General features: G+C 39.7%; 1 protein-coding gene across 1 annotated transcript; it reads right to left on the reverse strand.

Annotated features, from left to right (window-relative positions):
• Nucleotides 1-21261: 21261 nt before the first annotated feature.
• Nucleotides 21262-107542, reverse strand: LOC132151973 (uncharacterized). Its single transcript, XM_059560558.1, has 4 exons — nucleotides 107458-107542; nucleotides 50255-50319; nucleotides 49493-49810; nucleotides 21262-22421 (listed from the first exon to the last, which is right to left on the reverse strand). The coding sequence occupies exons 2-4, from the start codon at nucleotides 50301-50303 to the stop codon at nucleotides 22054-22056; spliced, it is 735 nt and encodes a 244-aa protein (XP_059416541.1). The 5' UTR covers nucleotides 50304-50319; nucleotides 107458-107542; the 3' UTR covers nucleotides 21262-22053.
• Nucleotides 107543-144179: the final 36637 nt, after the last annotated feature.

The raw sequence follows: 144179 nt of genomic DNA on the forward strand, positions 1-144179 counted from the left end.
CACTCCACTCATATAACAGATCCAGGGAACGCCAGCGGACAATATAGTCGCCGGCCAAACACCTCCCTCGACGTCCCAAGGACCGCACACCAGACTGCAGAACCAGGCAAGTCTTCAGCCTCACAGCAAAGCCACCGCGTTTCCGCGTTTCTTCCTCTGTCTCTTAACTGGTAATGAGCATGACCATCGCTGGAGATAACCACGTATTGACGATAAAAAAGGAGGAGGTGGATAGGAACCATTTGAAGCATAGTTCAACAAATTATTTGGAGGGGTCCGAAGGCTTAAAATAGTTGATTTATCATAGACCAATCTTGCGCATTGCGTTACCTTTAAAATTAAACAAAATAAAACAAACAATACAAATAATAGGCTCTGAGACCGCTCGCTTACTTTGCAAATCGGGGAGCAAGCCCGAGCCCACCTAAGATGATATAAATTAAGCCCGAACCCGTCGGGTCACGTCGTGTTCGGGCAAAGATCTTCAGCTCTACAACACAGTGACAGCGAAAAGACCATTTTGCCTGTAACTACTAACTGTAGTTTCTAGATTTAAGTAGATTTGTAAAACATTTATTCTCTTAGTAAAAATACTATAGAGAGGAATATATAACCAATAAACCTGATCAAAAACCACTATGGCAAAAGCCCTCAAATATGGACTAGATTGCACCAGATCAGCGTCACTATCCATGCGATTTGACGGTAATACAATTAAAAACAATATGCTTGACGACTAAAAATAGCTATTTTGTGTGTGGATATTATAAACAGAGGTGGAAAGAGTACAAAAATATTCTACAGTCGTGGCCAAAAGTTTTGAGAATTACATAAATATTGGAAATTGGAAAAGTTGCTGCTTAAGTTTTTTTTCAATTTGCATATACTCCAGAATGTTATGAAGAGTGATCAGATGAATTGCATAGTCCTTCTTTGCTATGAAAATTAACTTAATCCCAAAAAAACCTTTCTACTGCGTTTCATTGCTGTCATTGAAAGAACCTGCTGAGATCATTTCAGTAATCGTCTTGTTAACTCAGGTGAGAATGTTGAAGAGCACAAGGCTGGAGATCATTATGTCAGGCTGATTGGGTTAGAATGGCAGACTTGACATGTTAAAAGGAGGGTGATGCTTGAAATCATTGTTCTTCCATTGTTAACCATGGTGGCCTGCAAAGAAACGTGTGCAGCCATCATTGCATTGCATAAAAATGGCTTCACAGGCAAGGATATTGTGGCTACTAAGATTGCTTCTTAGTAAGACTAAGACTTCAAGGAAAGAGGTTCAATTCTTGTAAAGAAGGCTTCAGGGCGTCCAAGAAAGTCCAGCAAGAGCCAGGATCGTCTCCTAAAGAGGATTCAGCTGCGGGATCGGAGTGCCACCAGTGCAGAGCTTGCTCAGGAATGGCAGCAGGCAGGTGTGAGCGCATCTGCACGCACAGTGAGGCGAAGACTTTTGGAAGATGGCCTGGTGTCAAGAAGGGCACCAAAGAAGCCACTTCTCTCCAAAAAAAAAAAACATCAGGGACAGATTGATCTTCTGCAGAAAGTATAGTGAATGGACTGCTGAGGAATGGGGCAAAGTCATATTCTCCAATGTAGCCCCTTTCCGACTGTTTGGGGCATCTTGAAAAAGGCTTGTCCGGAGAAGAAGAGGTGAGCGCTACCATCAGTCCTGTGTCATGACAACAGTAAAGCATCCTGACACCATTCATGTGTGGGGTTGCTTCTCATCCAAGGGAGTGGACTCACTCACAATTCTGTCCAAAAACACAGCCATGAATAAAGAATGGTACCAAAACACCCTCCAACAGCAACTTCTTCCAACAATCCAACAACAAATTGGTGAAGAACAATGCATTTTCCAGCACTATGGAGCACCGTGCCATAAGGCAAAAGTGATAACTAAGTGGCTCGGGGACCAGAATGTTGAAATTTTGGGTCCATGGCCTGGAAACTCCCCAGATCTTAATCCCATTGAGAACTTGTGGTCAATTCTCAAGAGGCGGGTGGACAAACAAAAACCCACTAATTCTGACAAACTCCAAGAAGTGATTATGAAAGAATGGGTTGCTATCAGTCAGGATTTGGCCCAGAAGTTGATTTAGAGCATAAATGTCATGTAATTGTCAATAAAAGCCTTTGAAACGTATGAAGTGCTTGTAATTATATTTCAGTACATCACAGAAACAACTGAAACAAAGATCTAAAAGCAGTTTAGCCGCAAACTTTTTGAAAACGAATATTTATGTAATTCTCAAAACTTTTGGCCACGACTGTACTCAAGTAAAAGTACCATTACATTAATGAAATTTTACTTAAGTACAAGTAAAAGTACCATTCTAAAAATCTACTCAAGTAAAAGTAAAAAGTAGCTCATTTAAAATGTACTCAGAGTAAAAATTACTTAGTTACATTTTAACAGTGGGAGGGATGCAAAAATGGGAAAGGCCAAGGGTGTCGAACTCAGTTCCTGGAGGGCCACAGTCCTGCACAGTTTAGATATAACCCTAATTAAACACACCTGATCCAGCTAATATGATCATTTAGGCTTATTTGAAAACTACATGATATGTGTGCTGGAACAGGGTTAGAACTAAACTCTGCAGGCCCTCCAGTAACTGAGTTTGACACCCCTGGTATATGCCTATTAATCTCAGACCATTTGTTTTTAATTAAAGGTATCTGTTATTTAGAATAATAACACATTTGGGCTGTTACCAGGCAAATCAGTATCAAGAAACTCATCTTTTCAATGCAGAAAAAATGCAGAAGCTTCATCAGAAGTGGCATTTAGATGTATTTACACACTGTTTAGTTTAGGACAAGAATGCATTTAACCTGCAGTTACAAATGCATGAATAATGTTTTGATATAGAAGAGATAAAATGTTGAATACTCATTTGAAATTATAAGAATTAAAAAAAAAATCAAAAGATACTTTAAATTTTAAATTAAAATAGCCAGTGTCAGCAAGTCACTGTCAATAAGTGAGTCATTGCGATTGAACCGAATCATTTAAATGGTTGATTCATTCAGGAACGAAACACTAGGTGCGTTCGACTTCACGCAGCATTGCGCAAACCGATCGCTATCTTACAGAGCCCCTCTGGTCCCACTTTGTCCAAAAAAATACAAATATTACAATCTTGTGGCCTCAAGATAGTAACTCGTGGCCTCAAGATACTAACTCGTGGCCTTAAGATACTAACTCGTGGCCTCAAGATAAGTAACTGGTGGCCTCAAGATACTAACTTGTGGCCTCAAGATAAGTAACGTGTGGCCTCAAGATAAGTAACGTGGCCTAAAGATACTAACTCGTGGACTCAAAATACTAACTCGTGGCCTCAAGATAAGTAACTCCTGGCCTCAAGATAAGTAACTCGTGGCCTCAAGATACTAACTCGTGGCCTCAAGATAAGTAACTCGTGGCCTCAAGATACTAACTTGTGGCCTCAAGATACTAACTCGTGGCCTCAAGATAAGTAACTAGTGGCCTCAAGATACTAACTCGTGGCCTCAAGATACTAACTCGTGGCCTCAAGATAAGTAACTCGTTGTCAAGCTGTCTGGTCTCAGTTTCCCTGGGTGTCCACTAGTGGGCTCACTTTCCCTTAGGCACCTCACCGTAGGCACTACAATTCCCACTAGCCTTGTCCCTTCATCACAGTAATTGCACTCATGTTAATTACACCAGGTTTCTGTATGGAGTCCTTTCCTTCTGTTTCCTTTTGTACCCAGTCTTCTCGTCTTCCGAGATTCCTCACATTTTGAGTTCCTGTTCCTGTTCCCTTCCTGTTCCTTCCCTGTTTGTTATTTTTTGGATTGTTTTCTGGTTTTGACCCCGGCTTGTTTGGACTACGATTTAGATTACCCCAATAAAGACCTACTGCAATTGGATCTCTCTCTCCCTGTGTTTCACTGGGTCACGATCGTCACAGAAGGACTCCATCCATTAAGATCTAGCAGTATGTTTTTTGATGTTTCCTCCCCAGTCACCAAGCGGGAGAGAAAGAAGTGTTTTGAGGGAACCCACTGGGCGTGTTTCGTGGGACCAGGGGAGGTTGCAGAGGAGTGAGTGGTCGAGAGGAGGTTCGGCATCGCTCTCCACCATGGCCCCCCTTCGACCCTGGGTTCACGAGGGACGGATCGGAGCCGCCGTCTCACCATTGCGGACGGAGAGGGGAGAGAAGCCGCACGTCTGCCGAGCCAGCGCCGCTGCCCAGGATGGCCGCCAGCCCAGCGCCACTGCCCATGATGGTCGCAAGTCCAGCGCCACCGCACAAGATGCCCGCCAGCCCAGCACCACGAGGCAAGATGGACGCCAGCCCAGCACCACAGCACAAGGTGGTCGACAACCCAGAGCCACGATGCAAGATGGCCACCAGTCCAGCGTCCCGACGCAAGATGGCCGCCAGCTCAGTGCCACCACAGCACAAGATGGCCGCAAGCCCAGCGCCATTGCCCAAAATGGCCATCGGTCCAACGCCACGGCCCAAGATGGCCGCCAGTCCAGAATCATGGCACAAGATGACTGCTTGTCCAGTGCCTCTCCACAGAATGACAGCCACAGTTGACCCTCCAGAGTCAAATCAGGTTCCCGTTGACCTTCCAGAGTTGATTCAGGTCCCCGTTGACCCTCCAGAGTCGAGTCAGGTTCCAGTTGACCCTCCAGAGTCGAGTCAGGTGCTCGTGGACCTTCCAGAGTCGAGTCAGGTGCTCATGGACCTTCCAGAGTCGAGTCAGGTTCCCGTTGACCCTCCAGAGTCGAGTCAGGTGCTCAGTGACCCTCCAGAGTCAGGGCTAGTCACCGTTGACCTTCCAGAGTCAGGGCTAGTCACCGTTGACCCTCCAGAGTCAGGACTAGTCACCATTGACCTTCCAGAGTCAGGGCTAGTCACCGTTGACCTTCCAGAGTCAGGGCTATTCATCGTTGACCTTCCAGAGTCAGGGCTAGTCACCGTTGACCCTCCAGAGTCAGGACTAGTCACCGTTGACCCTTCAGAGTCAGGACTAGTCACCGTTGACCCTTCAGAGTCAGGACTAGTCACCATTGACCTTCCAGAGTCAGGGCTAGTCACCGTTGACACTCCGGAGTCAAGCCAAGTCACCGGTGAAATTCATGGACAAAGTCCAGTCACCAGTATTCTTCATGAACAAAGGCAAGTCACCGACTATCTTCATGGGCAAAGGCAAGTCACCATTGATCTTCATGAACAAATGCAAGTCACCTATGATCTTAATGAGCAGAGTCGGGCCGCCAATGATCTTCATGAGCAGAGTCAAGTCAGCATTGATCTTCTGGAATCCAGTCTAAACACCATGGGATTACCAGAGCCTCCCCACATCTCTGCTGAACTAACAGAGCCTTTCCACGCCTCTGCTGAACTACCAGAGCCTCTCCACGTCTCTGCTGAACTACTAGAGCCTCTCCTCATCTCGGCTGAACTAACAGAGTCTCTCCTCGCCTCTGCGGAACTTCCAGAGCCTCGTCATGTCTCAGCCGAACTCTCTGAGCCCTCAACTGAACCTGTCGTGGCCACGGAGGCTACCCTTAACTTGTTCATGTTCTCTGTTTCAGACTTGCCTAACCAGACTTGCTCTTCTGTCTCGACCGCACGGATGCGGTGGTCTTCTGCGCCGCCCTGGTGGGCTTCTGTCTCGACCGCATGGATGTGGTGGTCTTCCGCTCCGCCCTGGGGGGCTTCTGTCTCGACCACACGGATGTGGTGGTCTTCTGTTCCGCCCTGGTGGGCTTCTGTCTTGACCGCACGGATGTGGTGGTCTTCTGCGCCGCCCTGGTGGGCTTCTGTCTCGACCGCACGGAGGTGGTGGTCTTCTGCGCCGCCTGGGTGGGCTTCTGTCCCGACCGCACGGATGCGGTGGTCTTCTGCACTGCCCTGGGGGGCGTCTGCCTCGACCACACGGATATGGTGGTCTTCTGCTTCTGCGATAAAACGTCAGCAGAGGGTGTTCTAGGCTTAGGTCACTGTACCTCCGTCTGACTGTATGTATTTATGTGTATTTCCCGGTATTTCCCAGCCAGTACTTGTGACGTCACGTGCAAAGTATGAATTAATAGGATCTTGCCAGGATGTTGCCAGTTTTAATATACAAAAGTTGGTGTTTTGAGGTGTAAACAATGGTCGCATGCATGCCAGATAGTTGTTGTGCGATTGGATGCATTTTGTCATCGTTTGTTGCCCGCCAGGTATTCCATGGTAGTCATGTGAATGCAAAGTATGAATTGCGTGTTTACGTTAATCACAACAACAAAGTTGTCAGGCGTCTATGTCATCTGAGGAGATTTACGTTACAAAGATTAAGAGAGTGTTGTATTATGTATCATTGCAATTACTTGGTTTTGTTTAACTCAGAAACATATGCTATAAAATATGAAGAAGAATAATAAAGGACTATGGATATGCAGCATACAAGATTTACATTACTGTATTAACAGAATTGAATTGATTGTGATGAACAGTACAAGTAAATAAATAGAAGCAGAACTGCAGCAAACCATATTACACTGAATATTAAAACACAGAATATTGCACAGAATATTAAGTATTACATTGCACTACAGTACAGGGTCCAGTTTAATAACAAAGGGTCCATGTGTCAGACACTTCACTATCTTGAGGCCACAAGTTAGTATCTTGAGGCCACGAGTTACTATCTTGAGGCCACAAGTTACTTATCTTAAGGCCACGAGTTACTATCTTGAGGCCACGAGTTACTTATCTTGAGGCCACGAGTTACTTATCTTGAGGCCACAAGTTACTATCTTGAGGCCACGAGTTAGTATCTTGAGGCCACGAGTTAGTATCTTGGGGCCACGAGTTAGTATTTTGAGGCCACAAGTTACTATCTTTAGGCCACGAGATAGTTATACTTTTTTTTTGGACTAACTCGTGGCCTCAAGATACTAACTCGTGGCCTCAAGATAGTAACTTGTGGCCTCAAGATAAGTAACTCGTGGACCAGGAAGGCTCAATAATATCTGACTTGAAGCAGTGCATGCCGGTTAGTAATTTTGTCCGACTTGAGATGGCGCTGATGCCACATGAATGTCACATGTGGCATCAAAGTAGAGCGAGAGCATTTCAAGAGCAGCTGGCTGACTCAGGTGCAGCAGTTTCTCCAGAGCGTCTGCAGGAGTACTGACGACGACACAGCTGCTTCACGGTTGGCCAGATCCACCACATGTCAACGATCACGTGTGTTTCGGGTTAGTCGAAGCATTTCAGTTCCAATTATGGCAAGAAATCTGTGTTTTTAGAATAGTAAAAGCTTTTAAATGTAGTCGCACTGTTGTACTGAGTCCTGTTTATCACACAACACTGATAAAAGCATATATGCCCCACTGTATTAGTATTTAAATAGTATATGTCTATGTTGAACTTATTCTTGAAAATATGGAGCTGCTTATATCGAAAATATAAGCAATATGTAAAAACAGTTTCTGTTGCTCATGAAAAAGTAAAAAAAAACGTTTGTGTGTTTTACAAATACTGCATTTAATTCACTTCATCTGTGACAAAGTATGCAAACACCATGTGAGTGTCACTAATGGGAGCAGAAAGTGTCTGGCTTGACGGCTCTGTTTTCAACTCCGCCCCTGACTGCAAGTGGCTTGTATCATGTATCATGTATCATGATGATTTTTGGAGGAAAAGACGGCATTCTTTGTGTGATTTTGATTTACTATATGAAATTATATAAATATGTAAATTTTCTGCCCCTATATATTCAATTTTGTGATAATTCTAAATGCATTTTACAAGACGCGCGCACATCATTAAAACAACAATTATGATATTATTGCAGACTATATATTGCACACTCTGCACCACTGTCTTTTTGGCTAATTTGTGCAAAAACTCTTGCTAAAATGTTAAAGCTTCATTTTAACCACCAATGGGCTAGGTGCACAAGATGGCGCCGATGAGCTTCAGCGACGCGAGTGTATGTATACAACGCTCACATTTACTAAAAGGGAAACTTACATACGAAACTTGGCTAGATGGATATAATTAATGTTTTTCAAATTTAACAGCGAATAGTGGTATATCAAAGACACAGAAACATCCTCCCTACATTTTTGCGTACCTCTGTGTGGAAATTCATCAAGATACAATGCAGAGATTGCTTTATTCTTCTGTTGATTATGCGGATCAGCGTCAGCGTCAGGTTAATCAGTCCACAGGGATTTCTTCATTCAAACACAAACCACTCAAATATGCAATACTTTACATTTTCAGAGAGCTGATTTTGTTCTGACTGTTATCTATAAGATTATAAAGTTTCTGACTGTCAGACAAGACAGACAGATATATTTATGATAACTTATGTATCCTTTATTAACTTTATTTGATAACAGTGTATAACTGTGTACAATTTAACGTAATGCTATTATGGTAGGTTTGCATTAATTAAAAGATCACTGTTTGCATTCATGTGGGTTTTTATTAATGTTTATCTGTTTTGTAAAATATCTGCAGCATAAATAATTTTGTCTATAAGCAGCACATGTATTTTGTTATGAATTCTTCAGATAAAACAAATATAAAAATGAGTTATGTATTAGTTGTATTATTTTACAGCCCATTGTTTTCATGTTTGATGCAAAGTTAACTATGTAAAATAATAAAATATGTTGTGAAAATGATGATGAAACAAACTAATGTATGTGCAAAATTGAGAAATGTGAAGATAAATCACAGCCCACGGTGTGGGTCACAAGGTGAATATTTCATTAAACAAAAAAAGAATAATCAATGTAATATAAACATTTTCGAGAAATAAGTAATTTTTACATTTACATAATTGGTAAGGTCAAAATAAATTATGTATCTGTGTGTACACACCATGAGTTATTTTTTTTTTAATTTCGTGAACAGTAGGGAAAATTAGTGTATTTAATTCATTCACCGGACCCAGACATACGCAAGTTTCAGATGCACTGGCTGAGTTAACCTTTATAGTAATAATAGCAGTGTAGATCGTATTTGCATTTGAAGTGATATTATAAATCCTGTAAACATATATAGAAGGTAATATTTGGATTTCTCCGGTTCTCTGCACTGGTGTTTAGCACAACCGGAAGTATCAAAGCACACACTTGCAAGACCGGAAATCCAAAATGGTGGAGATATGCAACTAGCCCAAAATAGTTCAACTTCAGAATATGACGGGGTTTCATTTTCAGCGGTGTCTGCACCACTAATGCCTGTTCTGTCCGTCTGAATCTTTCTTGTGATTTTAGCGCCAGTTTGCCCTCCTGCCCTTGATTTACTGCAGTAGTTTCCAGGGAGCAATTTTTTTTAACTCATTAATTTATGTGTTTTAAAATGTATTGAAGAACAATACTTCAAACAAAATATACTTAAGTAAAAGTGAAATTACAGATTAAAAAAATTATTTAAAAAAGTAGAAGTACACAAAAAGCTACTCAATTACAGTAACGCAAGTAAATGTTCGTTAAATTCGTTACTTTCCACCTCTGATAATAAAGACACAAGTTTAAAATTCATAACAAATTTAATAACAAACTGGATAAAGCCATCAAGTTCTTTAACGAACTCCAGCACAGAGAAACAAACAACCCAAACACACACACACACACACACACTCAGCAGTTTGGCAGGTCTGGAAACAGATTGGGCCACCTCCGGTCCGAAATCTGCAGACAGAGGGGGGAGAGAGGGAATGAACACATAGCTTTCCGAAACACTAGCAGGACCAGACAAAGGCTGCAAGACAACAGTGCAGCTCTATGTTGATCAATAAAGAGTAAATGTGATGATACACAGGGCAACTTTTTGAGCAATGTTTCTGGGCAATGTTGCCATAAACGGTCAACCAGATGAGACACAGGGTCCCGCGAATGATCTAAGTTCTCCAGTGCCCAAGCAACAATCACTTGGCAAAATTTCCCAGCAACAACAATGCTTAAAAAGTTGCCCCATGTACGATCAGCTTCACATACAGTCAACACGCTGAATTGTCAGGCATTGATAATAACTTTCTCACACACTCTGTGGAAAGATAGATAGTGCCAAAAAGATCTGTAGATGTGTGCAGTAGAGCTGCACGATTAATCTTTGAAAGATCGCGATCTCGATTCAGACACCCTCTCGATCTCATTTCTAAAAGACAACGATTCCCCGACTCTGTTAAACCTTTGACAAAGTCTAACCGGAACATTCAAATCTGTGTTCGCACTGCTGCTGACACAGAAAGAGCAGTTACCATGTTTGGTTAAGAAACATCTTCACAAACTGTCTTTTCAACTACACATTATTATTTCTGTCTTACAGTCATTCATATTATCACAGAAATACTGGGATAAATTTTATAGTTCAGATATAAACACTGATGTCTATATGGCAGCGATCAAAATATAACAAATCCCCTTTTGAAAGTAAACTATTGCGCTTCAAATAACATTTGTGTCGATTGCATTGTTTCACCACTAGGTGGCGACAAGTGTCTTAAAATTAATTTGTCAATGAATGAATTTTTCATTCAAGAGAATCGTTAAAAAAACGCTGATTCATCCAGTACTGAAACAAGTGAAGTTGGTTTATGAGTGAGTCGTTGAATCAGTGATTTAAACAACTTTTTCATCATTTTAATATAAAAAACTGGGGTTTTAAATATATTACATATACACTACCAGTCAAAAGTTTTTGAACCATAAGATGTGTAATGGTTTTTAAAGTCTCTTCTGCTCACCAAACCTGCATTTATTTGATCCAAATTACAGCAAAAACAGTAGTTTTGACATAATTTTACAGTTTAAAATAACTGCTTTCTACTTTCCGCAATGAATGTAGCAAAATTCAGTGTGCACGTTGAAAATTGCATTCCGAGCCGATCATGTCTCCGCCCCCTACCGCCATGTCAATCACTGCGTGAACAAGGCGAGGCTTGCAGAAGGTCAGAGACTCAAATCTCAAGAAGAGGATTCAAGTGAGAGATCATGTACAAGACAGTTGGCCCGTGTACATTTTGATCATTTCGGTTTATGGCTTCAATATTTCATTAGCACTTGTGGGCGGAGCTGAAACGCTGCTTTCATCTGATTGGTTGAATCGCTCCACCTTCAGCTCGGTCTTTTCATTCTTTCAGGCAGAAAAAGAGTCAGTGCGAGTGAAGCACTGTAATGTCTGAAACTACACTCACTGTTAATTAGCATAATATTTGAATCAGATGTAGCTGGGCACATAATTTGTGCTGCTGAAACTTGCAAGAGACCCCGTTTAATTATTTCTAGGTTGTATACTGTATTGTATAAATATTGTCCCACTGATAAAAACAGGCATAGGATGCCACAAGGGGGTGTGTAACGCATTAAAAGTCTAATAATCATCGGGAAGAAGGAGGCGGGAACCGGAGGACAATCAAATGAAACTTTAATAATCACAAAATAAACAAAAAAGCGCACCAGCCCCTCACGGACGACTGATGCGCACAAAATAAAACCAAAACACAACTAAAACCCAGGCCTGGTCCTCTCTCGTCCTTCACTGTCGTCGCTCCAGTTTTATATCCTTCCATCTCCTCTGTGGGACTCAAGACCGGTGGTGGGTCGCAGGTGTAGCGGATTTCCCAATCACTCCACCGGCCTCACTCGTGTTCCCACATCCCTCGGCCCCGCCCTACTCGTCACAGGGTGTAAATCGTGGGCTAATTTCCATTTTTGGGTGAATTTATCCCTTTAATGCTAATGCTAATGGACTGTTGGAATGTCACAGAGATATGAACAAGCTCTGTTGTCGCTCATATCAGCTTCACAGATAGCGGGGTAGCATTGGAAAAGCATGTTTTATCATAGTATAAGCAGCTTTGCTGCGATCGATTGATGAAGCAGTGGAATGAAAACCCATATGATATGATATTGAGTCAATGGTTGTTTGTTATGTGCATCTTTAGGAAACGTTAGAGATGTTGATTTTTTTCATAAAATATATGATAAATTCACTTACCTCGCAATAAATGCCTCCCACGAAGCATCATTAATGTATCTGTCTGAAATATTCCCTCCACATGTCCAAATTGCTTGACCCCGCCTCAGCTTCAATTTTAATGGTTGAATTTGTAAGCCAATCATTTTCCTTTGTGCCCACAGAATATTTTGGAGTAAGTAAAACTCCCATCTGGTTTAAATTTAGGCTATTTCAAATTTGGAGCTGATCACAAATACTGGTTATGTATTAATTTAGATATTTGATAATTTTAAATATCCCAAACTTATTCATTCATCAGGGATCTGAATTTAAATTTGAGTCTATCAATGAGTGTTTACATGGATCTCACGATCAGAAGCTCCTCAGTCTGATTTTAGTCAGAGGGCTCAGTATCAATTGGAAAAGCACTACATTTTAAGCATACATGATCCACTATCCCCAATGTTCTGCTGTTTCCTACCCTTGAGTCTAAATGAGGGTATAAATTACAGTTAATAATAATAATAATTCATTACATTTATATAGCGCTTTTCTAGGCACTCAAAGCGCTTTACATAGTCTGGGGGTATCTCCTCATCCACCACCAGTGTGCAGCATCCACCTGGATGATGCGACGGCAGCCATAGTGCGCCAGAACGCCCACCACACACCAGCTTACTAGTGGAGAGGAGACAGAGTGATGAAGCCAATCAGCAGATATGGGGATTGTTAGGAGGCCATGATGGTCAGAGGCCAATGGGCGAATTTAGCCAGGATGCCGAGGTCACACCTCTACTCTTTTCGAAAGACATCTTGGGATTTTTAATGACCACAGAGAGTCAGGACCTCGGTTTAACGTCTCATCCGAAGGACGGTGCTTGTTGACAGTATAGTGTCCCCATCACTACACTGGGGCGCTAGGACCCACACAGACCACAGGGTGAGCACCCCCTGCTGGCCTAACTAGCACCTCTTCCAGCAGCAACCTAGTTTTCTCAGGAGGTCTCCCATCCAGGTACTGACCAGGCTCAGCCCTGCTTAGCTTCAGTGGGAAACCGGTCTTGGGCTCCAGGGTGATATGGCTGCCGGCATAACATACATACAACATACATTGCATACATAACACACACATATCCACCCGATTACCACATCCTATGTTAATATCTCACAATAAACACACACAGACATCAGATAAGGTTACATGTAAGCATTTATTGGACGTATCTGCACGTATCGTTGTTCATTGCCTGTCTGTGTGGTGTCGCAATACAGGTTACCAGAAGCAAATGACAAACTCCGGTAAAAGCCAGATGACACTGAATTCCCGCGTTGCTCCTGCGCGAATGCAGCTGTAACTGGACCATCTTAAATGTTGCTTGTTTTGGGGGTGAGATGGTAATACAAAAACCCAAGTTAACAGGAATGATAGTGAATAAATCACATATTGTATAATATGATGAATATTTATGGTTATGTTTACTGTTATGATACTGAGTATTATTTGAGTCTTGTGTTTATTATTATATTTCTAAGTGCATCATGTTATTACTCACCCTGGGAAATATATCGTAGAGTCCATGTGGGGTGGGGTGTTGGATTGTAGTCGGAGGCAAACATTGCAAGTGTCTTGTGTGTAATACCTTTTTGTAGAAGGTTTTAACAGCGAAGCACTTTGTTGTATATATTTTTGTCTATTTTTACGGATATCACTTGCAATTTGGTGGACTGTAAATAGTCTGTGAATCGGTACAGACACTGTCAATAAAACCACCTTTGCAAGGAAGTGCGATTGCGGCCCTGCCATCAATTCTTGTGACCAGTTTTCCATCACGCCTCGTCACAGTTGACTAATACCTTTAAGTTGGCTGCATACTGCTATCTCTTAACAAATAGTGTAGTTTACTGTTAAATTTGGTAAAGTGTCAAAATGGTCCCGTTCTATGTCTTCGTCCCAAAAGTTTTCTCAGTCCTTCAGAAGTGTTCACGGCCATGGGAAGAAAAGGCACGACAGACACAAGATCTGAGTAAACCTTCACTTCAAATCTTTATTGTTATACACTGAGTTTATATAGGATAAAATAAAGGTGGTATGATCTTTTTCGACCAATGATATATGGATTACATATGTGTTGGATATAAGCCTAAACAACAAGTTATATATAACATACATGTGATCAGGAATAACTGGACATATAAGGAATAATACTGGCACTGAGCCTTTCAACTTTATGCAAAGGTTAGACTAAACTCATCAACCTGGGCCTAAAAGGTCCCCCCACCAATCTTCACCGATTTACCTTCAGGTATTATCTGCGCATACGCATATACATTTGGGTAAAGAGACATAAGACTAAAGCATAGAGAGAGAGAAAACACAGATGGGAGGAGGGAGACAAGGAGAGGGATGGCAGAAGATAAAGAAAAGACGAAACGCGTCATATGTAAGAAAAACAGGAAACACCTGTGGAAGAGGATGAGTAAGAAGGGAGGAGGATTGCAAAGAGGCAAACACACATTAATACCTGACAGAGATCATGAAATAATCTAACATTTACTTAGTCTTTTCCCATTCAAATTGCTAAATCAGTGATAGATCAATCAAAATGTCTCTTATGACGTACCTGCTGTTCCATTCATCCAGGATCTTTCAATTTGCTCTATCCTGGCCATAGATTTGAGGTAACATCATCCTCCACATAATCATAATGATTTCAGGAAAGTATCCCAGCTATTTTCAAATGGTGAATTACTATGTTGAATTACTCACACAATAAAAGTCCCCATGAACAAAGCTAGCAAACACCAATCACATAAAATAATTACTAAGGAAATAGTCAATGTCAAAAATAATTATGTATATGTATGAGTATGAGTATGAGATGTCTAACAAAGATGTCGATGAAAGATTTTGTTTGGTAAAGAGAAGTCACGAACCATGTTATCTTTTGATGGTAGAGTTGATTAAGTAATGAAATGTAGTACTGGTTTTGATATAGGTCTGGAGTCCTTTGAATAAAGTCCTTGGGCTGCTACAACACTGCTTCCAAGCCAGCTCCAAAGTTGGGCACTTAACAACGCAGTGTAAGTTTATGTATAACTTAAAATTCTCTACAAAAGAAAACAACTCACTCACTTTTTTACAAATAAAACAAACATAGCACATAACACCACTGAATAAGTAACCTTTTGTCAGCATTTGACCTCCTGTAGTTTGTCTCCGTGCCTCTAGAGGTCCCCTGTGTTCCCTTCTGTCTTAGTTCTTCTTTGTCTACTCTTGTTAGCGTTATCCAGGTCACCTGTGCCTTGTTTCTCTTAGAGTATTTTAGCTGAGTCTTTCCCTTTGTTTGACACTTGGTTTTTGAGTCCAGGCTGCGTGCTACCAGCTCTGTATTTACAAGTCCTTCCAAGCTTCCTCAAGTAAGGTGTTCCTAGTTTTTTGAGTTTTCACATGCTCTAGTTTTGTTTTCTCCCCTCGTGGAGTTTTTATTTTCCCTTGTGATTTTTGTTTTCCCATTATCTCTCTTGTTATTAATTCCTGTGTCTGAGAAGAACTTTTGTTGGATTTTTTTGGCTTGTCCTTTTTTTTCTAATAAACCAATATTGCCAGGAGTACTGCCTTGAGTATTTCAATTGGGTCCAACACCTCAGCCTCTGTGGCCTAGTGGCAGATCTCTCAACCACCACACCAGAGACCTGAGTTCTAGCCCGGCTCGTGACACCTTTTCCAAACAATAAACTTCTCAAAGTCTTCACAAAAGCATACACAGGCAAAAGATGAAATATAGAGCAACAAACTCACGGTTGAACATAAAACCAAATGTTTCTCAAGCCAGGATCATTTGAGAACAGCAGATGCCATTAGGTAACACAAGCTGAACAAGAGATAGTCTTACTATAGGGAGTTGAGAGTGTATTACTTACTATATGAGAAAGTGTAACGGTCAACTTGGATCACATGTGCCTTAATAACCAATCACATTACAGTCTTGATGTCATTGTATGAGTTGTGCAACACTCAATTGCTATTTACAGATACCATAGTAATAAATGGCAAATGCTGTATGCTTCATCTCACTTGTCAGTGACTTCTCTTAGAAAACAGCAAAATAGTTAAATCCAAATGTATAGCATGGTGTAAAACACGTTGGTGATTAGCCGATAGACTGACGATTCATTAAATGATAAACTGTTTTTTTTCTAAAAAGCTGTTTATTCTGCCTAGTGAAGCCTCTTCTCCATTGACATCCATAAAAAAAAAAGACATCTTGTCTCCTTTCTAGGGATGGCGGACACGAAACTGACGTTTTGACATGGTGTTGAGATCCCGATCACGCAGATGTTTTGAAACACTGCACCGAAGTGTGATTTGAAACACCCATGTCACGTGACTAGGTTTCATAAGTATTTTGAGATGGCCATAGCCTACCTGACAAATCTGCGTTTGGTTGACAGAGTCGGGAACAAACCACACAATCGTACATCTGTCTAAACCTAACTCTCACAAAGTATAAAAGTGGAGTTAACTAAGCAGAACAATATTTTTAATAAAGATCTTTATATGTAAAAAATGTCAGACATTGCACTTGATGTCTTTAATTAATGTTCATTTTTCATTACCAAAATAACATTTATTCACAAAGAGTTCATTTAGCTGTCACAGAGATGTAACAACAGAATAATAATAACACAACTTTTAAATGCTTATTATAATTACATGCATGCTTCAACCAGGATTTGAACCTAAGGTGACAGGCTCTGACATGCTAGTCAAGCACACTAACCACTTCCCTGGTGGATTGACAAACTCAACATATATGTCATAATTTACTGATTAACTGATTAGTTGTCATGTTTCACAGTAATACTTGAAAGTGTCCACTAGGTGTCACCATACCGACACAGGTTTTGAATTGTTTTGAAGCCTTGGCACATTTGCTTAGACTGTTTCAGTGTTTCACAAAGCCTCGCTCTGCCCACCACTATTTCTTTCCCATGTGCTGGCAAACCAGAAACGTTAGCATTATCCATTATGCATTTTTTTGGCTAAAGGTTGCAGGTTTGCCTTCTAGTGGCTTTGAGCTGAACTACTTCTTACTCTTTTTTTTTTTCTTTTTTTTATTCAAAATGTAGGTGTGCTACTGGTGTCCCCTAGTGGCCGGGATGAACAAATGAAACAATAAACCATGTAACAACCCATGTAACAACTTTGTTAGAAGAGTTTAGGATAAAACATAAAAACATTTATTTGTCAGGTAATAATGTATCATACAAATTACACAACTAAACAATGACAATACCATTCAGAAATGATAAATACATTACATCAGTTGCTCAAAGATGAATCTAAGAGTGAAAGATGCATACCTGACAGCAGAAATACACACGGCAGCACGTGATTGTTCTGGATGCAGATCTCCAGGTATTCACACACACTGTGCATGGGTTTTCATGTTACAGAATCCCAAAATACTGGTTTGCCACTTTGCTTATATATCCAGACCAGAACAAAGAAATCTTCAAATTAGTTGTTAAAACATAAAAGATTAGCCGGCATCTGTGACCTGAGGGTCACACCTGACCAGAGATGGGAAAACATGCTCACCAGAGACCCTGAGGAGAACACACCCCCTCAGCACCACAACAGAACTCTTCTATATTTTCAATCTTTCTCACAATATAAGAGACTGCTGTGAAATTTAGATTATTTTACCAATGGCACTTAAAGGATTAGTTCATTTACAAATTAAAATTTCCTGATAATTTACTCACCCCCATGTCATCCAAGATGTTTCAAGTTTAATTCAAATTTAATTTACTTATATAGAACCGTTAAAACAGTGGCAGCTGATAAATGTGCTTTATAGCATCAAATAAAATAAATACAAGCAAAACAATAAAACAATAAAAAAAAAAATTCACAAACTATCAACAGGATATCAAAAGAAAAACAGATTCATTAAAAAATAAAAAAAATCATCAAGGGACATTAAAAGAAATGGAAAAATAATGAATTTTAAGTGAAGATTTAAAAATCGGTATTGTATGAGCAGACCTGTTCCAGAGTTTAGGACCCTTGACTGCAAAGGCACGTTCACCTCTTTGTTTAAGTCTGGCTCTGGGAACATTGAACAATCTATAACTACCGGATTGAAGAGCTCAAAAAGGTTTATGTGGAGATAGAAGCCCAGATAGATATGAGGGGGCTAAGTTGTTTATGGACTTACAAACATAAACTAGGGGTTTGAACTCAACTCTAAACCGGACAGGCAGCCAATGCAATGACAATAATGCAGATGTAATGTGAGTGGATTTATGGAGGCCCAATAAAAGTCTTACTGATGCATTTTGGACCAACTGAAGATGGGCCAGGGAAATAGTGTTCATTCCACAATAAAGAGAGTTACAGTAGTATAACCGTGATGATGATATATATATATATATATATATATATATATATAAAATGACTCTTAAAATGACTCTATAAAATCTTGAAAAAAGACAAAAGGCTTCATTTTGGAAAGAAGACAGGGATGAAACAACAGGATCTAACCACTGAGTTCCCTTGTTTGTAAGTTTCAGCTTATTATCAAGCAAAACACGTACATTTTTAACAAGATTTTTGGCTTGAAATGTGACACGGTGATCAGTAACAAATATTGCAGGAATGCCACAGGGGGACCAACAAATATAATGTACATTTTCTTTTCATTAAGATTAATACAATTTAATGACACCCAGATTTTTATGTCCTCCATACACTCCATAAAAGGGCCCATGCAGGGAGATGTTACTTGAGCATTTAAGGGGCAAATAAATCTGGGTGTCATAAGAATAGCAAAGAAAAAAATATACACTATGCTTTCGGAAAAATATAGCCCAATGGGAGCCTACAGTATATAAAGAAAAAAGGGTAGGAGCTAGTATAGATCCTTGCGAGAACCCCCATGGGAGATTGTCAGCTGATGACATGAGATTGCTAAGGTGAACAGAGAATCTCCTGTCCTTTAAATAGGAACTAAACCAGCTGTTCCAGTCATGGCCATATAGGTCTTAAGATGGGCAATAAGAATCTCATGACCGATCATGTCAAATGCAGTAGTAAGATCTAACATCACCTATATTAAACCATCACCCTGGTAAGTTACCATATAAATATTGTTTAAAACCTTTAAAGGGATAGTTCACCCAAAAATCAAAATTATGTCATTAATAACTCACCCTCATGTCGTTCCAAACCAGTAAGACATCAATTTATCTTCGGAACACAGTTTAAGATGTTTTAGATTTAATCCGAGAGCTCTCAGTCCCTCCATTGAAACTGTGTGTACGGTATACTGTCCATGTCCAGAAAGGTAAGAAAAACATCATCAAATAATCCATGTGACATCAGAGGGTCAGTTAGAATATTTTGAAGCATCGAAATCTAATTTTGGTCCAAAATTAGCAAAAACTACGACTAAACTACTCATGAACGAGTCATTATCTGGCTCGGCTCGGTGTTTATCTTCAGTTCTCTCTTCACAGCAGTTCAGTCAGTGTACTGTTTGAGTACATGAATTACTCCTGCATATTGGTTTGTTTTAACTCAGAGGGAGTGTCAGCCACATTAAACAAGTTAACAGCTTAAGTCATTTGTGGATTAATGCGTATTGGAGACGCGAACCGGTTAAAACGATTCAGTTCGATTTTGTGAACTGGTTCAAAAAGATCTGGTTACATCGAAGGATTCGTTTGCGAACCGGATATGACAAACTGCTTTGTTTTGAACTCTCTCACAACAGACACTGAAGAGAAATCAATGCTGAATAAAGTAGTAGTTTTTGCTATTTTTGAACCAAAATGTATTTTTGATGCTTCAAAATATTTCTAACTGACTCTCTGATTTCACATGGACTACTTTGATGATATTTTTCTTACCTTTCTGGACATGGACAGTATACCGTACACACAGTTTCAATGGAGGGACTGAAAGCTCTCGGACTAAATCTAAAATGTCTTACTGGTTTGGAACGAGTTATTAATGACATAATTTAGATTTTTGGGTGAACTATCCCTTTAATAAATCTGACCCAGTGCTGTGAAATGTTCTAAAACTTGACTGAAATGTTTCATAGAGAGAATTTTGAAACAGAAAAGAGTGTAATTTTTTTAAACAACTTTTTCAAGAATTTTAGAAAGAAAAGGCAGTAACTTGAAGGACCAGCCAGGTCAAGTTTGGCTTCTTAAGAGATGGAACCACCTAAGCATGTTTAAGATCTGCTGGAACTGTATCCAAACTATATGATTTGTTGACAATCACCAGTAGACTAGACCCCAAGGTATCAAATAGTTTTTTTGTGTTTTTGTTTTTGTTTTTTTTATATGAGACGGATCAAACAAGCAAAAAGTCGGTTTTAATTGAGCAATGATTTCTTGTAGGGCAAGCAATGAGATCAATGAGATTCAAATGAGATTCAAAACACTTCAGATAAGAGTGCCAGTGAGAGGTTTGGGAGTGTTGACATTTTGACAGTCTGAGGTCGCTGATCGGTGATCTTATTAATTAAAAATTTGAGCAAGTATTCAGGTGTTAAAGATTATACTGTTTGAACTTCTGCATGTGGATTGAGAACAGAGTCAATATTAGAAAAAAGAGCCTTAGGCTTATGACAATGACAATTTGATTAATAATGTCTAAATAATAATCACGTTTTGCTGCTTTTTGGAAATTTGCAACCTGCAGAACTTCATATTTAACTTGAAGTTTAGACTTTCTCCATTTATGTTCTGCTTGTCTGCATTTCCCTCAAAGGAAGGAAGTACTTTTATTTAACCAGGGTATTTTTTTTTTTTTTACTTTAACTGATTTTTCATGGAGCAGCAGATTCAAGGATGTCAGACAGGTGTAAATAAAAAGCACAAGATGATCATCCATGTCCAAATTATTAAAATCAGAGATAGTCATATCAGAGATGAGCAGATTATGTGGCAAAACCAGGTCTAACATATGACACTGAACTTGAGTAGGGACTTGTATGAGATCAAATGATTCAATCAGGTTTTGAAAGTCCTTAGACAAAGAGTCAGATCCAATGCAAATTTGAATATTGAAGTCCCAAAGAATTATCATAATTATCATATTTAATAAAGAGTTCACATATAAGGACTGCAAATTCCTCAATAAAATCCTTGGAAAGTTTTGGAGGATGGTAGATCAAAGCCACCACCAGCGGGTTAAAGGAATTTAACTAATATAACTGCAGTTCAAAGATGTGGAAGGCATTTATGCGTAGAGTCTGGCATAAAAGTTTATTAAAAAAAATAAACATTTGGATTGTAAACACTCAGTCGGTACTTGTGCCTACATCACGCATGACCTTTTCAATGCGATTATGTGAAGTTGTGGACGTGCATCTCAGAGCAGTGCAAAGTGAACATTTTTGTTTAAAATGCATATACATTTTTATTATTATTTTTTTGACAGATCATTTCACTAGATAAGACCCTTATTCCTTGTCTGGTATCATGCAGAGCCCTTTGAAGCTGCACTGAAACTGTAATATTGACCTTCAATATTTGGTAGCCATTGAAGTCCACTATAAGAAGAATAATCGTGGAATGTTTTCATCAGAAACCCTAATTTCTTTTCGACTGAAGTTCTAGGATGACATGGGGGTGAGTAAATTATCAGGAAATTTTAATTTGAACTTGAACTTAAAATTATATCAAACATGAAAGGAGAAAAACAACAGATTCACAAGATAAATCATATGTGGTATAGGCCTTCTTAAGCCTAGTGGGGGAGAAGAGTGAGAGGGAAATGGTGGAGGCAAGGAGAAAAGTTTGGGCAAGTTGGTGTTCTTTGATCTTTCTTTGAGATCTTGCACAAAGGTTGGTTTTCCGGACATTTTAATTTTACTGTCAGTTCTTATTGTGTGTAGAAATAATAGGCCCGTGTATCCTACTTCCTCCTGATTACCTCATTGTGACTAAGCAGGCCAAGTCTTTGGCATGGGATAGGTATCTTTGATTTGTAGGTTTGAGTGGTGTGTAATGTGTTTGTTAATCTGAATTAAAGTTTAAAATTAGATTTTTGGAGTTATTGCTACCATTGTTTCCATTATTGCTGAATGAGACTCCAAAGGAGACACAAACAGAAGACTAGACCACTGCAACTGTAACTGCTGAAAGACTTTGTCTTAGACTGTGTATTATATTCCATAACAATGAGCTTGCTTATTATATATTGCTCAATTTGAGGTACCCAGTAAGAACAGTTATACGTTTTCAAGTTTAAACTGAGACTGAGAGAACTAACCACTGTATATGATCCATCAGCAGCATAACTTATGTCCTGGGTTGACTGGCTTGTTAGATTGTCTTTTCCATTAAACCAGTGGATACGGCCATGATGGTTTGACTTCTCAACCTTGCATGTCACCCTGTTTTTTCCATCTTCATTCATCTGGACAATTTCCTGAGGACACTCTGCAGGAAGAAGGAAAAGAGACTATGATGAATGTTAATCTGTAAAGCTAAAATGCTCATTAAAATTAAAACAAAAATTCAGGCTTTAAACAAAGTAAATGGGGTTGGCTAAATTTGCCTTAAGCCTCAAACAAGCAAACCAATTAAATTAAATAATGTAGTGAATAAAATGATTCAAATTTCATGATGAAAGATTTGTCTGTCTTCAAATGCACTGCTGTATTGTCTTATCTTATCACCATAGCCCTGAATATATATTAATTCTTATTTTTACTATATTTTATCTGTATTTTTACTATGGAACTTTACCAGTGGGAAATCAAGTTTCATCAGATTACTGTTATTAGTAATAACACCTTTTACATTCCTTTTGGGTTGTATATTTTATTTTTATGTTATGTTCTGTCTGAATACTCAATTCTTATTGGCTGTAATCTATGCTTTAAGTAAAGGTAAGTAAGGTAATTCAATTTCTAATAATTGAATGGTCCGGAGTCAATTACTTCACTTATAGGCTACTATGGTTGCCACACCTCAAGACATTGATCAGATGATATATGTGAAGGCATTCGACCAGTTTTTGTACTTAAAATGCTGTTGTGAGTAGGATTAATTTTTTCTGCATTTCATCCAGTGCCTTTATTGCTAATTCCAAAACTTCATTTTAGACCTAGTAATTGAGGCTTGAGCCATTGATAGCAGATAAATGAAGTTATAAGACAGACAGATAGAGAGAGAGAGAGAGAGAGAGAGAGAGAGAGAGAGAGAGAGAGAGAGAGTATATTAACTCTCTGAGTCTGTGTGTCCCAAAATAGTTTGGCAGCAGAGTCTCTACTAACAGTGAAACTCTAATGCTGTTTTCCACGGAAATTACCTGGAACAATTGTACCAGGAACTTTTTTTCCAAGGAACTACAAACCCAATTCCAAAATAGTTGGGACCCTGTACAAATTGTGAATAAAAACAGATTTTTCTATATTTTATTCAGAATACAACATAGATAACATATCAAATGTTTAAACTGAGAAAATGTATCATTTTAAGGGAAAATAAGTAGATTTTAAAATTCATGGCATCAACACATCTAAAAAAAAAAAAAAAGGTTGGGACAAGGCCATGTTTACCACTGTGTGGCATTGCCTCTTCTTTTTATAACAGTCTGCTAACGTCTGGGGACTGAGGAGACAAGTTGTTACATTTTAGTAATAGGAATGTTGTCCCATTCTTGTGTAATACAGGCTTCTAGTTGCTAAACTATCTTAGGTCTTCTTTGGGTGAAAGATTTGGACTGCAGGCTGGACATATCAGTACCCGGATCCTTCTTCTATGCAGCCATAATGTTGTAATTGATGCAGTATGTGGCCTGGCATTGTCATGTTGAAAATGCAAGATCTTCCCTAAAAGAGACGACATCTGGATGGGAGTATATGTTGTTCCACAACTTGGATATACCTTTCAGCATTGATAGTGCCTTTCCAGATGTGTAAGCTGCCCATGCCAAATGAACTCATGCAACCCCATACCATCAGAGATGCAGGCTTCTGAACTGAGCGCTGATAACAACTTGGGTTGTCCTTGTCCTCTTTAGTCCGGATGATATGGCATCCCAGTTTTCCAAAAAGAACTTAAAATTTTGATTCGTCTGACCACAGAACAGTTTTCCACTTTGCCACAGTCCATTTTAAATGAGCCTTGGCCCAGAGAAAACACCTGCACTTCTGGTTCATGTTTAGATATGGCTTCTTTTTTTAACCTATAGAGATTTTGCCGGCAACGGCGAATGGCACGGTGGATTGTGTTGACAGACAATGTTTTTTGGAAGTATTCCTGAGCCCATGTTGTGATTTCCATTATGTGACGAGTGGGGCGGGGCCGAGGGCCGTGGGAATGGAGTGAGGCTGGTGGAGTGATTGGAAATGACCGACATCTGCTCCACTCACCGGTCTCGCGTCATACGGAGGACATTGGGAGGATACAAAAGAGGTTTCTCTGAGAAACTCCTTTCTGATATTGCTCCACTATTTTTCACCGCAGCATTGGAGGAATTGGTGATCCTCTGCCCATCTTGACTTCTGAGAGACACTCAGAATAGACACAAAGAGACACAAAATGGTCCTCCAGCTGTTCCTTATATGTACATTTAACTTTTCCGGCCTCTTGTTGCTATCTGTGCCTACTTTTTTGGAATGTGTAGCTCTCATGAAATCCAAAATGAGCCAATATTTGGCATGACATTTCAAAATGTCTCACTTTCAACATTTGAAATTTTATCTGTATTCTATTGTGAATAAAATATAAGTTTAGGCTTCAGAAATGCTCTTCAGAAACCTACGGGTGATATCACGGACACTACATCCATTTTTTTTACAAGCTATGGTTGGTACACAAAAAATTTACTCCTGCTCCCAGCCCCACATAAATGGGTTGGGTTGTAAATCATCAAATGTTTTGATCATTGATGGCACTGCATGTTTATAAAGCTATTTAAGTTGGCTTGAAAAAGTTGGCTTGCTATATCTTTTCTAACTGATCGGACTTACGGTTTTCATAAAAATGATGATTAAAACTCCAACTGTCACAAATTCAAATCTAAACAAACTGAAGCCCATTAGACTCAATCAGACTTACCTTCTATGTACTATTACTAACTAATTCAAACTCATCTATCTATCTATCTATCTATCTATCTATCTATCTATCTATCTATCTATCTATCTATCTATCTATCCTAGCAACATGCTAATAATATTAGAAACATGCTAGTCACATGCTAATCATGCTAGAAACATGCTATTGACATGCAAGTAACTGGCTAATCATGCTAGCGACATGCTAGTCACTTGCTGATCATGCTATGTACTATTACTAACTAATTCAAACTCATCTATCTATCTATCTATCTATCTATCTATCTATCTATCTATCTATCTATCTATCTATCTATCATCTGACTGTTTCTATCTATCTATCTATCTATCTATCTATCTATCTATCTATCATTTGACTGTTTCTATCTATCTATCTATCTATCTATCTATCTATCTATCTATCTATCTATCTATCTATCTATCTATCTATCTATCATCTGACTTTTTCTATCTATCTATCATGCTAGAAACATGCTAGCTACATGGTAGTAACTTGGTAATCATGTTAGTGACGTGCTAGTCACTTGCTAGCCATGCTAGGAACATGCTAGTCACTTGCTAATCATGCTAGTGACATGCTAATCATTTGCTAATCATGCTAGATAAATGCTAGTAACATGCTAATCATGCTACAAACATTCTAGTGACATGCTAGTCACTTGCTAATCATGCTAGCGAAATGAAAGTCACTTGTTAATCATGCTAGGAAAATGCTAGTAACACACTAATCATGCAAGAAACATGCTAGTGACATGCTTGTAACTTGCCATCGAACTTAAAACCTTTTTAACTTTTCAAACTTTTTCAAACTCTCTAGTCAGGCAACAACTGCTTAAAACTTTCACGCTAGGCTTTCTCAAGCCAACTTAAGGTTTGTCTTAACAAACTTTTTTGTCTAGTTATGTTGGCTTGGCAACATACTGTTATGCTATTTAAACTTCTTCTTTTTATTATTATTTTTCTGCTCCTAAATTTCCAAACGTATATCCTCCTAGGGCTTTAAAGCCACAAGCCCCAAACTCAAGTAATTAAGTAAAAATACAAGAAAATAATACAATTTCCCTCAAACTGACAAGCTAAACCAACATATCTGATTATTACAGGGGTCAGGGCTCATTAATAATTGATTTCTGGGCAGATAGCAGTCAGAAAGACGAGAGAAGAATTTTAAAAATAAAATATTATGGCGATCGCAAGCAATCCACACATAAGAACACACCACACTGCTGCTCAGCTCAACACAGAGCTCATAACGAGCGAATTTATTCTTATTTAAGACCTTTTAAAAATAAAATATTACGGCGATTGCAATCCACCCATTAGAAAACACCAAGAGCTGAATTCAGATGTTTCTGAACTGTTTAAAGTAATAAAATTATATATTCGCGGCAGCCAACTGCCCGCGAGCTCGCGATGTATTCACTGAACACTTGAAGTCCACATAGAGTACTTAGCCTTTTACATTAAAACACTGCAGCGAAACAGCACAAAACAATTAGAACAATATATTATACATAAGTGTGTGTGTGTGTGCAAAATCAATGGTTATCTGATATCGTGAAGGAAAAAAAGTCACATGAAGCGAAAGCCGCGTTTCGGGGCGAGATCGGACAAATAAATACACATCACACTGACAACCCAGCAAACAGGGGATGTCCCCCGGACGTTCCGAACGTCCGCAGTACGTCCGCTTTTCACTTTTCACTTTCAATTTATAACGTTCGCTGCCATACGGATTTGGTCCGCTTTATAACGTTCGCTGGCGGAGGTTCGGAGGACGTCCGGATTTGGTCCGCTTTTTGACGTTCGCTGGTGGACGCTCGGAGGACATTCGTCTGAGACAGTTTGTGAACGTCCCTGTTTCGTCCCTCATCTGCCATTTCCATTCCAAAACTTGAACAATTCAGTCCTTTATCTTTTATCATCAGACCTGACCAGTGTTGGGCAGTAACTAGTTACATGTAACTAAATTATGTAATTTAATTGCAAAATAAATGTAGCTGTAATCTGTTAATGTAATGTAAACTGTAATTAAATTACAGTTAATTATGATATTGTTAATGATTACAAAAGGAGTTACATTTGAATATTTTCACACATATACATATTTAAAATATGAGACACCAATGTTTCTGGAGTTGAAGACACAGCATATGACACATGCTTATTCCATAACTGTTTTATTTCCTTTTTTGGTTTATGTAAATTATGTATTTATTTATTTATTTTATTTTATTTTTAGATTAACTGCCTTTTTTCCAAGGCATTGCTAGATGCCAATGTTTCCTGTCATAGCTATGCAAAGATTTGATTTCAAAAACCGTATCATAGCTATTAAGTGACGTTTCACAAACGAATTTCGGGAGAAGCGTGCACGGATGATTAACACGGCCAGTTCATCATCATCAGCAATTACACTGGTTACCAATCAGCTCGAGAAAACGCCTATAAATAATCAAGTACATCCTACCTTCGTAATCTCTCGACTTTCAGAATTCGGTTCGCGCAGTTTGCCATCTCATCACAGACCCAATTTTCCATCCAACGAAGAGATCTAACGTTAGACCAGGGATTTTTTCAGATCTGCTGCAATTCGCCGGCCCCATGATCACTCCTATCCCGCCTAACACAGCCGCCGAGCATCAAGCGTCATCGCGACACCTGCTCTTCTCAAACAGCCACACGCTGTGGCCAACAGACCGTGCAAAGCCCCGAGCTCGCCTCGCTCGACACCAACAGAGAAGTAATGGGGCCGCGCCCCAGATATCACCGAAGCAAAGCATCACTCACTTGCTGCCGCGGCTCAGCCCTTCACCGCGGCTTCCGGCCGCAACGCAGTTCGAAGCTGCCTCCACTAGTAGCGCAGACCGTGTGTTGCAAATTAATATTTTTCAGGTGAAGCTGCTAAAATGCAGGTCTCGCTGCTTAAGTTTGTTAAACGATGTTATGACGTAATTCTGTCCGATGTCGTTGCCATTTTTTATCCATGAAGCCAACAAGGCATTTTTTCAGAGTTGTTATCCACACCGCAATGTCTGAACCCATTAACGTTACACCTGCCTTACCGTGCATGTCCAAACCTCACTCAGATGATACAGACATAAGTTTCATTTAAATTTCCTGGCAGGATCGATTTATTTATGGAAATATTTCACCATTTACTGGCGCGATCACTCAGAATTGATCTAAAACGCAACTGTCCTCGTGTTTTCCGCAGGACAGCAATCGTGAGTAAATTTTCTGTTGTCTTTTAGAACTGTAATATGAAAAGCATGCAAAATAATTTTTAGAAACCATGTGAAAGTGAATAGCACATAACTCGGAGTTAACTGCTATAAACATGTCTATTGGTAGAATGTGTTACAAGACTAAACATGCTTCGTTTTCAAAGCTTCTGTTTCTACAGTCCATACTACAACGTGAAAACAGCATCCTCAAATATATCCACTCTGGAGAGCGTTCAAAGGCTGGAAGACCAAAACGAGAGGAAAAGATGTTTTTCAACAGGAACATATTAATGTGGACAAGGCTTGAGGAATTGTCTAATGTTACTAATCCCTCTACTTTCCCGTAGCCAACATCTACAGCAGCCGAAGCAAGCATAAGCTGCTTTTACTTCAAGTAGCAGACAATAGCATAAGGCTGCCTCTGCTAGCAGTGCAGGCTACTCAGGTTCAAGACTTCACACACCCCAACCTCTTCGCATGGCCTACAGCTACAGCAGCTGAAGCTAACGTGAGGCTGCCTCCATTTGTAAAAATGCCCACAACTCTTCCGCTCCCTCATGCTATTAATAAACCATTTTCTGTTCAGCGGCCTCCAGCTCCCGTAGTAAACACTAGCGTGAGGCTGCCTCCGGTAGTAGTGCAGGTTGCACATAGGTACTTCAGGATTCCCTTCCTGTGACCAACAACACGTGAAGTAAGTGCGAAGCTGCTTCCACTTGCAACACAGACCCTTACTTTCTTCCTGCTGCTACTTACCTCCTTTTTCCTTTTCAGTGGCCTCCAGCTCCCGTAACAGACGCTAACGCGAGCATGCCTTCGATAGCGATGCAGACCCATCCACAACCCCTTTTCCGACAACCCTCTCCCCTACTCATGGCCTGCAGCCCCACAGTCTAACCCCAGTGTGACATTGCCTCTCATATTGGCGCAGGCCCCTATACCCGCCGTTCACCTCCTCTTTCCCCCTCTTTTCATCCACTTCCGAAGCCGTCCCAAGCGTGAGCACGTCTCCGCAGGCGGCTCCAGCAGCTATCTTTCCTCCTCTTCTCTTGCTCCCCCGTCCTTCTCTATGTTCCGCCCTACCCATCCCTCCGAACACCCTTGGCTCAGGCCCCGTTGTCCGCCATTCCCCTCCTTTTCCCTCTCTCTTCCACTCCCAGAGCTGTCCCAAGTGTGAGCATTCCTTCGCTAATGCCCGCCATTTACCCTCTCTTTATTCCACTACCAGAACCGTCCCAAGCGTAAGCACATCTCCGTAGGTGGCTCCAGCAGCTATCTTTCCTCCTCCTCTCATGCTCCTCATTACTTCTCTGTTCCGCCATACCCTAGTGTCTCCATATAAAAGAAGATCACCGAACCCTCATCAGCCAACCTCCTTAACGCCAGTCTCAAACTCGTGACCCACCATAACTAACCCTCTTTAAACATCCCCTTATCCATCCATAATAGCCCATCCTCACTCCAGCATCACAGCAGTGCCTGCTCCTGCAGGAGCCTCTATCTGTTTTTCTCCACTGCCGCAGCAGTGCCCGCTCTCGCAGGATCCTTTTTTCCATATTTCCTCAGTGCCGCAGCAGTTCTCGCTCCCGCTAGAGTTGAGCGATATGGTCATTTTTCAAATCGTCATATCGTCAGCCTGTAAGATCGCTAATGCACGATATTATCATGCATGGGTGGAGCTAAACCCCTTGTTCTTGACTATTGGAATTGAAATCATAACTATTGGATGTTTTAAACCGCGCAGGTGCGCGAGAGAGAGCCTATGAATTCACCAATAATCAAAAGCCGCCGCCCCCTCCATCGGTTTCGGAGGATTTCACCAAAATCACTGGTCCGCTTCTACATTGCCCTCCCAGCCGTTAGATTTTCCCCAGCCATTAATACCCTCACCCCTTTTCGAGCTATATCATCTTGTCCTGGCAGCCTTTCTGTGGGGAAAAGAATGGTCCAGCATCGTTATTCACTGCGATAACGAGGCTACTGTACATTGAATTAATAATGGCCTTTCTCATTCACCCACCTTAATGCCCTTTCAAAGACGTTTAATCTGGATCTCCGCTAACGATCAGTTCATTATAACCTCAAAACACATTCTTGAGGCAAGTTTTGCCTTTCAGAAATTCAGGCTGTTGGCACCGCAGGCGGAACCACTCCCAACCCCAGTACCTCCTTATTCAGAACTAATATTCCTCTGAATCATCCTCTGAGACCCCTTCTCGAAACTTCAAGAGATTCTATTCTCCAAGCCATTTCCCCAAGTACCCTGCAGTCATACTTCACAGCATGGAAATGCTTTAAAGCATTCCACTCCGCCTTTAATCTACCGTTCCCTGATTTTTCCCTGCTCTCCATCACCTCATTTATATCACACCTCAACATTAACAAAACCCTCCAAGTCAGCTCCATCAAAAGCTATCTAAGTGGAATCCAATTTTTCCATAAACTCATATTTGGTTCACCCTCACCCCAAATAGCCAATTCACAGACCTCCCTTCTCATCAAATGCATTCAAAGAGCCCACCCCACGCACCCAGACTCCAGGCAGCTTATAACCTTCGAAATCCTGATTAAATGCATTTCTACGCTTCGCAAAGGTTACCACTCCATCCACACTGCTCGAACGCTAGATGCCATGTTTATTCTAGCCTTCTTCGGCTTTCTCAGATGCTCAGAGCTCACTACCACTTCCAGCTTTAATCCAAATATCCACCCCACCATTTCTGATCTAGCAGTCCTGGACAATGAAGCCATGTCATTTCATATAAAGCGAAGTAAAACAGATCAGACCATGAAGGGCCACTTTATTTTTATTTTTAACCTCCAATCACCTATTCTCCAATACCAAACTCTCCTAGCCTTCCTCCAGCTCAGGAAAGCCCAAGCTAAATCCCTTTCCGACCCTCTTTTCACAGACGACTGTAGCCGCCCCGTCTCCCGTCTTTGGTTCCAGAAACACTTGAAATTTGTCTTACGTCTGTCCGGCATCTCAGCTGACGATTTCTCCAGCCATTCCTTCAGAATAGGTGCAGCCACCACAGCGGCTCAAAATGGCCTTTCCCAACATCAGATCCAAACACTCGGTCGCTGGTCATCAGAAGCTTTTAAGAGCTACATCCGATCAGACCGCGTAAATCTCAAGAAAGCCCATCAAACCCTCGTCAGCCACCCGTATTTTTTTCTAGCCATCTCCATTTCCCAATTCCAACAGCACCCCGCTCCTTCAGGAGCCATCATATATTTCCCCCGCTGCTACAGCAGTGTCAGCTCCCGCAGGAGCCTTCACGTGTTTTTTCCTCACTGCCGCAGCAGTGTCAGCTCCCGCATGATCCTTTACGTATTTCCTCACTACCGCAGCAGCATCGGCTCCCGCAGGGGCCTTTACGAATTTCCTCACGGCCGCAGCAGAGTCAGCTCCCGCAGGAGCCTTTACGTATTTCCTCACTGCCGCAGCAGTGTCAGCTCCCGCAGGAGCCCTTACGTATTTCCTCACTACCGCAGCAGCGTCAGCTCCCGCAGGAGCCTTTTTTCATATTATCCTCACTGCCGCAGCAGTATATGCTCCCGCAGGAGCCTCTCCATATTTTTTCACTGCCTCAGCAGTGTCAGCTCCCGCAGGAGCCTCTCCATATTTTCTCACTGCCGCAGCAGTGTCAGCTCCCGCAGGAGCCTCTCCATATTTTTCTCACTGCCGCAGCAGTGTCAGCTCCCGCAGGAGCCTCTCCATATTTTTCTCACTGCCGCAGCAGTGTCAGCTCCGGCAGGAGCCTTTACGTATTTCCTCACTGCCGCAGCAGTGTCAGCTCCCGCAAGAGCCTTTTTTCATATTATCCTCACTGCCGCAGCAGTATATGCTCCTGCAGGAGCCTCTCCATATTCCCTTACTGCCGCAGCAGTGCCAGCTCCCGCAGGAGCCTTTCCATTTTCCCTTACTGCCGCAGCAGTGTATGCTCCCGCAGGAGCCTCTCCATATTTCCTCATTGCCGCAGCAGTGCATGCTCCCGCAGGAGCCTTTTCCATATTATCCTCACTGCCGCAGCAGTGTATGCTCCCGCAGGAGCCTTTTCGATCTTCCCAACTGCCGCAATAATCGCGTCTCCAGTGGGAGTTCCCATCTCTCTCTTTCAAGTGGATGCTTCCATGGAAGTCAAATAGACACTGCCGTAACATTTATACACCAAAGGACGCCCAGCACCCATCTAAAACTTAAGCACAGCTTTTGGGGAGACGTAAATTTGCGTATCTGGCTGCTGTCCCGTTCTAATTGCTTTTTGGGGAGCACTTGGGCTAAGCCGAACTCCGAGCTCAGACCCCCCATATTTTCTCACTGCCACAGCAGTGTCAGCTCCCGCAGGAGACTCTGCATATTTTTCTCACTGCCGCAGCAGTGTCAGCTCCCGCAGGAGCCTCTCCATATTTTTCTCACTGCCGCAGCAGTGTCAGCTCCCGCAGGAGCCTTTACGTATTTCCTCACTGCCGCAGCAGTGTCAGCTCCCGCAAGAGCCTTTTTTCATATTATCCTCAGTGCCGCAGCAGTATATGCTCCCGCAGGAGCCTCTCCATATTTTCTCACTGCCGCAGCAGTGTCAGCTCCCGCAGGAGCCTCTCCATATTTTCTCACTGCCGCAGCAGTGTCAGCTTCCGCAGGAGCCTCTCCATATTTTTCTCACTGCCGCAGCAGTGTCAGCTCCCGCAGGAGCCTCTCCATATTCTTCTCGCCGCCGCAGCAGTGTCAGCTCCCGCAAAGAGCCTTTTTCATATTTTCTCACTGCCGCAGCAGTGTATGCTCCCGCAGGAGCCTCTCCACATTTTTCTCACTGCCGCAGCAGTGTCAGCTCCCGCAGGAGCCATTCCGTATTTTTCCACTGCCGCAGCAGTGTCAGCTCCCGCAGGAGCCTTTACGTATTTCCTCACTGCCGCAGCAGTGTCAGCTCCCGCAAGAGCCTTTTTTCATATTATCCTCACTGCCGCAGCAGTATATGCTCCCGCAGGAGCCTTTCCATATTCCCTTACTGCCGCAGCAGTGCCAGCTCCCGCAGGAGCCTTTCCATATTCCTTTACTGCCGCAGCAGTGTATGCTCCCGCAGGAGCCTCTCCATATTTCCTCACTGCCGCAGCAGTGCATGCTCCCGCAGGAGCCTTTTCCATATTATCCTCACTGCCGCAGCAGTGTATGGTCCTGCAGGAGCCTTTTCGGTCTTCCCAACTGCTGCAATAATCGCGTCTCCAGTGGGAGTTCCCATCTCTCTCTTTCAAGTGGATGCTTCCATGGAAGTCAAATAGACACTGTCGTAACATTTATACACCAAAGGACGCCCAGCACCCATGTAACATTTAAGCACAGCTTTTGGGGAGACGTAAATTTGCGTATCTGGCTGCTGTCCCGTTCTAATTGCTTTTTGGGGAGCACTTGGGCTAAACCGAACTCCGAGCTCAGACCCCTCTCCCCGGACGGGGGGGGGTGCCCCGGGCTCGGGAGTCTTGCCGGGCTCGGAGCTCTCCCCCCGGACAGCACGCCAAATACGCATAACCTTTATTTAATTATAAGTAAATGCGAACTCGTGAAGTGACGTTTCACAAACGAATTTCGGGAGAAGCATGCACGGATAGTTAACACGGCCAGTTCATCATCATCAGCAATTACACTGGTTACCAATCAGCTCGAGAAAACGCCTATAAATAATCAAGTACATCCTACCTTCGTTATCTCTTGACTTTCAGAATCCCTCCGCCACCCCGATCTCGCCCCTTCAGCCAAGTTTCTACCCCAGCTCAGGTAGAAAAAACTCAGGGGAGCACTTGGGCTAAGCCAAACTCCGAGCTCAGACCCCTCTCCCCGGATGGGGGGGGGGGGGGGGGGTGCCCCGGACTCGGGAGTCTTGCCGGGCTCGGAGCTCTCCCCCCGGACAGCACGCCAAATACGCATAACCTTTATTTAATTATAAGTAAATGCGAACTCGTGAAACTATATCTTATGATTTTAAATCTGTTTTTAACCTGCAAAGTAAAAAGAGCTGCTAAAGTCCTATTTTGAGGTGGTTGTACTTTACAATTAAATTATAGTCTTAATTCAAGTGAAGAAGGATTCTGAAATCTGAGAGTAATCAGTGTTGAGTACCACTGTAACATTAACCCTGCCTGCTTTAAATGATTCAAAATAATCAAAATTTGAAAACAATAGAAATTTAGAAACGTAATCAAAAAGTAATCATATGTAATCAGTTACATTACTTAAAGTCACTTGAAACAGTGACACTACATATTACATTTTAAATAAGGTAATTTGTAATCTGTAACCTATAACATTTCCAAAGTAACCTTCTCAACACTGGACCTGACACCTTGCAACTCAGACAAAGATAGTTGACAAAATCAAACTAATATAAACTCTTATTGGATTTTAAAAGGTATTTTTGCCTAAAACAAAATACTTAAAATAAATAAAAATTGTTTTGATTTGCACATTGATAATATTATTATTATTATTATTATTTTTACTATATAGATTTGAATACATTGTAATATAAAGTTAATGTTAAATTAATAATGTTCATTTCTGGAAAAAGAAAATAGGAGTAACTTCTGTAATGAAAAAAGTCATTAAATCAGGAGTCTGTTTTCAGCATTTAAACTTCAAAATCATGATGCCCTTCAATAATATAATTGAACATAGCTACAATTAGGTTTATGCATGAATGAAGAAAATATGTTTGCATCCCAGGAGCTCTACTAGAATGTTATAGAGTGAATGCCAAGGAAAACATGAAGAAAATAAAGTGAAAATTAACACAGGTAAGACAAATAAATAAATTACTTTCATTTACGTATTAAACTGTTTATTTGTGCTATATAAATAAACTTGTATTGTATAAACTGTTGGTAAGCCTACAAGAAAAGTTATTTAGGAAATAAATTATTTTAGTTATTGCATTTAAGACTGCAATATTACATAGAGCTCTAATAAAAAAAGTAATATAGCCACACTGGAGATAGGATCCAAGCAGCTGTCGATCAAATGAGCACATGACCGAATGACGTCACTTTAGGGCACGCAGCATGTATCCATGGCAACGCTCAGCCGCTAATGACAGTTAACGGTCATCCTGTAATTTCCTCAGACACGGCCTTGAGTTTTCGCTTTTGTTTGGTCAAAAAAGGTATTTATTCTTTTATATTATTAGACATTATAGCTACCGTAACTACTGTTTATCACCTAATGCTTACATTTGATGAAGTTTACCTTTTTAAACCTTTGCTGAAGTTGTCCCGCGCGGCTGCTGACATTAGGCTATGTGAACACTTTCTAAGCTAATGTTAGTTTGTAAAGCTGAAATGATTAAGTGTATATAATATTGGCAGATATTGAACTTAAATATTTAATTTCCATATGGCAAAAATAAACACTAAGACGCCTATATGCGGCAAAAAGGCATATGTCCGCTAAATTTTGGACCGCTTGGTCTAAATCCAAACTGTCAACAGTCTTTACAAATCTTTTGTCAATGGATAAACGATAGTCCTAACATATAAAGTCATAACACTACTGAATGTGTTCATTTTGTTGTTTTAGGTTAGAAGACCATGGGAATAAATGCAATCGACTAACCACAGCTGACAACCAGAGACATGCGGACACACCATTCACCAAAACACACACACACACAGACGAAAATACCCCTGCAACTTTACGATTGTTCAATTAAAATAAACGTATTTTGCTTCATACAGCGTGTCTGTTGTCTTTGATTAGCTTAAAAGTACAATAAAATGACATTTAGAGGATTTTAAAGCGCTAAACGTCCCGAATGTCCGCTGCACGTCCTGTGAACGGCCTCGTGAACGTCCGGCGGACGTCTTCGCAAACGTCCGCTCGACGTCAAGCGGACCTTACATGCTGACGTCCAGGGGACGTTCGCAGAGGCCATTTAGGGGACGTCCTGGGGACCTTTTTTTGTTAGCTGGGAAGCTAAACCAACATACGTTATTATTACCGGGTCAGATCTCATTAATAAATTATGTCTCTAGCCAGAGAACCGAGAGAAAGACGAGAGAGAAATGAGCGCTGCATCAGCCAGCCCAGTTATCACTACGAGCTCAGAATAAAAGCATTTTTATATTTTTTAAGAGCTTTTAAAAATAAAATATCACAGCGAGTGCACACAATCCACCCATAACAACACAACAAGAACAGAATTCAGGTGTTTTTGAGCTGTGTATGTGTGCAAAATGAAATAACATTTGATAGCGCGATACAGCTTATGAATACTGGAAGGAAAAAAAGTTTTGACAGCCTTTTAAATTAAAACAGTGCAGCGAATCAACACAAAACAATTAGAAGAATATATTATAGAGATCAAAATTAGTGCTTGTGTGATCTTTTTGTATTAGATGAAAATAACATCCATCTCTCCAGCTTCAGAGGACAGTGATTCTGGCTTTTCGTCGGTAGATCCGACAAATCAAGTACACGATTATTTCAAAATTCATAATAGCTTGGCGAATATAAACGAAAACAGCCACGTGAACATAAACTGTTGAGAAATAAATCGTAAATGTGAAGTGAAAAAGTGAAGTGACATTCAGCCAAGTATGGTGACCCATACTCAGAATTTTTGCTCTGCATTTAACCCATCCAAAGTGCACACACACAGAGCAGTGAACACACACACACACACACTGTGAGCACACACCCGAAGCAGTGGGCAGCCATTTATGCTGCGGCGCCCGGGGAGCAGTTGGGGGTTCGATGCCTTGCTCAAGGGCACCTAAGTCGTGGTATTGAAGGTGGAGAGAGAACTGTACATGCACTCCCCCCACCCACAATTCCTGCCGGCCCGGGACTCAAACTCACAGCCTTTCGATTGGGAGTCCGACTCTCTAACCATTAGGCCACGACTTCTCACGTAAATGGGTATTGATGCTGGATTGAATATTAAAAGAGACTGCATTTACCAGCTGCTTTCAGTAAATTAGATTTCAATGGGAAATGAAGGCCACATTGCTTATGTTGTCCACACGATGGCGCCAGAGGATAAATACTAAATACTTCAAGATATATTCAGAGACAAAGCAGTTGGTAAATGAAATCACTTTAATATTCAAATCCAGTATCATGATCAACTTCCAAATTAATTTCTCAACAGTTTATGTTCAATAGCCAATTCTGTCGAAGCTATTGTCATAGCCTAGGCTTTTTATTAGAACAGAAGACAGCAAGGGTCCATAGAAAATTGCTTGGTGAATAGAAACGAAAACAGCCATGTGAACATAAACCATTGATATATAAATCGGAAGTTGATCATGATACTGGATCTGAATATTAAAGTAACTTTATTTATCAGCAGAGCACAGGATTCTGCCTTAGTTTCACTTTTAAATCGGTTAAAAATACAAATGAATACATAAATTGCCTCTTTTCAAGTAAATTATGAGGCCTTCTGTGAGTACTATTATATGCCCAACATGAAAATAGATAACTTATATAGTGTCCCTTCTTTAATTTTTTTGTAATGTGTGATAACTTGAGAAATATGTTTCTAATATGAGAAATATAAGTACTATTAAAATAAGATCAAATTGAATGGTATTTTGGAGCTTATAGTTTTTGCACTATTACTATATTGGGCCTTATTGAAGTTTATTTAAAAAAAATTGAATATTTATTATTTTTTTATTTATGCACATTAATAAATTCAAAATATTAGATGAGTTTGAATGAGTTTAAATTGATTAGAAATAGTTCATAGAAGCAAAGTTTGATTGAGTCTAATGGGATTTGGAGCTTGGCTCATCTGATCATCCTATCAATTAAAGTCTATGGGATTTTTATGATTTTTAATATTTATTTTTATGAAAACCATAAGTCCAATCAGTTAGAAAAGATATAGCACACCTCATCTGTTCAAAGACTTGAAAATGTTTCATTTATGTGCATAAATAAAAAAAGTAAATAAAAAATAATTTTTTATAAACTTTCATAAAACCCAATATAGGAATTATGCAAAAACGATCATCTCCTAAATACCATTACATTTGATCATATTTTAATAGTATTGCCAATATATTTATCAAGTTATCACACATTAGTGAAGAAGGGACACTATGATAGTTATATATTTTCATGTTATGCATATAATAGTACTCACAAAAGGACTCATAATTTACTTGAAAAGATACACGTCCATTGTGTAACTGCATCATCTATACAAACCATTGTGCTTGGACCCTTTATGATCACCTTGATTTAAACCGCATTGTTTCAGTTATCTTGTGTGTCGTTGCCCACAACGCAACGGTGACAGGACTGTGAAATACAAACACGAGAAAAATAGGCATGACTTATTTCACATCCAGCTAGACAACTCTGTCGTAGCTGTTATCATAGCATAGGCTTTTTATTAGAAAAGAAAACAGCCAGGGACCATAGAAAAAGACTGTTGCAGGAGTATTTTTTATTTTATTTATTTATTTATTTTTGCAGCGGAGCAGCTCAAGAATGTTGGGTACACAAGTACTGTGGCTCTTTTGCCCCATGGCCAAGCCAACATCAAAGTTAGTTCACTAACTTTTAATTCTAGTTAAATTGTTGGTTTAAAGTGGTTTTGGCCACTGTCACGCTGGTCTTAGCTGGTCTTAGCTGGTTTTAGCTGGTTTTCTTTACTTAATCAACTGGTTTTAGCTAGATTATCATAGAAACATGTTAACAACATGTTAGTAACTTGATAATCAGGTTAGAAACATGCTTTTAACATGGTTTTAAAGTAGTTTTGGCCACTGTCACGCTGGTCTTAGCTGGTTTCTAACTGAATCAACTGATTTTACCTGGATTAGCATAGAAACATGCTAGTCGCTTGCTAGTCATGCTAGCAACATGCTACTCACTTGCTAGTCATGCTAGAAACATGCTAGTCATTTGCTAATCATGTTAACAAAATACTAGTCACTTTGCTAATCATGCTAACAAAATGCTAATAACATGCTAGTCACTTGCTAATCATGGTAATGACATGCTAGTCACTTGTTAATCATGGTAATGACATGCTAGTCACTTGCTAGTCATGCTAGCAACATGTTTCAGACATGCTAGTTATGCTAGCAACATGCTAGTAACTTTGCTAATCATGCTAGCGACATGCGAGTCGCATGCTAATCATGCTAGCAACATGTTAGTTGCATACTAATCATGATAAAAACATGCTAGCGACATACTAGCATAATGCTAATCATGCTAGAAGCATGCTCGCAACATGCAAATCATGCTAGCAACATAATAGTCGCATGATAAAAGTACTAGCAACATGCTAATCATGATAAAAACATGCAAGCAAACATGCTAATCATGCTAGCAAAATACTAGCGACATACTAGCAACATGCTAATCATGCTAGAAAAATGCTAGCAAAATGTTAATCATGCTAGCAACATGCTAGCTACATGTTACCAACATGCTAATCAATGCTAGAAAAATGCTAGCAAAATGCTATTCATGCTAGTAACATGTTAACGACATGCTAGTCACTTGCTAATCATGCTACAAACATGCTAGCGACATGTTAGTCATTTGCTAATCATGCTAGAAACATGTTAGAAACATGCGTACAACATGCTAATATTTGTAGAGACATGCTAGCCACATAATAAGAATGCTAGAAACATGCTAGCAACATGCTAATCATGCTAACAACATGCTAGCGACATACTAGCAACATGTTTATCATGCTAGAAACATGCTACTAACATGCTAATCATGCTAGTGACATGCTAGCAAAATGCTAATCATCCTAGAAACATGCTAGCAAAATGTTAATCATGTTAGAAACATGCTAGCAACATGCTAATCATGCTAGGAAAATGCTAGTAACATGCTAGTGACATGCTAGTCACTTGCTAATCATGCTACAAACATGCTACAGACATGCTAGTCACTTACTAATCATGCTACAAACATGCTAGAAAACATGCTAATCATGCTACAGACATGCTAGCCACATGCTAATCATGCTAGAAACATACTAGCAAAATGCTAGCAACATGCTAATTATGCTAGAAACATGCTAACATGCTAATCATGCCAGCAACATGCTAGTCGCATGATAATCATGCTATAAACATGTTAACAAAACATACTAGCAACATGCTTATCATGCTAAAAACATGCTAACAACCTACTAGCAACATGCTAATCATGCTAACAACTTCCTAATCATGCTAGAGACATGCTAGCCGCATGCTAATCACCGATAACACAACTTCAATCATCTTCAAATTGTTTCTTTTTGATTCGCTTTAGAGAGGACATGTTGAAATTCTTATTTTCGCTTCATAATATTGTCATGGTGCAATGATGATTGTCATAATATTGACAATCAGCGCTGATCGTGGCGGGGGTGCGCAGATCACAAGCTGATTCTCCCACTCCCTTATATGTCTCTGCCTTTCTGTCTTTCATCTTGAGTAGATCGTTTTATCCTTGCCCCGGTTTTGTGTAGTGGTCAAACATCAGTGTCTGACCCTCTGTTCTCCTGTTATCAAGGACTCGTAGTACAGAGATTTGGCAGCTCAAGTGGTCTGCAGTGTCCCAGCCAGCTCTGGAATCTCTGTTCACTGGAGCTACATTTAATTATTGTTTATGTTATTTTGTGTTTTGTGGCAAGAATAAAGATTCTCCTTTTCACTACTCTGCATCTGAGTCCTCTATCTATCCTGTACCCTGACATAATCTACTCACCAATAAATGAATTATGCAGAGGAAATGGAGTTGCCTCTGCCAAGAGGAGCTGGTGAGCCTGGCAGATGTACCAGAGGCTTACCATGACTTAAGAGCGGTTTTCAGTAAGTCCCAAGCTTCATCTCTGCCTCCGCACTGCCCATATGACTGTGTGATTGACCTGTTGCCTGGCACTTCTCCACCTGAGGGGCGACTTTACTCTCTGTCTGGTCTGGAGAGGGAGACCATGGAGAGGTATATACATGATTCTCTGGTAGCAGGCATTACCCGTCCCTCTTCTTCTCCAGCTGGGGCGAAGTCAGTTACGTTCTTTGGATTTCAGGGCTCGACATTAACGCTTGTCTGCTTGTCCGGGACAAGTGGATTTTGTGAAGGGGCAAGTGAAAGAGAATTTTACTTGCCAGACTGGATAAGTAACCTGATTAAAATGTTTATAACAAACAATAACAATAGGGCAGCAACTAAACTTTGGCGAGAATTATTCTGATTTTTTTTTTACTTTCAGTGTAAACAGTGACAAATAATGGACAATGTATTGACAGTATCAAGGTCGCATCAATTGAGGCTCGTGCAGCCTGTCTGACTCGCAGAGACTGTGGTGGACATGTTCTCAAAGGTGGTCCATTTTATTCCCCTCCCCAAATTGCCTTCAATAAGGGAGAGAGCAACTATTGTCTTAGATCATGTTTTACATCTTAGATCATTTGTTTTAGATCATGACAATATGACAAAACTCTATCTATCCTGACAAATATGGTGCCTTTATATAGTTGTCACTCAGAATTCATGGAGATTATGGTAATTATGAATGAGCATGCAAGCTCTCCCCATTTAAAAATGTTTGGAATTCATTAACCTACACAATTAACTATCCAATCTGATGTTTACGAAGCGTTTGTGAATCTGGAGTAGAGTTTTCTGGATGGTCTCTTTTACATGCAAATTACTTAAAATTTACCCTATATTTACCCAAGTTTCATGAATGAGGCCTAGTAAGAGGGAGAGAGGACAGAGATTGCAGATTGCGTTGTGCACACACAGTAACTTTATTGTCTATGCTGCCCCACAACTTTTATTTATAAAATAGCATAGATACTAGATAGCTACATTATCATCCTCAGTAATGAGGTAAAATCAAAATAACTAAACAGCTTCCATGTTTGTACAGAGAGGTGTGCAGACACAGGTAATTCACACACACAATTCTCTCTCTCTCGATCGATAGATTGATAATTAATTCAAATAAATATTATAATTTATTCAAATAAATGTGGTATTTATAGCATTACCAAGATGTCCCTTAAAAATCCTTTTGGGAAGCGATGACTGATGAATGCATTTTTAGATTAGTATAAGATTAGTTTTGACTAAGTTCAGAGGCTGTCATATGTGGATCAGCTTACTATGTTGTGTATTTTCATCAGTTTCTATATTAAAAATAACTTTCATATTGATTCAACGGATTTATTGCATTTTGAGAAAAAAATAAAATAAGGATTTATTGCATTTTAGGAAGAAAAAAAATTATAAGAAATCTTTAAAAATCAAAACCTGGATTTGAATTCTTTATGTTATAACCTAAAGATGCTATGTGAAAGTTTGAAACATAAAATAGTGGTTTTTATTTTGCCACTTTCTCTGTAAATAAAACACATTTTTACTTAAATGAATCAAAATGGATTTGTTGTGTTTTGGAACCAAACTCTTCATATGAACCTTGACAAAAAGTAGTCTTTGAGAATGTCTTAATATACATTCAAGTTCACAACTTAATATAAGTGAGCAACTATGTCTGAAAACAACTAAGGAATTCACAAGCCTCTCTATAGAGTGCTATACAGGCATTTAGTGGTTACATCATGAAATTATGATGTATTAGAACTGTTGGCTGTCCAGATCACACACATAGAACAACGCTATCCAGACTCTTTCATTGTCATTCTCTGTGATTTTAATAAAGCTTATCTCACCCGTGAACTGACTAAATATAGACAGAACATCACATGCCCCACCAGAGACAGCATTATACTGGACCACTCTGTCCCCAGAGCAGCTCTGGGTGTCAGCATTTGACCTCCTGTGGTTTGTCTCCGTGCCTCTAGAGGTCCCCTGTGTTCCCTTCTGTCTTAGTTCTTCTTTGTCTACTCTTGTTAGTTATCGAGGTCACCTGTGCCTTGTTTCTCTTAGAGTATTTTAGCTGAGTCTTTCCCTTTGTTTGACACTTGGTTTTTGAGTCCAGGCTGTGTGCTACCAGCTTTGTATTTCCAAGTCCTTCCAAGTCTTTCCAAGCTACCTCAAGTAAGGTGTTCTTAGTTATTTGATTGTTCACATGCTCTAGTTTTGTTTTCTCCCCTTGTGGAGTTTTTATTTTCCCTTGTGGTTTTGTTTCCCAATTTTCTCTCATGTTATAAAGTCCTCTGTCTGAGAACAACTTTTGTTGGATTTTTGGCTTGCAAAGTCCTTTTTTTTTTTTAAATAAACCAACATTGCCTGGAGTACTGCCTTGACTATTTCAATGGGGTCCAACATCTCAGCCTCTGTGGCCTAGTGGCAGATCTCTCAACCACCACACCAGATACCCAGGTTCTAGCCTGGCTCGTGACACTGGGACTCTCTGATCACTGTTTAGTTCTTCTACCAGCCTACAGGTAGAAACTCAAATCTGCTAAGCCTGTAATTTAAACTTTAAAGAGATGGACTGCTGAAGCAGAACAAATTTACATGCCTGTTTGAACTTACTGATTAGAGTGTTTTTGAGGCTGCAGCTACTGATCTGGATGAGCTTACTGACACTGTGACATCCTACATCAGTTTCTGTGAGGACATGTGTGTTCCCACAAGGACTTATTTAACTTTTAACAATGACAAACCTTGGTTCAATGCAAAGATCAAACAGCTTCTCCAGGCCAAAGAGAACACCTACAGGAGTGGGGACAAAGACTTGTACAAACAGGCCAAATACACACTGAATATGGAGATAAGAGTGGCAAAATTAAACTACTCTGAAAAGCTAAAACAATTGCTTTCATGTAATGACTCTACATCAGTGTGGAATGGCCTGAAAGCCATAACCAGCTAAAAGTCCCCCATCCCCCAGCACTGAGGCAAATCAACACCTGGCTGAAGACCTGAACAAATTTTACTGCAGGTTTGAAAAGCATAAGCCTGGTCTGACACCCCACAGCCGCTCTGACAGTCGCACAGCGATCAATAGCCTCCCCCTCCCTCCCCCTTCCTTCCCCCTATCAATATGGGATTGCACTACATCCTCTAACATCTGGACAAACCAGGGACTTATGCAAGGATCTTGTTTGTGGAGTTCAGCTCCGCTTTCAACAACATCATCCTGGACACCCTTCAGAATAAACTCACACAGCTCTCTGTACCCACCTCCTTCTGTCAGTGGATCACCAGCTTTCTGACAGACAGGCAGCAGCTAGTGAGGCCAGGAAAAATCACATCCAACACCCGCACCAGCAGCACCGAAGTTCCTCAGTGTTGCGTTCTCTCCCCACTGCTCTTCTCCTTCTACACAAATTACTGCACCTCTAAAGGCCCCTCTGTCAAGCTCCTGAAGTTTGCAGATGACATCACAGTCATCAGTCTCATCCAGGACGGAAATGAGTCTGCTTACAGACAGAAGGTTGAGCAGCTGGCTGTCTGGTGCAGTTACAACAACCTGGAGCTGAACATGCTCAAAACAGTGGAGATGATCGTGGACTTCAGGAGAAACCCCCCTGCTCTCCCCCAACTCACCATCATGAACAGCACTGTGGCTGCAGTGGAGTCATTCAGGTTCCTGGGCACAATTATTTCTCAGGACCTGAAGTGAGACATTCACATTGACTCCATTGTGAAAAAGGCCCAGCAGAGGTTGTACTTCCTTTGTCTGCTAAAAATTTCAACCTGCCACAGGCACAGATGACACAGTTTTACTCTGATTTTATTCAGTCTGTTCTGTACTCTTCTTTAACTGTCTGGTTTGGCTCAGCCAGCAAATCATATGAAGACTGCAATGGACTGTTAGGACCAGAGAAAGGGTCATTGGTGTGCACCTGCCGAGTATTCAGGACTTGTACAACTCCAGAGTGAAGAAACGGGCAAGTGACATCATAAAAGACCCCTCTCACCCCGAAAACAACCTTTTTACACTTACCCCTCAGGCAGATGCTACAGATCTCTGGGCACTAGAACATCTAGACATAAAAACAGTTTTTTTTCCTAATGCCATCTCCAGCTTAAACAGCTAACATATGACTCATTACCTGTGTTCTGTAATTCTGTGTTCTGTAATTAATTTCCGTAAATCATTCTACATCTTTAATTATTGCCTTTCTCAAGTATCATGTAAATACATATGCATGTCTTTATTATATTATTTATACAGTTCTATATAGAGTTAAAATGCACAAATCCGACATAAATCAATATACTGTTCCAGTTTCTTTCACATTATTTATTGCAAAGTCTTGCTAAATTTATTTTTCTTTTTTGTTCTCCTGTCAGATGTGTATGCATGCATGTACGTTTGTGTGTACCAGGAGCACCTTAAAAAAAACACAACAAATTCTTTGTGTGTTTGCGCACACCTGGTGAATAAAGCTAATTCTGATTCTGAAATTAAATGTTTTTTTTTTCTTTGCTCTCACCAGGTGGGTAAAATCTGCATTCAAAATGTGGATTTTAAAGGCCTAGTCTCTAAAGCCCCTTTCACTCAGAGATTCTGGAAAAAGACTAAATAAACACGATAAAGTGTTCCCTTATTTTTTTCCTGGGATTTTTTGATTTTGGTTCATCCACACTGCCAGTGATTTTCCAGACATCCTGTAAAGAACCCATAAAGACACGTGACATTATGATGTGACATGTAGGGCCCTATCATACACCCGGCGCCATGCGACGCAAGGTGCAGCACAAATGTGTTTGCTAGTTTCAGTCCGGCGCCGTTCGCATTTTCCTGTCCAGCACCACATCATTTAATTAGCAAATGCATTTGCACCCATTTGTGCACCCATGGGCGTGCTGGTCTAAAAAAGAGGTGTGTTCAGGCACATTGCTAGCGCAATGCTATTTTAAAGAGCTGAAACTAGATTGCGCCATAGACCAACTCAAACATGGTCTAAAGTCTAAACCCAACGGCGCAATATTTTGTTTTGTTATTTAAAGAGCGCGTTGGAAGAAAATACACCTCTGGGCGGGTCCACAGTGCGCATTGACTTTGCTTATTACACACAGGGATGTGCATCAAACAAACATGCCAAATATTAAAATAAAAGGATTACAGTGTAAAAGAATATTATTGTGTAGGCTACATAAATATAAAAATGTAATGATGGATAGTCATTGCGTGTATTAGAATTAGGCTTCCTATTTGCAATTCACCCTATTACTACTTATAATGATGAATGATATTCTACTTCATCCCATGCATTCTTCACCTCGGGAAGCTTTGGTGGATTCCTGCTTGTCCCGTAGATGATCTGCCTGCGCTATTTAACTTTGCGCACGAGCAGATCGGTTTCTTCGCTTGAGAAGTGTTCAGCTTTTCCGCCAACAAATTCCGCCATGTAAATAGCGATCTGCCATGGCGCGAGCGCATCACCTCTTACAGGTATTGGGAGATGACACTCTGATTGGTTTATTGAATGTTACGCCCATTACTTATTAAAGAGCCAGTAAGATGAAAATTCTAAGCTTCCTATCACTGTTTATAAGTCCTGTACAACAGGTTTAAATCCATGCAAGGTTAAAAAACATTGTCATTTTGTCAAAATATCATTTTAAAATTACCTCAATTCTCAGAGATCCCCAAACGGTTCGCGCAAAGCTGTTCAAAAGATTCAGTTTCCTTAATCCCCACCTTTCGGTAGCATACTGTCCCTTACGAAAAATAACCATGGTTTTATTATAGTAAAACTGTAGTAACCCATGGTTTTTTGGCGTGTTGACTACCATTTGTATAACCACAGATTTACTACAAATACCATGATTAAACTATGGTTAATTTAGCAAAACCATGGTTAATTTGTGGTTACCATGGTTTAACTATAGTAACCATGTTTTTTTGGTTTTATTTTTAGTAAAACCATGGTTAATTTTCATAAGGGTGTGTTCTGATTGGTCAACTGACATAGTCAGTTTTGATTGGTTGTTCCGCATGTAAGCACGTACATAACAAAACTGAGCACACAACTATGCATTAGCATTAACATAGAGTGCTAGCACGACATATTGATAAGACGCTCAGGAGAAAAACAAAAACATTACTTCATATTCATATTTAAAGATTGTGATTCGGAGATGCTTGTTGGTCCAAATAAAGTTGGTAATGAACCCTTTTTTATGGCCAAACGCTTTGAAAATCCCACCTTGAACTCACCGAGATTAGAAAAGCAGTCATCAGTGAAATGTTGTGAACACAACAAAAGGGATTTGTTGTACTGCTCTGGTATTGTGGTAACAATGAATTTTAGCCATTGGTTCGTCTGATCTTCATTCTTTGGCAGTGAAAATAAAACAAACTTGCCTTTACAATTAAAAACACACTGTCTCCTCGACATGATGCTATCACAGCAACTACTAACCAGAGCGTCTGTGTGGGGGGTGGGGCAGGTCAGAGTTTTGTTTCTCCTGAGATTATTATGCAAAATGTTCTCGTTATGTACAAAGAGATGGGCAAAAGATTTGAAATCTATAACAACTCGTTTCAGCGATTCAGAGTCGACTCCTTACTTTAGAAGCCAATAACTTTATAAATCGTGTACTTTTTGGTTTAATTACTTTGCACATTGTTTACACTGATGGACAGCTACATCATACATTGTAATACAGGTAATGTTTGATTTCCCATCTGTGTGGCTCTTTAAGAGAATAGGGACAACCCTTTCCAAAAATGCACCTCGGCGCATGGACCGTTTTTCTTTCATTAAAATAGCAAAAGTGGATTTGGACATGCCCTCAGTGCACCTGCGCCATGCGCTTTACACCTTGCATTTAGATCGTTAAAATAGGGCCTATAATGTGACGCGTGCTATTTCACTGAGCTAGAGAATGATCTCAACTTCAGCACGGATAGTGAGGAGTTCCCTGATCACATGAAAAAAAATATGAACACATTGTTTCATCGCTAAACACTCATCTGCCTTTAAAACACCTGGTAAAAGAGTTGTACAGTATCGTACATCATCACAACGACACATCCTCTGGCTCTGCTTTTTTTTCACACAGGGCTCATTCCGGGACTGATCCCCAAAATGTTACTAGGTCCCTAACTTGGAATCAATTCCCGGAATCAATCCTGGGACGTGTTTGCGTTTCAGATAGAAGGCATTCCGGCAATCTTAAGGGACCAATGTGCAGTGTGAAAGGGATTTATTGTATTTTTTTTTAACATTGCATTAATTGAAATATATATATATATATATATATATATATATATATATATATATTTTTTTTTTTTTTTTTACGGTTTTCAATGGGAAAATTTTTTTTTGCATGAATATTAATTAGTAGAACAAAATTTTCTCAAAATGCTAAATAAAAAATAGAATTAAATAAAATATACAACATTGATAATTTACTTAACAACCAGTAAAAGCTAATAACACAAGCTCATCCAAGTAACTGAAGTTGGTGCTATACTGCCAGGAACAGTTTTTTTCTTAAAGTTATGTGTTTGTTTAACTAATAAAATATTAAAGCTTAAAAATTGTGTACAATTATTTTATTATTTCATCCTGGTATCGCGGACTCGCTCTCTCATTTTACTTTGATTGTTTTGTACACTGTAATGGATTATAAGATAACTATCAAACTGGTAAGATTCAAAAAAAATTTTTTTGTCTTAAATATTTTATCGCCAGAATTATTTATGTGGTGAAATGTTGTGTAATAAGTGGTTTGACTGCACTGTATCCCTTAAATGTACTTCTAGTTTCGGGTGGGGGTCATGATCACCCTGCCGGGTGTCATTCTGCAATAACAACTGATTGGATGTATACAGCTCTGTGGTATATTTGATACTGATTGGTCAGTCATGAAATTTCAAGGTAATTTTATAAAATTTCGCTCGATGACAACCAGTCAAATCTGATAACTCAGATTCTTCCGGGTAACTGGGCGCTTGTTGGGGACAATAAAGCACCCCCTACACCTACCCCTAAGCCTACCTGTTACTTTATTTTCTACTTTTCTATTATTTCCTTCATTTTTATAGGAAATAAATGCCTTTCCAATGTGATATGAGATCTGAAAAAGAAGAACAATAAGTTCGGCAAAAGGCAGATTCATACTCGGGTTCAACACATCAAACAAAATGTGTTATGCGCTTCATCATCTGCATCTGTTTAGTTGATGTCCTTTGAAATATTGTCTAGCCCAACCACATGTTAGACATTATGTTAAGGTTAAGGGTCAAGGGGGTTTATTCTTGTTTATTCTCCACTCTCAGTCATAACATTTCATCCTACATACCCAGTGTAACATTGGTATCAGCACTTGTATGTCCATAGGAGGATCGGAGTTTGCAGATATAGCGTCCAATGTCATCTGATTTTGGTTGGGCAATATTAAGTACCAGCTGTTTGTTTGGCATGTATTGGCAGTAGATGGAACCTTTCTTTGCTGTCATGCTTTCTGAGCATACTGTTTTATTTGATTCTTTAATCCAGCTCAGATGAGTAACCTGGAATTCACGGTCCTTTCCATCAGATAGAGAAACATTGCAGTACAGAGTGATAGCCTGGTGGCAGTAGGAAATCACAGGTTTGGTAACTAGTACACTCACCATCCCTGTGAAAGAAAAAGACAGTAATCCAGATGGATAAAACAGTTTTTTCCACTATCCTAAATAAATTCTTCATTTTATTTTGTCTGTGGACAATGTGAAGATAAGAAAACAAGATAAAATGAAGTAATAAATGACAACAAGATAAAAGACACCTGAGAGTTTATTATTAACTTTCCTGGGTAATGATTCATACAAAATATAATGTCATTATAAAAGTTTGTTTTAACACAGTAAATATTTGCATTAATTTTACACCTAAATAAAATGTTTAACTGAAATACATAGTAACAAGCTAGTGCTAGCAGAATTAAGGTCTTTAGGTTTTTTTTGTTTAATTATTATTTTTATTTTATTTTATTTTATTTTTTTAGCTTTAGACCTTGCAAATTACTACATATCCAACTATGATGAAGAGGGATAACTCACCAATGAGAGGATTAACTCACCAACTACTGCTGAAACAGATGAGATGAAGAGAAGAACAGGAAACTGCATACTGAAGATATTTCAGCTTGAAAAAAAAAATACTTTGGTAAAACTTTGTAATAACTTTCATTAATAAATCATTAACAAGTATTATATAATGCTTTATGGATCATTAGTTAATATATATTCAAAGTGTTAGAAATGTGATATAATGTGCTTGTTAATATCATTATTTCATGTAAGTTAAAATGCTTACAAATTTCATTAAACTTTCAATTACAAATGATCACGCAATTATTGAAAATCTACAAATGATTTTAACAGATCTAATAAAATGATTAAAAGCTTTTGTCAATACACAACACTTTTGCTGCTATTGAGGTGTGACACGGGTAAGTTTAGGGACAGGTTTGGTGGTTAAAGGGTCCACAGTGTACAGGGGTCAGTTTGATTATAAGGACACTCAGTTTAATCTTTTTGTATTATATTGTTTTGATAAATGACTATGTATTTACTATGTATAAAAAATAATAGTTTTCTCCTGTTTAGTTATAATTCAAGAAATATCCAGTTTAATTATCTACTGTAGAGTAGTAAGAGTGTGAGTGTTGAGGTAATAAAAAAATAAAATGCACAAAAATTACAATCTGTTATGTCTAGCATTAACTTAACTTTTGTGTAGCTTTCAAACTGTAACTGGTTTCCTACCAATCATGACTTTTGCTGTTTTTAGTTTGAGAGAACATGTAAGTGTGACCAACTCTGGGGAAGTTGTGGCCTAATGGTTAGAGAGTTTGGATTTGAGTCTTGGGCCGGCAATACCACAACTAAGGTGCCCTTAAGCAAGCACCGAACCCCCAACTGCTCCCCAGGCGCCGCAGCATAAATGGCTGCCCACTACTCCGGGTGTGTGCTCATGGTGTGTGTGTGTTCACTGCTGTGTGTGTGCATTTTGGATGGGTTAAATCAGAGCACAAATGAGTATGGGACACCATACTTGGCTTTATGTCATGTCACTTTAATTTTTTTTTTTTAGGTAACAAAGATATTGAATATATGGTCCATACTGTTAGAATTTTTTTTGTGTGTGTGTGTTTATGTATAAACATAAAATTGTGAAGTGCTCACATATTACTTTTGATCTAAATAAACAATTGTTTTTACAAAAACAAATGGAAGGAGGCACACTGTAACTCTAAACTTAATTGTGCTTTTCAGATACGGCCACATCCTGCAACCTCGTCATCTGCAGAGAGTAACTGCCACTCAATCACACCAAAATACACATAATGATGGACTTAAAGGCATCATAGAGGATTGTGAAATACAGTATTTCACTTGAACTTGGTCTTCATTACACTATTTTCCAGAGTTGTGGACTTGAGTCGCATAACTTGAGACCTGACAAAGATTTGAGTCCCAAATTTGATGACTTGTGACTTGACTCGACATAATCAAAGAAGACTTGTTTGACAACATTGACTTGAGACTTGACTTGGACTTGAGCCCTGTGACTAGGCAAGTCTTTTCACCGTGTCTTCACCAGACACGAGAGGAGTGTACAGCACAACAAAATACAATAGAATCCATTATAATCACTGCTTTCTACACTGGATGCGGTGAAGCGCGACACGTCAAATCCAGACAGAAAACTAATGCTCAGTTCTATTTATGACGTACTGACACAGTTCAAATGATTTTTTAACAGTCACTTTGTCGCATCTAGTTTAGACAGATTTTGCTGCAGATATATATCCTACCTACACACACAGAGAATAATGAAGCAAATTACAAACCATAAGACAAATACAAAAATAGACATATAATATAAAATTTACTTGTTTTTCTAATACAGTAGGTTTAACAGGTATACTTTATTTAACATATTTTGTTGTTTGATTAACACTAATAAGACAGACAGAGTTCTGCCCAATATAGGCTGGTTATGTCACGATCATTAGCTGGAGTGCCCATGAACTTCAGTAGAGGGCACTCCACTCAGGACCATTCTACCCATCAACCACCAGATGTCACCATATCATCACTTGGACACTAGCACCTCTCATTCTGTTTCACTACACCCGAACTACATCTCCCATGAGTCACTGCATCACAATCACCTTGCCACACCTGCACCTCATTCATCAGCCAATTTCCTTGCCACACCTGCACCTCATTTACACACACACATATAAGCACCACAATCACTCTCACTCACTGCGAAGTCTTGTTTAGCCTGTCTGACATTTCTGAGCATTTTTCCTTGTGTTTTTTCCTGCTGTACCTGACCTTTGGATTTTTTACAGACTCTGATTCTCTGCTGCCTGCCCCGACATTCTGCTCATTTCTGTTATTGATCCCGGTTATCCCTGACATGCCTGACACCGTTACTGATTATTGCCTGTCTGACCATTCTTAATAAAAGTTCTGCATATGGATCCGAACGTCTCTGGCTCAACGTTACAGGTTATGCCTATGATCTCACTGGCATGATTAACACAGCTTTTGCCTATCAAAACATAATTAGAATTATTATTATTATTTTTCTTTTTCATGTCAAATGCTTGTATGTAGCTGTCACGATCTCTAGCTGGAGTGCCCATGAGCTCCGTTAAAGGGCACTCACATTAGTAGGACTTTAAAAGTAGCAGACACACACTCTCTGAGTTTGCTGGGGATTGTATGTCTTGCAAGTTTTCGGTGTGTGCCTTTTTTTCCGAGTTTCTTAGTTTTGCCTCACCTTTGCCCAGTGCCTGGAATACTCTTTTGCCTTGGATATAACTGTTTGCTGTTACTGGACCTTGCCTGAATGACTATGTCTTGTTAAATAAAAGCCTGCATTTGGAACCCCAACTCCGTTGTCTCTTCTCATGTTACAGTAGCCTACATATAAAGTTCACTCTATTCTTCCTGTTTACTAGCCACTCACTTTCTTGTCTTTCAGAAGAAACAGATTAATTTACGTGTTGTAAATCTGACAGGCTCTACCTAGGCTATGTAGTACAATTTCCCCTAAACTAATGCTGGGTACAAACCAAAAGATTTTTTTTTTACATCTTATAAGATTTTCAAAATGTGAAATGCCACATACATGAGGATAAAAAAATCCTAGATTTAACCGTTTTGCTCCTATAGTGTGAGGTGTTCCATTATGTGACAAAGACAGCACACCACACACGAACAGATTTTCAACCAGAGTCTCGACCTTGAACACAGGAAATCTCGCGAGACTTCAGAATAAGCATGGCGGACGATATGCAGTAAGAAATTGCAATGATAGTGTTTGGAATGATTTTATACAAGACACGTTGTATAAACATTCGTGCTGTTGCCACAAATCAATAAGCTGATCCTCCATATCTGCTGTCCACATCAATTTCACTTTGTGCTGCACCATGTCTGCTTTCTTCTTCCATCATCTCGCTTTCTGATTGGATATTGTTTCATTTCACGTTATGATCTCCAGAGCGTGCACGTGTTTGTCCTCGGGGTTCCCCCACACATCAGGATTTCTGATCGCAAATATGAAATATGTTGAATATTTATGATTCACGATCGGGGCGGCTCCGACATTCTTCCGATCAGGTTCGGACACTCTTAACACACCTCACACCAAGGAAAAATCTGATAAAATAATCTGTAGAACCATCAAAATAATCGGGACATAGCTAGGATTGTCGGAAGGGCGGGAAATCGGCCCAAATTCAGCCCGATTATCTTTTGGTGTGTACCAGTGATGCGCGGGTCAATGTATTAATAACCCGCACTCGACTGACATTTTCAACTAACCCGCCCGCAACTCGGACCGCAAAAAAATACAAATGAAATATTGTAACTGACCCGCTTTCTGACCCGTATTTTTAAAAAGCAGTAAATGCTCATCGTAGCGTCATTTGGCCATAGGAACGTAGGCAAGACTAACTAGGCTAAAAAAACAACAACAAAACTTAATATATTATAATTTTGTCAAGAATTATAAAAAAATCGTCAGTAAGCTCATAATTTGTACTAAAATAGTCTAGTCTGGCTATGTCTATTTGTATGTTTCTGCAAGGTCAGCAGACATTGAGGCTCGGGTTTGTTCCGATCCGTGCTCGTGAGCGGAGAGCGCATTTCTGAATATCCCGATCCGCTCGCTCATTCCGTGGGGTCTCGCTCAACCCAGAATGGCCTGCTGGTTCGAAAATATGCAAGGAGTCATTTAATTGTTTAGTAATAAACTGGTGTTTTCTGTGTTGCTGCAAAGATGAAGTTGACGATGCAGACTCACCATGAACGCCAGAGAGAAATACACATTTCATATGGATTACATCATCAGAGAGAAGCCCATTTATTTTGGTTTGAATATTTTCGTTTAAAAGAAGACATTTCAAGCTTTCTGTAATATATATCCTATATTTCTCAAATCTGTGAGGCACACACTGAGTTTAGTTCACATGCAATGCAAGTGATCTTGTCGGCGCCTTATTACATTGTCTGCTAGGCTATATATTTGCTTCTTATTTATTAAATATGGCAACTGATTGATAAAACATTGATCTAAATTAAGATACAATTTATACAAAACAAAAATCTTTTAAAAAGAGTTTTCTATAAAACAAAACTTAATGAAGTCATCAAAATCATGTTTTACCAAAAACAGCGACGTTGCTCCCCATGCAGTCTTCTTTGCCGCCTCCATCTCTACGTGCAGACTGAGCTCATGCGTCATCTTCGTGCCAGTTATTCAGCCAATAAAGTGTAGGCCTATGTATTTAAAAAATGTGTCTAGTACTATAAATTACAAAGGTTTAATTGGCATTTTTATTTCAAACGACCCGACCGACCGCGACCCGAATACCATTAAAATATTTTTGGATGACTCGTAACCGTGGGTAAGCGCGGGTGACCGCAGGCACCCGCTCATTTTGGATCCACCCTTGCATCACTGGTGTGTACCGAGCATAATCCATTAGCTCTGATCATTATGAACTTGTTGAGCCACTGGTTCTGGACCACTAATGTGGACATCTCCCTGTGTGCCCAAAGCCAAATACCTTATTCTGAAAGACACAGATAATTGCTTCAAAAACTAATTACAAATGATTAATAATTCTGCCGAATAATATTCGGCTAAGGCTGGCATAACCATTCCTCGTGTTTGCTGGATAACAGGTAAGCCAGGGAATCTGCGCAATATTATACATAAACCTCTAAAGTCACTACTCAGTAATGAGTCTGAAGTACCATACTGGTAAAAATAATTAATAAATCCCCAAATTACAAAATTCACTGAAAGTTGCTTTGGATAAAAGTGTCAAAAAGTGTAAAATAAAACAAAATTGTAGTGACTGAATGACAGAAGACATTATGAATGAAATGAACTCAAATCAAACAACCATATTGCTGTATTAATGTGTGTTTATGTGTATGTTTGTGGGAATGTTAGTTAAAAACGGAATAAGCCTATTTGTTTAGTGATATCCATAAAAAAAATATATATATATAGGCTATAACCAGAAATTTGTACACCTACTTGAGAAGACTTTGTACACCTACTTGAGAAGACCGTTATGTCTAGACATAATGGTCTTCTCAAGTAGGAGTACAAATTTCTGGTTCAAGCCCCATTTACTTCCAGCTTTATCAGAATACAGATATGAATAATGTTGTGATTGTTACAGATTCAGATACAAATACTGGATCTGCTGCACAACCCTAAACTCTAGGTTGGGACAGTCTCGTGCAGACCTGCAGGAAACAGCGTGCAGGGCAGATACAGCTTGTCCAGAGACATTTTAAGTTCTATGAAGTAGTATGGAGTAAGCTTACACACCCTGGACGGGATTCCCGGGCATCCCCGCCAGGTTGCAGTATTTTGCCTGTAAAAATGCACTGCAATTGCCCTCTTCACTTGAGGGCCCACTGTGAAACTCTATGCTGGACCCCCATCGAGGGTGGTGAGAATGGAGGAGCTGGTGTATCATGTTCTGGCAGAAAAAGATGCCTACATGTTTTTATTAGCTCCTCGTGCACTTCCAAGAAGAAAATACCTGGGTTGGATGTTAGGTTGTTGGAGACTGAACACTATGGGATTTAAATGCTGCCATGATTCAAAACTGAAAATACAGGTCTGAAAGGTTGAAACTAAGTGTTCCAAAACTCAAAATCTTACAAAAAAAAGTTTTGCAAGATCGAAAAATAAGATTTGCAAGCTTGCAAAATGTAAAAAAAATAAAAATATCTCTGCAAACATTATGCTGTTTTTGAGATTTCCTTCTTCAGAACTGCAACATTTTTTTACGATGTTGCGCAAATAATTTTTCAGAGTTTCAAATTTGTCAGTGTTCTCCCACTGTATTAGATTGTTTTCCAGGTTTGAAACCTTGTAAATGGGGATCTGAAAACTGGTGTGCGAATGTGTGAATTTTTTTTTGAAACTCTGAAAACAGAGCTTTGCAGGCTTGCAAAAGAAAAAATTACATCTCTTCAAACGTAATTTTGTTTTTGAGTTTTCCCTCTTCAGAAGTGCAACACTCTTTTTATGGTGTTGTGCAATCATTTTTTCAGAGTTTCGAATTTGTCACTGTTCTCCCAGTGTATAGTTTGTTTTCAAGATTTGAAACCTTGTAAATAGTGATATGAAAACTGGTGAGCGAATAGGTGAAAAAAAGTTTTATAACTCTGAAAACTGAGGTTCGAAAGGGCGAAACTTATTACATTACATTACATTTGCACTCCTATTGCAGACAATTTTTTCAGAGCTGAGTTTACAACACCCACTTTGCGGAGATACGCACACAGTTGCGAGCTCGCGTCTCACGTGATTTGTGGCAGTGTTGTCACGCAGCTCTGCTCTGAGACTCTGAAACTCAGACTGAGCGAAAATGAAGCTTCGCAACCTCGCAAATAAAAAAAAGCCTGGAGGGAGGGCCTTCTGCTCTTGGCCAATGCTTTGCTGTCTGCTGACGTACAGTCCAATCACAAGTCGTATTTACTGGAAAGGTGGGATTGCACTCCAAACTCGCACTGTGGCAGGTTCTCAAACCCAGAAACTTAACTAGAGAACACATGCAGTTGGAGTTCATCCTGCAATATCTCCTTGCTTTCCTTCAGTGCATTCATTGAGACCTTGTACCTGGAAGTAGAAGGGCCAGGATGAGAAGCAGCTGAAGTGACTTGTGGTCTTTTATAAATAGAAAGCGAGCCGCGATCATGATGTGCCAATAACCATGTCTTCTCAAGAAGGACATAAACCACACACAAAAACTTCACAGCAATCATGCCAATCAGAGGGTAATATGTACAAACCACAACCAGAATGACATGGACGAAAAGGCATGGTGTGCAATACACAATCCAACTGTGGATTCCTTTTAGAGGAATTTTGCTCTCAAAGATAGCTGTTTAAGCACCCTTGGGCATTTTTACTACACTGAGTGAGAATATGCCACACTTGCCTATTTATACATGGATATCCAGGGTGTGGCCATATATGCAAAGTTTGCTTGCAAATTCCACTGGCATTTTCTAAATGATGTCAAAGTTGTCACAAATCGCACACACAAACAGAGAGATCCAGTTGCAGTGTTTTATTAGGAGAATCCAAAAATCATAATCCAGTCAGGCAAAAGGTCAACATCCAGAAAGTCAGCCCAAAACAAGAAACCTTTAACCTTTTATTTCAGTCTTCTGACTCATTTTGGCTATATGGTTATAGCCTTACCAATTCATTTGAGTATGTATAATTCTGTATGTGAGTTCGTGTGTTGATTTTGCACTCTAGATGTTTTAAGAGTATATATTTTACACATATTACATATTTTTTTTCTACATTGTGGGGGATTTGTACATTTTACACATAAAAATATTCTATATTTTCATTTTTAAAACTTCTCATTCATTTTCTATTTTCGACCATTAGTGTGACAAGTGGTGGCGCTATAGAGTTTGAGTCACAGACTCCAAATTTACTGATGTGAATGTTGAGACTGTCCTGTATCAGTGCTCCAAATTTCACAACTTTCCCACAATTTGGTTCTGCCATAGACTGAAGAGTGGAAGAAGAAACAGAAGAAAAAATGGAAGAAGAAGAATGCCTACAGATACAATAGATTCCTACGCACCTTTGGTGCTTAACCCCTAATTATAAATAACCAAATTTAAAATAACAATATTAATGTGTCTTCTGCAAGTCAAGCAATACTTGAGCATGTTTCCTCATGGTTTATTGTTAATGGGTAGGGCGGGGTGGGGTGTCGTGAATGGATGTCCCTTATTTTGCCTTGATGAAGGTGGCAACCCTAGCTGCTTCTCATGCCTGGCCCAGATGACACTTCACCAGTCTGATCTAGATGCAGCTGTAACAGAACATCCCCCAGCCAAAGTGAGATAACTTAATATTAAAAGGACTGGCATCAATTGTGGTGTCCGGTTGCTGCTCTTGTGGCAGGCACGTGACGTTTAGGTGCCACAGAACACACGCTATATTACGGATTAAAAGAGAGGAATAAAATATAATGTAATGTGGTAAATAAGTATAATGTTAGAACTAAAGTAGTTACTTACGTGCATCACTCAGCATGCAGACAGTGAAATGTGCGATGCATTACAGAAGAATAAAGTCTAGTGGCAAAAAAGGTCTGTTTTCTTATGTGCATCAATCGGAGTGTAAACAGTGAGGCAGGTGAAAAGTATTTGGTCAGTGGCGAATATTGACCTATTGTGTGTCTTGTTGCCAAGCATTGCCTTGATGTAATGATTAACAGGTTGGGGGTACGATCGGCTCGGAATTCATTTTCAAATCCACATTGACTTAAACGACATTATTGCGGAGTATTTAATGAAAATGCAATTGAAACATCATAAGTGTACGTGTCAATGCATTTAAGAAAAATAAAAGACATTTAATCACCATTTTTGTTACCCTTTTGCTGCACCTTAGGCTCAGAATTCAGTTTAAAATTCAAATTGAATTTTGCTACAATTATCATGCAGTATCACGAGAAAATGCTATCCCAAGTGTTTAGGAAAAACGTCATTGAAACTATATTTTGCTACAGTTTTTCTTGGACATGTTAAACATCCAATCAATTTGGGTTCAATTTTATTTAAATTTATAAAAACTTAAAAAGCATTAAATAGATTTAAAAAGATTAAAAAAAAAGATTTAAATTTACATATTAAAACTAGTGTAGGAAATGACTAATGTAAATTATATTATAGCATTTTCATTTTGCACTAAATTTTGCAAATATGTATGGGAAAAATGTACATTTAGATATCGAAATGCATTGCCATTTCACAAATTGCATTGCCATTTTGCATATTACATTTCAAAAAGAACTTTGCTACCCATATGCTTCCATAGAAGACATTTGTGTAATGTGACAATGTTTGTGTAACGTGGATCATTTGAAAATAATAGTCTTCTTTAAATCTTTTTTTCTTATTCTTCTTGAAGTTGAACTTTAACCACGATGTCCTCTTTCATACACTGGATATGAGAAAGCAACTCCTTCTGCACCTGAACTTCAAAGAAAACTCTGACATTTTCATGTTACAATATAGGTGGGTTTAAATGTTTTAGGAGGTAGCTGCCACAGAAACTAAAACTACTGATATATTTTGACAATTTTCAAGTTTTTTCGAGTGTTTTTGTTTGTTGTTGTTTTGTTTTGTAGGTTTTTTTTTTTGTTTAAGGTTTAACATGCCGTTATAGACTCTTCATCAGTTACACAAAGATTTTCTTAATCAACAGATTCTGGGAGTGTATGAGGAAGCGTGTATTGACCACAAAGGTCAAATCTGGACAATGCTCAGGAAAGCTGGACAGTAGCCGAAAAAATGGTTTGTGTCTTTCTGCTTCCTGTGTTTGTTTTGAAGCAGTGCTTTCCCGTAAAGATGAAAAGATTAAACTGAATGTGTTTCTGTCTATACAGTCACATTGTATGTCCAAAATTTCTGTGACAAAATATTGAGCTTTTCAAAAATATGGTTCCGTGTAGATACAAGCAACAGACAATGATTTATCATCTCTGTCACTCACAAATTAATCTTTCATTGCATTGCCATCAACACATGTTGAACATAAAATTTTAGAGCCACTGAATTCATAACCATAGTAACACCTATGAAGAAAAAAAAACTTTCATGCAATTTATCACAACTATGAAAAATAACTTCTGGTAGTCATTGCCATTATACTAGCATTGCCATTATACTTTGTATAATGGTGCTTGTGAGATGCTGTTATACCCCTTGTGTTGTCTTGTGTTGGACTTATGTTTATGATTCCTGGTTGCCAGGTTTGTAGTCTTTTGTAATTTTTCATGGTGATTAGTCCACAGATCACCCTGGAGCCCAAGCCAACTACATCTGACCAGGTGTGTGAGCCAGCAACATCAGTTGTGCCAGTTGGAGTATGAGGGGGATGTCATCAAGCATGACCCACTTAAGCAGCGGCTGACGATGCTAATTGATTGTTTTCTGATTAACTGAGAGTTTTCTGTCTTTCGTTTTCTTGCACCAAGTCTGTTTCTCACAGTACTACACTCCTAGCAACTGTGTTGCTGCTCTGCCCTGAATCTCCTGTGTCTCCACTTGTTCCATCCAGCCCTGAATCTCCTGTGTCTCCACAGTTCCATCCAGCCCTGAATCTCCTGTGTCTTCACTGGTTCCGCCCATCACCAAGTCTCTGTTATCACTAATTTTTCCGCCCAGCCTCCCTCTCTTGCCTCCTCTTTTAAAACCACCAAGTCTTTTGGCTTTGCTTCTGATGGTTCCCTCTAGCTCCCCTGCTCTTCCTCTATGTTCTCCACTTTGCAATGTGGATGAGCCTCAGATCTTCAAGTCTCCGTCTCCATCTCCATCCTGGGGTGTCAATCCCATGGCTCAACCTCAGTCCTCCAAGCCCTGGACTCCAGCTCTGCTTTTCCATCCCTTCAGCTCCTTCTTGGCTCCGTCGGTCCTCAGACTCTACTCCTCATCCCTCTAGCTCTACCTAGGTCAGTCATTGACCTGCCTCCATCACTGTCTTCCACTCATCCTTCCATCCCTCTGGCTCATTTGGGCTTCTCCTTCCCTCTGACCTTGGCCTTCAGGGCCCCAATTACCCTCTTGGCCCTCCAGGCTTCCTCTGTCATCCTGGGTCTCAATCTATTCAGCCTCGCCTGGGTCTCCACCTTCTTTGGATCCATCTCAGTCCATGGTCTCCCTGGATATGCTTGGAAGGCTCCACCACAGCTCCTCCCTCCCTCGACTCTGCTGTGGGCCTGTATCTTGGTCCTTGTGCTGGAGTTTCCACCTTGGCTTCTCCTGTCGTCATTTCCACACTGGCTCCTCCTGCTTCTGCCCTGGCATCTCCCACCTTTACCTGTGCTTTGGCTCTGTGTCCCCCACCTAATCCCCCCTCCTCTGTTGGGCTTAAGCTTTTCAATAGCCGCATTTCCACTGTCGGGCCAGTGCGAGCCAGGGCTTAAAACGGGCGGGGCGGGGTGGGGCTCATATCCCCGGGCCAGTAGCACCGAGGCCAGAATAGCGCAGGGTTTCCACAGTCAGGGCCTGAAGCTACACTGCGCTTCACTAAAACACACCCTTTACACGCCTCTCAGGAACAGCGTCACTCATGAAACCCCTTCATTTCACCAACAAAGAAAAGTTATCAGAAAACTAAGAATTAAGTCACTGGAACTAGCACGATCAAAAAACGAACATGATAAAAGTGGCCGTGTGTTTGTATGCTTTGTTAAATATTCAAATTCAAAAGCATTGATGTTTTACTATAGAATAAGTGATACATTGATCATAAGGAATTAATTTATCCGGACTCAAAATTATATCACACAGAAATAAATTTATTTGTATTTTATTTATTTATTTTAAATGCTTATAAAAATAGCCTGCTTATTCAGTCGAGTCCGTTTCTGTTTATTTGTAGCCACAATAGCCTATACTTCACATTTAGAATTAATGATAATCTCTATATTTTTATAAAAACTCCCGAACAAAAAAAAAACATTATTATATTTTTATGATAGGCAACGTGGAGCTAAACTCTCAAAACGAGAGTTAGGACAGATAATATAAGTTACTAAATGAATACACGATTGTGATAGAGAAAAAGAAGCTGACGTCTGATTTCTTCAAGCGGTCATATTTACTATGTTTACTGTGGTAATGTTATAAATATTTCTGCCTTGTATGATTATAATCCACATCGGATCAAATTATTTCAAACACATGCTGCCGACTGAAAGTACGTTTTGAGCTTAATTTATTAAAAAATCTTTTTAATGCCGGTGTTATAGCTGCTTTTTGTTATGATCCGCAGCGCTGACTCTCTATTTTTATAAAAGCACCCGAACAAAAATCATTATAATATTTTGATGAGATATTCTACACTGAGCTAAACTCTTGAGACAAGACTTATGACTGATAAAATATGTTACTAAATAAAAACACGATTGTGATAGAGAATAAGCTGACGTCTGATTTCTCCAAGTGGTTGCATTTACCATGTTTACTATGGTAATGTTAATGTTTATCATGCATAGTCTTTTACATCGCTTTTAAATATTTCTGCCTTGTATGGTGCTCATAATCCACATCGGATCAAGTTATTTCAAACACTCGCTGCTGACTAAGAGTGAGTTTTGAGTTTTGTCCGTTATCTTTCTGAAATGATCCGCCGCACTGACACTCTCCAGACGCGGAGAAACTCCGCCTTTGTTCATAACCACTCCTCTAGCCCCAGCTGGCCCACTTTGGCCCAAGGTTTTCGTCGGGCCAAAAAAACCTGGCCGTTGGCCCCGAGAAAGCCCCGACAAGGCACGATCAAGCCCCGGAAGTGACAGTGGAAACGCAACTGGCCCTGGCACGCACTAGCATTCCGGTTTAAACTCGACAGTGGAAACACGGCTAATGGTGTGAGGATGCACTTTTTTTTTTGAAAAATACTGGATTTTGACATCTGGATTTCAAAAGCTTGTGGCTTGAAAGAGCTTAAAGATATAGACCTACTGTAAATTAGAAAAATGTTGGGTATGACCAAAAGTTTATGTGGTGTGTAAATATACTCAACTAATTTGCATATTAGGATGTCATCAGGGGCAGTCCTCATGAATTTCATAATATTCAGGAAATAGTAGATATTGATGTTTGAACTAATTTGCAAGTTATTTTTTGTGTGTCTTTTTACACTCATTCCAAATAATCAGAAAAGAGGAAACCGACTATAAAACAAGAGAAAGTACTAAACTATTACTATATTACTATACTATAGCCTATAGTAGTAAAACACACATGAACAGTAGCCTACTTTTTTAACAGTTCATTAGTAATATTCAGAAAATAATAGTTATTGAATGGATGCTTGAACTTATTTGAATGTTTTGTTTTTGTTGTTTTTTTAATCCACATTCCAAATGAACAGGAAAAGAGGAAATCAATGGTAAAACAGGATAAAGTAGTAAAATATTATTACATTACTGTGCCATACTAAATTACATGTGCCTATTTTTTGTTCAGTTGACCAGCTATCTGCCCAATCAGGTATCTAGGTGACACGGTTTATAGGTCTTGAGAGTATGGTACCTCTCATTGCATGGCACCGCGCACCTTCCCCAAACTGACTGCACCTGTAATTTTTCTGCCGGTGGCCCTTAGATCGCACACAATAAGAACAAGCGACGCAATCTGGCTGATCATCAGAGAGCAACAGCTCTCCTATGGACACTACGTTTGGCAAATGGTCGAAATGATCATTTGTTTGTGCTTCGTGAACACTCTCACCTTGCACGGCAGCACCATTGTGCTGCAAAGATGTACAGGGAGAAGTGTGACTATTAGACCGATAGTGACCGATCGTCATTTCCAAAAGGCAAATATTCCCCCTCAGAGTCAGAATTGGCGAATAACATTTGCAACACATCCTCGCTGTACAACTTTTTATTAGCCACTTGGTAATTTTCTCTCACAAATCTCACAACTTACTCCCATGCTATGAACTGAACTACTTTCACATTGAAGACACGACAGCTCACTTACTCTGCTATTTCCTCAAACACTTTTGGTCTAGAATCAAAGTACTACATGCCTGCCATCTAGTGGTAAGAAATACAAACGGGATATTACACTATATTAGGAAGTACAGTCTATTTCATGAAATATCATATCTTTTTTTTTTTTTTTCAATTTTGCAACTTTGGCGCTTAGAGGGTTAAGCCCTGTGTTTTCTTTTGTTCATTGTAAGTTATTGTTGCATGTTTGTTTAGATTGTTCAGTTCCTGAGTTCTTATTAAAATAAACTAAATTTGCTGCATTTAGAGCTAATCTCTAAACTTTATTTGCACCCAGGCTGTAACAAATACCTTACCTTAGGATAATACACACAATTTCTAGATTGACCTTATTTCCAATTTGAGGTTTTTCTATGTAATATTTGTGTACTGCTTTGCAGTTTGCTTTTGTAAAACTAAAGGCTAAGAACTTTGAACTTTTATATTTCTACATCTAGTACTTGCAGAAGCATATTAAAATTTCTTTTACTTATAATTTATTTATAATATAATTTATAATTTATATGTCATTTAATTGTGCAGGCTACATCCAAAATTACATACTCTCGAGTAGGTATAGAAGAAACTGTTTATTTATTAATTTAATTATTTTTTTTTTCGTAGAAATACATCTGAAAAAGAAAGAAAGAAAGAAAGAAAGAAGTCGTCTTATATTTAGAGTTTACATTTTACATCAATAATACACCCACAACAATAGGTGGCGCCAATAGGTGTAAAACCAGTGTGCTGAAGAGACCCACTACTTATTGCACTACTGTGTTATGCCATAAGTGCACAGTGTTTCTCAACTGGTGTGTCGCAGACTGTGCAGTCAAAGAAACAGCAACAAACATTAAATGTTTTTCCTATGTAAGACTTTTATTTTGAAAGACAGGAGTGAAAGCTGTTGACACTTCTGTCAGATGTACTGGTTGTCCTGTTTCAGTATCTGTGGTCAGATAAGATCATGTCAGGCTATATGTCAGTGTCCTTATCCAAATGTTATTTTCGTAAATTGTTATGAAAATAAAAAAGTCTCTATCACCTCAGAAAAACAAACTTTCTTTTCATGTCAGCCATTACACTGTGCTCATTGCACACACTCAACAATTGCACAAAATAATGCGGCAACGCCCATTGTATATCACTTCATTATAAATAAAGTACAAAAGAAAGTATGAGCATGCAACATCATGTTATGTTATGTTGACAAATAATGAAATTACCAAAAAATACCAATAAATTACGCAAATTGGTTATACTTGGGAAGGATTTGCATGCAGGTATGATGTCCATTCTGTTACCCAGGAGCAGTTTCCATATGTTTCATTAACAGTTCATGTTAGTATTGTGTATTTACCATGTGAAGGCTTTGCCATGAACAAGGGGTTTGGGGTTGGACCTGATCGGCAGGATTAAAAGGCCTGTTGATCCAGTCCCCACCAGCTTTGCTGGCCTTGTGATCTGCCTGCATTGCTCAGTGCCAACAAGACATCAACCCTTCCATTTGAGCCTTCATTAAACCTCACTGAAGAACAAAGACTCTGCGTCCAGCAGCTCTCCGAGTCACAAAGAAACTTCATTGCGAAGCAACATGTCACCTGGCAACCGCAACACATGGCTCCACCCAGCAATTTCAACCATTGATTCACCGTTCGAGTGGTTTCCCTAAGAACACACCATTGACTGAACGTCAACCAACCAACAACACTTTGGTTCCCTCCAGCAACCTACTTCACAAGAAGGAACACTCTCACAGAAGCATACGAACGCAAGTAGCACAACCTCTTAACGCACGCTGAACTGGTTTAAATCTTATTAAGCAAATTAACCCTGGTTGAATTGCTATTATTACATTTTCTCTCAGGTTGTGGTTAGTCAAGTCACCTTTATTTATGTAGCGCTTTAAACAAAATATATTGCGTCAAAGCAACTGAACAACATTCATTAGGAAAACAGTGGGTCAATAATGCAAAATGACAGTTAAAGGCAGTTCATCATTGAATTCAGTGATGTCATCTCTGTTCAGTTTAAATAGTGTCTGTGCATTTATTTGCAATCAAGTCAATGATATCGCAGTAGATGAAGTGACCCCAACTAAGCAAGCCAGAGGCGATGGCGGCAAGGAACCAAAACTCCATCGGTGACAGAATGGAGAGAAAAAAACCTTGGGAGAAACCAGGCTCAGTTGGGGGGCCAGTTCTCCTCTGACCAGACGAAACCAGCAGTTCAGTTCCAGGCTGCAGCAAAGTCAGGAAATAGTGTTGAATGTTGGTTATTAAATCCAGTCAACCTCTGTAACATCACTCCTTTCCTCATTGCTGTATGAATGTATTTTTGTGTTTGTGTGTGTGTGTGTGTGTTAGATTAGTTGTGTGTTGTCGAATAATTTCAATGAAGTGTTTGGTTTTATTTTATATTATTTATATTTCTTTGCGACCTGATAAAACATACTAATTCGCAAAACTAATGTAATGCATAGTAAATATAAATATATATATAAAAAATAGTAGCTTCCTAATATTAAATTCAGAATAAACAAATCTATTAATTATTGGACCAAAAACTTCTGCATGTACTAACCTTAAACACTGTCTGACACTCAATGTTTACTCTGTTAATTCTTCATTATCAGTTAGGAACCTAGGTGAGTTATTTGATAGCAATTGTTCTTTTGAAAATTATGTTTCTAGCATTTGTAAAACCAAATTTTTCCATCTTAAAAATATATCTAAATTAAGACCTATGTTCTCCATATCAAATGCAGAAACGTTAATTCACACAATCAAGACCTCAAGGTTAAATTATTGTAATGCTCCAACTGGTCCAAAATGCAGAAGGAAGAGAACTGGTTTTAAAACTTACTAGAATCAGGAAGTACAACCACATTAGCCCGGTTCTGTCAACTGCACTGGCTCCCTACTGAACACTGAATAAATTTTAACATCTTGTTATTTTTTAGTCACAATAGAATATAGATAAAATATAAAATGTTGAAAGTAAGACTTTTTGAAATTTCATTCCAGATATTGGCTCATTTTGGATTTCATGAGAGATAAATAACAAAAATTATGACTTTATTCAGCATTGTCTTCTCTTCCGGTTCTGTTGTGAGTGTGTTCACAATGCTGCTGATGTATGACGCTGCTGGAGTGTTTTCTGGTGTGCCTAATAACAAAGATAACACGTCAGCTGCGTCATACGTCAGCAGTGTCACTGCAGTGTTGTGAACGCGCTCACAACACACCTGGAAGAGAAGACAATGCTGAATAAAGTCATAATTTTTGTTATTTTTGGGCCAAAATGTATTTTCCATGTTTCAACAAATTCTAACTGACCCTCTGATGTCACATGGACTACTTTGATTATGTTTTTATTACCTTTCTGGACATGGACAGTATACCGTACATACATTTTCAATGGAGGGACAGAAAGCTCTCGGACTAAATCTAAAATATCTTAAACTGTGCTCCGAAGATGAACAGAGGTCTTACCGGCCTGGAACGACATGAGGGTCATTAATTACATCATTGTAATTTTTGGGTGAACTAACCCTTTAACTTTTGGACACATCTAGTGACTGCAGGTGCACTGATGACAAAACAGCTGTTTCACAATTGGCCAGATTCACCGCATGACAACGATCACGTTTCGGGGTATTCAAACATTTTTAGCTCCAATAATGGCCACAAATCTGTGTTTTTAGAATGGTAAAAGCTTTTTTAGTCTAATCATTCTGTTGTATTGAGTCACGTTTATTAGTATATGATTGTTGAACTTTATTCTTGAAAAGATGGTGCTGTATTAAAAAGTGTTTCTGTTGCTCATGTTGCACAACTTTTATTTTACTTAATGTCTTTTATTAATGTTAATTTTTTCATGACCAAAATAACATTGACAAAGAGTTAATTCAGCTGTCAGAGAGATGTTACATCACATTATCAGAGATTTATTCATTATTATTTTATTTTAAATTAAGTAATTATTATATTATTTATTATAGAAAATATTTAATTATTAAATTATTATATAGGCCTTGCCTACCAGGCTATATTAGGTGCGATTAGGGTTACTAAGGTTGTCAAACTCCCAACCTTATTAACCGTAAGGTTGTGAGTTTGAGCCTTGGGTTGGAAATTCCATGACTGAGATACCCTTGAGCAAGGCACCAAACCCCCAACTGCTCCCCATTGCAGCATAAATGGCTGCCCACTGCTCTGGGTGTGTGTCTGTGTGTGTGCGCACTTTGGATGGGTTAAATGCAGAGCATTAATTCTGAGTATGGGTCATGATACTTGGCTGTATGTCACATCACCTTCATATAAAAATATTATGGTAAAAAGACGATTAGTTTATGGACTTACAAGGCTGTAGGATGGATAAATGTTTTTATATTATGCACTTTATGTAACATTTATTTATGATAGTCAGTATTCAAATGAAGTTTATCACACGAAATACAGCCCGGTAACCAAGGCCCATGGTAAGTATAATTTAATAAATTAAAGCATTTCTTAATTCCAAATAAAATATTAATGAATCCATCTCTGATAATACCGGGTTGCTATGTTCACGTAGGTTTGTTTACACATTAAACTCATGGCTATATGCCACGAAAACATTTTATTCCCTCAAAATAAGATGTCGTCACCTCGACAAAATGACATATTATCACGTTCCCACGAGTTATGTCATGGCCACGACAAAACTAAATGTACTGACCATGTCTCCTTATGGGCACTGTATATTATAATTATGCTTCACCCCATATTTTCGAAACTAAATTGACAGGTTCTGACAACATGCCAGTCATACACACTAACCACTACCCCAACCCACATGGTGAAATGAAGAGCACAACATATACATTAATAGTCTTTAATGTTTCAGAGCAATACTTGAAAATTACCACTAGGTGTCACCGTAAAGATGGGTGTCGAATTGTTTCGATGCCTCGTCACATTTGCTCAGACTGTTTCAGTGTTTCATGAAGCCTCGCCCTGCCCACCAGTGAGCGTTAGATTATTAAAGCGTTAGTTCACCCAAAAATGAAAATTATGTCATTAATAACTCACCCTCATGTCGTTCCAAACCAGTAAGACCTCCATTTATCTTCGTATCACAGTTTAAGATATTTTAGATTTAGTTCGAGAGCTCTCAGTCCCTCCATTGAAACTGTGTGTACGGTATACTGTCCATGTCCAGAAAGGTAAGAAAAACATCATCAGTCCAAGTAGTCCATGTGACATCAGAGGGTCAGTGAGAATTTTTTGAAGCATCGAAAATACATTTTGGTCCAAAAATAGCAAAAACGAAGACTTTATTCAGCATTGTCTTCTCTTCCGTGTCTGTTGTGAGAGAGTTCAAAACAAAGCAGTTTGTCATATCCGGTGTTCATCTTCAGTTCTCTCTTCACAGCAGTTCAGTCAGTGTCCTGTTTGAGTACATAAATTACTCAGGGATATTGGTTTGTTTTAACTCAGAGGGAGTGTCAGCCACATTAAAAAAGTTAACAGCTTAAGTTATTTGTGGATTAATGCGTATTGGAGACGCGAACCGTTTAAAGATTCAGGTCGATTCGGTGAACTGGTTCAAAAAGATCCGGTTACATCGAATGATTCGTTCCGTGGTTTGGAACGACATGAGGGTGAGTTATTAATAACATAATTTTCATTTTTGGGTGAACCAACCCTTTAAGTTGGCTTGAGAAAGCCAACTTACTGAAATTCTATTTAAACTTCTTCTTCTTCTTCTGACCCAAAATTTTGCAACTCTAACTTCTCCTAGAGCTTTAACTCTACAAGCTCCAAACTTGGGTCTGACTTGGTGTGCTATATATTTTCAGACTGAATTGACTTTCAGTTTTCTTAAAAATTAATATTAAAAATCCAAAAAAAAAAAAAAAACCATAGACTTACATTGCAGAGTGCTCAAATTGAGCCAAGACTACGGCGACCCATTAGTGCACACTCTATCTATCTATCTATCTATCTATCTATCTATCTATCTACAGTATCTATCTTCAAACTTTTTCAATATCTGTCTATCTATCTATCTATCTATCTATCTATCTATCTATCTATCTATCTATCTTCAAACATTTTCTTCCTTCCTTTCTTTCTATCGGTCTATCAATCTATCTATCTAATATTTCTAATCTATCTATCTATCTATCTACACATCTAATATTTCTAATCTATCTATATATCCTAGCAACACGCTAATAATGTTAGAAACAAGCTAGTCGAATGCTAATCATGCTAGAAACATGTTAAAGGCATGCTAGTCGCATGCTAGTCATGCTAGAAACATGCTAGCAAGATGCTAATCATGCTAGAAACATGTTAAAGGCATGCTAGTCGCATGCTAGTCATGCTAGAAACATGCTAGCAAGATGCTAATCATGCTAGAAATATACTAGCAACATGCTAGTTATGCTAACAACATGCTAGAAACATGCTATCAACATGTTGGTTGCATGCTAGTCATGCTCAAAACATGCTAGCAACATGCTAATCATGCTAGAAACATGTTAGCAACATGTTAGTCATGCTAGAAACATGCTAATCATGCTAGAAACATGCTATTAACTTGCTAATCATGCTAGAAACATATTAACAACACGATAGCAGCATGCTAATGATGCTAGTCATGCCATCAACATGCTAGTAACTTGCTAATCATGCTAGAAACATGCTAGTCACATGCTAGCAGCATGCTAATAATGCTAATCATGCTGAAAACATACTAGACTTGTCATTCTTATGGCACTGACATGTTCATTGACACAGATATTTATTTTTGAGAAATGAACTAAGGATTTATGAGTTGTTTTGAGAATTGCACTTACTGTTTTGTAAATCTCAAGGATAATTCGAGAAATGTACCAAAGTGACTGAGAAAAACTGTAAATGCTGAAAATATGTATTTGTACGTTTAGATGCTGAAAATATATCAGTGAACATTTTAGTGCCTGTAAAAACTTAAGTAAATGTACGTTTTATATGCATACGAATTATCATGAGATCACGTTGCTTTGTTTCATGGAAGAGAATAAGTAAAACAGCAATATCAATTAAAAATGACTCAATAGTGGAATAAAAACCTCTGATACCAAAATACAGAACATAGTTTAACATAGATTTACTTTAGATTTTACAAAAATTCTCACGCTTTGATCTTGTATGATTTTCAACGTCTTTAAGCAGACAGAAAAACAAACATGAAAACACCATAAATTTAAAATCATGTGTAGCCTACTGCATCTGCTCTGAAATAAGTACATTGCATAATTATTAAACAAAATATTTAGCTGAAGAACCTTAAAAACCTCACGTCTTTTGGGGTATGATGCGTTTGCAAATCAGCATTTGGCAATTATCTGCCATCCTTCTCTTCATATTTTCACCTCTATCAGGTTTGATGTGGGTAGATGTACATTTTCAGGTTTCCCGAGAAATATTTGACTAAGTTCAATCCCAGGCTCTGGCTGGGTCACTCAAGGATTTTCACAGAGTGGTCTATAAGCTACACTTGCTGTGTGTTTATGGTCATTTTCCTGTTGGAAGGTAAACCTTCCGCCCAGTCTGAGCTTCTGAATGCTCTGGACCGTTTTTTTTTTTTTTTTGTGATAGTTCACCTAAAAATGAACATTTAATGTTTATCTGCTTACCCCCAGGGCATCCAAGATTTGAAGCTTTTGACCACTGAGTGGCGCTTTAACCACAAGTTATCAAACAAGATCATCAAAGAACATTTTCGCCATCAGCCTTGCCTCACCAATGTGTTACATTTGATGGCTGCAGTCAGGGAAAATTAAAGAAAAACACTGAAATTAAAATATTTAATTTTCACAGATAAAAGTTTAATACTTAAGAAGTTATGTGTGTTTCTTAGAACAAATTCAAGCAGGATAACTGTCAAGCCTGTGCTTATATTTTCTGTAAGCTACACAGTATTACACCATATTTTAGATTTGACATTTAATAGGTGTGTAGTATTATATATAATATGTATTATATAATATGAATTATGTGAGCAGTGGTAGCCTATTTTAGTTAGACTACATGGATTTATATGCAAAATGTAAAATGTAATGTTTTCAAATTTCTTTAATAAAACAACATGCATTTTTGTCACAAACTACTTTGTTATTCGTTAACTGTCGTTTATTTTGACATAACTTTTTGGGAAAAAGATATTTGTCTGTACACTGATTAAGAAATTGTTGCATGTTTTATGAATTATTTCCTTTATTTTAGTAAAACGTGAAGGGCTGTATAATTTCACTCCCATTATTTAGGCCTAGTTAAAACAAGAAGCGAATAAATTAAACCTGCACGATTTAGCGAAATACTTGAAACTCTAAAAAATGCACAGATTAATAAACGTCCTCACATTTTAAGATACAATTTGTAAGGTATTTCCAGTAAAATATCCAAAAACCACTAGGCTAGTGTTATATATCAGGTTCGTAGCCAGCCTATTGAAAGGGGGGGGGGGGGTTCTTTTTTTCAAAAAGTGGACCTTTTTGCAGTTTTTCTCCACCTTTTGTATCCCTTCCGTCTCGCCTGCTCTTTTTGCCCCTTACTCACTATTTGTTTGTACCGCCTGACATAAAAACAGTCAAAACACCTTTTTTTGAAGCTTTGTCAATAACTAAACACTCCAATTTCATTCATTAAATGTATGTACATCCAACTTCAGATAGATTGGTGTAAAAAAACTGAACATTTTAGTAACTAAGCAGAATTGTATTAGGTTTAGTAACAACATGTTTGATTGTTATATTGTTTACATGGTACAATTTCTGGTTAGCCACGTTTTTTTGTGCTTGACAAATTTTTATGATTTCAGTTCAGTGCTTGTGATTGGATTCAATATTGACTCATTTGGATAAATATTAGGTAGACTACACAAGATATAGGCATTCATTTTTCTCAAGACAAAAAAAAAATAACTCGCCTAATCAGCCCTATCAGCTGGTAGTAATTGTTCATTCGTGTTTATTTAATATTAGCTAGAGATGATCGGTTCACGTGCCACTATAGGGATCCGCCACGTCACATTTACAAGCGGCAAAACTTATTGCTTGAATTTTGTAATAAAATTGACAGAATCTGAGAGCTGAGATAATTTTTTATAACATAAGTATCCTGCTCTGTCTTGTCTGTCGGTCTCCGAGTCCTCTTTGCTTTGCGATTTTACTGTGCATGAGAAAATGGATGTGTACGTGGCGTAAGAGCGTGTGGAAAGTGTCAATTGCGCGTGTGTCAATTCATGGTGAATGCGTGAGAGTTGGCAAGCATCGTAAATCAATTAATCATTCCAGATAATTTACCTCAAGCGGTCTGCTTTGAAGTTCTCAGAGGAATAAGACACGCACGGAAGAAGAAGCATTTCCATTGGCTCCAGTCACAAAAGTCGATATTGCACAGCGAATATCACTGAATTTCCCACTATGTTTTATTATTATAATTATGCAATAATTATGCTTTATGTGGTTATTATTTTGTAGACTATTGAGTGGATAAAATATAGAAATCCTTTTAATAAAAAATAAAAAAATACGTCCCCTCCCATCATTCAGAGGCGATGCTTCTTCACCGTTGCTTTGAAAAGTGTATTGCGAGAAGAGCTCTCTCTGAACTGCACGCTTGGCACACACACACACACACACACGTCCAGCTACAACACTCATACTAATTTAAAACAGCAACCATATTTATCACAAGTATTGATTTAAAAAATGATTATAATAATCACATGTAAAAAAAAAAAAAAAAAAACTACCTAAATTCTGGACCTTTGGCAGTGATGGGGGGTTCGTTCAAACCACCCGAACCCCCCCTGCCTATGGACGTGTATTTTGTCCAGCTGATTACTAACAATATTTCTAATGTTTTCAACTAATTGTAAATCATGAGATAATTCCCATTCTAAACAGTGACACGGGGCACTGCAGTTGCCTGTCTAGGACATTAGATACCTTTTGTTACCGCCTGTTGGTAGAAACCACATGACAACAGTGTCGTGGACAAATGCGGAAGTAGTGTCTAGCATCAAGCAAACCACTAGCTTGCTTCAAGCAGTTCCTTATTTACTTCTTCTTGCACGTTTTATGGTGGATTGTGTTAACTTATTTATGGAAAATAATTACTGTTTACCGTCTGCCGCTGGTTCTGTTGACAAGGACAACTCCCGTAAACGTAAATATACGGACCAACCAAACAACCCAAGAAGAGTTTGGGACAAGAGGAGAGAAAGAGGGAGGATCAATATCGGTCTTGCATTTTCTAGATGGAGAGAGCTTCGCGACAAACTTCAGCTAGAAAGAGATGCCGATCTTGCTTGTGTTTTACTCGACAGGTGAGTTGTTTTGAGTCGTATCTTTACAGAAAACGTATGCTATTATAACGATCAACAAGATTAGTATTATGGGGCATACACGCCAAACGCAAGGCATCGCGTCTGATCCATAGTCTGATCGCGTCTTTGCATTGACTTTGTATGTAATCTACCCATTGAACTTGCGTTTGCTATGTATGCTCAATTATTGTGTTTGAGTGTACACAAGTGTATATATTTGTTGATCAAGTGGTAATTGTTTTCATATCATCTGACTAAACAGTAATCATTTAATTTGATCAATTACTGTCAAACTATATTTGCTGTATTGTATTGCAATATAGCATGATGCAATATGTAATGGTGGCATGTGAAAATTGTCTTTTTCAGACACTTACAAAATCGAGTATTGGATAGATTTTGTTAGTTACTGTAGCACTTGAAACTGTGCTGTGTTATCACACCATCGAATTGGACAAATATTCTAACATCTATGACTAAAAATTTTGTTGTAAACCTTCCATTTCTCGGGTCTAATTCAATATAATAAAATGATGACATCCGTTAAATCCATGATTTATCTTTCCATCTGATTGATGGCCGTCAGTGTCATGATTATTAGATGGAGTGCCCATGAACTTCATTAGAGGGCACTCCACTCAGGACCATTCCACCCATTAACCACCAGATGTCACTTGGACACTAGCACCTCTCATACTGTTGCACCACACCCGAACTACATTACCCATGAGTCACTGCATCACAATCACCCTGCCACACCTGCACCTCATTCATCAGCCAATTTCCTTGCCACACCTGCACCTCATTTACACACACACATAAAAGCAGCACACTCACTCTCACTCAATGCGAAGTCTTGTTTAGCCAGTCTGACATTTCCGAGCGTTTTTCCCTGTGTTTGTTATTCCTGTGTTTTGACCTTTGGACTGTGTATTCCGACTCTGATTCTCTGCTGCCTGTCCCGATCTCTGCTTGTTTTTGGTTATGATTCTGGTTATCCCTGACACACCTGACGCCATTCCTGATCTCTGCCTGTATTACCATTCTGTGGAATAAATGCTGCATATGGATCCGAACGCCTCCGACTCCTTGTTACAGTCAGCGGTTGGGTAGAAGACAACAAATCCCATCATTCCACACTCCTTCTTAGCGTCATCAAACCAAGCAACTTTTATTGTTTTGGTAGTGCGCCCTCTAGTGGCTAGTCCTACAACCTGTACCTTTAAACTCGAGTTCTCTCATTATCAAATCAAATCAAAATCAAATCAAAGTTTATTTATAAAGCACAGTAAAAACAACAATAGTTGACCACTGTGCTGTACAATGTCATACTAAAAAAGGTATAAAATAAGTGATATACACATATGCATATATACACATACACATGTACACATGCACAAATATACATACATGCGTATATACACACAGTACACACCTATACACAAAAACATGCATAACACATACATACATACATACATACATACATAAATATAATAAAGACCGCAATGCAAATCAGAACACTGATAAATGGTCTAAAAAGTCTAGGAACAGTTATATGCCTGAGAAAAAAGGTATGTTTTTAGCTTAGATTTAAATTCAGTGTCTGATGAAACTGATCTGAGGGAGACCGGGAGACTGTTCCACAACTTTGGCCAAACAACAGAATAAGCCCGGTCACCTTGCAGCTTTAATCTAGATCTAGGGACCATCAGTAATTTTTGTTCAGAGGATCTCAGAGATCTAACAGAGGTTTTTGGGTTCACAAGGTCGCAAAGATAAGTAGGGGCTGAAGCATTCAAAGCTTTAAAAACAAAAAGTAAAATTTTAAAATCAATTCTGTAGTGGACCGGCAACCAGTGCAAGGAGCGCAGTACAGGGGTAATATGTTCGAACTTGCGAGTACCAGTCAAAAGTCTGGCAGCTGCGTTCTGAACCATCTGAAGTCGATTTATATTAGATTGACTAATTCCAACATAGAGAGAATTACAATAATCCAGCCGAGATGACACAAATGCATGGATCACTCTCTCAAACTCAGAAAAGGTTAAAAAACTCTTGGTTTTAGATAACAATCGTAGTTGGAAAAAAACAAGATCTAACTACAGAGTTTATCTGTTTGTCAAATTTGAGTGAGGATTCAAAAATGACACCCAAATTTTTTGTAGAGGGTCTTTCATAGCAAACTAAGTCTCCCAAATCATAATTAAAGGTGCCTGAAGGCTCAAAAACCATAACCTCTGTTTTGCTCTCATTAAGGTGCAAAAAATTTGAAGAAAGCCAAGACTTAATATCAGCCAGACATGCAGCTAAGGATCTCAAAGCTGTTTTGTCGTTGTGCTTCAGGGGCAAATAAATTTGGGTGTCATCAGCATAAAAATGAAATGACAGCTTGTGCTTGGTAAAAATAGACCCCAAAGGAAGCATATATAATGAGAACAAAACAGGAGCCAAAATGGAGCCCTGAGGAACTCCAAACATCAGGGCGCAGCTGGATGAAGAAAAACCATCAAGACAAACAGAAAAAGCCCTATCTTCGAGATATGATTTGAACCAGTCCTAAAATACTTGGTCTAACAACATCAAAGACCTCAAGAAAAAACCGAGTGGGAACAATATCAAGTGGGCATGTAGTGGGTTTCAAATGCTTAATTATGTCTTGAAAGGAGCTTAAAGAGATTGTCTGGAATTCATTACAAATTGGAGTGCAGAGATGCGGGATAATTTGAAGATACTATACGCTGTCTTATGTCAACTATTTTATCTGTGAAAAACCTGAGAAAATCTTCACATACTGCAGCTGAGGCATTCAAAGAAAAAGCACTATTTGGATTTAAAACAGAGTTTAAAATGGTAAAAAGAGTTTTAGGTTTATGACAATTTTTTGCAATGATATCTGAAAAATACTGAGATTTTGCCAGTTTAACTGATTTTTGATACCCAATTAATGATTCACGTAGAATTTCAAAAGATACTTGTAGTTTATCTTTTTTCCACTTCCGTTCGGCTCTACGACAAACTCGTCTATGTTCTTGTGTGGTACTGTTTAACCAGGGTTCAGGTTTAGATTTTAGTCGTTTTTCTCGCACAGGAGCCACAGAATTTAAAATATCATTTGAAATGGAATTAAACAATAAAAGATGTGCATCTACATTTGAATTATTTAAGGAGGAATCAAGATTGTACATCAAACAGGCCTCCTTAAAATAAACAGCAAAATCATCATTAGATGAAGGATTAAAAAGCAGAGTTTGCTGTGATAACCTCTTAGATTTCATAGTTTTACCATTTGGAAGAGAGCAAGTGAACATAATAGGCATATGATCTGAAAAACTCAATTCAAGAGTTTCAAGTTTGCAAACTGGAATACCATGCAATAATACAAGATCTAAGGTATGGCCTTGTTTGTGAGTGGGACCATTTACCACTTGAATGAAGTCCAGAGAGTCAACCAGACTAAGAAAATCTTTAGCCAGGGAATTTGACTCGCAACAAACATGAATATTAAAATCCCCCACAACTAAAAGCCTATCATATTTAAGAACAGCTTCGCTCAAAAAGTTTGAAAACTCCTTTAAAAAGTCCTTGTTTGGTTTCGGAGGACGATAAACCACTGCAATCAATAACTGATATTTATTTAGCTGAAAGAGTAGTATTTCAAAGCTTGAGTAGGATTCAGTCTTCAAGGTATGACAACAAAATCGGCTTTTGAACACCGACGCAAGCCCACCGCCCCTGCCAGAAGTTCTAGGGCAGTTTAAAAACGAGTAGTTTGTTGGCACAAGTTCGGAAAAGGGGCTTGTCATCTTTACCTGTACCAAATCGCAGTTCGTCTGTGTAGCACAGCACAGCGAGCGAAGATTGTTGAGATTTACACCCCCGCGGCGAAGACGTGGTGTCCGGAGACGAGGAGAGCTGGAATACTTGCCCTGAGTCACAGGTAAAATCCAATAATACGCCACTTCGAGCGAGCGCCATGATGCAAATCGGCCACATCCCAACTCAAAGCGACCCAAGCCATGGCATGATGGATGTAAGCTTGTTAGATGCAACTTTAATTTGACCGCAATACCCCCTCTTTTCCCCCTTCTTCTGCGGCGCTTCTTTCCAGGAAAGCTCCATGGCATCTGGCTTCGAAAGGCCGGGACATTCATCAAGAAGGGAGGGGGTGGGCTGTTAAAATTCTCAGATCTCAAATCAGTGTTTGATACAGCCTCAATAGAGTCTCTTATGTTTAAAAGCAATTGACGGTCATACGTAATCAATGTAAAAACTTTAGGAATAAAAATAAAAAACAAAGCCAGGACAGAGAGCAGACGGCCAGCCAAGCACACCGGCGCCATCTTTTTATTATAATCAACAAAATCTACACGATAAAAAAGAGCTTCATTAATTGACATCTTCAGTGATTTTAAAGGGAGCCTTCTTTATTTGCTTTCATATAATTTAAGTTAAAAAAAAAATGCAGCCACATGTAAATGCAGGTGTGTAAAATAACAGAGAGCAAGATTTGCACGGCACGCGTGAAGCTGAGTGCAAAGCACGGCATTTATTCTTATTTGTCTACATATTTTATCTTCATTACAAATCTTGTTTGGTTTTATTTTGGATAATTGCATGTAAAAAATTATTCACTTTGTAATGAATATGCAAAATTTGAATTATTATTCATATTCAAGTGTTTGTGCAAAAATTATTAATGTGCGTGCATGACAGGGAGGCGCCCTCTCGATCACTTAATTTTTTTTCCTTCAGAAATAACTGAAAATTGTGGTGTCTCACATACATGAGAAATATATCTACAGAAAGCTTGAAATGTCTACTTTAAAACAAATCAATTAAAAATGAAAGCACCTTGTAAACTGTGAAAGTTGCATTTCTTTTTAAAGGCGCAACCATATGGAGAGAGTCAGCTCTGTGAATTTCATCTTGCAGCCGACAAGAAAACATTTATTAATAAATAAAATGTCTAATTTTTCACAATTAGGCTACTTCTGCCTGTGCTTTGTGGCAAACTTTATGCATGTGCTTGAGCGCGGAATATATTAAGGCTCATTATGGATTATAGATGTAAATTTAATATAAACCTGCGATTAGCTGAATAATGACAAATTAATGACTATTAGACTAAAGTTTTTAAAGCATTCTATATACATTTGCATAAATTTTGCTTTCAGAATGGTCCGTGATGGAGAGATGCCTTAACTTTGATTTTTCCTCTGAAACACAAAAACGAAAATTGAAATAAAATTGATATTTCATATTTTGAGAATGGCCAATCCATCTCTGCAGATATTGTTGCTTCTGGTTTGTGCATTGTAAATAAATAAAATAATAATAAAAAGAGATGGTTCAATATGTTGGTAATAAATAGGCTACATTCTATGAGAATTTATTTCACAGTCTAAAAAATATTGTTACAAAATAAAATTAATGCAACAGTTTGCATCTTTGTTCTTTTTTGTTTTAGTTAAGACAACTTCCTCTGAAATTAAGTTATAATAACTAATAAACAATATTGCGCTATACAGTAGTTAATATTTGAAGTGGATCAAAATCTTTCTTCAAAGTTGCATTTGTCCTACTTTGCTAAACCTGCTCTGCAATTTTGAGACCCTCATAAGACACTGTCCATATGAAAGAGCAAAGAAACATAAAAGTGTTTATTTTTCAAGTCATGAAAATCCTTGTTATTTGTGAACGTAGGCATTTGAGGAAGGCTTTAAGTTCAAGTGGGAATCATCTGTCAGCTGCTCCTGCTTCACAGTGAGTGTGACTCGCGCTAACTGACCCAGCTTCACCGCTCGCGGTTTGATTTAACAAAATCGATTTAAGACGAATACAACTTATTGATCATGAGCCCAACATTTAGCAAGGCAGGAAAACATTCAGTCTACCCGAAGGAAGACGTATTTCATTGTAAGTTAATGCTGTTAAATAGAGAGTAAAAAAAAAAAAACCTTTTGAAGGCTATTCTTAAACTTGTACCTCATTATATTGAAGTACGAATCCAAACACCAGAAGCAACTACACTCTCTAGGTCTTCTTTCATTGAAACGTATGCATTTTATTCACAGGGAATATGGTTGAAATAATATTTAAGTTCAAAACTAAGTGGTATTGTTTTTTTAAAAAAAAATGCTTTATTGACTATTTTATAGACCTTCAGTTGTAATGCTTTAAAGTCCCATGCCATTTGTCATTTCACAGTATTTTCACCTCCCAAATTACTACCCCAATTCTATAATGGTAAAATGTACTCAAGCCGATGGCATATTTTTAATAACATTATTTTTTTATTTATTTTTTTTAGAATAATTGTAGCCTACATAAATAGGTGAAGCAAAACACCTTTTTTAACTTATTAACTGCAGGCAGATATTGGCCTATATTATTGTACATTACAAATATTTGGATAATCACTTATTCTTTACCTTATTTTCTACAAGAATAAACATCATAACATATTATTAATTCATAGAAATAATTTAAGCAATTTTAGCAATTAAAACATTTTTTTTATACTGGATTCAACTTGAATTTCAATACTATTAAATTTACTTTAAAATTTCAAGGAGTGCATGTTAAATAGCCTAAATGAACTTGTGTCTTGTCCGAAGACCTTGATTGGATGTTGGCATAAAACTAACAATATAATTGTATATATACTGCATATAAAAAGAACAATTCCTGTATGAAATAGGACCGCAACCTTTATATCAAACATTTTGAAATCGTCCACAGCTGAGCAACATGGGAGGCAGGTTCTCCGCCAGAGCATGCAAAGTGAATGTGCATGAACAGATTTTCAGATGCAATAAAAAATAAAAAAAACCTGTATAAAAACATACACGAAACGTATTAATAGTTAACAACATAGCCTAGATTAGGCCCAGACTCTTTTCCTAAGTATATCATGTAAATTAGTTGACCCACAATAGCACATTTTAATCGCTTATTTTGTTTGCTGCATGTAAAAAAAAAAAAAAACACATGCTAAATATTAAGTTTGTGTGAGAAAAAATATATATAAGTCAAGTATAAGTTGCATTTTATTACATTCAGAAATAATAATGGTAGGCCTAATAATGTTATAATGTACCAACAGGATCATTTTAGTTCCCTTCACTTGACAACAAATCCTTTAAATTTAACAAATGTATCAGAACAGAACAAGAATTATATAATTCTAATGGATAAATATAGTTGCAGTATATAATAATATAGGCTTAGCTTTAAACAAACAAACAAACAAACAAAAAAAAACGAATAATAATGTAAAGCGAAAGATATGGTAAGGTTGGGCTCTCTCATTCAGGACAAATCCAAACGTTTCCATATTCGTGATGTTGCCCATTTGATGCTTAACAATTATTCATAACGTAAAATAGGCTTTGTAGTTCACACGTGTTTCAGTATCGATGAAAATTTTTTTTTAGCAAAAATATGCTAAAGTGGCCCGCTGCTTGCGCTGAATGTCACAGTGAACCTGCGCTGTTTGAATATGTGCACGTGAGGTACCAGCGCGATCAATCAGCTGAAACAGATCATTCTCAATTTTTGGTCACACATTAAAGGCATAATTCGAAAATGCAAAGTGTTAGCTGTTTGAAAAATCAAGAATAATAACAGACTGTTTAATAACAATAGCATGAATAAGAGTCTTTGTGTAAAGGTCTTTAAACTTTTTGAGAAGTAGACTGTATCCTAAGACTATCCCACGTTTTGAAATTTGAAACTCACTGTAATTTTTTTCTATGATTTTTAAGGATGTTACAATGTTATATTATAATGTTATTGTTGTCTTACTTCGTCCTTTCATCTCCATTAATAAACCAACATTTTACAGTTACATTCAGTTCGCAATCCATCCCTTTGCACCACCTGGCGGTAGTTTTGCAAATGATTTTAACATGCGGCTGACTTGCAGGGTCACGGTGGTACACAGATCAGTATTACCCATTCTGGTTGTCCACATACTTTATGCTAAAACATACCAAAAAAAACCCATACACAAACAAAGCCAAATTAAACCCTGCGGCTCATGACGATACATTGATGTGTAAAGACACAAAATGATCGGTCTGTGCAAGAAACTGAACAGTGTATATATATATATATATATATATATATATACACAGTACAGACCAAAAGTTTGGACACACCTTCTCATTCAAAGAGTTTTCTTTATTTTCATGACTATGAAAATTGTAGATTCACACTGAAGGCATCAAAACTACGAATTAACACATGTGGAATTATATATGGAATTATATACATAACAAAAAAGTGTGAAACAACTGAAAATATGTCATATTCTAGGTTCTTCAAAGTAGCCACCTTTTGCTTTGATTACTGCTTTGCACACTCTTGGCATTCTCTTGATGAGCTTCAAGAGGTAGTCACCTGAAATGGTCTTCCAACAGTCTTGAAGGAGTTCCCCGAGAGATGCTTAGCACTTGTTGGCCCTTTTGCCTTCTGTCTGCGGTCCAGCTCACCCCTAAACCATCTCGATTGGGTTCAGGTCCGGTGACTGTGGAGGCCAGGTCATCTGGCGCAGCACCTGGCGCAGCACCCCATCACTCTCCTTCTTGGTCAAATAGCCCTTGATGCCGTCAGTGTGACTCTACAATTTTCATAGTCATGAAATAAAACTCTTTGAATGAGAAGTTGTGTCTAAACTTTTGATCTGTATTGTATATATAGTTTTTTACCTCTGATGCACTGCAATGCCTGAACTGTCTGAACTGTTTGAGTGCCTCCTCAAATCTTTTAAGTGCATTACCACCACCTATCTCTCAAATGGACGATTGAAACAATTTGATATTGTAGATCATGTCAATGATCCATTTGAGATATAGGTGGTGGTAATGCACTTAAAAGCCTGTGATCCGCTGTAAAGCAAGAAAAAACAGGCTGTGTTTTGAGGATGCGCTCATAAAGTTCAGACATCTTTTGTCTTTTCTCTTGAAACAAAACCACAAACACACATCCCTTTCTGGGTGTGCCAGCTCATATGGAATCTAATCAGCAAGCTATTTTCTATTGCATATGTGATTAAATTTGTGTGCAAAAGTAACAGGAGCCAGAAATTTCATGGTCCTTACAGGCTGCCGAGATGGAAATAGTCAAGACAGTGCACAAATAGCGCAAGAAAATGCCAATTGCTAAGCTAACAGCACGGCACCAAAAACTGGCAAATTAAATGCTCTGAATACAGATCTGACTAGTGTAAAAAGTATCATTTAAAAGTTACATTTACCCAGCAGATCTGGGTGTCATAATGCCTGCAACACAGCAGACTGTGTAAGCTCAGCTGCAATAGCAGCTTAAGGTGCATTTTCACAAATCCAATTTGTGAAAGGGCTCAAGATTAACTTGATTAGAAACAAGGTACACAGTCCAGGGATCAAAAACCACAAATACAAGGAAACAGGCAGGGGTGGTAAAAGTACTCAAAAGTTATACTCAAGTAAAAGTAGATGTATTTAAATAAAAAATGACTCCAGTAAAAGTAGAAAGTCCTCCATTCAAACATCACTTGAGTAAAAGTACAAAAGTATCCGATTTAACACATACTTAAGTACCGGAAGTAAAAAGTAAATATTCAAATTAACTGTAATTATCAATAATTAAGCAGATCAGTTGTTTTGGGTGTGATATGCAATGTTTTAATTGAACAAATGATGAGATTAGATACTGCAATTAAAAATTTGTTAGATTTACAATCAAAAGAGACAATGAAGCACCTTATCGCAGTATAGGAGTTGAACTTTTCAATAGACATGTTCCATAACATTATAGCTGCATCAAACAGAAGATGTGCAAGATACAAGGTAAGACTGTTTCAGAATATCAATGAGGAAGAACCACCTCTTTAAAGGGTTAGTTCACCCAAAAATGAAAATTCTGTCAGTAATTACTCACCCTCATGTTGTTCCAACCCCATAAGACCTACGTTCATCTTCGGAACACAAATTAAGATATTTTTGATTAACTCTGAGAGCTGGATCACTCCTCCATAGGCTTCTACGGGTATGAAACTTGCTGGCCCAGAAAGGTTATTAAAGAGATCCTTAATATAGTCCAAGTGACAACAGTGGCTCAATCTTAAGTTTATCAAGCGAAGAGGATACTTTTTGTACGCAAAAAAAAAAACACAAATAACGACTTTATTCCACTATTCATTTCCTTCTCTCTGGGCCTCGAGTTTTTTTCACATAGTGTAATAGCACAGCGCGTCTGTTTTGCACGTCACCACGTAGGCTCACTATTGGCTGACGCTGGTCATGTGTGTGATGCGTGTGACGTATTTCTTTAAATCAGATTTTCATGTCATTATTTCTAATAAAAATGCATTGGCTACATAGCAACAGACAACATAGCTGCATTCAAAAGCATAGTTATCTGCTGTTATTTTGTGGCCTGTTTAATATCACAGTGGTGTGCACAGTGACATGTTTCCATAGTAAATAGTGTGCCGCGAAAGAAAAGTTTGGGAAGCACTGAGCTAACGCTAGTGTGGCAAACCAGACTAGTCAGCTTTTCCAAGTCTACCTCCGACTGGATCATCCATGACCGATCGTCAGCATGCAGGGAGAATCAGCTGAGCTTACTAGCTTGATTCTCTCCAGCATCAGCTTACGGTTTAATCACACACAACCCCAAGTCTGCCACCGTTAGCATCAATATGCGTTAGCTAACTTGACTAACATTAGCTAGCTGTTTACAAGGCACGTTTCAATATGAAATCACTTGGCTAACAATAGTAACAACATTAACATGAAGTTTTGAATGCTGAAATTTCATTCACCCGTGGCAGGCAAAGAAGACATTTCAGCCGATAAGAATCTCCCTTGACTTCAGTGAATTCGAACATATCCTTGAGATATGGCCATGGGTGATCCCTATCAGGAATCTCGGGATCATTGCTGGCAGCAAGAGCTGCACTATCACCTGTTTTAGCGGTCATCTTCCACCTCGAACTAACTGCTGCGTGAGCGTATGTTGGCAAAGAACTCGCGAGCTCGCTCGTTCTTTTTTTTCAAAAGAAAACCAGGTTGCACTTTATTTTACAGTGCGTGTACTTATATGTACTTATAGTGTACTTAGAGTGTATTTATCTAAGAAAGTTCTGGTAATAAAAGGTAACTACATAGGGTAGGGTTAGGTTTAGGGGTAGGTTCAGGGTTAGTACCTAGTTATTACATAGTTATTGTAATTACAATAATAAGTACATAGTATGTACATGAGGAACAGGACTGTAAAATAAAGTGCTACCGAAAACCACGTTTTTCATTGGTTTGTAAAATCAGTGTACTTACTTGGGTGCAGGCATGGGGAAATGTATCGGAGTAAAAAGTAAACTTTGTCTTTAATATAGTAGTGGAGTAAGAGTGAAAGTAGATGCAAATAAAACGTACTCAAGTAAAGTACAGATCTCCGAAAAAAATACTTAAGTAAAGTAACAAAGTATTTTTACTTCGTTACTTACCACCACGGCAAACACGGGAAAACACAGGGACCTATGAAAATGCAAGGAAAGCAATTCTGAGCAATCAATGTGTGAAAAACCAGGCTTTAAATAGGGTGAGACTGATGGAGGTACAAAAGGACACAGGTGGACTGGCAGTGAGTTCAAAAGCAGATGCTGCACAAGCTGCCACCTTTGGGTGGAACTGGAGCAGATGCCACCGCTTCGGGAGGTGCTGCAGTGCCAACCGCCACCTGGGAAGGAGCGGCACACCTGGCCGTGATTGGAGAAGACTCAAGGACTGGAGTGGGATCTGGAGTGGACTCAGGGACAGGAGCGGGCTGGTGAGTGGATTCATGGACTGGAACGGGCATGTGAGCAGACTCATTAACCTGTTAACCAGACCTCGCTTAATAGGACTGAAAAAGACCTACCTAATTTAAAATTTTTATAGTTCCTGACTTCCTGAATTTTGGTGTTTTTGGAAAGAAGACCCTTTGGGCTTTACTGTCCATCATCCAGTGTTGATAATGCTCAAAAAGATAAAAAGGAAAAAAAAGATTTAGTTATAGACACTGAAGTGCCTTGAAATTCTTTTCACACTCTATTCTGTCATGGTTGGTAAACCGTGATCTCTGGGTTTTGCACTTTGTGGGTAAAGTCTGTGTGTTACACGTCTGCACTGATTAGTTTGTGGGCGTCTCCGTTAATTGTCATCAGCAGCAGCTGTCACTCATTACCCTCTCTATTTAATGGCTTGTCTCACGTCTTGTGTTTGTGAGAGCGTTGTTTCATGTTGGTTAACCGTGTTTTGCTTTCTGTTGTGTTCTGCGTTTTGGATGTCCGTGTCTTCCCCCAGAACCTCGTCCACTCTTCGCAACCACCACAAGCATCACAACTTACCTTCGGCTCGATTCCCCGCAGTTCCTGTGCCACCCTCTCCTGCTGCCAACTCACCACCGTCATCTGGATTCATCACCTCCTTCCACCATCTCGGACTGTATCTTCTTCCCAGCGTTGTTTGTTTGGTTATCGTCTCTCATTAAAACTTTGTTTATACTCGCACTTGTTTCCAGCTTCTCCTTCACCCAGTCATCACAGAACGCTCTCACCATCATGGAAGCAGCGAGCACCACTTCCTTGTCTGACTTCATCCATCACAGCGGCAATCGAATGGATCAGCAGCAGGAGAGCATCGCAAACACCGGACGCGCTATCCAAGCGCTGGTGACACAGGTGTCCAAGCTCACCCAGCAGATCCACCAGCTCACCTCTCCCACTGCGCCCACCGCACCGCCTGCACCGTCCGTCCCCCAGGAGACTTCCCAGGATCACTTCCGGCCAGAGCCGCGACTTCCGGCGCCAGAGAATTATTCCAGTGAGCCAAATTTCTGCAAGACTTTCCTTAACAAGTGTTCCATGCACTTTGTTTTACAGCCCCGCACCTTCGCGACCGAGGAGTCGAAGGTTGCATTTACCCTGACTTTACTATCTGGCAAACCCGCCTTATGTTGTGCCTCGTTCCACACCCTCTCGGATGAGATGTAACGGTTCTTCGATCGAGCCGCGGCCAGCAGGGAAGCCGCCCACCAGCTCTCAGACCTGCAACAAGGTAGATCTCAGGTCACGGATTATTCCATCCAGTTCCGTACCCTGGCGGCTGCGTGCCAGTGGAACGAGGCGGCACAGTGGGATCGATTCCTGCATGGGCTGGCCGACCGTGTTCAGAAGGAGATCTACCTCCTTGAGCTGCCCCCTACACTGGGTAAACAGACCAGTCCTACACGCCATCCCATCTCTTCGGAAAGGGGCCGCTCGAGTCGAGAGAACACGGTCGGTCCCGTCGACGACCACGAACCCATGCAGGTGGGTAGAGCTCGGCTGTCCCAGAGGGAGAGAGAGCGGCGGAGGTCCCAAGGATTGTGTCTATACTGCGGAGGCTCAGGACATCCCATCTATTCCTGCCCAGTAAAAGAGCCAGCCCGGTAGTAAAAATTAGGCCACTATCGGGTGGGATCTCCGCTGGGAAGTCCTCAACTACATCATCGACTCCCCTTCTGGTGAAACTGCGGTGGGAGAATCCCATTCATGACTGTCACGGCCTTCTGGACTCTGGAGCCGAAGGTAATTTCATCGACACACTCCTTGCACGTCACCTGAACATTCCTGTCCTGCCTGTGTCTTTTCCCATCCATGTCACCGCACTCAACGGCCAGGAACTGCCACACGTCACCCACTATACTGAACCCATCACTCTGCTCACATCAGGCAATCATTGTGAAACCATATCCTTTTTTCTCATGGACTCCCCCGTAGCTCCCATTGTTTTAGGTCACGTGATGTCTTTCGGCTTCATGGCCTCCCGGTAGACGTGGTTTCTGACAGGGGATCTCAATTTATATCCAAATTTTGGAAAGAGTTTTGTAAGCTGCTAGGAGCGTCGGTTAGCCTGTCTTCGGGTTATCATCCCCAGAGTAACGGGCAGTCTGAGCGAGCCAACCAAGATTTAGAGAGGACGTTGCGATGTTTGGTCTCCAAGAATTCTTCTTCCTGGAGCCAACAACTCTCTATGGTGGAGTACGCTCACAATTCGTTACCAGTGTCAGCCACGGGCCTATCTCCGTTTCAGTGCAGCTTAGGTTACCAGCCACCAGTTTTTCCCAGTCTGGAATCTGAAGTCGCGGCCCCCTCCGCTCACGCGTTTGTCCAGAGGTGCCACCGCACCTGGACCAGAGCCCGCGAGACTCTGCTCCGGGTGAGGGAGCGCACTAATGCCAAGGCCGATCGCCACCGGTCAAAGCCTCCCGTTTACGTCGTGGGTCAAAAAGTGTGGCTTTCTACCATTAACATTCCTCTGCGATCCGTATCTAACAAGTTAGCTCCCAAATTTATTGGCCCGTTTACTATCACCAAGATCATTAGTCCGGTGACAGTCTGCCTCAAACTACCTCCAGCGTACAGGAGGATACATCCCGCCTTTCATGTGTCCAAAATTAAACCCGTGTTTTATGCACGTATTAATCCGCCTACTCTGGTTCCCCTGCCACCACGTCTCGTAGATGGGAAACCGACATATTCGGTTTATTGTATTCTGGACTTGAGATGGAGGGGACGAGGATTCCAGTACCTGGTGGACTGGGAGGGTTACGGTCCAGAGGAGAGAAGTTGGGTACATGCTAGGGACATATTGGATCACTCCCTTATTAATGAATACTATCAGCAGGTAGGCCCTTCTGGGAACTCCAAGAGGCGTTCTTAGAGGGGGGGGGGGCGGTACTGTCACGGTTGGTAAACCGTGATCTCTGGGTTTTGCACTTTGTGGGTGAAGTTTGTGTGTTACATGTCTGCACTGATTAGTTTGTGGACTGCATAGTTTGTAGACTGCATTCACACTCATAGGTGTCTATCACACACTGATTATCAGTCATAGAGATGGTAATCATGCAGATAAATCCACATTCCCCACAAAACACGCACATATATGAAAAAAAATAAAGAATTCTTTGTGATAAAGCTGATCGCTAAGTTAGGCCCCCATCAGATGACGTGCGTCACAGCACGCATCACGAGAGAGCGCCAGAATTCAAATAAACAATATTCTGCTTATCTTTGACTTTTTATTTTAGTGGATGGTCTCTTCCTGTTAGTGACACTGTATGCTACAAAACCATGCTGTTTTTAACTACCATCATGCAGAACAAACAATACTGTCCCCGAAGAATTGAGCCATAAACAAAGTATTTATTATCCACATTTACAAAGTTATTGCTTCATTGGATTAAAAAGGCACAATGAGATGCCCTTACCATTCTAACTAAACTGGGATTTACAGTTGTGTATGTGTTTATGACTCGTTATTATGATGAATCTGGTATGTACGGCATTTTTTATGCATATATTTATGTGTACTACTTACACAAATTTAGCAGATACATTCCTTATAAACTTTCCATTGGAAAAACAGCTATCTGTCGTCAATGTTTGAGGCTTAGACCTTCATAATGATATATAGTTTGTAATGATTAATTTTGTTTAGTTTCATTTAATCTATTCCTAAATATTGATACATGCAAACAAATAACATTCAGTGCGCCAGCATCCAGGTGCGTGTTAACAAGTTAATAAACGCTGGGACGGGAGCAGGCTCGGGAGTGGATTTGGGGACTGGAACGGACGCCACCACCTCGGGAGGTTCTGCAGCGGAGGCTTCCACCTCTGGGGGAACTGCAGTGGTGTGTGTGGCCTAAACACATAAAAAGCCACCAACCAACCACCAATACAGGAAGCACTTAGCCAAGAGGATCAGTCTCTGTGAGGACCAGTGTTGACGCCCTTGGTATGCCCGCTGCCTTGGCCAAAAGCAGCGGTGGATCCTCCAACCTGGAAGCAAGTCTTAGACGCCTTGGGACTGACATGGAGGTACTGGGCATGGTCAACATGATTTGAAGAGACTCTGGAATGGGGACCATGATGGGACGAGACTGTGGAACGATGACCTTGATGGAATGAGACTCTGGAGCAATGTCGTGACAGGACCAGGCTCTGGGTTGGTGGCCATAGCAGGACCAGGCTCTGGAGTGGCAGATATTGCAGGAATGCTGTGTTCCTCCTCCAAAACAAATGCAGAGCCACTCAGTTGAAGTGCCAGATCAATATAAAATTCCAGAGTCCAGTGAGGATCATGAAAAGGCAAAAGTTAAGCTTAGCAGTTCAGATAGCCCCCCAGATAGAACTAGGTATACACTACAGGCAGGGTGGCCCTTTGGGCAATGCAACTGGTGTGACCGCACCAAGCCTTGCAGCATGGGAAAATATTAATTATGTTAATAATTGTGAAAAAATTAAGCATCATAATTTATTTCAGCATTTTAGTTGATTTTATTAGGTTTTGTGCCTTACAGGTGCATCTCAATAAATTAGAATGTCGTGGAAAGGTTCATTTATTTCAGTAATTTAACTTTAAGTGTATTACATTCTCAGCAAATTAAATCTCAACAAATTAGAATACTTCAGACCAAAATAAAAACATTTTTAGTGAATTGTTGGCCTTCTGGAAAGTATGTTAATTTACTGTACATGTACTCAATACTTGGGTAGGGGCTCCTTTTGCTTTAATTACTGCCTCAATTTGGCATGGCATGGAGATGATCAGTTTGTGGCACTGCTGAAGTGGTATGGATGGTATCTATTATAGAAAACTGCCAAACAGAGAAAGTCTAGAAAGAAATTGGCTGATCTATTACAAAAAAAGCAGATGAAGCTTTTTGCTTTAGCTGCAAATTGTTGGGTTTAAAAACCACAACCAAACTGGAAAATTAAAAATGGGAATAATGACTAGAGGCATTTACCTGTAAAATTAAAAGTGCACAAATCATCCAATGATTACATTTACATTTACAGGCCGACATTTACAGAGAAGACCATTAATGAACTGTCTCAACATGAGTAAATCCAAAGGTTATTCCTATTTTTACAGAAACGAAAAGTATCAGAGATGAACTTGAATCTTCAGGCTTTGTTTACGGAGATGATGTGGGCATTTACAGGCTCGTGCATCTCACATGGATGGTTACAGTATGAATAGCGCATGGGCATGGGTTTGATCGCATTTCAAAAATGAGCTCATACGGGAAAGACAGGACCTCACATTGGTTTCATATGGATTACTTCAACAGAGAATATTTGAAATAGACACTTAGAGATATAGATGTACTGTATTTCTCATGTCTGTTTGTGAAGTATCTGCTGAGTTTCAGTTCATTTTAGTGAATTGTTTCAGAAAGAAACATTTATTTTCTTGACTCTTAAAGACAATAAGAGTATTTATAAAGGTGCATCTGCACCTGTCTCTAAAAGTTGTTTGATTTCTAGTAGTCAAGGCCAGGGGTTCTCAGTCGCTTTGGTAGATTTCTCGAATCATCCTTGAGATTTGCAAAACAGTAAGTGCATTTCTCAAAACAACTCGTACAAATAGCAAAACACCATGGATTACCTGCAAAAGCCTCTTGCTCAAAATTCTTAGTACATCTCTCAAAAAAAATATCTGTGTCAGTGAACATGTCAGTGCCATCAGAATGACAAGTCCTTGTGTCATAGTTCATGGATAAGACAAATTGCTTGTTGTCAATATAACAGTGTACTCTGGAGGGATGTTCTGATGTAAACCATGGCAACATTTTAGATGACAGTTACTGTATTGAACAGTTTGCCATATGCTTATGTATGCCATATATCCATTTCAAAAGTACAAATTTACACATTACAGTATTGATTGAAAGAGACTGGATATAATTCCCAGTTACACTTTTACTAGTGGTCTGACCCAAAAAAAAAAAACTCTTTCCAATGCCATTGTGATATAGAAAAAGGAAAAATAAATATGGGCACAAAGATGAAAATAAGTAAATTTTCAGAACTTGTAACTCTTGTGTTGTCCTCTGTCTATACAGTATAAGCTTTCCAACTGAAGATGCATGAGATGAACCTTTAAGCTATTTTAGAGAAATGGTTTATCATTGGTTTATCATCTACATTCTCTTCATTGGTAAAGATTCATTTGCACAATTCATGCCAAATTGACAAAAAGTCTAATAATAATAATGTGTAAAAATAAAAATAAAAAGTGTGCTTGGCAGTTTATGACAACTAGATTAACCATTTTGCATTTAATGACTTATACGATGAACTAAAGACCCGATGTTTTGAGGGGTAAGACTATTGCACAGAAAACTGAATAATACATCTTGGGTGACATGACATTAGCAACTGATAATGTAGGAAACTGCAGATAAATGAACATAATCAATTGCATGAATGTACAAAAGCAATTGCAACTTGTTCAAAAGAATGAGAAACTGGTTTTATGATGTGTATAAATGACTAGATGATGTGGAGGTTGTACAAGTAGTTTTGAGAATTTCATTTCTGATTTGAGAAATGCACCAAAGCGACTGAGAAAACCTGTAAAACCTGTCTTGAAGGCCCCCATCACTGCATGCTTTTTTGTATGTTTCCCTTATGTAACACCCCCAAATCAGATCTTTACTAATGAGCTGATGAGTTGAATCGGATGTGTTAGATGAGGGATAGGGATTTTTCACAAAACAGATGCCATGTATTCTACACCATGTGTCTTGTGTAAAATTAGAATAACTATTATATTGGAATTGTATAGCAATTTCAAGTTGCATGTGTGTCTACGTTGAATTTGTTTGTCCCCTAAGTAGTACGCTCTGCTATTTTCCATTTAGCTGCAGTTAAACCATGAAAAGGAGCATAAAATTGCCACATCGCCACAGTATGATTCACAACTCTCTTAACAATGAAAATGCTTTCCTCACAGCAGGAATCAATACTTCTGAACTTTGCACGTTATCATGCCCATTATATATATATATATATATATATATGATGAAGATTATCTCGCATAGGGCTGAAAGGAGAACAAAGACTGACCAATTGCAACAAGTTTGGACCAAAAGTCTGAAGATGACATCTCCACAGCAGAAAGAATATTTTCAGGTGCTGATAGTGATCAAGGCCTGTAGGCTAGCATGTGTATACACCGGGGGTTTGCTAACTGACACACCTTTTGCACAGTGGGTGAACCTGTAATCTGCTGATTGGTCAGTTTAGTGTCTCACATTTGGTTTATAGTCACATGGTCAAGAAAGGGATCAAAGAAGATTACTATTGTTGCTTTAAGTCTCAATTCTTTACTTTCTTTTTCTTTGCACTCTGCTTGCTGGGGCCCTCTTTTTGGGGGTCTGCTCTCCCTCTATCTTTCTCTCTCTCTCTCTCTCTCTCTCTCTCTCTCTCAGGTAACATTTAGCATACATGCTGAGTACATTTAACTGTTTATGTTTTACCATTCTTCATCTATTTATTAACCAATTCAAGTGTAACTATAACGAAATACTGTTATTAAATCATTGAAATAAAAAAATGACGTGTTAACTAGTCTTGATTCAACATTAACATTAAAGTGCTACCCTTTGCAATACAATATAGTCACGTAATAGCAATGCTTTCCCACATATATGGCTATTCTAACTGTGCTTATTTCTGTCATTGGTAAAAGTGGCAGTGGGTGGTAATAGACAGGAAATATACAGTATTATATTATGATACTGATAACGTTTCTTTAGTCCTTCGGCAATCCTACAGCCTGAACCACTGTAGGGAAACAACCCTAACAATACCAATTTTGGGTCAACTCTGACAATGGACCAGTGGGCACAAAAGATTAAGTTTGTCCAAGGAGAGAGACGATGCAGCAGCAGTAAACAAACTCATACTAAGTTTGAGGTAAAAACTACATTTAATTTGTATTGTAACAATAAACAGTAGAAAATAGATTTACATTAACAAATTCAATTCAGTGAATGTTTGTTTGTTGGTTTCACCTTCTTTGTAATTTTATATGTTTCTTTTAATTTAGATTTTAGTTTGGAATTCAAAATAATGTGAAAATTGCTTAAAGCATTTTGTTAAATAACTCTCCTTATTTTTTTAATGACTCGTTCTTAATTTTTATTTTATTTTATTTTTTTATGAGATCTTTAGTCTACTCTTAAACCCTTAAAACATACAATCAACACATGTAAAAAAGGATAATCAACAAATAAAAACCAAATTAAATTTGCTCTGCATTAAATTCCCAAATTCCCAGAAGCTCTCAATTAAATTACAATAAATAAATCTGAGGAATCAAAAATCAGTACATAAATTCAGTCCCAAAAGTGTATTAATTTATGCTAATTAGGGCTGTCGCGATAACCGCAATATTGTAATACCGCGCTATTGACAAGCAAACCGCAGAGGAAAGATAGCAACCGCAGAAACCACGGCAACCGCAGTGTTAATTTTTTTTTTTTTTTATTAGGCTGTGGCCTTCTTGTTTTTTCAATTTGTCACTGTGCATTCAATGTTAAATAAATGAATGATACAATATGGTTACAACTATAATTTTCTCGCGAGCCGTTGTAGCTTTATGGTGCTTCGTTTGTTTTGAATAGGCCGGCTGAAACGATGGGAGGCGCTCGATCTAATCCCAAAACCTATAGACGGTGGGCCGAGGGTCCGTATCTGCTTTACTTTTCGAAATGGATGATCCCCATGGAGGGAGAACCTGGATTTGTAAAGTTGGGACGGTTGTTTTATTCTCAACGATATGAAAAGTGTTGCCACTCCCATTTGTTGCACATTTTCCCCAAAATCACAATGCATGAAACGTAAATATGCAGGCAAACGCGGTTGCCTACTATATTAGTTGAGCCAATAGCGCGGCAAGATACTGACATGGGATTATTATTAACCAATCAGATGTAGTTTATTTAGAACAGCTGTTACACGGATGATTTAGCTATCAGACACGAGCGAGCAGCAGCGTATTGATATCAAGGACGTTATTTGTGTGATTGTAAGTGTTCATTTAATTAGAATATGATATCTATATAACATGTTTGTTTTGTACACTGTGTTCTTCAAACGTGTGCAAGCATCTCGTTAGTGTCATTTTAAGTAGGGTAACGTTTCAGCTGGCGAACTAGCAGTAGCCAGAGCCTTTGAGAATATCCTATTTAACGACTCTGGCAGTAGCTAGCATCATGCGATTACATATTTGTTTTGGTGTAAACATTCCTATCTCACGGTAACACTTCGTCCAACTCACATAGACTACAGCTCCACTGTATGTTGGCGGATAATTTCCTCAGACCGTTTTGCAAACGTTCGCCAAAAACTCAAGGCAAACATGAACATGCTGATGTTTAAGACCTATATTAAATTATCAGTTACATCTTACATAATGGTAAAGGATCAGTATTCTAAAATTCTAATCAATATTTAAACTTAAGAGCTATAACGTTAGTTAGAACTGTATGTTATAAAAAATAAGATTATAACAATCAAAGAACATAAACCGCATGCAAAAGAAACAAGATTATAAGTATTCGGTAACTATCAAAGAACATAGGCTATCAAACAGAGCAGAGTTATAATGTACATAAACATGTCATGCAAATTTACTTCTGCAGGAGTAGCAAACACACCAACTCCTCACATGTGTACACACATGTGCCCTAGTCATCTTCAAGTGACTTATTGTCAGTTTACACACTAACAGAGGTTTGTACATGGCAGCTCATGCAGTTTACATGTGCATCTACCCTTAACACAATTCATTTTTTTACACGAGCAGTGCACAAGTTCCAGTATGGCCTGTGGAGCTGGCAGAAGTGTCATCCAGTCCACTCCGTAGAAATCTCCTACCATCTTCCAGCCATGATTTACAGGAGGAGGAATGTCTGGCATGCACTCAAGACTCCTTCTGTGTACTGCAGCCTGATAGCCTGCCCGCCGGATGTGTTATTTTTTTTCTTTCATCTATTCTTTCTTTCTTTCTACCTAATTTTTCTTTCTTTCTACCTATCTATTGAACTGTATTGCCTGAACTTTCGGGCTAGGCTTTTTCAAGCCAACTTAAAAGTTTGCCAACAAATTTCATCTAGTTTTTTCTACTAATCTTATGTTGTTACTGCAACTACACTGCACATATCTGTATACGTTGTTCATACTTTATCTATTCTGCTCTTATATATATATTTAATTTATATTACTGTAAACCATACTACTTAACTGTGTACTACTGTCCATTCTGCACTGTACAGTACAGGTATCTATTCTGCTCTTATATATATATTTAATTTATATTACTGTAAACCATACTACTTAACTGTGTACTACTGTCCATTCTGCACTGTACAGTACAGGTAAAAAGTGTGTAAACATTACTATTTTTAATGTTTTTGAAAGAAGTATCTTCTGCTCATCAAGCCTGCATTTATTTGATCAAAAATACAGAAAAAAAACAGTAATATTGTGAAATATTATAACAACTTAAAATAATAGTTTTCTATTTGAATATCCTTAAAATTATTTATTCCTGTGATGCAAAGCTGAATTTTCAGCATCATTACTCCAGTCTTCAGTGTCACATGTTACATCAGTCTATCACATGATCTTTTAGAAATAATTCTAATATTCTGATTTATTATGAGTGTTGTTCTGCTGTCTAATATATTTGATGAATAAAATGTTAAAAACTGCATTTATTCAAAATAAAAAAATATAAATCTTCTTTACTATCACTTTTTATCAAGTTAACACATCCTTGCTGAATAAAAGGATTGATTTTATTTAAAAAAGAAAGAAAAAGAAATTACCGACCCCAAGTTACTAGTGTATATTATATATTAGTATATATTGTTACAAAATATTTCTATTTTAAAAACATAGCTTTTTTTTTTTACTTTTTATTCATCAAAGTATTAAAGTATCACATGTTATGAAAAAAAATTAAGCAGCAGAACTGTTTCCAACTTTGATAATGAATCATCATATTAGAATGATTTCTAAAGGATCATGTGATAATGATCCTAAAAATTCAGCTTTGCATCACAGAAATTAATGATAATTTAAAGGTATAATAAATTGAAAATCAATTATTTTAAATTGTAATAATATATCACAATTTTACATTTTTTCTGTATTTTTAAGCAAATAAATGCAGGCTTAATGAGCAGTACATCGTCTGACAAAAGGTGGTTACATAAATAAAAACTGTACAAATGGATAAAGTAACCTCTACATTCTCATTTTGTGTCAAACTGAATATGTATCAAAATTAGGTAAAATAGTTCTTATCTTAAATAGTACAATCTTAAATCCTGGGCGTGAAGCGCGTCAGTGTGTTCACAAACACGTCACCAGCACCGACACTTTCCACGCACGCTATTGGATGAAGGCAACAAACACGTCATGCAGGTCAGACCCCGCACGTAGCTGCTTGCTCTTTTCACCGGGAAAATAACCTGGAGAAAGTTATCGATATTATAGTAATGGACAAAGTGTGTGAGTGGCAACATTTTTTTATTTGCTTTGTCGAAAAGCGTAGCGGTTATGTATAAAAAACTGGCTTATACCTCACCAAAGATCGTTTGAAAACACGAAATCTCCCCTCGGCCCACCGTCTACTAATGTCACGCTGCCAGTTTGGGAACATTTCGGCTTTCAACCCAATGAAAAGGGCGAGCCAGCAAATTTAGATGTAAAGGTTCCTGTGACGCGGTAATACATCTAATTTGAGGTCATCGGGACATTCTAAAACGCTTAACTGAAAAACGCTTAACGTGGTTTAATGTACTAATACAGTGATATTAACAGACCAAACTCACTAAACATCATATTAATAAAGTATACTATCTACAAAAAATCAGATGATCCATGAATATGAATTCAACGTGTTTAATAGCACGTTAAGCTTTTTCCTCCCATAGAAAACCATCATAAGGCTTAACGTGTTATTAAACGACTTGCATTCATAATCAGGGATCATCGTTTTTTTTTGTACATAGTATACTTTATTAGTATAATGTTTAGTGAATTTGGTTTTTAAAAAATCACTGTCTTAGTACATTAAGCCACATTAAGCATTTTCTTATAACGGTTTTCTATGGGAGGAAAAGGCTTAACGTGTTATTAAACGAGTTGCATTCATATTCAGGGCTCATCTGATTTTTTTATAGATCGTATACTTTATTAGTATGATTTTTAGTGAGTTTGGTCTGTTAATATCACTGTCTTAGTACATTAAGCCATGTTAAGCATTTTTCGCGGTAAGCATTTTAGAGTGTCCCCTGTCATCCAGCGCAGCTGCCCCTTCAAGCATCAGGTCGCGGGGCAACATCAAAAAGAACAGCTGAGACCAGCCGACAGTTAGGAGTAGCTGAAGCCTTTGCGAAATCTGTAAAATACAGCCGTGAAAGTAACAGGCATGCCTGCTGAAGTCACGGACAACCTCCGCGTCAGTGCCCACACCCAAGAGAGCATGAGCAGATAACAAGCTCACACGCTTTCTGCTTCAGGAGTGCATCGATTCCAACACGAATCCACTGTCCTGGTGGGCCAGTGGTGGTGCGATAATCAGTCTAGATTTCCGCTGCTGTCCAAAGTCGTACGCAAATACATGTGTAATACATGTTAGAACTCTTTGATTTCTTTTAAAAAAATGTATTGGAAAACGCATGTTCTTGTTGCTGTTTGGTATTTAACAATAAACAAAAATGTTTTAAAACGTGTCTCTCTGTCAGTTAATACAGCAACAATATATGCTACATAACTCAACGATAGCGCTTTGTATGCAGCAAAATCAGGATCAATTAGGTATGTTAAAAAAAAAAAAAAAACGGCGGTAATACTGCATATTGAGCCACCCATAATAACCGCAGGGGAAATTTTCTTAACCGCGACAGCCCTAATGCTAATCTCAGTCTTAAGGCTTTATCCCATATCAGGACGAAATAAACTGTTGTGCAAATTCATTCCTACCAGTTAAAGATGAGCAAATTCAGTTTCTTTTCAAAGCAGGAAGAATTAACGCAAGAGTTTCAGAGGGTTTTTTTAGTAGGTGGCTCACCACTCCAACTCCACCATTGCAGATAAAGGAAGAGTTGAGACAGTTCGGGAATTATTCACACATCAGTCGATTCATCCTGGGCAAATAAAGCAAGGGAACTCACATGGAACAAGAGCAGAAAAATCCTGGCCAAGGAACTCATTCTTTGAAAAGAACCACAACCGTGAGCAATTTATAAGTTTCCGTTCTGAAAACCGTTCTGGTGCGACCAGTGACCAAGTGCTGTTAGCAGCACTCTGCCGGTTTTCTGACAATTCTGCGTTACCCAAAAAGGATTTCACAAACCAAATGACAGAAATGCTGCCTCTGCCACTTTAATTACTGAGCACATTGGTTCCAATGACACAGATTCCACGGACATTATCTCAGAGACTGTCCCGAATAAGATCTAACCCGACAGTAGTTAAGGGGTTACTGTCGGGTGGGATAGCTATGAATAAATCCTCGTCAGCCACTCTTCTCTCGGTAAGACTGCAATGGGCAACAGGATCTCACTGCTGTTCAACATGTCAGACGAGTGCTCCAGAGTGTGCTCGGGAATGGGCTTTTTGTCAAGGCGGAGAAATGCGTGTTTCTTGCACAGTCTGTTCCATTCTTGGGGTATATCGTTTCATCTGAGGAGGTGCGCATGGACCCTGACAAGGTTAAGGCTGTGGTAGATTGGCCAATCCCAGACTCTCGTAAGGCCCTGCAGAGATTTCTGGGATTTCTGCAATTTCAGCCAACTAGCCACTTATCTGACTGCCTTGACCTCCACCAGAACGACATTTAGGTGGTCAAATGCAGCTGAGGCTGCATTTTCCTACCTTTAAGAGTCACTTTGTTTCAGCTCCCATCCTTATAGCCCCTGATCCGTCACGTCAGTTCGTGGTGGAGGTCGATGCATCAGAGGTGGGGGTAGGAGCAGTCGCGGACGATAAGATGCATCCTTGCGCATTTTTTCTCATGGATTATTGACTGCCGAACGTAATTACGATATTGGTAACAGGGAGTTGTTGGCAGTCAAATTAGCATTGGAGGAATGGTGCCACTGGTTAGAAGGGTCGGTGGTACCTTTTATCGTCTGGACCGATCATAAGAACTTGGAATACATCAGGTCCGCCAAACAACTTAACTCCAGGCAGGCTCGGTGGACTCTTTTTTTCGGTCGTTTCAAATTCTCTCCTTCGTAGCAGCAGAAAAATGACACAAAGGTTAGTGTTTCAAAAGTAGGTATACGTTACGTCTTGGAATCCATGGGACATGGGACAAGCAGGGGACTGTAGCATGAGGTCTGTTCCTGTTGGAGGCTTGACATTGAACTGGGGCTGGGGTGAGTGCTTTATAGTGCTTTGATGATGTTGCTGATGGTGAACAGGTGAGGGTGATTAATACTCAGGGAAGTGTGATCGCTGGGACCGGGCTTGATTGGTCCCTGGTCTCTGACAGTGTGTGTGCATTTTCGATGGGATATATGCAGAGCACTAATTCTGTGTATGAGTCACCATACTTGGCCACATGTCATGTCACTTTATTTGGCTTGCCTAAGCATAACCTTTTTAACTAATTGCAAATAAGACACTGGATTCAAAATCAACCATTGGCATCATTCCACTTACATAGATGAAAAAAAAACCTATTTGAAGACCGACATATCAGACATACCTCTACAAAAGGCTTAACATCTTCCATATGCAACATTCTTATTAAAAATCTCCCAGCATACCAAAGATTTTGAGTATTCTTATGTTGATAGTGATTTTTGTTCTCTTCTAGGAAGGTCACAAACTGTATTGGTATCCACCAAACACAGGTAAATTAAATTTAACATCTTACACAGAACATATTACACCCCCTATAATTCACTTAGTGGTGAGATTTCTCCTATGTGTCAAAGATAATTAAATATCTACTGAGACTCTTCTTCATATTCTCTGGAGTTGTCTAGTCTTGGAAACATTTTGGAAGCGTGTTATTGCAACAATTTATGAAATATCAAATAATCATATTGATCCTGATCCTAAAATGTGGATATTAGGTGATATTAGCTCACTTCATATGACCTATCACCAGGGGCCACCACACTCAAAACTGTAGTTTTTAATATTTTTTTTTCTTAACAAGAAATCTCTCTATGACTACATCAGCTCTCTCTATACACTTCAGCTTCACCTTAGCAATCAGGCACGAGTCAAATGAGCGTGTAAAAGCTACAGCAGCCAAATGAGCTTCAGTAGAACAACTGTGAACTGATGAGATTTTGTTAGAATATATTTCAGTAAAACACACTTTCCTGTCCCATCAGCCGTTTTACTATGTTCATGGCGCACACTCTTCAACAGTGAGCATACATACCTAGTTCTGTCGTCAGCTAAATCATGAAATTACAAAAAAGTTACTAATGCATACTAAAATATATGTGGCAATACGAGATCACAATATAATGCACACGCTGATATGTATTTTTTATTTGTAGTTTAATGCACAAATAAATGTGAGCACAGTGCACTTATATTAGAAAATATTCAAAAATGAAAATTTAAATGCACACAAAAAAAACTCATTTATACCCATTTATTTCTACTGTTGACTTTTGGACTTTTTCATATCTCATCCATGAGAATGCAATATTGGAGAGCAAGCATTTGGGAGTTTTGAGAAGCTAAATGAGCAATAAAGCTATAGTGAGCCCCTTTATTAAAATACTTGTAGGTGAGGAATAATACAAACATTTTCATATTCACTCAGTATTACTTGATCTTATTCACAAATATCTCAGTAATAAATAAAGCAGCCCAGTACATTATAGTCAAATTCATTTTTATATTGAAATAATGAAGATTTCTGTGCCATCCCAGACTGGATACTGGCCACCCCTATAAAAAGTCCTGTCTCCGCCACTGATTATCACAAAGGTCATTTTATTTTGCTTGCAAGCACTGCAGCAAAAAAAAAAAAAAAAAAAAAAAAAAAATATATATATATATATATATATATATATTTTTTTTTTTTTTTTTCCCTCAAAAACTGAAAATCTGAGAATCCCCCAGACCAAAAACACTGGATTAATGAGCTTGTATCTTATAGGATATCGAGTTGGGTTGGTGCACCACTGTAATTCTGGTGAATTTACACGGTAACTCCTCAGGAACTGTCCACAATATAAAGCGTAACATTCTGGACACCAACCACAATTTATATGTAAAGCATAACTTACAGCCAGCTGCTGTGTAACATCAGAGTAATTACATGATAAATCTAATGCAAAATGTGACAATTTCATTACCAAAAAAGTGCTGTTAGTCCTGTTACACATTTGTACTTAAATTTTTTTTTTTTTTTTAGATTTTCAAAAGAACACACACACACACACACACATACACAAATAAAAATAAACCAGAACCTAACAAAACAGAGATACATATAAGAAACATATTCTGTCAGCACTACTTACATCTAAGATTAATACTTTACATGACATAGTAATACCCTAGATACGAGTACTTATGATTCTAAGGGGATACATCTTACTACCTAATAAACAGGTCACACATCAATTCTACAACTCTTTGCCAGGCCTGTACTGTTCTTTGTTTAGCTTTATTGAATCTAGCTAAAGAGCATTCCATATTAACTATATGTTGCATATTCAATAAACACAGTCTTGAGAAGTCTGCCTTAGCGTCCCACCATGTGTGATTGCTGTTTTCTTTGCAGTAGTGAAACATGAAAAAGAGTCATTTTGTCCATTGTGCCAAGGTTCAAAGAAGAGTCATCATTAAGAAAGCACAGGCAAGGATCTGAAGTGATCTTACAGTTAATCAATTCCGCGGACAAACTTGAGTCCAAAAATGACTGATTACTGAACATTTCCAAAACATATGATACAATTTTACAATAAACAATATGAAACAATTTTATGTCTAACAACTTCTCCAATAACCAAAATACACTCTTCCAAGTTTGCTGCGGACACCACTTTAACTTTAAGGTGTGCCACATTAATGAACCAAAAGCATCAGTTTTGAGCTGGGTTGTTGACAGCCAAAAAACAACAAACTAAGTCTTTGTTCATAGGAACTATAACAAGAAAAAAGATGAAAGAATGCTACAGCGGACACAACTCAAACTCATTACACTCTCATGAGTGAAATGAGAAAGTCATGCATGCATACAGAACAAAAGAGAGCATGTAGCTTTATAAAGAAAAATAAAGAAAGGGAGATGCCATTAATGACTTGAATCTGGCCTATGGCCTTTAACATGAATTTAATAAAAAAAACATTGATAAGTACTAATTATAACACTTTCATTTTAAAAGAAAGAGAGCAAAGAAAATTCAAATGATCATAGAACATTATTATTAACTTCAGTCTAGCCAGAGTTCAAAACTCCAGTGTTTCAGCAATGACTCATCTGAATGCCTCTGATTGGTTATTGCATTCATAAGCTCAACAGAATCATGTTTGATTGGTTATAATGAGCAACGCGAGTGTCTCTGGCTCAGCACCAGCCATGTAGATTTGTGAGATGTGAGATGTGTGTTAGAAATGTCATGATTTTATCACGATTCTTTGTTATGTTGGGTTTTTCTATTTTGCAAGCTGTTTGAGCATTGCAGCCAAACTAATTTCCCTATTATAAAGAAAAAGCTTGTTACTTTAAGGTAACAAAATATGAAAAAGTATGGTGGATATTTATGCCAAAGTGGGCGAAGATAAAATAAAAAAAAAATAAAAAAATCTTTGTCCTTATTTTATCTTTGTTATAAAAAATAAAATAAAACATAGAACAAATACACATAAATATACAAATAAAAATAAGCAGTGTTTTATTTTCAGGTACAATAGTATTTAGCAGGAGCATTCAAAAAAATTGAATGAATAAATAAAAATAAAACACTACTGTGACGAGTGGGGCGGGGCCGAATTTCCAACAACTCCACTGGCCTTGACCCGTTCCCACTGCTCTTGGCCCCCGCCCCACTCATCACAACTATATACATTGATTCCTATTAAAGCAACTGTTTTAAAGTTTCCTTCCTCTGCTAAACATAAACTCTATTTGGAAAGAAGGTGGAAAAGCAAAACAGTTGCTGGTTCACAGTGACTTCCATAGTATTTTTTTCCCCTACTATCAAAGTCAGTGTGGACCAGCAACTGTTTAGTTATCCAGATTCTTCAAAATATCTTCCTTTGTGTGCAGCACAATAAAGAAATTAATATAGGTTTGGGAAAACCTGTAAGTGAATAAACAATGACAGTAATGAAACTTTAGGGTGAAATATCCCTTTAATTACAGTCAGCAGCATGTAGCCTACTGTCCCTTTAAGACCTGCATGCATCTAATATACAGACATGCATTGGTTTCTTTCAGTTGTTTACTTTCATTTTAGACATAACCAACTGAGGCTATACATAAACCTTGTGTGTTTTGACAGTATTAATAAAAAACATAACTTAGTTCAGTAATCAGGCACAGTTTGAAGGGCTTTACCGTGCACGCGATTTTAGTGCGCTCAGAAAAAATGCACGTCAGAACAGCACATGAATGAAACATTTAAATAACCAGTAAGGCTTTAAAGAAAAAATATATATATACTTTTGTGAATAAGTGCAGTGTACCGTGAGAGTAACTCTATCGCTGAGTTAACACTGATGTTAATGTATATCGCATTATATTAATTCCGCGGCGCCAGAACTTCAGCCAGGGGCGGCACCAGAGAATTTTGAATGAGGGGGTGCTACATAATTGACAGGGGGAGCTGGGCAATTCAGGACTCCAGACTTATTATTCCCACTGGTCACTCTTATGTGACAAACTTTCTCAGTTGTTCTCTGGAGCACTGTTTTTTTGTTGTTGTTGTTTTTAGTTTTTTTGTTTTTTGTTAAAACATGGGATTAATCATTGCATGCTGATGAACTTTTATCATAGTTTATACTGTAGTTAGGCCTATATGGAAACGAAAGTGGTTAACATTCAACCTGTTCTTTTTCATCAGTAGTATTATTTGTGATTTGAATTTTGGCTCTGTTATATCGGATGTTTTCACTTTCGATTTTGCGATCTTGTCACGTTTTAAAATAAAAGATAATTAGCCTACAACTATACACCTTTAACTTATTAAGACTAAAACAAAAGATGGATTAATTGTTATGTTTTCATTAAAAAAGCACAACAACATTAAAACAAGATACAATGACAATCTAGCTTACAAAATGTTTATTAACAAAAACTAATAAGATGAGGCATGGCATAGACTACACCACATGCTGTATTACAGGATGCATCTCAATAAATTAGAATGTCGTGGAAAAGTTCCTTTATTTCAGTGATTCAACTCAAATTGTTAAACTTGTGTATTAAATCAATTCAATGCACACAGACTGACGTAGTTTAAGTCTTTGATTCTTTTAATTGTGATGATTTTGGCTCACATTTAACAAAAATTTACCAATTCACTATCTAAACAAATTAGAATATGGTGACATGACAATCAGCTAATCAACTCAAAACACCAGTTTACTGAGCCATCAAAATGGTCTCTCAGTTTGGTTCACTAGGCTTTTTTGCTGCCTGCGCTCGTGCTGATGCAGTGAAACCAGGCTCTACACTCGAAGCGCTGCAGAGTTCAAACGAGTTGCCGATTGTTGTTACACATATGCAAAAGAAATGGCAGCGCTTATGAGTTGAACACCTATTTTCATACTGTCTACTGTTGAACAACGCGGTAGTCACGCCAGGGCAACCGCTCACAAAATGTAGTCACATAGGCAGAAAAAAACAGTTGCATTTTGGAGTCCTGCAATTAAATATAACCAAAACAGGCAACTATTTTTTTTTTATGGGGGGATGCTATGGGGGTGCTGAAGCACCTGCTAGCCCCTCCCTAGCGCGATAGAATATGCACAGTAGCACAATACAAGGTTATTTATTAAAAAGCAGATCGTGGAGACATTTTTATTATACACGATCAAAAATCTTCATATTGCACACTCGTACCCTCTTCTGAAATCACGGACCGAGGGCAGACCAGATCACAAGGGCACTTTAGCGTCGGACCTCATTCTGAGTATGGTCAGCATACTTGGCTGTATGTCACATAACTTTGTCACTTTGTCAAAGGAGGAAGGGCTTACTTTTTGTTTTATACTATTGTTTCCAGAAGAACATTTCAATAAACAGTTGTTAACAAAAAAAAGAAAAAAAAGAAAAGAAAAAAAATCCCTGTTAAGTCCCATGCAAAGCATGTAGGGAACTGCAAATGATTTCAACATTAAAAATTATTTTTGAGCACTTACTTACAATCTAATAGACTGCACATAGAAAATTACATTATTATAAAAGCAAGAATATACATTTTAGGATGTAAATAAAATGTTATCATGTAATCATAAATAATATGATTGAGTAAATCTGTACTCAATAAATATATTTTCCTTAAATACAAGCCAAAATATTACTTAAATATAAAACTAAAAACCTTTTGTTAGTCAATGTTTAGATTACTTACTATAGAGACATATTTTAATATCATCATATTTCTGTTATGTACCATAAAAATTATGTTAATAATAATAATAATAATAATAATTATTATTATTATTATTGATTAGACCACTTAAAAAATATAATTTAAATAAATGTACATTCAAGAAAAGTAAGATAGCAATAGTCTTGAAGACAAGTTCCATTTTGTAATGTTATGTTTTTCACCTAGTAGTTCCAAGTGACACACCCAGTGGGTAACCAAACACTATAAATGTCAATAAATAATACATGTGAAAGATCACAGTACCTATTGTTCCTGTAACTTGTCTGAGGTAACAAAATATGTTCATTTGCTAAAAATCTAAAGAAAATCCAGAAAGGTATCTTTAAAAATGCACATACCTTTTTAAAAGATAATAATGCAGCTCCAGCTTTTTTTCTGTATTACTGTGACAGTACTTCTGAGCATAAACCTCCTCAACAACTTTCTTCAAGCTACTAAAAGCTGCATTGTGAAGGAGTGTGCAAACACCTTTCCTGTTTCCTGAGTGAGCTTCCTGTACATTCCTTTTCTTTACACCTTTTAACATAACAAGCAGGAGGTCAGTGTGAGAATAAAAGGCTGACCTAGGAGTTTAAAGGTTAACACAACACTTTAAAGCAGTTTGTGATATATTGATATTGTGTGATGATGTGATATTCCGTCGGACTAACAGGCTTTGTAAGTACAATTAACCCCTCTTAACCAAACTGCTCCTTATTTCATTGTTCATGATTTTTGTACCTGGGGCTTGTCCTTGCTTATTATGTTATCCAAGCTGTTTTAGTAGAATTTCAGAATATGCTGTTTAGCTTAGTGTGGCAACAATAACTGCCGTAGCATTATGGCAAATCATGATTTTATCATGAAAAAGTAGGGAATATTTTCTTTTAAAAATATCTAATTTATGGTAGCCGTGATCGACACAACGCAGCACAACAGCAACCCAACCCAAAACAATTTGACAAAACCAAGGTATTATCACCAAACGCAATTCAATTACCCAAAAACAAAACAGTGTGCAATCAAATTCTGTTGTGTTTTAGGATAAAAGAAACATTGTCATAATTTGAATTATTTCCAGTCGGGCAATCATGCAGTAATGGGGTGACCATATGAGCCATTTTCCCAGGACGCATCCTTGCCAGGATTTATATATTGCCTAAAACATCCAAAGTAGTTTGACCAATAACATGCTGTCACGCTGTCTGGTCTCTGTTTCCCTGGGTGTCCACTAGTGGGCTCACTTCCCCTTAGGCACCTCACAGTAGGCACTACAATTCCCACTAGCCTTGTCCCTTCATCACAGTAATTGCACTCCTGTTAATTCCACCAGGTGCCTTCACTTATGAGTCATTAGCCTCCCCATATTAACCAGTCTTTTCCTGTTTTCTGCATGGAGTCCTTTCCTTATGTTTCCTTCTGTTTCCTTCCGTACCCAGTCTTCTCGTCTTCCGAGTTCCTTGCATTCCGAGTTCCTGTTCCTGTTTCCATTCCTGTTTGTTTATTTGGACTGTATTCTGGTTTTGACCCTGGCATGTTTGGATTACGATTTTGGATTACCCCAATAAAAACTACCTGCAATTGGAACTCTCTCTCCCTGTGTTTCTCTGGGTCACGATCGTCACAGAAGGACTCCATCCACTAAGATCCAGCAGTATGTTTTTTGATGTTTCCTCCCCAGTCACCGAGCGGGAGAGAAAGAAGTGTTTTGAGGGAACCCGTCTGGTCGTGTTTCGTGGGACCAGGGGAGGTCGCAGAGGAGTGAGTGGTCGAGAGGAGGTTCGGCATTGCTCTCCACCATGGCCCCCCTTCGACCCTGGGTTCGCGAGGGACGGATCGGAGCCACCGTCTCACCATTGCGGACGGAGAGGGGAGAGGAGCCGCATGTCTGCTGAGCCAGCGCTGCTACACAAGATGGCCACCAGCCCAGTGCCGCTGCACAAGATGGCCGCCAGCCCAGCGCCGCTGCGCAGAATGGCCGCCGGCCCAGCGCCGCTGCCCAGGATGGCCGCCAGCCCAGCGCCGCTGCCCAGGATGGTCGCAAGTCCAGCGCCACCGCACAAGATGGCTGCCAGCCCAGCACCACGAGGCAAGATGGATGCCAACCCAGCACCACAGCACAAGGTGGTCGCCAGCCCAGTGCCACGATGCAAAATGGCCGCCAGTCCAGCATCACAACGGCAGAGATGGCCGCCAGCTCAGTGCCACAGCACAAGATGGCCGCTAGCCCAGCGCCACTGCCCAAGATGGCCGCCGGCCCAGCGCCACTCCCCAAAATGGCCACCGGTCCAGCGCCACGGCCCAAGATGGCCATCGGTCCAGCGCCACGGCCCAAGATGGCCGCCAGTCCAGAGCTATGGCACAAGATGGCTGCTTGTCCAGCGCCTCTGCACAGAATGACAGCCACAGTTGACCCTTCAGAATCGAGTGAGGTGCTCGTGGACCTTCCAGAGTTGAGTCAGGTTCCCGTTGACCCTCCAGAGTCGAGTCAGGTTCCCGTTGACCCTCCAGTGTCGAGTCAAGTTCCCGTTGCCCCTCCAGAGTTGAGTCAGGTTCCCGTTGACCTTCCAGAGTCGAGTCAGGTTCCCGTTGACCTTCCAGAGTCGAGTCAGGTGCTCGTGGACCCTCCAGAGTCGAGTCAGGTGCTCAGTGACCCTCCAGAGTTAGGGCTAGTCACCGTGACCTTCCAGAGTCAGGGCTAGTCACCGTTGACCTTCCAGAGTCAGGGCTAGTCACCGTTGACCTTCCAGAGTCAGGGCTAGTCACCGTTGACCTTCCAGAGTCAGGGCTAGTCACCGTTGACCTTCCAGAGTCAGGGCTAGTCACCGTTGACCTTCCAGAGTCAGGGCTAGTTACCGTTGACCTTCCAGAGTCAGGGCTAGTCACCGTTGACCTTCCAGAGTCAGGGCTAGTCACCGTTGACCTTCCAGAGTCAGGGCTAGTCACCGTTGACCCTCCAGAGTCAGGACTAGTCACCGTTGACCCTCCAGAGTCAAGACTAGTCACCGTTGACCCTCCAGAGTCAGGACTAGTCACCGTTGACCCTCCAGAGTCAGGACTAGTCACCGTTGAACCTCCAGAGTCAGGACTAGTCACCGTTGACCTTCCAGAGTCAGCGCTAGTCACCGTTGACACTCCGGAGTCAAGCCAAGTCACCAGTAAAATTCATGGACAAAGGCAAGTCACCAATGATCTTCATGGGCAAAGTCCAGTCACCAGTATTCTTCATGAACAAAGTCAAGTCACCATTGATCTTCATGGGCAAGGTCAAGTCACCAGTGTTCTTCATGGGCAAGGTCAAGTCACCGACTATCTTCATGGGCAAAGGCAAGTCACCATTGATCTTCATGAAAAAAGGCAAGTCACCATTGATCTTCATGAACAAATGCAAGTCACCAATGATCTTCATGAACAAATGCAAGTCACCAATGATCTTAATGAGCAGAGTCAGGCCACCAATGATCTTCATGAGCAGAGTCAAGTCAGCATTGATCTTCTGGAATCCAGTCTAAACACCTTGGGATTACCAGAGTCTCTCCACATCTCTGTGGAACTACCAGAGCCTCCCCACGTCTCTGCTGAACTAACAGAGCCTTTCCATGTCTCTGCTGAACTACTAGAGCCTCTCCTCGTCTCGGCTGAACTACCAGAGTCTTTCCTCGCCTCTGCGGAACTTCCAGAGCCTCGTCACGTCTCAGCCGAACTCTCTGAAAGCTCGACTGATCCTGTCGTGATCACGGAGGCTACCCTTAACTTGTTCATGTTCTCTGTTTTAGACTTGCCTAACCAGACTTGCTCTCCTGTTAATTTGATCCCACTGTGGTGGTCTTCTGCACCGCCCTGGTGGGCTTCTGTCCCGACCGCATGGATGCGGTGGTCTTCTGCTCCGCCCTGGGGGGCTTCTGTCTCGACCGCACGGATGTGGTGGTCTTCTGCTCCGCCCTGTTGGGCTTCTGTCTCGACCGCACGGATGTGGTGGTCTTCTGCGCCGCCCTGGGGGGCTTCTGTCTCGACCGCACGGATGTGGTGGTCTTCTGCTCCGCCCTGGGGGGCTTCTGTCGCGACCACACGGATGTGGTGGTCTTCTGCTCCAGCCTGGTGGGCTTCTGTCTCGACCACACGGATGTGGTGGTCTTCTGCGCCGCCCTGGTGGGCTTCTGTCTCGACCGCACGGATGTGGTGGTCTTCTGCGCCGCCTGGGTGGGCTTCTGTCCCGACCGCACGGATGCGGTGGTCTTCTGCGCCACCCTGGTGGGCTTCTGTCTCGACCACACGGATGTGGTGGTCTTCTGCTCCGCCCTGGTGGGCTTCTGTCTCGACCACACAGATGTGGTGGTCTTCTGCTCCGCCCTGGTGGGCTTCACGTTAATAGTAAAGATTTATGCTCGTATGTGACAGTATAATCGTAAATATGTATGTTAGTATGTGACAGTATAATCGTAAAGATGTATTACTTTTCAAATTGCCATAATGGGCGTGCTAATGTTGTTTTCCTCAGCGTCTCAGCATAATGACAGAGAAATGGGCTCCTATAATGCATTGATAATATTAGCATAAGTCCATGTGAGCTAATGTTATGTTACTTTGCACAAACATGCATATCTTTGTTCGACTGTCATGAATATATGAAATGTCCATTGACATCAACTACAAGTAAGCCAAGCATAGATGAATCTTACCTGTCCAGGAGAAAATTTGCAACGTTGGTGTCTGTGTTCAAATTCTTCTCTGTTTTCAGCCGTCTCCATCTTTCAAAAGCATCTCCAATACAAATTCTGGTTTTATTTCGGACTTTGTCACAACGAATTTCTGAATTATAACGAGGTCTTTTTGATTTAGTAACATTAGACATTTTTATCCGACTGGAGTTAGGGTAGGTTACAGCAAAGCTGGCAGTGATGTGTTGTTCGTGAAAGAATCGTTCTTGTTCACGCAATCCACTGACTCATATTTCTCGTTCACTGAAGTTCCTCCCTCCACAGCAGCGCGATGCTATTAGCAGTGCTATTCAATGAATGAGTTTCATATGAGTCTGAACGAGATCTAGAGATCTTATCGTTCGTGAATGAAATGACTGAACTGGTACCCATGTCGTTCGTGAATGACTTGAATGATTTAGTACATCTCGTTCGTGAATGAAATGACTGAACTGGCACACATGTCGTTCATGAATGAGTTGAATGAACGGATACGCCTTTCGTGAATGAAATGAACTGGTATAGCTTATCTCGTTCGTGAGCGAAATGAATGAGAGTAAACCGGGTTAGTCTGCCATTTAGCATGTCAGTCTCACAAAATGCAAAGCACAGTTAGGGGTACTGTGAACATACGCTTGTTTTGGTATTTAGCATACAGAATTCCATGTTTATTCCCCGATTTATGAATGTGAATATATAATATACAACCTATCTGACCAAACAATTTAATGCTAATTTGGCAAGAAAACATTGTGCTTTGTTGATCTGAACAAGTTAATTCGACTTTATATATTGAATGCGATTATGCACACATTTTAATAAAGCCAGATCAGTTTTTGACTTTCGCCAATTACGTTCGTTGACTTAAGACATAACACACATAATACACTCTCTTTTGCCACCTGCTGGCATATTTTGTGTAATACTAAGAAATGAAAACTGAACGAATCAATAAAGGATTCTGAACAAATCATTTTGGTGAACTGAAAATGAACCAATCTCTTGAAAGAATCATAATTTCCACCACTAAAAGCTGGCAACACAGATCCCGAAACACTACTGACTTCGTGATTGGTAGATAGGTGGAGGGAGGCGCGTCAGGCCAAAACACAAAATGACAACATCAGTTGAGGGCTGCAAGTCCACTTTTTAAATGACAAAATCCTGGCTGGACTACTTTTGTCAGTGATATAAGTATTTGAAATGAACATGATTTCTTAATGTCTAGTGACACATCAGGGCCATTTTATGATTAATTGAAATATATTTCTTACATACAGCTCCTTTAAAATCAATCCGATACTTTACTGGAAGCCAGTGAAGCAATGAGAGCTCTGGAGTAATGTGCTCCCGCTTCTTCCTGCCGCTTAAAAGATGAGCTGCTGCATTCTGTACAAGCTGCAGACGATAGAGCTCAGACTTCCCAATGCCTGTATACAAGGAGTTGCAGTAATCGAGGCGAGAGGTAATAAAAACATGAATAACTTTTTCTAGGTCAGTCTGTCTCAGATATGGTTTGACTTTAGCTATCAGTCTAAGCTGAAAAAAGCTAGACTTAACCACAGCACTGATCTGCTTATCCAGTTTAAAAGCACTGTCAACAATCACTCCAAGATTCCTGGCATGGGATCTTAAATGAGGTGCTAGTTGGCCAAGGGAGCTGGTAAGAACCTGAACCAACTCTGGACGACCAAACAAGACAACCTCCGTTTTATTCTCATTAAGTTTTAAAAAGTTTAGGTCCATCCATGTCTTAATATCGCTCATGCAGTTTATCACGGCCTGCAAAGATTCTTATTCTTGAACCTTTATCGGTAGATACACCTGCACATCATCAGCGAAGCAGTGGAAGGAGATGCCATGCTTCCTGAATATGAATCCCGATGGGAGCATATACAGGGTGAATAGGAGTGGACCCAGAACTGACCCCTGCGGTACCCCACAGGTCAGAGGGGCCACTGAGGAGGACAACTGTCCCATTTGTACAGAAATTGATCTGTCTGTTAAATACGACTCAAACCACTTTAGGACAGTGCCTTTTAAGCCAACACAGTACTCTAAGCGCCACAGAAGAATTTTATGATCAACTGTGTCGAAGGCTGCAGTCAAATCAAGCAGAATTAGAATGCAGAAAAACTGCAGAAAAGCCTCACACAAGCTAGAAGAAGGCTCCATACAGACAGCATCACCAGAGTTCGCCAGTGAATAAAATACATTAAAAAGAACCTGAGGCTTATGAGCATTTTTTGACAAAAGTGAGGAGAAATATTCAGTTTTTGCAGTTTTTACAGCCTGCTGATAATTAATAAGACTGTCCTGAAGGAGTTCCCTAGAAATTTGAAGATTGTCCTTTTTCCATTTTCTCTCCGCCTGTCTACATGTGCGCCTGAGCGCATGAGTAGACTCATTCAGCCAGGGCTCCGTCTGTGGCTTTATGCGCTTTATAGTCATGGGTGCGATCAAATCTAAAATCTTAGTACACTGCGGTCATTAAGATCATCCAGAGAGTATAAAAAAGAGTCTTTAAAAATAGCACAAAACAACTGTGGAGTTCCAGAATTAAAAACACGGAGACTGCGCAGAGGAGCTGCGCTTAGAGAGGGAGCAGGCACAGAGAGGGAGAATAGAACAGGTCGGATAAAAGTGTGTGGCCGATCTCAGTTATCTGTATGTCCAGCCCATATGACAGCACAAGATCCAAAATATGACCCTTTTCATGCGTGGGCTCGCGAACAGACTGCATAAGGTCAAAAGAGTCAATTACATTCATGAAGTCTTTGACCAGAGGTCTGTTCTCACAATACAAATGTATATTAAAATCGCCAACAGTCAAAAAGTGGTCATATTTAAGAGTGTCACCCGATACAAAGTCTGCAAATCCCGAACAAAGTCTTTGTTGAATTTTGGTGGCCGATAGACCACCGCACAGAGAAAAGTTCCCGAATGCTTTACCTAAAAAGAGTTGCAGCTCAAAGCTGGAGTAGCCTGCAGTTGAAGATTGTTGACGGCAAAAAGTAGATTTAAAAATGGATGTCAGTCCTCCACCTTTACCGGTAATATGAGGGGAGTTGAAGTAGTTGCATCCAGGGGGAAGAAGCTCCGATAAAGGAGCAAGATCACCTTCACGGAGCCAGGTTTCCGTCAGGAACATAAAATCCAAATGGCGTGCGATAAAGAGATCGTTCAGTGAAAACGTTTTGTTTGTGACAGATCTCACATTCAGCAGAGCCAGATTTAAAGTAAGAGTGTCAGATGCGGACAGGACATGCTTCAGGGAGCGGAGGTTCCGACGATCCACACCTCTTCTCCTAGTCGGTACACAATTGCATTTTACCACATCTTCTGCGCCGTCTCTTGCAAGCATGATAGAGAGGAGGGCACCTCAGGAAGGCTGGAATACCCTCGAGGCATGGAGGTGGAGGTGAGCTTTTCAGCAGGTCAGGTTTAGTCTGATTGCAGAAGCCTCCAATCTCAAGCAGAATTTGGCGATCATAGGTGAAAAACGATAGTACGTCTTGGCAACATAGGTAAAATAATAATAAATATAGAAAAAAGACAGAGTGGAGTGACAGACGGCCAGCCAAACATCTCAGCGCCATCTTGGATTAGACAATGATCGATCTGAACAGCACAAATCAGCCAAAATCTGGATATTTTAGGCAATATAAAAATCCTGGCAAGGATGTGTCCTGGGAAAATGGCTCAAATGGTCACCCTATGCAGTAATCTTAAATGAATGAATTACTACACGTGCCCGTAAGTTGACTTGTTCGGTTTTTGTCATGGCCACGAAATAATAACTCATGGGAACGTGATAATATGTCGTGGCCACGAGATATTAATTTGTGGGAACTTCATATTAACTCGTGGGAACGTCATATTATGTCGTGGCCATGAGATCATTTTGTCGGGGGAAGGACATCGTGGCTTTTAGATGCTATGTTGAGGGAACAACATCCATTTCTCATGGCCACGACTTCTTATGTTGAGGGAACGACATGTTTTTCTCGTGGCCACGAGTTTAATGCGTAAACAAACCTTCATGACCATAGCAACCCAGGATTATCAGAGATGGATTCATTATATTTTATTTAGAATTCAGTAATTATTATATTAACCATATGCTATGGCTACCGGGCTGTATTACATGCGATCGTCAGCATTCAAATTAAGTTTATCATAAATAAATATGACATAAAGTGCATAATACAATATAAAAACTTTTTTTATCCATCTTGTAAGTTCATTAACTGATAGTATTTCCCACGTAATATGTGTAAATTATTATTATTAGCCTATTATTATTGGTTATATATTTTTTATTTTGTTTATATAATTTTTTTGCTTCAATTTGGATTTCTTTACTTAACATTCTGAATACTTTTATAAATAATAGCATACTGCAAATGCTCGACATTAACATAAAATGTCATAAATGCTGAAATGTAAATGCACAAATTTTATATGTATAAATAATATAATCATTTCCTAATTCAAAATAAAATATAAATGATTCCATCTCTGATAATCCTGGGTTGCTATGGTCACGAAGGTTTGTTTACGGATTAAACTCGTGGCCACGAGAAAATCATTTCATTCCCTCAACATAAGAATTCGTGGCCACGAGAAATGGATGTCGTTCTCTCAACATAGTTCCCACAAGTTAATATGACGTTCCCACAAATTAATATCTCGTGGCCACGACATATTATCACGTTCCCACAAGCTATTATGTCAAGTTATTATGACAAAACTACAGTAAGTGAACCGAACAAGTCACTTTACGGGCACCTAAAATTACAAATGTTACGTACAATGTTCTTATTGTGGACATGGTATTGCAAACCAATTTGGCTGCTATTGAGGTGGGACATAAATAAGTTAAGGGCTGCTGCACATCAAGAGCTGCAGGTAGAGAAAATAAAATGATTTGAGAAGGAAACATTAATGGGGCAAAGGAGGTGGCTATACGGTATATATACGGTAAATATATACCGTATAGACAGAGGTGTGTGTTTTGTTTGTATCTACCAGAGGTGTCAAGTAATGAAGTACCAATATTTCGTTACCTTACTTAAGTAGAAATTTGGGTTATCTATACTTTACTTGAGTAATTATTTTTCAGCTGACTTTTTTACTTCTACTCCATACATTTTCACGCAAGTATCTGTACTTTCTACTCCTTACATTTTAAACTGCTATTTCATTTCAGCCTGTTTTCATTCCGGCTTGTCATCATTCACAAAAAAAAAAAAAAAAAAAAAAAAACCTATCCAGATAAATCGCGCCATCCGGATGGAGTGAATTTGATTGTGGTTGGATGAGAAAAATAAACATACCATTCCAAAAGCCTATTGGTTTGTACGCGACCTGCACATGACACAAATCACATCACACTCCAGCAAGGACAAAGCCAGTTTTGGGTACGTTTATCAAAAAATATATTTCTTAAAAGTAGGGTTGGGTATGAAACCGGTATCCGATCGCCTCAGAGTCAGTCCCCTTAAATTTCATATGAAACCGGCGTCTCCTCTCCGTATTTCCCCTTACGAAAATTAACCATGGTTTTACTACAAATAAAACCAAAAAACCATGGTTACTATAGTTAAACCATGGTAACCACAAATTAACCATGGTTTTGCTAAATTAACCATAGTTTAACCATGGTATTTGTAGTAAATCTGTGGTTATACAAATGGTAGTCAACACGCCAAAAAACCATGGTTTACTACAGTTTTACTATAAAAAAACCATGGTTATTTTTCGTAAGGGTCAGCGCGCTCTTCAATCCGCGGACCGCGAGCGGAGCAGCGCGAGCTGACTCAAACACAAACAGAGGACACAAGGTATGTGTTTATCGATAGATTGTTAGAATATCCGTATCTGGGCAGTTCTTTGTCATAAATACAGTTTACAAAAGGTCACGAAGGAGCAGTCGGTTTCTCATCTAGTGTAAAGTTTTCGCTTGTCACCGCTCATCACTAAACAGCTGTTTCCTCCAGCGACAATCTAGCCCTTAACACATATGAACGCACACATACTTTAATTACACTTATTCAAATATACTTAATTTAATCATACGTACTTTATACATACACTACTGTGCAAAAGTCTTAGGCACGTTAGTATTTTCTCTTATAAGAATGGTGTTCTGCCAGCTATTTATATATTTTGCTGTAGTGTAAGTACTGTATTTTAAAAATGACATTGTTGCTACTTTATAAAGAATGATCATACAGTAATTCACAGAACTAATTAAAGACAGTGACAGACAGCACTCATCTTAACTAAATATCAGATTGAGTGACAGAGATACAGTAGAAACATTTTGTGTGGTTTTGTATTAAATAATGACCCAGATTGTGAAATACATTTATTAGCCTTAGAGTAAGGTAAGCACAACTTGGGAAATGAGTGCATTCAAGGTGAAAGCTATGAATTTATTTAAAATATTTGTAATGTTCTTTAATGTTATCCATAGTTTTTTTGTGGTTCTTTTTTTTTTTAAGTATCGGTTCAGGCACCGTTTAGGCACCGGTACCATTTTAAAAGTATTGAAAAGGCACTGGGCCCTACTAAAAAGGTATTATTTCTCATTACTGGTTCATTTACCAAATGGGTGCTTTCTCTTCTTCCTCCGCAAATTAAGCTACTGTAGGTAGTTCGGTAGCGTGACGTTTTAATAAATTATCGTTTGCGATTGACGACGCGATTGACAATGTTGTGATAAGTAGGCTATACCAATTTTGTAACTCGTTACCCCCCCACACACTGGACATAGCAGATGTATGTACCGAATACAGGAAGGTATCAGGATTATGAGTTATTTTTCATTTTTAGTTTTTGATTAATCACTTGGATTAAACATTCATTTTGACAGCACTATAATGTTTATTGTAAATAGACAACCATACAAGAATAATTGTTACTAAGGTACACCAATGTTTTTGTCCATTGCCCTCGCAGATTCCTGCAGTTAAGCTTGGATGTACATTTACATTCCATTAAAGGTTATTGATGACATGCCTCTGAAGTTTGACTTTTTGCACCATAACAATACTTATAGGCAACTAGTCATCATATCTCTAGTTCTTTGATGTATTTGCATTGTACTAAAATGCGTTCATTTTCAATGGGCATATATGTGGCTGAAAAAGGTAGCCTAGTGCATCCCAAATGTTTCAACATGAACATTTTAATATAACATTATATTCATTATGGCCTATGGCCTTTAGGAAAATGTTTTTTTGAGGAGGTGGGGTAGTGCACAATATGCCCCTGTGGCGCGGCCTAAGCTTTTGTTCTTAATGGCATTTTTTTCCCTTACATTACTTTTACTTTTATACTTTAAGTAGTTTTTTAAACCAGTACTTTTACACTTTTACTTGAGTAAAAAGCTTGAGTTGATACTTCAACTTCTACAAAAGTCTTTTTAAACCCTAGTATATATACTTCTACTTGAGTAATGCATGCCAATACTTTTGACACCACTGGTATCTACAGTATGCAACATTGTGATCATGATTTCATATATTGGATTGTGAGTTTGACATACAGTTGGATTCTGATTGATTATATGTCTGATCAAAAACCTAATTTGCTTGGCGAATGTCTACCCAGTCAACATGTGAGATCATGCAATGATAACAGTGACATCACAGGATCATGCTTTTATCCTCACAGTGTGAGTAATACGTCAGCTCATTGTGAACTCAAACAATCCTCATACTGCGATCCTCACAGTGTGAATAATATGTGAGCTCATTATGAATAAAATTTTGAGCAGGTTGTGAGGAGGCACTTTAAATATCGTTCACTGGGAATACTACATCATCTACATCTTGGATAAGATTCCAAAAAGCTTCACACACATGCAGGTGCATCTCAATAAATTAGAAAGTTGTGGAAAAGTTCATTTATTTCATTAATTCAACTCAAATTATGAAACATGTTGTCACAAGTCGGTAAGGCTCACCAACCAGCCAATCACAGTGCACCCCCTCACCTGAGTATTAATCACCAGCACCTGTTCACGATCATCTCATCAGCTCACCAGCACATATAAGCACACACCTCAGTCACTTCCTTTGTCCGATCTCATAGCCATTACACGGGACCTCTCCTGTATACTGCTACCTGCATGACTCTCCTACCAAACCTTATACTAACCTCTTTGACTACCCGATTCTCCTAGACCCCTGTGTTTCCCCAGCAATCATCCATCATGTCTCCAGCGACTACTCTTCCAAGTCCTCCTCTCCTTCATCTCTCCCGAGGCGTGTGCAACGTATACCCCATTCTGGTCACCCCACCTGTCATACAGAGTAAGCCACGATCTCCATACCCTGTTCAGCAGATCCACCGAACTCACTCATCTGCTCCACTATCAAAATCGTTAACGTATCTGCTTTTAATAAACACTTGTCCTTATTTACCTTCTGTCCCTGAGTCTGTTTGTTACAGAAGATCGGATCATACAGAGGATGAGCAAACCGGACCCTTCTCAAGAGTTGGTGAGTTCGTTACGGCGAATATTGTTTCTATGGCCCGGCCTCAACCAACACAACAATCCACTTCTGTTTCTCCCCCTTAAGTGGTGTATGCAAGCCCGGTCACCAGACCAGTGCCCTACGCTGGCACGGCGGAGAAATGCAATGGGTTTCTTCTGTGTTCCCTCGCTATACACTCTCAGCCAGGCAACCTCTGCCGCCAGCTCCACCTACCGATCTCCAGTACAGAAACCACCTACCAAATAATCTCCATCACAGGCAAACCGTTGAACCATCAGAAGGTCCAGTCATGTGTGGGTCCAGTACAGTTAACACTCGGCCTCGAAGGCTCCATGGCTGATGTAATTCTGGGTCATCCCTGGCAGGTGCAACATAACTCTATAATATCAGGGATCTCTGGCGAGATCTTACGGTGGGGTGATCAGTGTTTCCCTTCATGTTTTCCCAATCGCCCAGCTTCTGTGAAATCACCCCAGCAAGAGTTAACCTCGAAAACAACCTCCATCGAAAGCCCTCCTAAGAAACGTTCTATCAACATTCCCTTCAGCTATCAAGAGTCCCATGATGTCTTCTGCCCTCACAAAGCCTCACAATTGCCTCCTCACCGCCCTTGGGACTGTGCGATTGATCTGATTCTGGGTGAGCTAGTGCCTCTTGGAAAGATCTATCCTCTCTCGATCACTGAACAGAAGGCCATGGAGGAGTATGTGGAGGAAGCTCTTAAACAAGGTTACATTGTCCCATCCAACTCCCCTGCAGCATCAAGTTTCTTCTTTGTGGTGAAAAAGGACGGAGGATTTTGGCCCTGTATAGACTATCGTGCACTCAACCAGATAACTGTCAAGTTCCAGTACCCTCTTCCCCTCGTCCCAGCTGCATTGGAACAACTCAGAGGAGCCACCATATTCTCCAAACTAGACTTATGCAGTACATACAATCTCATCTGCATATGAGAAGGGGATGAATGGAAGATGGCATTTGTGACCCCTACTGGCCACTATGAATACAGGATCATGCCGTATGGCCTGGTTAACGCCCCCTCTATCTCCCAGGACTTCATGCACGCAGTGCTCCGGGAGTACCTCAAACGCTCTGTCATAGTTTGCATCGACAACATCCTCATTTACTCCCTGAGCTTGGAAGAACATCGTGTGCATGTAAGGACCATCCTAGCCAAACTCAGACAGTTCCAACTCTTCCTCAAGGCCAAAAAATGCTCCTTCCACCAATTGTCAGAGCACTTCCTGGGATACAGCATCAGCAAGTCAAGGAATCCACATGGATGAGGGGAAGATAGAAGCAATCACCTTCTGGCCACAACCCTCCACAGTCAAAGAACTCCAACGATTCCTAGGTTTAGCAAATTTCTACAGCCGTTTTATCAAAAACTACAGTAGCATCACTAATCCCATCACCAACCTCTTTCGTAACAAGCCCAAGTCTCTGTTCTGGATTCCAGCTGCAACTGAAGCCTTCACCACCTTGAAGCAAGCCTTTACTACCACTACCTTCCTAGTTCACCCAGACCCAGAACTCCCATTCGTAGTAGATAGTAGTAGTGGATGCCTCTACCACTGGAGTGGGAGCGGTTCTTTCTCCAACGGCAAGGCTCTCCTCCTCGACTCCATCAATGCGCCTTCTTCTCTAGGATGCACAGCCCAGCGGAAAGGAATTACGACATCGGGAATCGGGAACTACTGGCTATCAACTTGGCCTTAGAAGAGTGGCGACATTGGCTGGAAGGCGCGGCTCATCCGTTCGCCGTATTTACTGACCAAAAAAATCTATAATACCTTAGAGAAGCAAAACGCCTTAATCCCTGCCAAGCTAGATGGGCTCTCCTCTTCACAAGGTTTAATTTCACTATCTCCTATAGACCCTGATCATGTAACATCAAGGTGGATGCCCTGTCCCAACTCTATGCTCCCGAGGACGGTACGGATGCGCTTGAAAACATAATCCCCACGCAACTTATTTATAGCCCTATTTTGTGGACCTCACCGCCAGTCGTTGCAGAAGCTCCTCCTGCTGCTCCGCCGGGCTGCCCCTCTGGACGTCAGTATGTTCCAAGGACCCAACACACTCCACTCATTCTGACCACTCATACCTCCATAGGCACTGGCCACCCTGGGGCCGACGCTAGTCTTGCTGCTGAAAGACCGCTTCTGGTGGCCCAACATGGCAGGAGATGTAAGACTTTTCATAAGTCTTGTCATCCATGTCATCTTCCAGTCTGTAAAGTGTATCCACTACCCATCCCCAACCGTCCCTGGTCAAACTCAGGAGTGGATTTTATTATGGATCTGCCTCCTTCGGATGGTAATACTTGTGTCCTGGTAATAGTCGATAGATACTCTAAATTCTGCTGTCTCATTCCCCTACAGGGTTTACCCACAGCTTTGGAGACAGCAGAACTACTCTTTAATTGGGTGTTTTTCCAGTTTGGCCTCCCCGAGGACATTGTGTCAGACTGTGGACCCCAATTCATTTCCCGGGTATGGAAGGCCTTTTTCTCCCTCCTGAGTGTGACCGCAAGCCTGTCCTCCGGGTACCATCCTCAATCCAATGGTCAGATGGAACGAAACATAAAAGAGGTAGGATGATTCCTCAGAACCTTCTGCCATTTTCACCAGAACTCCTGGAACCAGTTCCTGGGCTGGGCCGAGTACGCCCAGAACTCACTGTGTCAACCATCTACGGGTCTCACACCATTCCAATGCATACTTGGGTACCAGCTCCCTCTCTTCCCCTGGTCAGGAGACCCCTCCAACATTCCTGCGGTGGATTACTGGTTCCGGGAGAGCAAGAGAGTGTGGGACGAAGCACATCACCATCTTCAACAAACAGTGTGCAGGCAGATGACAGCAGCCGACCATCACAGAGCAACTACTCCAACTTACCAACTGGGTCAGAAGGTATGGCTGTCCCCTCGGGACATCAGACTGCGCCTGCCCTGCCGGAAACTCAGTCCCAGATTCTTTGGCCCCTTCACCATTCTGGAACAGATTAATCCCGTCATGTACAAACTCCAACTTCCCCCACAATACAGAATTCACCCCACATTTCATGTATCACTATTAAAACCTTTTCACCCTCCTGTCTCCACAGAGCCTGACCAGACAGAGGAACCCCCTCTCCCATTGCTGCTGGAGGAAGAATATATCTACAAGGTCAAGGAGATTCTGGATATACCTTTCAGCATTGATGGTGCCTTTCCAGATGTGTAAGCTGCCCATGCCACACGCACTCATGCAACCCCATACCATCAGAGATGCAGGCTTCTGAACTGAGCGCTGATAACAACTTGGGTTGTCCATGTCCTCTTTAGTCCAGATGACATGGCATCCCAGTTTTCCAAAAATAACTTAATTTTTTTTCATCTGGGGGCGGCAGTGGCTCAGTGGTTCATGTAGGTTGTCTACAAACCAGAAGGTTGGTGGTTCAATCCCCGGCTCCACCTGACCAAGTGTCGAGGTGTCCTTGAGCAAGACATCTAACCCCAGCTGCTCCCGACGAGCTGGATGGCGCGTTGAATGGCTGACACCGCAGTCGGTGTGTGAATGAGTGTGTGAATGGGTGAATGTGAGGCAAATTGTAAAGCGCTTTGGATTGCCATGTGGTCTGTTGAAAGCGCTATATAAATGCAGTCCATTTACCATTTACCATTCATCTGACCAAAGAACAGTTTTCCACTTTGCCACAGTCCATTTTAAATGAGCCTTGGCCCCAGAGAAAACACCTGCGCTTCTGGGTCATGTTTAGATATGGCTTCTTTTTTGACCTATACAGTTTTAGCCGGCAACGGCATATGGCACGGTGGAATGTGTTCATTGACAATGTTTTCTGGAAGTATTCCTGAGCTCATGTTGTGATTTCCAATATAGTAGCATTCCTGTATGTGATGCAGTGCCATCTAAGGGCCCAAAGATTACAGGCATCCAGTATGGTTTTCCGGCCATGACCCTTACGCACAGAGATTGTTCCAGATTCTCTGTTATATATTTATGTTATGTTATATATTTATATATGTTATATATTACATACTGTTGATGATGATAACGTCAAACTCTTTGCAATTTTCTCTGAGAAACTCCTTTCTGATATTGCTCCACTATTTTTCGGCGCAGCATTGGGGGAATTGGTGATCCTCTGCCCATCTTGACTTCTGAGAGACACTTGCCACTCTGAGAGGCTCTTTTATACCCAATCATGTTGTCAATTGACCTAATACATTGCTAATTGGTCCTCCAGCTGTTCCTTATATGTACATTTAACTTTTCCGGCCTCTTATTGCTACCTGTCCAAACTTTTTTGGAATGTATAGCTCTCATGAAATCCAAAATGAGCATTTCAAAATGTATTACTTTCAACATTTGATATGTTATCTATATTCTATTGTGAATAAAATATGTTTATGAGATTTTTAAATTATTCCATTCCTTTTTTACTCACAATTTGTTCAATGTCCCAACTTTTTTGGAATCGGTTTGTAGTTCAAGTCTTGTCGTGTTTTAGGGCCAATGATGAATTTCTTCAGTCAAATTAATAAGGCTCGGGAGACGGAGTTCCAGATGTCAGAATATAGACTTTACTGCTCAAAGCAACAAAGCCAAGATACCTTGCACCGCATCTGAATCTTCTGTCTGCCCGCTTACTCGTTTTATACCCTTATCTCTATACCTTATTTGGTAGTTCCGGTTTTTAATTGGCATTGCCTGCCAAGTTTGCCACCCCTTATCACTATATTTTTCTTAATGGTGGAATTCGGCCATATCACCAATTAAAAAAATCTCTCCCTATTGGTTGGCTATGGTCACGTGAGACATCCACCCAAGTCTGTTTACTACTGATGGCAACACTAGGAAATCACCCAAAGTTCAAAGGGTTATTTTAGTTCACAGATGCATTTCAGAGGTCAGTTTAGTTCACAGATACAACTTAGTGGAATATTACCAGGACCTCCCAGTGGGAGGTCTTTTATGTGTCCAATCCTGTTCATTACTACTACAACCCGAATTCCGGAAAAGTTGGGACGTTTTTTAAATTTTAATAAAATGAAAACTAAAAGACTTTCAAATCACATGAGCCAATATTTTATTCACAATAGAACATAGATAACATAGCAAATGTTTAAACTGAGAAAGTTTACAATTTTATGCACAAAATTAGCTCATTTCAATTTTGATTTCTGCTACAGGTCTCAAAATAGTTGGGACGGGGCATGTTTACCATGGTGTAGCATCTCCTTTTCTTTTCAAAACAGTTTGAAGACGTCTGGGTATTGAGGCTATGAGTTGCTGGAGTTTTGCTGTTGGAATTTGGTCCCATTCTTGCCTTATATAGATTTACAGCTGCTGAAGAGTTCGTGGTCGTCTTTGACGTATTTTTCGTTTAATGGTGCGCCAAATGTTCTCTATAGGTGAAAGATCTGGACTGCAGGCAGGCCAGGTTAGCACCCGGACTCTTCTACAACGAAGCCATGCTGTTGTTATAGCTGCAGTATGTGGTTTTGCATTGTCCTGCTGAAATAAACAAGGCCTTCTCTGAAATAGACGTTGTTTGGAGGGAAGCATATGTTGCTCTAAAACCTTTATATACCTTTCAGCATTCACAGAGCCTTCCAAAACATGCAAGCTGCCCATACTGTATGCACTTATGCACCCCCATACCATCAGAAATGCTGGCTTTTGAACTGAACGCTGATAACATGCTGGAAGGTCTCCCTCCTCTTTAGCCCGGAGGACACGGCGTCCGTGATTTCCAACAAGAATGTCAAATTTGGACTCGTCTGACCATAAAACACTATTCCACTTTGAAATAGTCCATTTTAAATGAGCCTTGGCCCACAGGACACGACGGCGCTTCTGGACCATGTTCACATATGGCTTCCTTTTTGCATGATAGAGCTTTAGTTGGCATCTGCTGATGGCACGGCGGATTGTGTTTACCGACAGTGGTTTCTGAAAGTATTCCTGGGCCCATTTAGTAATGTCATTGACACAATCATGCCGATGAGTGATGCAGTGTCGTCTGAGAGCCCGAAGACCACGGGCATCCAATAAAGGTCTCCGGCCTTGTCCCTTATGCACAGAGATTTCTCCAGTTTCTCTGAATCTTTTGATGATGTTATGCACTGTAGATGATGAGATTTGCAAAGCCTTTGCAATTTGACGTTGAGGAACATTGTTTTTAAAGTTTTCCACAATTTTTTTACGCTGTCTTTCACAGATTGGAGAGCCTCTGCCCATCTTTACTTCTGAGAGACTCTGCTTCTCTAAGACAAAGCTTTTATAGCTAATCATGTTACAGACCTGATATCAATTAACTTAATTAATCACTAGATGTTCTCCCAGCTGAATCTTTTCAAAACTGCTTGCTTTTTTAGCCATTTGTTCCCCCCGTGCCAACTTTTTTGAGACCTGTAACAGGCATTAAATTTTAAATGAGCTAATTAAGTGGATAAAAGTGTAAAATTTCTCAGTTTAAACATTTGCTACGTTATCTATGTTCTATTGTGAATAAAATATTGGCTCATGTGATTTGAAATTCCTTTAGTTTTCATTTTATTAAAATTTAAAAAAACGTCCCAACTTTTCCGGAATTCGGGTTGTAGTACTGCCCTATGGGAGGGCCTTTATACACCTGATCCTTTTCATGACATCCAGTATTTGGGAATAACTCAGCATATTGATCAGTATATTGCTTTCTTTCATAGTTATGCATAATATTATAAGTAAGATAATACCATATTAAGTAAATAACATAGAATAACACATTTGTATTGAGTAATACCAAAGAATAACACAATATATTCCCCCCTCTGAGACTTTACCAAGTCTCACCACTAAGCCCTTTGCCTAGAGTGCAACCCCACAAGTCCACCTCTCTTTCTGTCCGTCTATGAACCAATAATTGTCTTCCATTTCCTCTCAACAAATGGTTTCCTTATGTTGTTGCACTCCAGATGAAGTCGGATCCAAATATCTCTCCCCACAATTGACTAGAGAAGAGTAAAACAATCTACTTCCCTACCTATACATTCTTGGGGGTCAAATGAATCAAAACAAATCAACAATGTGTATTAAAGCATGTGCATGAGATGTCTTAGCCTTGCCCATGGTTGTCATGGTTATGTAGAATATATGAATGATTAGTCAAATAATCAAAATTATCAAAAACAAAAGTGATACATTATATGATGCACCGGTTCATCCCACGCTGCCAGAGGAACTCCAAGCATTTCCAGTAGCCTGGAGCGCTATCTGGTGATGCCGTCCTTCGTTGCAAGAGGAGCTCTCAGGCAACTTTCATTGCCATTCAGCGCTATCTGGTGTTGGAGTAAATAGTGGGTTTTTAAACCTCCAGTTGAATCTACTCATGTTGCTAAGCACTGAGGTGCTTGTCGATCCCTTCTTCTTTTCATACTTTGATGACTTTTCCAGTGTTAAAAAAGACTGACTATATACTAATAAATGAAGGTTACATGATGAATACATTCAGATAATAAGGAAATATGCGATCTTTCTTTATCGTCCCCTTTTCTGGTTGCACTGCCTCGTAACATGGACAATGACCTGCTTAACACCTTCAGCGGCCCCTTTCTTTCCTAAGATTTTCTTTAAAATAAATGATTAGATAATAAGTGACTTAAGAAATAAATGACTTAAGGAGTAAGTAACTTCAGGAAGGGGCATATGCCAAAATAAAATCCAATAACACCATCTAACTTCCTGCCTACTCTATCCAAGTATTCTAATTCTACTACATAATAAGAAAATGAAAATACAATGAAGATACTGACTCCCTCTCTATCAAAAGTTACAGTACAGGATAAAAAAAAAAAATAAAAAAAATAAAAGGCACCTCTTCCCTACCACTCCATTGTTTTTCAGGAAGGTTTACATAAATTCATCGAGTTTATCCAGTCCAGGTCCCACTGATGAAAGGCACAATACAACAGAACAACAAAAGAAACACAACAACAACAACAATGCCTATTATGATGCCCACTTTAGTTAACCATTGTCCCCAAGACCCCCCAAAATGTATTAAACCAATCCTAAGAATGCATGTTTTCTCCAGCCTTTTTGGTCACTTCCTCTCTCAGGTTTTTCCAGTTTCTCCATAGCTTTGGTGAATGATCCTGCTGGGGCTGTACTATTTGAAATATAAGTAAAAGAGTCAGTTCCAAATATAACACATACGTACATCTCCTTTTTCGGACAAAAGCCAGTTCAGTGCTTGTCTGTTTTTCCATACCATTTTACTTGTAGGACCCAGTTGTTCTCCCAAGGCTTTCAATGCATCATCAATGTACTTAATGAATCTCTGCTGATTGTAATAAATATAATTGATCCATTCTAAGTTCTTGTTTGGGGTAATCCATACTAATATAGACTCAAGTCCAGACTTAATTTAATTTCTAGCTTTATATTTTTCTGGTATTCCCCTTGGCTGGCCAATAGCGTCTAAGTATACATTTGGATCTGTTTCATAGGCTCTTTTAGCTCTGTGTCACCTAGTTGCGGCTGCTTAACTTCATTTAAGTCTCCTTCAATCATTGTTAACCCTTGTAACAGTCTTACTCTGGTACAATACCTTTCCAGTCTTTTGGTAGTGTGGCTCTTACTCTTTTTTTCACCATTTTGATCCATAGTTCAAACTACGTTGGTTTGAGCCGTCGTGCTTGTTCTTCGATCTAATTGCTGACTGGAGCCATGAGCACATACCGCCACCTACAGTAATTTGGTTTTATTTTCTCTTTTCTTCGACTCGAATTACGCTTTTGAAATAACATTACATAGGAGTCGAGTAATAACAAATAATTTGTTTGTTCTGCAATACATTATACACACACGTAGTTAAAAATGTGCTCTTTTCTGATCCCAATGTCAATAATTTCACAATTTCAGATAAATACTATTTCTTATGTAATATTGATAGGCTACTTAACCACAATTGAAAAAAGATGGGTTTTGAAAAACTGTGATGTACTGTTGTGGATTTTGCTCAATCTTTCCTATTTATGTCTTCTTACCATTCTGACGTGTTAATGAAAATGACACGAAAACCCCAATTTTCAAAGCTTGAAATTGCAGTTCTTTTTGAGGAGGTGGACAATAGTAAACTCCAGCTATTTTCAAAGCTGAAAAATAGCATTACGAATGCTGACAAAAATAAAATCTAGGCAGAAATCACTCAAAAAATATACGATGCTAGCTATGGATATGGACAAAGCCCAGACGAAGTCAGGAATAACTGGAGGAACTTCGCAAGTGTGACAAAACAGAGGGCTGTGGCACCTAAGAGGGAAGCAAACAAGACTGATGGGGTATCAGTTCAGTTCCTCCTGTCCCTACAGAGGAAGAGACAGTTTTGGCCATCCTGGGGCCTGTTGCAATGGAAGGATCCTTGGAGATATAGATACATGTAGATCAACCAAGCCTTCGCCTTCAAAGTGCAGGCCTCCAACATCAGGCCCTCTCCAGTCTGGCCCTTCAACATCAGGCTTCACATCTTCAGAGGGCAATAAGAAGAAACAATGCTTTAAATTCAGTTGTTAGCTAAACAGCATTATTATGCTGTTGGAAATTTATGGAGGTGGTGGGTGATGGCCTGATGGGTGGGTGATGGAAGCACACATGACTCTTTTGTATGGGGTTAGAATTGTTGCTTTATTCCAAATAAATAGATTATGATCCACAAATAAATGTAACAAGATTCACAAATAAATGTACAGAGTTTAAAAAATATATATAAAACTCACAAATAAATAAAATCAGATTTGCAAATAAAAATATATATATTTACAAATGTGTTTAATGTCACAAACACAACTCTACCTGGTATTTATTTGTGAACCGCTGTCTGTGCATTTGTAAATCACTGCACGCATTTGTGGATCGGTTCCTGTGCATTTGTGGATTTGAAACACTTCTAGCGTCGACGTGCAGATAAATCCACAAATAAGTGGACTCCACCCACCATTTACTCAAGCCAATCAAATAACGGCCACATTGAGCTGACCAATCGTAGCACGTTATCGCTTCAACCAATCACGTTTTGGCTTAAATCCAGGGGGGGGGGCGTCTTGCCTGATCGGCCATGTTATGCGTACTTGTCTGTAACGTTACTTGTGGACTTGTGAAATGTCATCAGTCGCTGCCCAAGTACTGTTTCCCTTTTCAAAGTTCACATCTAGCCAAGTCCAGTTCAAATCCCCGGATGTGTTCTTGCTCCGCTCCTTTTACCGAGGATGCATGGAGAGGTGACTTGTGCGGACTTGATACGGGCCATAACCCAGAATTCAGCTCGAACCAGGTTAGCATCAATGGCGGAGGAGAAAACTCACAACTGTAAGTTATACATTTCGAAATACTATTGTTGTTTTATCACAAAATGTAACGTAGTTCTAAGAGTTTTGATGCCAGAATGTTGTTTAAACTTCAAAGCTACCGTCGAATTTTAAGGAACTATTTGAAAATTTGCTCAGACGATTTCGTTACGAGTTGAAAAGTAGCCTAACCCTCGGCAAGTCCTCCAAAAAAGTAGCTAGGCCCTGTAACATTTTGTAAAATATGGGGCTGCCTGTGTTGATTCTGTAGTGGATAAACATTTGATATATTTTGCTTTGGGTATATCTAATGGGCAATTGTTTTGCCTGAGGGAAAAGTTTCCTAACTAACGTTTGCCTAACGATACTTATATCAAATGCAAACCTTATTTTAGAGTGCTCTTGTCATTTTAACCAAATAGTTTGCTTGTCTTTATTTAAAAAATTTTTTACAAATTCTTTTATAATTGTATTATTTTTCATCAACTTAAATTAAGCATTATTTTTTATCAAGGGACTGCTGAGGAAACTCGGGCCTTGATAGAGTGGCGGGCGGCCAACGAAAGGCTTTTCACCGGGAGGCGCAATTCCTCCAAAAGTTGATGGGAGTGAGTATTCATTTTGAGTGCTTGTATAATTCCCTGTATGTCTGAAGGTTTGGAGCTAGATTTGGACAGTCTTCATCCATAAAAATGAATACGTTATTGAAGTGGAATCATGTAAATCTTTATGGTTTTGTTTTGCCTATAGGCATTTTGTTCCACTTCTGGTTTGGCCATAACTGCCAAACAGGCAAAGAAAAAATTGAATAACCTAAAAGATAAATACAAGGTAATCTGCCTGTTTCTCTACTTTCTGTTACTGAAAGAGGCTTACCAAGATGTGTGTAAAGACTTTCCGGTCATATTTGAAACCTAACATAGATGCATTGGCCCTTACATTTTATTTTGTAAAATGTAGTTTACTCCGTTTACATTGTTTACTCTGAGACTGTAAAAAGAATAGTTCACCCCAAAATGAACATTCTGCCATTCACCTACAATTTTAAGTTGTTTCACACCTGTATACACTATTTATTTATTCTTTTTTTACACAAAGGAAGAATATTTGTAACCTAAGAGTTCTGGGGCACCACTGACATGTGTAATTTTTTGGTGCCTCAAACTGTTAGGTTACAAAAATTCTTAAGAATATCTTTCTCTGTGTAGAGCAAAAATAAAAAATGTCTAAAAGTGTGGAACAACGTGAGGTGAGAACATGACAGCATTTTGCTTTATTTCAGGAGCTTAGGGACCCACCCACAGGAAAAGGGGTAGAGGCCGGTAGTGTGACTGCTGCCACTTGGCAGTGGTACACTGCAATGGATGCTGCACTCCAAGGGCAGCACTCAGTTACTATGCCCGTAGTTGTTGCATCAAACCCACTGCCACTACAGGTGGCTCAGTCAGCACACCAGGTTCAGCCCCTTCTGTGGAAGCCAGGAGTAGCCAGCAGTCAAGAAAGAGGCGACGGGACAGCCAGGCTCTTCTTGAGTTTCTAAAAGAACAGGCAGAGAGGGAAGAGGAGAAGGAGAGAGAAGCATTGGCGAGAGAAGAGGAGAGAGAGAGGGCAGCAACAGCCAGAGCAGAGACATATCTGTCTCTGTTTGAAAAACTTAATAAATTCTAAATTAATGTTGTATTTAATGATAAATGATTTTATATAGATTATTTGAATAAAAAAAAATAAAAAATGAATGTTTCAATTTCAACCCTGGCAAATCATTGTTATAGCAACAATGTATTCTTTATATTTACAACAAAAACACAAATAATATAAAATAATGTAATATCCAATGTCTATAGTGGTATACAATTATTTACAATCATGCAGTTAAATCTCAAGAAGAACATACCAAAATTAAGAAAACGTATAAATGTATCTATACCCATCTACTTGCACATTTATTCATACCTATCTTTCTAATTAATGTCATAGCTATTTCAACTGTTTATGTTGCTCTTTTAATGAACATGACAACATCTGGAAAGGTTTACTGTCTAGATGTAGTACTGTTCAGTTAGACACCCAGGCAGTTCCACGGGAGAAGAAAGCTGCGCAGCCAGACGTCCTCGGAGATGGTTCCCTGATAGGTCCCTCTCACCCACTGCTGCATTCTCACCATCCTCGCGGTCTTTTTGTCCTTGGCTTTCCTCCTCCTCCAAGAGATCACCTCCCATCACACAGATGTTGTGGAGGATACAACAGGCACCAATCACCTTTGGGGCGAACAGTGGCCTGATCTCCAGGGCCCGCAAGAAAATTGCACGCCAGTGAGTTTTTAACATCCCAATCATCGAGTATATATATCCCATCATCGAGTGCGCTCGATGATGTTCCGTGCTTGTGCATAATGCCTGTTGTATCGGGCTTCAACTTGGCCTGTTAATCAAAAATCGTGTAGAAAATGTGTAGTGTATTGCAAATTCATAACAGTAAAAATTTGGTTTATCGTGTGTGTCTGTCTGTCTGACATAAAAAAAGTGTTCTTACTTGCGACAGGCTGGCGGTATGGGGTCATGATTGCAATAGGATGCTGCAAGCAAGGGTATCCCCCATCTCCCAAAAGATAGTATCCAGCTGGTGAATACAAAGCCTGCTGGTACATTGGTGATCTGCGCAGCACAAGGGCATCGTGTACAGAGCCTGGATTGCCAATATACACATCTATAAATATGCCTTTAGCATCACAGGTGCCCTGTAGAATGATGGAAGGGAAGATCTTTCTATTTATGTAGCATCTTTTTTGTGGCATTGCAGGAGGAACAATCCTGATGTGGCACCAGCAGCACAGCGGAATGCCTCATGGCCAGCAAGGTGAGCAAAGCCACCCCCCACCTCATCCATTTCCTCTGCTTTTGGAAAATGAATAATTTTGTGGAGGATGGTCATCATCTCCTCCACAACATTGTGAACAGTCCTACAAACTGTTGAAAGTGGCATGCTGAAGTCATCTGATGTGACCCTGTAGGATGCTCCACAGGCAAGCCAATAAACCGTAACAAGTACTTCAATTTCACGGCTCCATCCATGGGCTTTTTGACGGGGCAGCATCTGTACCAGCATGTTGATGCTGTTCCTGGAGAGCCTGAAAGCTGGCTTTAAATCCTCTCCAGAAAAAAACTTGACCAGGATTGGTACCTGGTCATTGATCTGTGAATACCTGCGAGTGGGACTTTGTTCCTGTTAAAATATATAGATAATATATTAAGAATGTTTTTACTTTTGTTGTATTATGTATTTGTTATATGTATTGCTTTTAAAAAGTTGTTACTATATGTACTGTCGTTGCATTGTATTTATTATATTTTTGGATTTAATATAAGCTATATACTCAGTTGTTTTAAGGATTTTGTCTAAAATTTACTAAAATCTGCCATAATTAAATCTCCCTCTAACATTTGCTCTTTTCGTGAAGTATTTCTTTATACTCTATTTCGGTTTCATTCATTTATTGATAAGCTCTAGCACAACATTCATCCCAGAGTCTAAAAGTTGTAGCCTATATGATTATTATAGATATTAAATTGTCCTGTTTGTGTTAATGCAGTAATATGATGTGCACCTAGCTATATAAAGATGATAAACTATAAACTTATTTGAGCACCACAAAGACAAATAAAAGGTGTGTGAAGTGTAAGCTAGTTAATTTAAATGTTATCAACTGTCAAACCTATTGTACTTGTCAGTTTATTTGGTATACTGAAAAATCTAATGTAGTCTCATTACATCCCTGCAATAGTTTACATAACTTTTTGTGAGATAGTACTTTGTAGTCTGTAAATAGGGTGCCTATATGATACATTATAATACATTTTTATTATGACTTTTCATTTGGATATACCTAACTAAGTCCACATAAGTATATGGGCAGTTTATGAAGAAAGAATAATTAGAAAAACATACAATGCTAGAGAGACATGCTAATATGGCACGTCTCTTCGCCATCCTCCGCTGCATCCTGGCTTTTCTTTGAAGGATTCGTCTCCTCCGTTCGGCAGCCTCCTCTTCAGCATCTTGATAAATAGCAATTGCAATGGCAATCCTAAGCTGTTCCATTTTGATTTACACTTATTTACAATTGATTTACACCTTTCAACCGTTTTTCCCGCTTTTTTATTTAAATTGTAGCTGAGTGGGTTTATTGCTAGATTGTTCTTAATGAAAAGAGGCAGTTGTTTCCACATATTTTATTTATTTTGAACGACGTAAATATAATCACAGTATTGATGTTACCTGAACCACATATTAATGTTTAATAGTTTTTAAAATAAAAAAGAGACAGTCGTTTAATATTATATTCAATTTCATTATAAATATAAAGTGAAAATAATCAGAGTAGGTACATATTAGTTTTTTAATACTAATATATTTAATATATTGAAAATAAAAAAAGAAGTTAATTCAAGTAAAACATGCATGCTGAGTGATGCTATCAAGTACGCTGCCGTTCCATTTGTAGAATGACTGGACTCGCGTCCTCCCGTCCTCGAGAGTTCGTTCTTCTGAGTCCAACTTGGCATGTCCAAACTCGGAAGGACGGAAGTCCAGACTCTGCGAACTTGGTATTGAGAAATGCCCTGACTGTCTGTTGTTGGTCTCAAGTTCGGTGTCTATTCCCGCAGTTCCCCTGGCTGTAAGCCAAAACGTGATTGGTTGAAGCGATAACGTGCTACGATTGGTCAGCTCAATGTGGCCGTTATTTGATTGGCTTGAGTAAACGGTGGGTGGAGTCCACTTATTTGTGGATTTATCTGCATGTCGACGCTAGAAGTGTTTCAAATCCACAAATGCACAGGAACCGATCCACAAATGCGTGCAGTGATTTACAAATGCACAGACAGCGGTTCACAAATAAATACCAGGTAGAGTTGTGTTTGTGACATTAAACACATTTGTAAATATATATATTTTTATTTGCAAATCTGATTTTATTTATTTGTGAGTTTTAAATTTTTTTGTGAAACTCTTTATATTAATTTGTGAATTTGATATATTTTTGTGAATCTCGTTACATTTATTTGTGGATCATAATCTATTTATTTGGAATAATGCAACAATTCTAACCCCATACTTTTGTGTGGGCCACTTTTGCAGTTTGCAGGTGGCTGAAGAGGGTACATGGCTTTGGCGATAGCTGGCTGCTGGAGACATGTCCTCTTCGCCCATACGTCCTCTCACCTGTGCAGCATCCAGCCACCTCTGCAGTTTAAACCATTTGTTTAATCTGACATAATTTCTGTTAAATATTTGGTTTCTTTGCCAATATGCATTAAATGAACACTTAAAAACATTAAAAAACTTTTGCACTCAGTTTATACTGTCTCTAGCTCTCTCTCTCTCTCTCTCTATATATATATATATATATATGTATTCACACACAAACACATTTGTAGAGAGTATTCTATATTCTAATTCTGTAAAAACAACAAAATCACTCACTTATAAATAAAAAAGATTTTGTTACTTTATTTAGGTACATTCATTTAAAATAAAAAATTTATTTACTATAAAAATACTGTGATTTGAGTGTTAACATTTAATATAAGTGAAAACGTCTAACACACTGTTTTACCAATATTGTTATAAGAGATATGTATTTTGGAATGTTTTTACAAAGATAACTCACTTGACAAACTCACCGTTCCCTTTCGAGGGAACTTCAAACTGCGTCCTCTAGGGGGCGCTTTGGGGAACACCTCGTCGTGACCCGTGTCTGAAGCATACATTGAAAAAACACCAACTTGTTGGCTGGCGATAGCCTCCGACGTCACTACCGGCGCGACTATAAATCAGTACCGGGAGAGCACGTCATTATCTTCTTCATCTTCACTGACTGTTTTGTTTGAAGCGTGCATCTGAAAGAACCGGTAAGGTCAATCTTTCTCTGTTTATCATGGCGACAACTAGCAAGTGTTTAGACGATGTGTGCATCCGTGTCAGCGTTATTTGACACCTGATGACACACGTGATCTTTGCGTCTTTTGTCTGGGTGAAGAGCACGCACGCGATGTCTTTTAGGAGGCAATCTGCGTGCATTGTGAGCGTTTTTTCAATGGAAAAAGCTCTGCTCTTGTTCGTCTCTCTTCTGAAAAAAAGGCAGCCATCTGTTTTCCGCGGTTCAGGATCTGTCCGCGTTCAGGTGTGGAAGAAAATGAGCTCGTGACAATACAGGTGGATCTGTCTGAATAGTTTAAAGAGGGACGAGAGAGAGCCTCGGGAGGATGATGTTATATCTTTAACACTTTCTGATACTGAGGTTAGTGCTCTGCTGGGTTTTTACCCAGGAAAAGCAGGAGATATTTGAGGATGGTGAAAAAGCTGAGGCTGAGCCTTCTCAATTCTCCTGCCCTGCGTATGTAGAGCTGTTGGAGGTTATTGAGCGAAAATTACCTTTTGACCATACCCCTCCAGCTCAGGTGAGCCTTTCATTTCTGCATGATCTCCATACAGAGATTAAAAAGAAATGAAAGATGCCATTTTCTTCTCGCACCCATTGGTTTCGGCACGAAAGTAATCTGCCGACATCGAGGTGATGCACGAAAGCGGCTAGGAGGGAATGCCCCCTGTAGAAAGAGCTAAAAAATTTATAAATAATTTATAAATAATTTTTATCTGTGAAAATGTTTTCTTTCTGCAGGGGAAACATCCTATCTTAATCTCCCTCCTTGCCATCTAAGCCCCTTCAGAAAATCATCTCGCTTAAATGGCAAGGCATACGCAGTAGCAGGTCAGGCTGTGGCTTTATTATACACAATGCTGGTGCTTCAAGCATATCAGACTGATCTACTAAGAGACCTGGATAGAGGCAGGGGCCTTTTTCTGATCAGGTAGCTGAGCTGCGCCGCGCCACGGATCTCTCTCCGTGCTACCAAGCAGGCTGCCTCCGCCATGGGCTTTCTGCTCGATGCTCAGGTTTCACCTTCTGAACTTTTCGGTATTTCCGTTGAGACGGCGATTTGAGAAGTTCAGGGAGACGAAGGCGCGCTCTGCTGCTTTCAGATCCTTCGTTCCACGAAGGTCCAGGTCTGAGCCCGAACAACATAGGGGTCCTGGCCTGTCTCGATCTGAGGATCAAAGATGGGCACAGAAGGCTAGTGTCGCAACTCGCGCTCCTCCCTCACCTGAGGGCAGGGGTTAGAGGAATCGTGGGTCACGAGGAGGTAAGCAGAACCTAAGGGGTATGATCTAGACGAGGCAGCGTTCTCGTCTGAATTGGAGTGATACCGAGGTATCTACTCGTTCCCTTTGGGGATTTTTAACTTCTGCTTTTATCCTCCCCTTCCTAATTCCCCTGTAACCACCAGCTCTCCACCTGATCGAGGTTAGGTGGAAACCTCTCGCATAACAGTCTCCTATGCTGGACCTATAATGTTTTTATGGTTCTATGTTCATAGCAACCACCTGACTGATGGTCCAGACTAAAAGGAAACGCCCCTTGAGCGGGGCTCTGGCGCATGAGGGTGGGTGAGTAAATGTAACCCTCTCTGTATATACTTATGTGTATTTAATTGCTGGTGGTTACGTATCTAATAATAAACTCTGTGAGTTTCCTTTGCAGTGCTCAGTTACAGTGTTTACTAAACATTAACCAGCAGCAGCCATCCGGCTTCATGTTCCGGTATTAGGCGGCTGAGATCACAGGTTTCTGAGGGAGCCTCCTTGATCATCAGGCCTGGCACAGCACTGCAGGGAATTTCATGGATGTCTGGCCAGGTCACCCCGAGGGCTCTCCTGGCTGCTTAGGGGTGCGGTCGCATCTACCGGGAAGTGGAGGTGGCAGTTACAGAAGTCTTCTTGTATATGCTGCCTCAGGTGATGCTCCCCTCGCCCGAGGTTTATTAAATTGAGCTTGCCTCTCCCGTGAGATTTAGCACCTCTGCGATGCTTAGGAACCTTTAAGTACACACGTTAAGCTTTGTGTACTTTCTCAAAACCACATGGTGGTCAGTGTGCACGTGAACACCTTGCGCACAAGACTCTGCAAACTTTCTGAAATCTTGTACGATAAGGGTTACGCGCTCCGCTTCGTTCCCTTTCTTGAGATGATTAGACCTTGGTTCCTTGGGCTCTATTCAGCCAGTGTGTATTTGTTTATACACCTCAAGCATCGCTTCCCTCAACATGAGGGGCTATTTGGCTGATTCTCATGGTAATTTAGCAGCACTCCCCTTTTTCCAAAAAAGGGTCGCCTATGAGCGTGCTACTCTAAGCCCGGAGTTCTCCTCTCATATGAGACTGAGTTCTCTGTTTTTTTCCCCCAGAGCGCTCCAGTATTGTTTCCATAGATCGAGTTGATGACTCTCAATCATACTGTTTTGAGATACACTATTCCATCTATGAGCTGCTCTATCGGAGTGCCATGAGAGCACTCCTTAGAACAGTATTTGAAAATCCATGCTATGGTAAGTGTGCACGTGAAGTCTTTGCAGACTTTCTGAAATCCACACTGTGATAAGTTCGCACGCAAGTATTCTGCATTTTTTCTAAAATCCTATATGGTGAGGGCTTCGCACGATTGCTTGGTGCCCTTTCTTGAGTTGGTAAAAGCCCCGTTCATCTTGGGCGCCACTCCACCTATGTATCCTCGGATACCTATCTAAACAGGGGGTTGCTACTAGAGAACTGTTGAGACAGCTCTTTCAGCAAGCTTATGCGTAAGCTAGTGGTAGCCCCTGTGTGACAGGCAAGACTTGGTACAAATGCTAGGTTCTTAGCCGTATCCCTTTAAAGGAATCTTTCCTGATTCCAAGCCTTCAGCTCTACCCTGGGCTGAGGCCCTAACAATTAAGTTGGGTATTTAGCTTAGGCCTTTTGGCCTTAAGGGGTACTGTCACAGACAGCCGTTCCAGGGGCAACTCCCATGGAAATGATAGAGTTGGTACTTAGTGCTTGCCATGATTCTAGCCTGCACTCCCCTCAGCATGGCGGCGTGGGTATACTGTTCCCCAAAGCGCCCCCTAGAGGACGCAGTTCGAAGTTCCCTCGAAAGGGAACTGTCTCAGGTTATGTATGTAACCATAGTTCCCTGAGTAGGGAACGAGACACTGCGTCCTCTAGCTCCCTACCATGCTTCAGACGCAAGCTTCAGACGAAGAAGATAATGACGGGCTCTCCCAGTGCTGATTTATAGTCGCACCGGTAGTGACGTCGGAGGCTGTCGCCGGCCAACAAGTTGGTGTCTTTTCAATGTATGCTTCAGACACGGGTCACGACGAGGTGTTCCCCAAAGCACCCCCTAGAGGACGCAGTGTCTCGTTCCCTACTCAGGGAACTATGGTTACATACGTAACCTGAGACAGTTTCTTCACACAAACGAAACAATGGCTGCGTTCTAATCGGCAAGATTAATGCTTTCAGAGGGCACTTCTAAGGGAGAATAATCGAGGGCCACGATGCCATATAGTTTCAAACTGAATTTGTAATAATAATAAAAAAGGCGAATTATGTAATAAACTTAAACCACAACTTTAAGTCTTTTAAATCACTCAAAGTGGATGGTGAAATCTTTGAAAGGAATAGGGCATAGGGTCGATAATTCTGAATAGAACACAGCCCAGGTGCGGCGCAATCAATGAAGTCGACACAGCAAACTAACGACGAACTATGCCTCTAACCACAGGTGGAGAGCTGTTGTTCCAATGACACAAGTTTGCGATTCAGTTTGCGAATGTTCGTTTGAACTATGGTTTCGGGAAACACAGAATCGTTGAACTACGTTTGTAACGACAGAACTTGCAACCATAGTTGGCTAACGATGCTTTTGGGAAACACACCCCAGAATGATCTGAGCACTTCTAAATTATAATACATATTTTGGTCTAAATGCCAGATTATTGCACAATTCCTTTTTAAGTATCCCATTTTATGTTTCCCTTTTGATTTGTTCAAACGCTCATACTCCAATGCGCGGTCGATTACATAAACTACAGGGGTCTTTCTTTTCTTGATGTCAGTTCTTATATCTATTTGTTGACATTCATCATGTCCATTTTCTGACATTATTTAGAGTGCAGACTTCACATTCAAATAGATATTCATCCACCATTGCTTATACATATAGCAACCAATAACCTTGTCACTTTATGTATAATCTTTCTTAATTTTTATTTTATTATTATTATTTATTTATTATTTTTAATCACTTCCCCCCTCGCGCAATGGTCAAAACCATGCGCATCAGAGATAAGGATTGTAACCAATATAGACCTTCATATGAGCGTCAAAGCCAATTTGCATTTTTTTTTTTTCGTTAATGGTTCAAATGTTGTTCATGCATCAGTAGTCCTTATCAAAGGTGCTTTAATATTTTGATGGCCCATATGTTTCCTTAGTGCTCTGAGTGGAACTGTTTTGACTGAATAATTGTCATTCCAGTCTGCACTAAAACCTGTCATTCCCAAAAAAGTAATAATTTGTAGTTGTAGTCCTCTAATTGACTGGGTGATATAGCTTTCATCCCATGTGAAATTGTGTGTCCTAAGTACTCAGCTTGCGGTAAGCAATATTTCAGTTTTTCTTTAGAGGCCTTATGTCCCCCCTCAACTAATTTTGCGGGTAATTTAATTGAATCTTGATCGCATTGTTCCAAAGTTGTTGAACAAAGCAATAAATCATCTACATATTGTATCAGTGTGTTGTCCAGCCTAAGATCACTTAAATCTTCTTTTAGAACTTGATTAAACACATGTGGTGAGTGTTTTGAAACCCTGTGGCATTCTCATGTAAGTTCTTTTTTTTTTACCTTTGTAGGTGAATGTGAACAAAAGTCTGCTCTCCTCAGCTGAGGCAATGCTGAAAAAGCTGAGCAGAGATCAGTTACAGTATAATAATTAGCAGCTGAACATTGGTTAACAATGTATGCAAATTTGGAACTTCAGTAGGCCAATCCTCCACAACCCCATTCACTCTTCTCAAATCATCTACCAAATGCCATTTTGATTTGTATGCTTTAGCTACTGACAATATTGGGGTGTTACTATAGCTAGTAATTTCAACAAGCACCCCTGCTTTCATTAATCCCTCAATAGTTTTTTTTGATTCCCTCTTCTGCTTCTGATTTCAAGGTATTGCAACTTTATGGGTGGCTTAGCTCCTGGTTTAAGTACTATTCTAAATGGATTATCTGATTTTACTAATCCCACATCTGTGTCATGCTGAGACCATAGTTCTAATGGTACTTGTTTCTTCATTTCTTTTAATAATTCAGTTTGCTTTGTTTGATGTTTTTTAAACTTTGGCTCAACTTTTGTATTTATAACCATTCTGAGGACTCCCATCATGGGAGTAGTACACAAAATTTTTAGATACACTTTATCTGCTGATTTGAAGATTAGAGGATTTTCTGTGGCTTCCCAGTTGCTTTTTTCTGCTTGTTTCATCGTGGGGCCTAAGTCTTTAGAAACACAATCTTTACTTGCAATGTAACATGAGGAATCCGAGTTTGGCACTTCTAACCATTCATCAATGAATTTTTCTTTATCTATCTGCAGAGCTTAACCTTCTGGTCCTACTATTATATATTGCAAGTTCATGGGAATTTGCAACCCTTGTATGTTTTCTAACCATCTTTTTTCAAATTCTGGGTCTTTGTTTTCAGTTTTTGGTGGACTTGGTTCACAAAGCTGTTCTCTTTTGTATCTTCACCATTTGCTAATTGTTTTTTCTACATCTTCCTTTAGATGACCCAACCAATATATGTTAGCACATGGTTCTTGTGTTTGTTGTAATGATGAAACATTAATTTGTCTAATTGCCCTATCGTCTACATAAATTCCATCTGGTGTACTACTCCATTTTTAGTTTACATATAGCATCCCTGCCTAATAAATGAACAGGTGTATTGTGAGACTAAGATTGGTATCCTTATTTCAGTGTCTTTCAGACTTATGCTCACAGGGCCAGTCATGGGAAGTAACTGAGTTGTCCCCGGGAATCCTACTCCGAGGCATATCTTGGATTTAACAGGAGTGTGTTGCCCCTTTATCGAGCATGACAATAATGGGTTTTCTGTTGATTTTAACTTGCAACATTGGTTTTCGATCAGCATCACAGAATATCATTGGAAACCGATTCCTCCCCGTAGGATTCTCTGGGCAGCCCTAATAGCCTTGATCAGGTCCACGCCATGGGTTAACAGGGCCTGGAGGTTGAGCTTGCACTTGTCTTTGTCCATAGTTGACTCCTGGGGCCATTGGCTGGTTCTGTTGCCAAGGATTGATGGGGCAGTCTCTTCTGCTGTGTCCAGGCTGATAGCATCCCCAACATACTGTCACATGTCGGGTGGCCCAAGCTAGACTGCGCCCACCCCTGAACCAAGACCACCTCGAGGAGCGTATCAGAGGGAAGAGTCGGAGACAGAGAATAAATTTAACAAGTTTTATTTTGAAGTAAAAGCAAATTGAAAATCCTAATCTAAAATCTTCTTCTTTGTTGCCCTCAGGAATCGAAGGTGAACGGTGCAGCAACCGGGGACTCTTCCGCCCTCTTCCTCTGTGCGGACCCCGCAATGGATGGACAGAGAACAGGTGGGTGGTCAAGTAAGTCTTTCACAGGTGGGGATACGATTGGCAAGCAAGCGGTCTAGTGCGTCTCCTCTGGCAATTAGGTACTTCTAACCTTCCTTCCTCCTTTCACGGATGCAGAATTTGGGACGGATGGATATCAGTCAGGTACGTGTTCAGCAGATACACAGCCTTCAGGTGGGGATGTGTTTGGCAAGTGAGAGGTCCGGTAAGTCTCCTCCGGTAAGTATGTAATTCCAACCTTCCTTCCTTCCTTCGTTCACAGGTGCGAAATTTGTGGTGAATGATATCAGTCGGGTGCGTATATGGCAGGTGCACGGTCTTACGGTAAGATGGTTAGGGGAGTCTTCCTTGGGAGGGATGTAGTCAGGCTCTTCTAATTGCTTTGTAACCCCGGAGCAGGGCCTTAGGCAGGTAAACAGCAAGCCGGTGAGTAATTAGGTAGGGGGCACACTAAACGGCGACTCCAACACGGCACACTGTTCCCACGCTTGCTCACAGCGGGGACGGGCACTCCAATACCAAGGAGTTATACGTGGTAACAGACTCAAAGCCAACAAGGTAAACGGGGCCTCTCCCGACACCGACAGAGTGGGTACTCCAGACCAAGCGTGTCAGCCCCACGTTCGTGACAAAAGAACGGTCACCCCTCTCAGCACAGGTGGGCCACAAGGATGCAGCAAACTCAAAGTTGACAGGCTGCGCGGGACTTCCACTGAGACAGACAGGATGAATGCCTCAAACAAAGTATACAATTCACATGCGTTGGAAGGAACAAACACTTCTCACAATCCCAATGGATGGCAGGGATACAGCAAACTCAAAGTCAACGGGCTGAACGGGGCTTCTTCTGAGGCAGACAGAATGGATGTTTCAAGCAAATGTACAGTTCACATGCATTGGAAGGAATGAACACTTCTCACCATACGGTTGAATGGCAGGGATACAGCAGACTCGAAGTCAACAGGCTGAACGGGG

The sequence above is a fragment of the Carassius carassius genome, chromosome 10 (genome assembly GCF_963082965.1).
Source record: "Carassius carassius chromosome 10, fCarCar2.1, whole genome shotgun sequence".
NCBI classification, from domain to species: Eukaryota; Metazoa; Chordata; class Actinopteri; order Cypriniformes; family Cyprinidae; genus Carassius; species Carassius carassius.

Coding starts and splice junctions, on each gene's coding strand:
- LOC132151973 (XM_059560558.1), bottom strand. CDS start 50,303: ATGCAGTTTCCTGTTCTTCTCTTCATCTCATCTGTTTCAGCAGTAGTT. Junction 49,811..50,254: donor ATCTGTTTCAGCAGTAGTTG/GTGAGTTAATCC, acceptor TTTCTTTCACAG/GGATGGTGAGTGTACTAGTT. Junction 22,422..49,492: donor TGATACCAATGTTACACTGG/GTATGTAGGATG, acceptor TTCTTCCTGCAG/AGTGTCCTCAGGAAATTGTC.